Source organism: Saimiri boliviensis, chromosome 8 (assembly GCF_048565385.1).
Source record: "Saimiri boliviensis isolate mSaiBol1 chromosome 8, mSaiBol1.pri, whole genome shotgun sequence".
Classification (NCBI taxonomy): Eukaryota; Metazoa; Chordata; class Mammalia; order Primates; family Cebidae; genus Saimiri; species Saimiri boliviensis.
The window spans coordinates 99,792,651-99,936,829 of record NC_133456.1 but is presented as its reverse complement, the minus strand read 5'-3'; the positions used below and the strand labels follow the sequence as shown (position 1 = coordinate 99,936,829).

The 144,179-nt window shown below is 38.7% G+C and overlaps 3 protein-coding genes and 1 pseudogene across 11 annotated transcripts; all 4 read left to right on the top strand.

Moving 5' to 3' along the window:
• Positions 1-13,255: 13,255 nt before the first annotated feature.
• LOC101028398 (large ribosomal subunit protein eL8 pseudogene) lies at positions 13,256-14,054 on the top strand (annotated as a pseudogene).
• A 30,788-nt stretch (positions 14,055-44,842) lies between these two features.
• COMMD3 (COMM domain containing 3) lies at positions 44,843-48,831 on the top strand. Of its 2 annotated transcripts, XM_010341210.3 has the most exons (8): positions 44,847-45,031; positions 46,373-46,484; positions 46,590-46,653; positions 46,763-46,797; positions 47,146-47,206; positions 47,300-47,356; positions 47,466-47,525; positions 48,463-48,831. In XM_010341210.3, the coding sequence occupies exons 1-8, from the start codon at positions 44,893-44,895 to the stop codon at positions 48,520-48,522; spliced, it is 588 nt and encodes a 195-aa protein (XP_010339512.1). In that variant the 5' UTR covers positions 44,847-44,892; the 3' UTR covers positions 48,523-48,831. The 2 variants fall into 2 exon arrangements, with proteins under 2 accessions (XP_010339513.1, XP_010339512.1); XM_010341211.2 differs by lacking the exon at positions 46,373-46,484 and having other exon boundaries at positions 44,843-45,031; positions 46,547-46,653.
• An 828-nt stretch (positions 48,832-49,659) lies between these two features.
• Positions 49,660-60,233, top strand: BMI1 (BMI1 proto-oncogene, polycomb ring finger). Of its 6 annotated transcripts, none has more exons than XM_039478733.2 (10): positions 49,660-50,212; positions 54,940-55,070; positions 55,383-55,479; positions 56,094-56,149; positions 56,244-56,294; positions 56,459-56,567; positions 56,643-56,688; positions 57,099-57,197; positions 57,551-57,631; positions 57,716-60,233. In XM_039478733.2, the coding sequence occupies exons 2-10, from the start codon at positions 54,959-54,961 to the stop codon at positions 58,043-58,045; spliced, it is 981 nt and encodes a 326-aa protein (XP_039334667.1). In that variant the 5' UTR covers positions 49,660-50,212; positions 54,940-54,958; the 3' UTR covers positions 58,046-60,233. The 6 variants fall into 6 exon arrangements, with proteins under 6 accessions (XP_039334667.1, XP_010339518.1, XP_039334668.1 ...); XM_010341216.3 differs by lacking the exon at positions 49,660-50,212 and adding an exon at positions 50,612-50,849; XM_039478734.2 differs by lacking the exon at positions 49,660-50,212 and adding an exon at positions 54,140-54,240.
• Positions 60,234-74,059: 13,826 nt separating this feature from the next.
• SPAG6 (sperm associated antigen 6) lies at positions 74,060-140,887 on the top strand. Of its 3 annotated transcripts, XM_003930663.4 has the most exons (11): positions 74,060-74,216; positions 74,306-74,401; positions 92,961-93,127; positions 97,219-97,402; positions 114,563-114,768; positions 115,631-115,804; positions 116,956-117,108; positions 119,577-119,768; positions 130,851-130,967; positions 134,822-134,967; positions 139,891-140,887. In XM_003930663.4, exons 1-11 carry the CDS (start codon positions 74,192-74,194, stop codon positions 139,958-139,960), a joined length of 1,530 nt encoding a protein of 509 aa, XP_003930712.1. In that variant the 5' UTR covers positions 74,060-74,191; the 3' UTR covers positions 139,961-140,887. The 3 variants fall into 3 exon arrangements, with proteins under 3 accessions (XP_003930712.1, XP_074261029.1, XP_010339519.1); XM_074404928.1 differs by lacking the exon at positions 134,822-134,967; XM_010341217.3 differs by lacking the exons at positions 74,060-74,216; positions 74,306-74,401 and adding an exon at positions 86,931-88,554.
• The last annotated feature ends 3,292 nt before the right edge of the window (positions 140,888-144,179 follow it).

Below are 144,179 nucleotides of genomic sequence, written 5' to 3'. Positions count from 1 at the left end.
TCAAGTCTACAGACAGGTGGTGGTTCGTGCCTGTAATTCCAGCACTTTGGGAGGTCAAGGCAGGTGGATCACTTGAGCGTAGGAGTTCAAGACCAGACTGGGCAAAATGGTGAAACCCCACCTCTACAAAAAACCCAAAAAATGCCAAGCACAGTGGCTCAGGCCTGTAATCCCAGCACTTTGAAAAGCTTAGGCAGGTGGATCACTGAGGTCAGGAGTTCAAGACCAGCCTGGGCAACATGGTGAAATCCCATTTCTACTAAAAATACAAAAATTAGCTGGGCATTGTGGCACGCACCTGTAATCCCAGCTACTCAGGAGGCTGAGGCAGAAGAATCCCTTGAACCCAGGCGACTGAGGCTGCAGTGAGCTGAGATCGCACCACTACACTCCAGCCCAGGTGACAGAGCAAGACTTCTTCTCAAAACACACACACACACACACACACACACACACACACACACACAGATACACACACAAAATTAGCTGAGCATGGTAACACATGCCTATGGTCCCAGCTACTCTGGAGGCTGGGGTGAAAGAATTGTTTGAGAACAGGAGGTCAAGCCTGCAGTGAGCTGAGATGGCACCACTGCACTCCAGCCTGGGCAACAGAGCCATATCCTGTCTCAAGGAAAAAATAATAATCTGTAGCCAATATGGTTGAGAACTAAGTCCTGACTGTCAAATACATCAAATAAAGTTATAAAACCACAAAAAAGTAAAGACATCTGATCTCCAAAATTTTAAAAACTATCAATTAATGCTTGATATCATAAGTAAAAATTGGGGAATAGACACTTTATGGCTATGAAATAATGTTAGAATAGTTTAAGTTGGTCTCAAACATGAATCTCTGCTTCGTTCCTCAAAAAAAAAAAAAATACAGACTTTCCTCCATATGCTTGTCATAAACTATGAACAGGACGGTCAGTCTTGAACTTAAACCATCTTACTATAGTGAGAAAGACTCCACACATCACAGAATTTAACTGGAAGTGTTTGCAGCAACACTTTAAAGAAGATAAATGCATACAGAAATGTTCTGAACATGGGTAGACACCACTGCCAGGTGAGAAACCCCCACCCAAGTGACAGTGGTGACGTCTGAGATGATTTCCAGTAGGACCACAAACTCGCCTGTGGAGCAATGTGTGGGCAGCAGGCAAAGATTGCTCCACAGCCCTGCTCTGACGGCGGAGTCCTGGCCACAGCCAGAAGCTTTCCAGGCTGCCATTTTCTTAAAACTAGATGAGATTCCTTTAGAGCATTTGAGGGATTCTCCTGTTGTCAAGCCAGTTAAAAACGTGAGCAGGCATCCAATTAACAAATTCAAAAGCGCACAAATGTCTGTTTTATGAAATGCAGTAAGATGCAAAGATTTAGCCTCATGGCTTTATAATCAGAGGAAAATTTTTAAGCCAAATAATAATTAATCTGCTTCATCATCAACTTTGTTTACTAAACACAGTTCCTCTAAAAGGTTTCTGTTTCCCACTCCGCTCCCAGTTCAAGTTCACTTCAAATGCATTTATCAACATTAAGTCCTTTCAAAAGATTGAGCTGAAGGCAATTTAAGAGGCATTCTCTTAAACTGAGAAAATACAAGGTGTGAGTAAAGGAGCATTAATAATGGAGTAACCCGTTGGAGCCTTCCCTCCTTAAAATCATTCTTTGCTTCACCAATGCATTCACAATAAAACCCCAAACCTGGCTGGGCGTGGTGGCTCACGCCTGTAATCCCAGCACTTTGGGAGGCGGAGGCAGGTGGATCACGAGGTCAGGAGTTCAAGACAGCCAGTTCAAGATCAGCCAGGCCAACATGGTGAAACCTCATCTCTACTAAAAATACAAACATTAGCTGGACATGCCTTGTAATTCTAGCTACTCAGGATGCCGAGGCAGGAGAACCGTTTGAACCAGGGAGGTAGAGGTGGCAGTGAGCCAAGATCGTGCCGCTGCACTCCAGCCTGGGTGACAGAGTCAGACTCCATCTCAAAAAAAAAAATATATTAATTACAATTAAAATAAAATCCAAAACCTTTGGTATGGCATACATGATTTTCGATGATCTGAACCCTGTTTTTCTCTGGTCACTCCCCACTGCCCTATAAGATGGGGCCATACTGAATTTACATATGGCTCCATAAATATGCCATACACTGTCGCCTCTAGGCATCTGCACAGTAACCCCAGAACTGTAGCCAACCTTCTCTGTCCACTTTTCTTGCCTGACGACTGAGGCCCATGATCCCCACCTCCAACAGGGAACCTTCTTTCACCCCTATTTTTTTGTACCTCATTGAATCCTGTACTCAGTTGTACCCCTCAAGCTGTCCTGAAGTTGTCTGTGTACTCTTCTGGCTCCAACTGTAAGTTCCTTAAAAGCAAGGATTGTGTTATGTTTATCACTACATCTCTATCTAGCACCCAAAAGAGTCCCTGGAACATAGGAGGAGCTAGATACATATTTGTTAAATGAATAAAGCTATTATTCTGAAGGAAACAATAAACTCGCATAAATAATTTTGCTGTCTTTGGGGAAGAAAGGCACGAACTTGTGGACACAATGTATGTCTTATCAATATTCAGTTTCCTAATAAGTACCTAAAAAGTATCATGCAAGTTGGCAATGCTACCACTTGCATGTTTATCCCATATTAAACTTATGAAAACTTCATCATAGCTTAAATGAGAACTGTATAAATCCAAATATTCTGTTAAAGAATGAAAATGCTTTCTAAATAAAGCTCGCTATTAAGTTAAGACTTGAAACAACTCTTAGTAATAATTCCCTGTAGAATAGGAAACTAGCCAGCTGCAGTGACTCACACCGGTAATCCTAGCACTTTGGGAGCCTGAGGCGGGCAGATCTCTTGAGGTCAAGAGTTCAAAACCAGCTTGGCCAACATGGTGAGACCCTGTCTCTACTAAAATTACAAAAATTAGCAGGGCATACTGGTGCGCTTCTGTAATTTCAGCTACTCAGGAGGCTGAGGCAGGAGAATCACTTGAACCCGGGAGATGGAGGTTGCAGTGAGCCGAATTCACACCATTGCACTATAGCCTGGATGACACCTTAAAAAAAAAAAAAAAAAAAAAGCAAACTAGGTGTATTTTTATTTTATAAAGAACAAAGGGCTCTTTTTCAAGCTGGGAAGAAAAATATCAAGAATAAAAGCTGTCAGTCTCTTCTCTGACCTGATGGTGACAATAATGATGACAATTTACCATTGTCAAATGTGTACTAGATACCAGGCACTTTAAATTACTGAATTATTTCATTCGGTTCTTCCTACAACAGTACTACAATTACCTTCATTTAAAGATCAAAAAAAAAAAATAAGTTTTGAAGAAAAGATTCATGCACCTGTGCATACTCAATAACTAGTAGACTCAAGTTTAAAGCCCAGGCAGTCTGACATCAGAGCTTAGAACTTTACTGACTTCTGGAAAATGAAATCTCACATTAATAAATAAAAGATGCTGGCCTGGTTCAGTGGCTCATACCTGTAATCCCAACACTTTGAGAGACCAAGGTGGGAGGATTGTTTGAGGCCAGGAATTTGAAACCAGTCTGGACAACATAGTGAAACCCCGTCTCTATCAAAAATAAAAATAAAAACAAAAATGTTAGCCAGGAATGGGTGGTGTGCATACTCCTGTAGTCCCAACTACTTGAGAGGCTGAGGCAGGAGGATCACTTGAGCCCAAGAGTTAGAGGCTGCAGTGAGCCATGATTGTGCCACTGCACTCCAGCCTGGGTGACAGAGTAAGACCCTGTCAAAAAAAAAAAAAAAAAAAAAAAAAGCTACTTTGAGTTTTGTGAACTCCTACTCTATACATTATATAACATTACCAGTTATTGAGTGAAACATGATCTAAAACTGGGTTTTCCGGGCTTCCACTCAACGGGTTTTAATTAGGAAATTATTAGAAGTTATGTTCTATATTGTTTATCTACTGCTACAAAACAAGTTACCTCCAAAAGGTGGCAGCTTAAAACAACATTCTTTATCTCCCTGCTGCTGAGACTGGGGACTCTGGGGGTCGAGTAACAAGGAGGGCAGTTCTGGCCCAGAATGTTCCTTGAGGTTGCAGTCAAGCTGATGGCCAAGTCTGTTTCAAGACTCTACTGACGCTCAATGACTCCCTCATGTAGGAGTTGGCAGGCCTCCATTCCTTATGGGATGCTGGGTTGGGGCCCCAAATTAATCAAAGAGTAAGACTTCCCTGAGTTATTTACAGCACAGGTCTCTCCACAGGGCAGCTCACAACACAGAGGAATGAAGGATCCGAGACACAGCTAGAGCCTAGGCAGCCAAGAGGGAAGGAGACAGCAGTCTTGTAAACCAGTCTCTGAAGGGTTACATCACCGCTTCTGCTGTGTTCTAGTCATTAGAACTGAGTCACAAAGTCCTGCCCCAACTCAGGAGATTATACAAAGGCACGGCTATTAGAAGATGAGGGTTACAGGAAGCCATCCTAGAGGTTGCCTACCACACATGCTCTTTTTACTGAAACAGGGGCTCCCTCTGTCACCCGAGCTGTAGTGCAGTGGCTCAATCAGCTCACTCACTGCAGCTTCCAGCTCCTGAGCTCAAGTGGTCCTCTTGCCTCAGCCTCCCGAAGTGCTGGGATTACAGGCATGAGCCACTGCACCTGGCCCCCAACATGGTTTAATATGCGAGAAGAGAGAAATGTCTTCGTTTCATCCCTAAGTTCCAGGTTTCTACTTGTTAGTGTTGGCTTTTTCTCTTTAATCAAATGATTAAAAAATTAGATTACAGCCTGGGCATGGTGGCTCACACCTGTAATCCTAGCACTTTGAGAGGCTAAGGCAGACAGATCACTTGAGGAGAAGAGTTCGAGACCAGCCTGGCAACATGGTGAAACCCTGTCTCTACTAAAAATGCAAAAATTAGGCAAGTATAGTGGCACATGCCTGTAATCTCAGGTACTTGGGAGGCTGAGGCACAAGAATTGCTTGAACCTGGAGGCAGAGGTTGCACTGAGCCAAGATTGTACCACTGTACTCTAACCTGGGCAACAGAGCATGACTGTGTCTCAAAAATAAAATAAAATAGGCCAGGTGCGGTGGCTCACGCCTGTAATCCCAGCACTGTGGGAGGCTGAGACGGGTGGATCACAAGGTCAAGAGATCGAGACCATCCTGGTCAACATGGTGAAACCCCGTCTCTACTAAAAATATAAAAAAAAATTAGCTGGGCATGGTGGCGCACGCCTGTAGTCCCAGCTACTTGGGAGGCTGAGGCAGGAGAATTGCTTGGACCCAGGTGAGCCGAGATCACGCCATTGCACTCCAGCCTGGGTAACAAGAGTGAACCTCCATCTCGAAAAATAAATAAATAAATAAAATAAAATAAAATAAAAAATTTAATAGACTTCACAGACAAATCTTAGCTAAGGAAAGAACCCTTTAACCAGAAGGCAAGACTGAAACAATGAAGTAAAGTTTAAAATATTTTTAATTGACAATTATACAAAAACACTAGTAAATTTCTTGGCAAATATTACATTCTAGAAATCCCACCCTCTTTTTTTTTTTTTTTTTTTTTTTTTTTTTTTTTTTTTTGCGATGGGGTCTTGCTGTCATCCAGGTTGGCATGCAGTGGCATGATCACAGTTCACTGCAACCTCATACTCCTAGGCTCAAGCCATTCTGCCTCAACATCCCAGGTAGCTAGGACTATAGATGTGTGCCACTGTGCCCAGCTAATTTTTTTTTTTTTTAGTTTCTGTAGAGGCAGGGTCTCACTATGGTGGCCAGGCTTGTCTCAAACTCCTGGCCTTGAACTATTCTCCTGCTGTGGCCTCCGAAAGCACTGGGATTACAGGTATAAGCCATCGCACCCAGTCCCATTTTCTCCTAATACAGTTCAAAGGTAGGTCCAGGCTATATTGGGTCCCCCCAAAAAGGACCACAGAAATAAGCAAAGAGCACTTTAAAATAACTGTAGGGTATCGATTTCTGCATACAATTTGGTGTTTCTCGTACCTCTACTTTATGTCTAATTTCTGAAATCAGTATGTCAAGTATCAAGGCAGAGACCCCTTCAGAACAATCTCGGAAACATATTTAAGATCAATTTGAGAACAGGAGTGTTACTGTCTTACATAATACTATTAATCCTTTTAAAAGTATTTTAAATTAGCTGTTTTAAAGATAAGAGAAATATACACTTTAAACCTAGTGGTTAAAATCGAGTGGTGATTTTAAATCATTTTGGAATGTCACATGTTTTCATGCTTGGAAACGCAGTCTCTATAACTCACAATGACATTATCAGAATAAGTAATCTTTTCTTCTGCAAATTTATTAATGATCATGACCAAAAACCTTAAAATGCTGATCTGGAATAGCATGTGTCTCATTCATAAGTATGACTGTATGAGTTTCTATGAGAGGCTGTAAGATGTTTGCCCTTGACTTATTATAAGGTGAAAATTATAAATGCTTCTCAATTTTTTCTAATTAATCAATAATTCATTATTACAAACTGACATATAAGTTTAACTCATGAATCCTAAAGTCAAAAAAATTCCTTTTCTTCCTATTGCAGAAAATTTACTAGCATAACTTTTTCCAACGGTGAAATTCTGAACGGTTTCGTAAGCATTATATGCATGTTGCAACCCCAGAACCTAATGCTGCTCCTAGAACACGTAAGCTGTGCTGATGCTTTTGCAACTCCATCTGCGACCTCCAGAAATCAAACCTGAACTAAGACTTTTCCAGGCTGATCAAAATTTGCCATTTTTATAATAATATTTTTATGATAATAGGAATTTAGACTTAGTCTTGACTTTAGCAGGAAAAGAAAATATTCTCTTCCTTCTGTCACCTAATTACATAGTTGTCTTGTATAAAAGCTATGAAAGTTTTATAGTCATATTTGGAAAAACAAAAGGAATTACATGTTGAGCACTTTTATTGCTTTGAATATCCAGTCATGTGAAGCCTCATTAATTTATATCTTGTGAATTTTGAGCTTGCTATAATTGTTATTATAAACATATTTTCACCTTTTTTTTTTTTTGAGACACATTATCACTCTGTCACCCAGGCTGGAGTGCAGTGGTGCAATCTTGGCTCACTGCAGACTCTGCCTCCTGGGTTCAAGGGATTCTCCTGCCTCAGCCTCCCGAGTAGTTGGGATTACAGACACCCATCACCACACCCACCTAATTTTTGTATTTTTAGTAGAGACGGGGTTTCTGTTCAGGCTGTTTCGCCTGGCTTATTTTCACCTTTCAATGATCTATAAAAAGGGCTTGTAACTATTTCTTAAATATAAATTAGATTCCACATAAAAAGGTTTGTCGGCTGGCCATGGTCGCTCGTGCCTGTAATCCCTGCACTTTAGAAGGCTGAGGTGGGCGGATGGCTTGAGCTCAGGAGTTTGAGACCAGCCTGGGCAACATGACCAAATCTCGTCTCTACGAAATACAAAAAAAAAATTAGCTGGGCATAGTGGCATGTGCCTGTAGTCTCAGCTGGTTGGGAAGCTGAAATGGGAGGTCACTTGAGCCCCGGGAGGTCAAGGCTGCAGTGAGCTGTGATCATGCCACCGCACTCCAACCTAGGTGATGGGAGTAAGACCCTCCTCAAAAAAAAAAAAAAAAAAAAGTTTTTATAGTTTAGATAAACTTCTTAGGACTCTATAAGTATTTTATTCAGGAATACTCATGGTTGAACATATAGTAGTCTCCAAAGGACTGCTAACCATCAATATTTATCAGCTAAGCACTGAGAGAAACCATCTTAGTGAAGATGCATTTCTTTACACTGTAATTGAGTCTTACACAGCCTTCTTCATAATCAGTTCATTTTATCTGGTTTTATTTTCTCAAAAACTTGACATTATTATTCTATAAAATATGCTGACAAAATCTATAATTCAAAAAAGGCTTCATTTCAGACAAAAATGGATTGGTGGCTTTTCTAAATAGTGTAAAATTAAAAGTTTGTCAAATTTTCTCAGCTTCTAATGTCAAGCTGATTTTGTATGTTAAGCAAATTTTCAAGAAAGAGTTGTCGAAGTATGGTTTTGTTTTTATTTTCATTGCAGAGAGATCCTATCCCCAGAAATCACTTTAAAATTGGCCAGGCACGGTGGCTCACACCTGTAATCCCAGCTCTTTGGGAGTGGATGGATCTCTAGGCGGGTGGATCATTTGAAGACAGGAGTTCGAGACCAGCCTAGCCAACATGGTGAAACCCCATTTCTACAAAAAATACAAAAATTAGCCAGGCATGGTGGTGGGCACCTGTAATCCCAGCTACTTGGGAGACTGAGGCAGGAGAAATGCTTGAACCCAGGAGGCAAAGATTGCAGTGAACAGAGATCGTGCCACTGCATGACAGAGCAAGATTCCATCTCCAAAATAAATAAATAAATAATAAAGATTTGAAATTAAAACATTAGAAAGGAGAGTCAAGTTCAAAACAAGTGGGAAGAAAGTAACAAAGGAGCTACTTCCATAATGGCATACACAAAAAATATTGAGTGCCTTCTACTTGCAAAGTACTTGATATGAGGCTATCAAACATAAAAAAAACCCAATTCATGTATCCAAGGAGCTTACAAGATAGAAGTGTTAAGGAATGTGGCTGAGGGCAGTGGCTCTCCCCTATTATCCCAGAACTTTGGGAGGCCAAAGTGGAAGGAGGCCAGGAGTCTAAGATCAACCTGAGGAGCACAGAGAGATCCTATCTTTAAAAAGTAAAAATAAAAATTAGCTGGTTACAGGATTGCAAACCTGTAGTCTCAGCTACTCAGGCAGCTGAGACAGGGGAGTCACTTGAGCCAGGAGTTCAAGGCTGCAGTGAGCTCTAAGTGTATCACTGTACTTCAGCCTGGGTGACAGACAGGACATGACTCTGTTTCAGAAAAGTGTTAAGGAATGTATAGCAGACATTTTTATAAATGTCATAACAGAAGTGCAGGTAAAAAACCTGTGAGCATTCACAGAAGAATAAAGTCACCTTTCAGGTACGTGAATCAGGTAGGGTTTCATGGAAGAGGCAAAACTTTTTGTAAATCTCAAAATGGGTATGTTGTCAGAATGGAATGGCAAAAGAGCCTGGAAAAAGTAATGTTTATTCTATGTGGTCTGTGTCGGCTAAAATTCCAGAGTTGCTGTAGAGAAAGGGAGAGAACGGATTTGGGAGCCAACAGCAGTGACTGCCACACCCGGCTCCTATGTATAGAGACTGCAGCAGGGAGACAACAGCTGGCTACAATGCACAACACGTGTGTGTCCTTGGTATAGAACCTTAGCAAGAATATTCTAGCTAGTAAAATAAAAGAGTTGCTGAGATGGGACAGCATGGTTGTTAACGGTGGAGGGTGTCCAGGTTCTTGGCATCTTGAACAAAGAATTGGACAAAACGCACAAACAAAGCAAGGAAGGAATGAAGGGATTTACCGAAAATGAAAGTACACTCCACAGTGTGTGGGCCGGCCTGAGCATGGGGGCACAAAGGCCCTGGTACAGAGTTTTCGTGAGTTTAAATACCCTCTACTCGGGGTATGCCCTATGCAAAGGAAGAGGACGAAGTAAAGTTACAAAGTAATTTCCTCAGTGTGTGTCCTATTGAGAGGATATTTCCTGTTATAACTGCAGTATGAATCCGTCCTATGTTCCCTGCCTCCAGACCCGATTTGCCTGCCTCGTGGTGAATGTGTTATGTAGTTACCAAAATGGGAAGACAGGAGAATGGAAATGTATCTAGCAGAGAGGCAGACCTGAAGAAGTGGAAAGTATCTTGTGAGATTCCCCCCACCGTTTTCATTCTTGGCTGTGCCCTGTGGCCTGCCGAGCCTCTTTTCATATTCAGTCCGGAATGCTAAAACCTCCGTTTCCTCCTTCCCTTTGTTATCTTTATATCTTGTTCCCTAGAAATAAAGATTTGAGCTGTAGCTTGAGCCGTACTTTTGCTACAGACCTTCTATTATCCAGCTACAGTGTTGACATACTTAATCTCCTTTAATGGGACAAGTAATGAACTCAATTAGCTGGAAAACCTCTGTGCAAAGAGAACAGACAACTCTTACCATATAATTCACAGACATTTCCCTTGATTCACATTATTCCTGCATTAAAGACCTTCTATGACCCCAAATATCAGTTGGTTACTTGCGAAAACTGGCCATAGAGCAATTTCACCTTAAGCAGATTTGCTTAACAAAACATTAATATGTAATTAATTGGACTGAGAATTTGATTTGCATACTCTCGAGCAACAATTTTTTATTATTTAAAAACAAAACGCTTGACATTCTAGAAGGGACTACAAAGACATCCCCAAAGGTCAATTAGTCCTGCAAGTGATTACCTAAACATTTGATAGCACTCAAACATAGTACTCAATGGGTTCTAATTTGTTTGTGAAAAGAAACAATACCACTTGACACAGAGCTGCCAAGTTTTCAATAAACAGACAGAATATGGTCTTGGGAAACTGAAGAATCTAGTTTAAAAATACCAAGAGATCTTCCTGTGCTCCTTCCCAACATGGCAGTGATTTTCCACTAACTGTCTTCCTGATGCGTTTTTCCTTTAAGTCTATATGTTGATGCACCCCAGGGCTCAGTCTTTCAATCTCTCTGTTTCCTAGGTTGCTCTCATGCAGTCTCTAGGCTTGACAAACTTCCTTTGTATTGACAACTCCCAATGTTATATGTATAGCTCACACCTCCTCCCTGAAATATCTCCCTGTCTATACAGCGTGGCATAAATGTCTAACAGGCATCTCAAATTTAATGTGTCCCAAGTGGAACGTCTGATTTTTCCCCTAGATAAAAACTGTAAGTCCCACTCTCTTCCCCACCTCAGTAAATGGCAGCTTCATTCTTCCAAATTGCTCAGGTCCAAAGCCTTGCTGCCGTCCTTGGCTAGTCTCTCTTCTGCACCCCCACATCTAACCTGTGAGGAGGTCTGATTGGTTCTACCTTTAGAATCTATCCAGACTTCAATCCCTTCTTACCACCTCCATCATGACATACACTGCCACAATCTCTCCCCTAGATTCTTGCAATAGTCTCCTAACTGGCTTTCCTACTTTAGCCTCTCCTCCAACCCCCACACCTAATGTCTATTTTGAATAGAGAAGTCAAGCGGATCCTTTTAAAATCTCTACTCAAACCCTTCCAGTGAATTCCCATCTGGGATAGAGTCAAAGTCTTCACGGCTGTCTCAAAAGTCCTTGACTGGTCCCCAGCTTGTGCTCTCCCTCTGCTCTGGCTACAGGGGCTTCCTTGCTATTCTTCCAACACTCCAGGTATACTCATTTCTCCAGATCTTTGCCACTGTTGCTCCTCGGCCAGAAATACTTTCTTCAGGTATCTTACTAGATATCTTCAGGTCTTGGACTAAAAGTCACCTTCTCAATGAGTCTCTACCTGACTAGCTTATTTAAAATTGCAACTCCCACCTTCACCCGAGGACTATCTCCCATCCTTTCTTTACTTTTAGCCATTTCATTCCTCACCTTCAGGTGTATATTTTACTTATTTATTTGTTTATTGTCTGTCTCCCCTCACTAGCGGGTAAGTAATGAAGCCAGATAATTTTGTTAACTTTAGATACCTAGAACAAAGCCTGGCATGAAGTGCTCAATAGATTAATGTTCAATTAATAAATAAGTAAATAGTGATTATTTATGACTAACTAGGGCATAAACATAATTAACAAGGTTATTTCCACGAAAGATAGACTCCTTAAGAGCAGTCACTATTTTTTTTTTAATAGAGACAGGATCTCACTCTGTCACCTAGGCTGGAGTGCAGTGGTACTATCATAGCTCACTGCAGCCTCAAACACCTGGGCCCAGGCGATCCTCCCTCCTCAACCTCTAAAAACGCTAGGATTATAGGTGTGAGACACCATGCCTGGCCATTTCTCTTGTTTTTGGCTTCAGCATCTAACGCAGTTGTGTTATATTATAGATATTCAATAAATAATTCTTGAATTTAATCAAATATTTGTTGGAGAGCCCGGAATGAAGCTTGTGTTCAAATCCCAGCTTCTCTACTTACTGGCTGTGTAAGCTAAGGAAAAGCACTTAACTTCTCTGGGCCTAGTGTCTTCATAAAATAGGAATAACAATAATAGTATTATATATGGGATTGTGTGAGGATTAAATGAGTAAATATACCTAAACTACAGAATGGTGCTTGTCACAAAATGGCTGTTAGATAATGATGATGAGGATGATGACAATGATAGGCTTTGAAACTCATCATGAAATGGCAATCTTCTGGTTAAGCTTAAGCCATCTACGTATTTGAAAAGTGAAAAGAGTACATTAATTGAATGAAATAACCAGGTAGCATGTCACTCCCCAGCTGAAAATCTGTAAATAACTACTACTGCCACTGTGACAAAATCCAAACTTCCTGTCTTGCATTCAAAGCCTTCTACAGACCGGGCACCGTGGTTTATGCCTGTAATCCCAGCACTTTGGGAGGTCAAGGCAGGTGGATCGCTTGAGGTTCGGAGTTCGAGACCAGCCTGGCCAACGTGGTAAAACCCTGTCCCTACTAAAAATACAAAAATTATCTTGGCATGGCAGTGGGCGCCTGTAATCTCAGCTTCTCAAAGGCTGAGGCAGAAGAATCGCTTGAACCGGGGACGTGGAGGTTGCAGTGAGCCAAGATTGTACCAGTGCACTCCAGCCTGGGTGACAGAGTGAGACTCTGTCTTAAAAAACAAAAAACAAAAAACCAAACACCTCCACATTTATACTTAACATTTAACTTAAAAGTTAAAGGATTAGCTAGGAATGGTGGCACATACCTGTAATCCAGCTACTCGGGAGGCTCAGGCAGGAGAATTGCTTGAAACCGGGAGGCAGAGGTGGTGGTGAGCCAAGATCATACATTTCACTCCAGCCTGGACAACACGAGCAAAAAAAAATTGTTAAAGGAACAGAAAACCAAATGCTGCATGTTCTCATTTATAAGTGGGAGATAAATACTGAGTACATACGGACACAAAGAAGGGAACTACAGACACTGAGATCTACTTGAGGGTAGGGGGAGGCAGGAAGGTGAGGATCACGAAACTACTCATCAGGTATCATGCTTATTACCTGGGTGATGAAATCATCTGTACACCAAACCCCATGATATGCCATTTACCTATATAACAAACCTGCACATGTACCCTTGAACCTAAAATAAAAGTTAAAATAAAAAGTTAACAAGCTCTCCTCCTGCTATCCAAGATGCGGAAAGGAAAGAAGGCCAAGGGGAAGAAGGTGGCTCTGGCTCCTGCTGTCGTGAAGAAGCAGGAGGCCAAGAAACTGGTGAATCCCCTGTTTGAGAAAAGGCCTAAGAATTTTGGCATTGGACAGGACATCCAGCCCAAAAAGACCTCACCCGCTTTGTTAAATGGCCCCGCTATATCAGGCTGCAGTGGCAGCCAGCCAGCCTCTATAAGCGGCTGAAAGTGCCTCCTGCAATTAATCAGTTCACCCAGGCCCTGGACCGCCAAACAGTTACTCAGCTACTTAAGCTGGCCCACAGGTACAGACCAGAGACAAAGCAAGAGAAGCAGCAGAGGCTGTTGGCCCGGGCCGAGAAGGAAGCGGCTGGCAAAGGGGACGTCCCCACTAAGAGACCACCTGTCCTTCGAGAAGGAGTTAACACCATCATCACCTTGGTGGAGAACAAGAAAGCTCAGCTGGTGGTGACTGCACACACCATGGATCCCACTGAGCTGGCTGTCTTCTTGCCTGCCCTGTGTCATGAAATGGGGGTCCCTTACTGCATTATCAAGGGAAGGTAAGACTGGGACATCTAGTCCACAGGAAGACCTGCACCACTGTCACCTCCACGAAGGGTAACTTGGAAGACAAAGGCGCTTTGGCTAAGCTGGTGGAAGCTATCAGGACCAATTACAATGACAGATACGGTGAGATCCGCCATCACTGGGGATGCAGTGTCCTGGGTCCCAAGTCTGTGGCTCTCATTGCCAAGCTCGAAAAGGTAAAGGCTAAAGAACTTGCCACTAAGCTGGGTTAAATGTACACTGTTGAGTTTTCGGTACATAAAAATAATTAAAACAATACAAAGTTTCCTTCAAAAAAAAAGTTAACAAGTTTTTTTTTTTTTTTTTCAAATACCAAAGAAAGTAATTCCGCAGAAATGTGTAAGGATGATAGTACAGTTTGATTTTTGCCCAAGCTGGAACGCAGTGGGGCAATCTCAGCTCACTGCAACCTCCACCTTTCGGCGTTCAAGCTAGTCTCCCTGCCTCAGCTTCCGGAGTAGCTGGGATTACAGGTACCCAACACCACGCCCTGTTAATGTTTTGTATTTTTTTAGTGGAGTCAGGATTTCACCATGTTGGCCAGTCTGGTCTTGAACTCCTGACCTCGGGTGATCTGCTCACCTCAGCCCCACGAAGTGCTGGGATTACGGGAATGAGCCACCCTGCCTGGCCAACAGATTTTGATTTTCAAAGACATTTTACATAGTCAATACATTTACAACATGACCACGCTAGAAAGAAACCAGAACAGGCATTATCCTCATCAGGAAACATAAGGAAAGTAAGATTCAAAGAGAATAAACGATTTGTTTGCGGTTTTGTAGCTAGCAATTGGTGTATCCAAGATCAGAAAACTCACTCTTGTGAGACTAAATTCAAGGAAGCTTTTACCACAGCCTTCGATTGATAAACACTGAATTTAACAAATGGGTTTCAAATTCCTTGTAGTGCTAGGCACATAATAGATGCATACTATGTGCTTACTAATTGTTTAGGGTAAAAGAATGTATTTATTCTTTTCCTCTGGCTTATCAGACTTGTCACAGAACAAAGATAATTCATATCATTTGGCAGAAAATAAATTCACTCCTGAATCTTGGTAACTACCATACTCATTATTTCAGCACTTTCAAAAGGTGCAAAAGCAACCTTAATGGGCCCGTGATTTCTACTGATATTCTTATTTATCATTTGTTCTTCTAATGAAAAGTCACCTTCTTCATCTCCCAGGAGTTCTGCAAGATTAATGCCTGGGGTTTTATGACTTGAGTCATTTTCTTCTGAACCAAAGACTAAATCATCAGACCTTATAAGATCTTGTGTTTCCTTCTATACGTGTGATTCTAACCCCTTTCCTCCTGAATTTGAAGGATCAGAGATTTGACTGTAAATTGTCTTATATAGGGTTTTAAAATCTTATGCTTTAACATTCCACTGCATACTCCTAGATATAATAAAATATAGGAAATAGCAAGATATTTATATTCAATGACCTATGTTTGAATGTTTGTAACAGAGCTATGAACAACAGCCTTAGAAAAATTTGGAAGATTCTATCTAGTAGATTTTTATCTTTTCTATTTCAATCACACTAAGATAAACAGTAGTTTCTCTAAAGCCTAGAAACACCCAGAAAACCTGCTAGTGTTTCTAAGCCTGATACGAACTTCAGCCTTTTGGCCCTTTGGGTTGTTTAAAGGAATGGGTATAGTCTTTTGTGGCTCAATTGTCTGCCATGATTGATCCCATAAAAGGGGTGATGTTTCCTCCTATTGGGTACTGATGATGATCTTCCTGGCTTTCCAAGGTAGCTGCACCAGTGAAATTAACCCGCAGGGTTTTTTGATTTGTTTTGCTTTTCTTTTTGTTTGTTTGTTTTTTGAGACAGAGTCTCCCTCTGCTGCCCAAGCTGCAGCGCAGTGGCGCTAACTGCTCATTGCAGCCTCCACCTCGTGGGTTCAAGTAATCCTCGTGCTTCAGCTACCCGAGAAGCTGGGGTTACAGGCATGCACCACCACACCCAGCTAATTTTTGTATTTTTAGTAGAGACGGTTTTGCCATGTTGGCCAGGCTGGTCTCAAGCTCCTGGCCTCAAGTGATCTGCCTGCCTTGGCCTCTCAAAGTGCTGTAATAACAGACTGAGCCATTTTGTCCGGCCCACCCTGCACATTTTTAAAACATTAAAAACCAGGACGCTTACTTCCTTCATCCCAGACTCTACTCTTGTCCTTTACATTTCATCTATCAAGAAAATATGATGAAAAATGTGATCCAATAAAGTGAAAAACACACAGCACCTAAGTTTAGTGGACACCATGTTGCAACATTGGGCAGAGAACACATTGACATTGTTGTACAGGCTGCTGCTGTAAACTGTTACTCCCTGGCACCTCCACACTAGGGCGGGAGTCCAAACTTGAGAGTGGGCAGCTAGCCATGCCAACAGATGGGCACAGGGATGATAGCCAAGGGACGATGTATGTGCATCAAGTATAGGTGTTCAGAACAGGAATTCCAACTGAGAAGATCAAAATGTCTGTCTCAAGCTTATGGTTAAGAGCTTGTCAACTGATGCCTGGTTTAATATAAATGAACTGGAATTCAAGAGAATTGACAGATTTTGACAGAACCTCAAATTTATTTTTCATAAAAATATAAATTCGATTTAGACATTTGCAGTAAATGGCTTTGTGGCATTTTCTGAGAAGAAAATGGTTCCACTTTTCCATGTGTCATGATTGTTAACCTTCCCTTAAGGATACACAGCACTGGATCCTTTTATAAAATTACCTTGTTACTTTCTCATTTGTTGTTAACGCCTGAAATGCATTCAACTCTAGTATTTCAATGTCACCTGTGATTCTTAAGGAAATTTGTCCTAACAGATCAGTTAAATTCAATTTCTTAACTTAATCTGTTAAATCTCAAAAGCGTCTTAGATCTACTAATTCTGTAAATTCTTCTTAATGCAGGAAAGATAATCCTAAAGGGGTACTTTATCAGTGTTTTCCATTTTTATTTCTAATAATAATTTCAATATCTCACATCCTAAAATTACATGATTTGAATCACAAATAGGAGGAGGGACAGGTAGGATTGAGATTTAGAATCCTTTAAGATCATTAATATGAACAGAGAATGGAATATATGGCTTGTTTTACTTAAACTTATATTACTTAATGTCTTATATTACTTAACGATATTTCTTATATCACTTACATGATATTATGTTATACTCGCTTGGATTACTTCACTGTACTATCTTCCTAATTAGTAGAATTAAGGAATTGGATTAGGCTACCTCTGAGGTCCTCTCTAGCTACAAATTCTCTATTTCTAATGCAAACAAATGAAATGGTGCTCTCCTTTCAAACTAGAAATGGAAATTCTGAGTGGAACTGTCTCCATGGCTTATTGTAACCCCAAAAGAAGACAGAGCATGATGATGACTGCTGTAAAATCCAAACTGCTCTGGGTGGCTAAGCTTTTTAGAAGTAAGGAAGTCAGGATTTATCCTGAGACTCTCAAAGATCTTCCAGAAACAGGTTTCTCTGTCACCCGAAACTTCTCCAGAATAATATTTAAAATTTTTATTGAAGTATAATATAAGCAGAAAAGTGTATAGCTATTAACTTTTATAAATTGAACATGTCTATGAAAACAGCAACAAATCAGAAAACAGGCCAGGTGCTGTGGCTCAAACCTGTGACCTCAGCACTGTGGAGGCTGAGACCGGAAGATCACTTGAGGCCAGGAATCTGAGGCCAGCCTAGGCAACTTCGCGGGATCTTGTCTCTACTAAAAATTTTATAAAAGAGGGCCTTTCTGCCCAGAAGACCCGTCTCTCTCAATAGAAAGGGCCGTTTTTCTCTTTTCTTCTAGGTATTAAACTTCCGCTCCTAAACTCCTCGTGGGTGTCCGTGTCCTCAATTTTCCTGGCGCGAGATGACGAACCCTGAGTATACACCCCAGACAGTGTCGCCATATCGTATTGGGGACCTCGTCTGGGATACCAAGGTACGTTACTCGAAACAGTGAGCAGAGGCCCAGACGCCAGCTCCGTCCTTTCATTTGGGGCTCTCGGCCACCATTTTAGAACAGAATCAAACCAAATACGAGGCCCCCTTCAGCCATTTAAAAATGATTGGCTGACTGCCAGCCTTACAAGACTTGGGGAACAGGCTTACCGGGAAGAGCATGGAGAATCCCCCAGCGCCCACGGGCTACTGGGCATGTCGGCCATGTTTGAACGAGCTTCCTTCGTGGAGAGCTCGGCCGTTGCGTGGGGCTGGAAGAGTTCCTGAACGACTGAGGATTTACGGCTGGAGCTACCCCCGCCACCCCCGCCCCCGGCCCCGCCCCGCCCCCGGCCCCGCCCCGCCCCCGCCCCCGGCCCCGGCCCCGCCCCCCCGTCGCCCCCCCGCCACCCCCCTCCTCAGTGTTATCCAGAAGTTTCTTGACAGACCCCAGCCTCCAACTGCCCGTCGGGGTGTCAGCAACAGGATCTCCAACTGTTCTTTTCCTCCTTTCCTGTCCGTGAGTGCCGTATCTCTTACCCCTCTCTCTCAGTAGAGAAAGCTGTTTTTCTCTTTCTTTTCTTTTTTCTTTCTTTTCTCTCTTTCTTCCTTTCTTTCTTCTTTCTTTTTCTTTCTTTCTATTTCTTTCTCTCTTTCTCTATCTCTCTCTTTCAAGAAACGAGGTTTCACCAGGTTGGCCAGGCTGGTCTTGGTCTTGAACTCCCGACCTCAAGTGATCCACTGGCCTCGGCCTCCCAAAGTACTGGGATTACAGGCGTGAGCCACCGTGCCTGGCTGAAAACTGTTTTTCTTTCTCTTTTCTTCTGCCTATTAAGCCTCTGCCCCTAAACTTAAAAAAAAAAAATTAGCCAGGCATGGTGATACATGCCTGTGGTCCCAGCTACTTGGAAGGCTGAGGCAGGAGGATCACTTGGGCCTGGAAGACAGTGCAGTGAGCTATGATTGTGCCACTTCACTTCGGCCTGGGCAACAGAGGGAGATCCTGTCTTAATAATAATAATAATAATAATAATAAATAAAATAAAATAAATTCAAAAAAGAAAAAACTAACATATGATCTGCACCCCAGAAGGCACTGTTTTCTTTCAGTGCCTCCTCCAACAACGTAGATTAATTATACAGCATGTACTCTTTTGTATCTGGTTCCTTTCTTTCATTCTACGTTATGTTCATGAGGTAGATCTGTATTGTTGAATATAGTTTTAGAATATTAATTTTCATTACTGTACAGTATTCCATTTGTTTAATCTATTCTACTGTAGATGGGCATTTGGCTAATTTCCAGCTGTGGGCTATTACAAGTAGTATTCCTATGAATATGTTTTTGATGGACTTATATATGCAATTATTTGTGTATACACTGAAAAGTAGGTTTGCTGTGTCATAGAGTATGCATATGGCTTAGCTCTAGTACATATTGCAAATTTTCCCAAGTAATTGTAACCAGTTTACACCTCCATCACCAGTTTTTGAAAGCTCCTCTTGCTCCACGTCCCTACCAAAACTCGGTATTGTATGTCTTCTTCCCTTTTTAACTCTTCTGGTAAATATCCCATTTAAAAAAAAAATTCGCTTTGTTTTGATTATTGAGGTGAAAGTCACATAACAAAATTAACCTTTTTAAAGTCAACAATTTAGTAGCATTTAGGACATTCACAATGCAGTACAACCTCCACATTTATCTAGCTCAGAACATTTCATTACTCCAAAAGAAAACTCTGGAACCATTAAGCAGTGGCTCCACGTTTCCTGTCCCCGACCCATCCCTTGGCACCCATAGATCTGCATTCATCTCTGTAGTTTTACCTATTCCGGGTATTTCATATAAAGGAAATCCCACGATATGTGGCCTTTTGTGTTTAACATCTTTCTCTTAGCATAATGTTTTCAACGTTCGTTCATATTGTATCATGTATCACTATTTTATTCCTTTTATAGCTGATTAATATTTCCTGGTGTGTATATACTACAATTTTGTTTATCCATGCATCCATTGATGGACATCTAGGCCATTTCTACCTTTTGGCTTTTGTGAATAGTGCTGCTGTGAATCTGTGTGTGCATGTATTTGGTTGAGTACCTCTTTTCAGTTTTTTCGGGTATATACCCTAGGAGTGGAATTCCTGGGTCATATGGTAATTCTATGTTTAACTTATTGAGGAACTGTCAAGCTGTTTTCCACAGTGGCTGAACAATTTCACGTTCTCATCATTGGCCAGGTTCGGTGGCTCACACCTGCAATCACTTGAGGCCAGGAGTTTGAGACCAGCCTGTCCAACATGGTGAAACTCCATCTCTACTAAAAATACAAAACATTAGCTAGGTGTGGTAGTGCACACCTGTAGTCTCAGGAGGCTGAGGCATAAGAATCACTTGAACTCAGGAGGCAGAGGTTGTGGTGAGCTAAGTTCACACCACTCCTCTTCACCAGAGTGAGACTCTGCCTTTAAAAAAAAAAAATACATTCTCACCATCACTATACTAGGGTTCCAAATTCTCCATATCCTTGGCAGGAAATAAACTTATTATTTTCAGGTTGTTTTTTATTTGTTTTTAAAATTATAGCTATAGCCCTCCTAGCAGGTATGAACCTCATTGTGGTTTTGATTTACATTTCCCTGATAACTAATGAAGTTGGGTATATTTTCATGTTTTCATTGCCTATATTATTTGGAGTAATGTCCATTCAAGTCCTTTGCCTATATTTTAATTGGATTTTTTGCCTTTTTGTCTTTGAGTTGTAAGGATTCTTTCTACATTCTAGATACCAGACACTTATTTGTGATTATTTTCTTCCATTCTATATACAGTCTTTTCACTTTTTTGACAATGTCTTTGACATTAACACAAAAGCTTATAATTTTCATAAGTCATCCAATTTATTTTTGTTGTTGTTTATTCTTTGGGTTGTCATATCTAAGAATCATTGTCAAATTCAAGGTCATGAAGATTTACACCTCTGTTTTCTTCTAAGAATTTTATGATCCTAGCTCTTATGTTTAGATTATTGATCGTTCTCGATTTGACTTTTATATACGGTAGGAGGTAGGTGTCCAACTTTATTATTTTGCACATGTATATCAAGGCATCCCAGCACCATTTATCAAACCAAGTCTTTTTCCCACTGAATGGTCTTGTTGAAAATCAAATTTTTATAGATTTATGGGTTTATTTCCATACTCTCAATTCTTTTGCAGTAGTCTACATGTCGATCTTATGTCAGTACCATATAGTTTTGATTACTGCAGCTTCGTAGTAAGTTTTGAAATTAGGAAGTGTGAGTTATCCAACTTTTGTCTTTTTTAGTATTTTTTTGCTATTCAGGGTCCTTTACAATCTATTTGAATTTGAGAACAGGCTTTTCCATTTCTGTAAAAATTATCATTGGAACACTGATAGAGATCACATTGAATCTATAGATCACTCTGAGCAGTACTGTTACCTTAGCAGTATTAAGTTTTCTCTTCCATGAACACAGCACGTCTTGCCACTTACTTAAATCTTCTTTAATTTCTTTCAGTAATGTTTTGTAGTTTCTAGAGTAATAATTTCTCATCACCTTCGTTAAATTTGTTCCTAGGTATTTTATTCTTTCAAATGCTATGGAAAAGGAAACTGTTTTCTTAATTTCTTTATTGGTTGTTTGTTGTTGGTATATAGAAAAACAACTGTTGGCCAGGTGCAGTGTCTCATGCCTGTAATCGCAGCACTTTGGGAGGCCAAGGCGGGTGGATCACCTGAGGTCAGAAGTTTGAAACCATCCTGGCCAACATGGTGAAACCCTGTATCTACTAAAAATACAAAAATTAGCCAGGTGTAGCGGCATGCGCCTGTAGTCCCAACTACTCGGAAGGCTGAGGCAGGAGAGTCACTTGAACCTGGGAGGCAGAGGTTGCAGTGAGCTGAGATCATGCCACTGCACTGCAGCCCCATTTGTCCTCCTTGCAACAAAGCAAGACTCTGTCTCATAAAAAAGAAAAAGAAAGAAAAATAACTGCTTTTTCTGTGTGTTGATCTTGTACTTTGAAACTTTGCTAAAAGCAGATTTTGGTGGAGCTAAAAACAAATATTCTGGTTTGTTCTTGTAGAGTCTTTGAGTTTCTATACAGAGGATCTTGTCCTCTGTGAAAATAGCTTTGTTTCTTCCGTTCCAATTTGTATGCCTTTGATTTATTTTTCTTTTCCTTTCTTTTCTTTTTTTTTTTGAGACGGAGTCTTGCTCTGTTGCCAGGCTGGAGTGCAGAGGCACGATCTCGGCTCACTACAACCTCCACCTCCCGGGTTCAAGCGATTCTTCCGCCTCAGCCTCCTGAGTAGCTGGGACCACAGGCACGTGCCACCACGCCCGGCTAATTTTTCCATTTTTAGTAGAGACGAGGTTTCACCATGTTGGCCAGGATGGTCTCGATTTCTTGACCTTGTGATCTGCCTGCTTCGGCCTCACAAAGTGCTGGAATTACAGGCGTGAGCCGCCGCGCCTGGCCCCCTTTATTTATTTTTCTTGCCTAACTGCTCTGGCTAGAACTTAAGGTGCACTGTTGAATAGCAGTTATTAAAACAGACAGCTTTGCCTTGTTCCTGATCACAGCGGGAAAGTTTTTAGTCTTTTACCCCATTAAGCATAATGCTAACTATTAGTTTTTTTTTTTTTTTACAAATGCCTTTTATCATATTGAAGAAGTTTCCTTCTATTTTTAGTTTTCTGGGTGTTTTCATCATAAAAAGGTGTTGAATTCTGTCAGATGCCCTTTCCACATCAATTGAGATAGATGTGGATTTCCCCCCCTCATCATATTCATGTTATGTATTACATTGATTAATTTTCTTATATTGAATCACACTAGTATTCCTGATTTTAAAATTCCAATTAGTCATAGTTTTGAATCTTTTTAATATTTCATTTGATTTGATAGTATTTTTTGAGATTTCTTGCATCTATATTCATAAGGAATATTGGTCTGTAGTTTTCTTGTGGTGTCTTTGGCCTTAGTAGCAGAGTAACACTGGCCTCATAAAATGAGTTAGTGTTTTCTCCTCTTCTCTTTTTTGGAAGAGTTTGAAATGGATTGGTGTTAATTCTTCTTTAGATGCTTGGTAGAGCCAATGTGGTTTTAATTTGCATGTCCCTATTGTCTAATGATAGTATCTTTTCACAGGTTTATTGGCCATTCTTACATAATCTTTTGTTAAAGTCTGTTCAAGGGCCAGCCATAGTGGCTCATACCTGTAATCCCAGCACTTTGGGAGGCCGAGGTGAGCAGATCACTTGAGGTCAGGAGTTCGAGACCAGCCTGACAAATATGGTGAAACCCTGTGTCTACAAAAATATAAAATTAGCTGGGTGCAGTGGCATGAGCCTGTAATCCCAGCTACTTGGGAAGCTGAGGCAGAGAACTACTTGAACCCAGGAGGCAGAGGTTGCAGTAAGCTGAGATTGTGTCACTGTACTCCAGCCTGAACAACAGAGCAAGACTCTGTCTCAAAAAAAAAAAAAAGGAAAAAAGTCTGTCCAAGTCTTTTGTCCATTTCCTATTGGTAGTCTTTTTCTTGATTTGTAGAAACGTTTACATAATCTGGTTGGGGGCTTGTCAGGTATATGTATTGTTATATATTCTCCCATTTTATAGTTTCTCTTTTTATTTTCTTAAGGGCATCTTTTGATGAACAGAGTTCTTAATTTAATATAGTCTTGTTTTTATTTTATTTTATTTATTGATTTTTTTAAAGATGGGGTTTCACCATATTGGTCAGGCTGGTCTCGAACTCCTGACCTCAGGTGATCCACCCACCTCAGCCTCCCAAAGGGCTGAGATTACAGGCATGAGCCACCGCGCCCGGCTTAGTCATGTAATATCACTTTTAAATTTTGTGGTTAGCCCTCTTTGTTGCATCTTTGCCTATTCCATATATCATAATAGCCATCTTTGCTTATTCCAATATCATAAAGATTTCTCCTGTGTTTTCTCTAAAAAGCACTATTCACATGCACCTCTTACATGTAGTCTACATGGAACTTATTTTTGTGTAAGGTGTGAGGTAAAGGTTATGGTACATTTTTTTCCCATATAGATACCAAGTTGACTCAACAACAATACTTTCCTCATTGTCCTGCTATGTTTCCTTTACCATAAACCAGATAATCATGTATGTATGGGGCTGTTTCTTGATTCTTTTTTCTGTTCTATATGGCAAGTTGCCTATCTATGCATGAATACCGTGTTGTCCTAATGACTGTAGTTTTAAGTTCTAGCATCTGAAAATAAAGTCCTCCAATTTTGTTCTTCCAGATTGTGTTGGGTGTTCTTCACCCTTTGCATTTCCACATTAATTTTAGAATCAGCTTCTCAATTGCTACAAAAGAAAAACAACCCTGCTGGAATTTTGACGGGAAGTGTGTTATTGCAGAAGGCTTTGGAAGTTGAGAAATAAATAAATAAAGGAGACCTCTAGAATTTGGAGGCATGATTTAAAAAAATATATTTATTCAATAAAGATCTCTTCAGTGCCTGATTTTTGCCATGTCCTCTATGAAGTGTGGCAGCATGTAAGGACAGAGTGGGAACAAGACTCAGTACCTGCACTTGAGGGCTCAGGGAGCAGCCTTGCTATTTTCTAAATCTGACACTGAGACTTTACATAGAATTGATGCAGTCTGTGTGCTGGTCTTAATCATGACAGTTTTATAGTGGGTGAGATTAGACCCCTGCTGAGGCATTTTATGATCATTTGTAAGTGTCTTCCTGATGAGACTGAGTGCTTTACAAATCCTCATGAGGTTTCACTTAGGAAACAGAAGTTCAGAGGTTACTGAGCTCTTAATATCTGCCCCTGAGCACCTTACAGATTATTTTATTTAATTCTCATGACAACCTCATTCAACAATGAATTAAATATTATTGTCCCCATTTTTACAGATGAGGAAACTGAAGCTTAGAGAGGTCGAGTCATTTGCTTAGGATTTTACACATAGGTTATGGATCTGGAATTCAAACCCAGTCTTCCAAATTTCAAAGCCAATGCTCTTAGCCACTACAAATCAAAGACAGAAATAATGCGACATTCTCATCCCTATGACTTAATTACTTGCAGTGCGAAATAATGTAACATTCTCATCCCTATAATTGAATTACTTGCAATGTGCCTGCACATCCATTGTCATAACAAAAGGGCCATGATATGAATGGAGTCTTAAAGATAGACACAGGTAAGTTTGTTGGTGTTTCTGCTGCACTCCACAGAGGGTGGTGGAGGAGGTGGTGGTGGTGGTGGCAGCTGTGGTGAGACAAAACAGCCAGAGTCTAGATTTAGATTCTTCTTCCTAGATTTATTTTTTGCACTACAGAATGTGTTGCTTTCTTGTGTATCACATTATTTATTTACTTATTTCATTTCTTGTCTGTTTTTTTGTTTGTTTTTCTTTTTTTTTAGGATGAAGTCTCACTCTGTTGCCCAGGCTGGAGTGCAGTGGCATGATCTTGGCTCACTGCAACCTCTACCTCCTGGGTTCAAGCGATTCTCCTGCCTCAGCCTCCTGAGTAGCTGGGACTACAGGTGCACACCACCACGCCCAGCTAATTTTTGTTTTAGAGGTTTCACCATGTTGGCCAGGCTGGTCTTGAACTCCTGACCTCAAGTGATCCACCCGCCTTGGCCTCACAAAGTGCTGAGATTACAGGTGTGAGCCACTGCACCTGGCCTATTGTCTGCTTTTCTTTCTGTTAAAACAAGCTCCGTAGGGCAGAGATTTTTGTCTGTTTTGTTCCTTGCTGTATCTCAAGTAGCTAGAACAATGCCTTCTAAGTGGCTGATACATAAAAGTATTTGTTGAATAAATTAAAATGTGAAATAAGGTTTGCTTGGCCTTTTAATTTTTACTTTTTCAGAGACAATAAAAAATATTGCTCTGTTGCCCAGGTTGGAGTGCCGAGCATAGCTCACTGCGGCCTCCAGCTCCTAAGCTCAAGTGAGCCTCCCACCCCTGCCTCCCAAGTTTCCCAAAGTGCGCCTCAGTTTCCCAAAGTGCTGGGATTGCAGGTGTGAGCCACCATGCCCACCTTGAAATAAAGTTCTGATGTAAGTTTGTCTCACCTGACCTGATAGGATTATACTGTATTTAGTGCCTCTGTGGCTAAGAACATAATGGAAAAATAAATTTTAATTTATTTTTAGTCAGTATGAAAAAGAAAACATCATACTATTGTAGTAAGAGCTATGATAATGAAAGGGCCACAGTCAGAGTCCTTAAACTGTCCCCTCTTCCCCTCTATATACCAACAAGCCACCCAAAAGCAATACACTATCCCTAAGGGATGCAGGAATGGTGATTCTTTTCTCATTGCTATTTAACTCACCAGTATAGTTGGTGAAGCTGACAGACATCTTGAAAAAGACAAGACATCTTGAAAAAGACAATACTATCAAAAATTTATTGAAGACAGTGATCCTGAATTTATAAGATGCACTTATTGTATGTACATTACTCAGAGGTAGCTGGCCTTGTAGAATGGTGGAATGATTAACAATCATTAAACACTTAATGATACACGGTGTCGTCTTCCGGAATGCAAATATTCTTAACTAGCAACCAATTCTCCCACAGCTAGAATAGATGGATTTGGAACCAAGAGGTGGAAGGAAAAGTGAATCTTTTCACTATGATCCCTGATGACCCACCTGCAGAATGTTTGCTGACTATCCCTGTGACAGTGGGCTCTGTCTGGCATCCAGCTCTTAGTACCCAAGGGAGCAATGCTTTTATTACAGGTAAACCAGATTATAAACGGAAAGTGTCACATGGCCAGTTCAGGTTTCTCATGGCAGCAAGTAACAGTTCAAGAAACTTATTACACTGTTTTCAGTGAATACTGCTGGCTATTAAGGAAAAAGTAAGATTGCCACTAAATAAAGAGTAAGAAAAGAATATACACCTTTTTTTTTTATTGACAGAATCCTGCTCTGCCACCCAGGGTGGAGTGTAGTCATGCAATCTCAGCTCACTGCAGCCTCTGCCTCTCAGGTTTAAGCGATTCTCCCACCTCAACTTTCTGAGTAGCTGGGACTACAGGCGTACACCATCACACCCAGCTAATTTTTATATTTTTAGTAGAGGTGAGGTTTCGCCATGTTAGCCAGGCTGCTCTTGAACTCCTGACCTCAAGTGATCCACCAGCCTCGGCCTCCCAAAGAGCTGGGATTACAGGCGTGAGCCACTGCCCTCAGCTGCACAAATTCTTAAAGTTACATCAGGTCACCTCTTAATACTATCTTGGTAGTGATCAAATTGTAGAAACCCCACACACGCAGGACCATTAAGGGCTCCTGTCTTTCAGGAATGATGATATGAATTATCCCTTGGTTTAAGAATCCCAACCAGCCGAAGTGCTAGGTGAAGGTAAAGAAAATATGGATTGTATAGTAGAGGAGGAAATCATAACCTCTACCCAGATGGGTGATTTATGATATAAATGAGAACTACTGGCCAGGTGCAGTGGGTAATCCCAGTACTTTGGAAGGCCAAGGTGGGAGGATTGTCTGAGGCCAGGAGTTCAAGACCAGTTGGGCAACATGGTGAGTCCACAAAAAAAAAAAAAAAAAAAGACTATTCTCTTTTCTTTTTTTCTTGAGGCAGGTATTAACATTACATTTTAGGTAATTTCTCTTTTCTTCCTGCTATTTTATATATGATCTAAATTAATCTAGTGATTAATTTTATAGCTTGTTCCATAGATTCCAGATTATTGAGATGGGATGGCAATGAAACTAGAAGAGATGTACACAGCATTTTGAGACCCTGATTTGGAGCTGGATAGGTTAATGATGAGAATGAGACTGGGCTGACCATTTTTGGGAAGGAGGGGAAAGCATTTTCCAGTGAACTGGAGCTCACTCATCGTGTGAGTTAGAATCATTTAAGTCCTTCCAAGATTCTTTTTCTGTCTCCCTTCAAACCTCCCTCCTCTCTTTTCTTTCTTTCTTTTTTTTCTTTCTTCTTTCTATTTTCAGAAGTTTAGGTACAAGGGGATTGTATACTGTTATCAGGGAATCAACAGGAGGAAATGGAGAACTGGGAAGACACTTGTTCTTCTCCTGGTCACCCAATATCTCAATTCTTTTTCTATATTTGGAAAATCCCTCTCATTATGAGGCAGAGCCAGCTACCTACTAAGTTGAAAATGTGAAACACTTGTATTTTCTTTTGGTTTTTGGTTTTTGCAGATTCCATGTTTCTGAGTGAGGGCTATTATCAAATGTATCTACCAAATCAAAGTTTCAGGAGCTAGCAACACAAAGACACAGGGTCATGGTACTCTGGTGACTGATGCCAACTGTGGATGTCTCCTAAACTAGCAAGGCTGTAGCTGTAACCTCCTGTGCCCAGAGCCAATGCCAGTGGCAGGGTGGGTGTCTTGCTAAGGTATGACACTATCTGCTTTGAAGTGTTGCTGTGGGTGACTTTGGGCGCTGTTTTTGGCTAGCTGATCCCAAAGCAGTGGTGTGCTGGAGCCAGCTATACCAGCTTGCAAAAGTTGACTGCTAAATTTTCAGAAATGATGTGAGCCGGTTGTTAAAGCTAATACTGAAAACCAAGTTATATAAACATACAATCAAACAAATTATGTTTTTTAAAAGGTAGCAAACACTCAAAACCCATCATTTCCTAGTTAATTTTACTATTATCTATGGATATAAGGTTATTTACACCTATTGTATTTTTAATGGTACATCTCTTCCCAATTCCATGTTCAATGGCATCACATTGCGAGCTTGAGACTGGCTGCAGTGGCAGTATTTACACCATGAAAATTGGCAAATGCTATGCAGATCAGGGCTTGATGTCTTACTTTGTTGATTGTCTAGACTTTAGGTGATGAAGAAATGTTAATAATACAGATTGGGCAGGGTGTGGTGGCTCACGCCTTTAATCACAACACTTTGGGAAGCTGAGGGGAGGGGATTACCTGAGGTTGGGAGTTCAAGACCAGCTGGCCAAAATGGTGAAACCCATCTCTACCAAAAATACAAAAATTAGTTGGGCAAAAATTACAGGAGGTGAGCAGATTAATACAGATTAAACTTAAATTTGTGTCATGTCTACAGCCATTGCTTGTAAGTAGCACAAAATTTAAGGAAACACATTTTTCCTGGGGAGCTAGTTTCACTGCTCAAAAGTCTCCTTCTCTGATCCAGAGATTCTGAGAGCGACCTATTATCCTTCAAAAATGTCCTTTTCTGATTAAGTGTCAGAGTATGTTTCCGAGGACTAAGAAAACTGATAGATGCACTACTCTATCGGTAACAGGACAGGCATCTTTTTAGTAATTTGTGACAAATGTCTCCACAATATGCCTTAGACTAAGGAGGGCAATATATTCTTTCATTGTGGAGCTTCTCAGCTTGCAACAAGAACACTGCAGCCCTTTGGACGGTAGTCCTGTATAAAATTGTTGACCTTTCTATACATTACAACCGCAACAACTCTTGTACATATTATGACATATCCCTTGTGTCTCCAAGTGTAAGTTCATATGCTAATGTGGGAGTATTCTGTATATTTTTGAGGAATTGGACTGCTCATATTTAAAATAACAAACTTTATTTTTTGAGGCAGGGTCCCATTCTGTTGTCCAGGTTGGAGTGCAGTGGCATGTTAACAGCTGACTATAGCTGCAGCCTCAACCTTGCTGGCTCAAGCAGTCCTCCCACTCAGCCTCCCAAGTAGCTGAGACTTTTTGTAGAGACAGGGTCCCACACTATGTTGCCCAGGCTGGTCTCAAAGTCCTGAGGTCAAGTGATCCTCCCAACTCAGCCTTCCAAAGTGCTGGAATTACAAGTGTGAACCACTGTGCTTAGCCAACAAATATTTATTGAACGCCTGTTTTTGCAAAAGACTGTGGCAGAAGTTGTTGGAGAAAAAAAATCTCAGTTTTGTCTTTGAAGAACGTTATTATTCAGTATGAGAGATGACATATACACAATGACTGAAGTTCAAAACAGCACATGTTGGGAAACATGAATGAGCTTCAAACTGCTGTGAAACCTACCAATTTCAGCAAGATAACTAGGCAATATGCCATTTATAACAATAAGCCAAGCTTGATAATAAATATCACAGTATAATTTTTTTTTTTTTTGAGACTGGGTCTCACTCTGTCACCCAGGCTGGCTGGAGTACAGTGACGCACTCGCTGCTCGCTGCAGTCTCAACCTCCCGGACTCAAGTCATCCTCCCACCTCAGCCTCCCAAGTACCTGGGACCACAGGCACATGCCAACACAACCCTCTATTTCTTAATTTTTTTGTAGAGATAGGGTCTTTCTGTTGCCCAGTCTGGTCTTGAACTCCTGGGATCAAGGGATCTTCCGGCGTCAGCCTCTCTAAGCTGGGATTACAGGTGTGAGCCACCTCGCTGGGCCATAAAAGCATAAATCTTAATTGTTTTTCTTCAATATAAGAGGAAGACTGATATAAGCCTTGGAGCCCAATTTGCTTGCTCTGGTTATCAGTCAATAGTTCAATCCACGAAGCAGAACTCCTAGGAGTAATACTGAATAAAGGGTACGTTACAGGGATTAGATTTGTGCAAATGTGGGAGATATGATAATAAAGGTCTGCAAAGAAGAGGATAGTTGGAGGAGCAGATAAAGCACTCATCAGGGAGCATGGATTGGAGCCTATACGGGGGCTCAATGTTGCCTCTGCTGGAGGGCCTGAAGCCACTGAAAATGACAAGCAGGGCAGGCTATTGGCAAGGAAAGCTGGATACACAGTGGTGGAAAGCCAGAACACCTGCTTGCAATAACAGGATCGTGGCTTTGTACTGTCTCTCATTGCATCTAACCTGGCCCAGGATCGGGAGTATCTGACCAAGACCGGCAGGAGCAAAGGGACCTGTGATTGCAGCTGCTGCCTCATGCCAACAAAAGCCAAAACAAGCGAGGAGATCAGCAACATTGCTCAGCGTGCAATGGCTGCTGCTTTGCTTCTGCATTCCAAATTGTGCACAGAAACCTCTTGTGGCCACCTCTAAACAGAAGCCATACAAGTTCAGGGAATTCCGGGAAATACAGTTCCAGCTTAGCTAAGCTGCCCCAGTATGAAGCCACCACATTCTGTTACCTGAAGTAAGAGAACAAATCCCTCCAAGCCTTAGTTTTCTCATTTGTGAAAAAGGTATATTAGTACTTATTCTTGGAGAGTTGCTGTGAGGATGCATATCTTAAGGCATAGCTCCCTAGTATGTAATGTATATTATTATTTATCTCATTAAACAATTTAAAGCCTTTAATGCCAGTTTCATAATTTTTCTAATCATCCTCTTTTGATAAGATTATTATAATTTGCTATTTTTAAAATAAATTAGGCCAGATGTAGTGGCTTGTATCTGTAATTTTAGCACTCTGGGAGGCCAAGTCAGGAGGCTCACTTTAGGCCAGGAGTTTGAGACCAGCCCAGGCAATATAGCATGACCCCATCTCTATAAAAAATTTTAAAAAGGAGCCACGTGTGGTGGCATGTGCCTGTAGTCCAAGCTGTTTTGAAAGATAAGGTGGGAGGATCACTCAAGCCCAGGAGTTCAAAACTGTAATGAGCCATGATGGTGCCACTACACTCCAGTCTGGTTGACAGAGCTAGACTGTCTCTAGAAAATTGAACTCAAATAATAATATTTAATTTTCTTGAAATATGTTTTAATACTATATTTGGTCTGTCATTTCCTTAGGTTATAAGTGATTTTTAATATTACTAAGAGAGAAATTCAAATGCAGCTAACATTTGTATTTATGGACTCAAACCTGAAAATAGGCCTGTGATGCCAGGTACAGTGACTCATGCCTATAGTCCCAGCACTTTGGAAGGCCAAGGCGGACGGATCACCTGAGGTCAGGAGTTTGAGATCAGTCTGACCAACATGGAGAAACACCGTCTCTACTAAAAACACAAAAATTAGCTAGACGTGGTGGCACATGACTGTAATCCCAGCGCTACTCGGGAGGCTAAGGCAGGAGAATAACTTGAACCTGGGAGGCAGATGTTGCGGTGAGCTGATATGGAGCCACTGCACTCCAGACTGGGCAAGAGGAGTGAAACTCCACCTCAAAAAAAAAAATAAAAAAAAAAAGAAAGAAAGAAAATAGGCTGTGATTTGGATGACATTAGTGCTCCTCTGTCATCAACAGCCTGGTCCTCTACCTACACTGACTGGCATTTTAAAATTGCTCTGAAACTTTAGTGATCTCTTATGATTCTTTCTCTTCCTTTGAGGTTCTTGGGACCAATCCCAGAAGGAAATCACAGTTCTCAGATCCTAGAGTTGCCAGGATTAGCAATAAAAATATAGAATGCCCAATTAAATTAGAATTTAAGATAAATAATGAATTAAATTTAATATAAGTATGTCAAGTGCATGTTTAGAACACTCTTATTTAAAAATCAATCAGTTTTCATTGGAAATTCTAACTTAATTAGGCATGCCGTATTTCATATGGAAATCCTACCTGATTCTCTTTTCCTTCTGAGGCACCCTGGCCTCGCTAATTCAGGAATCTCTTTTACTATCATCCCTTCTGATCCTATTTTCACTAGCAATTCCCATAGCAACTTACTTCACACTCAACATATCCCAAGAGGAAGCATGACCCTGGCCTGTACAATGGCTACCTTTTCTGTCCATCTACCTATGTCTGCAGTTTTGCCATTCTTCCTATCTCTCCACAAAGAATCTTAGGTTCATTCTTGAGTGCCCCTACTTCCAGACAGTTACTGAGGCCTGTCAATTCTTTCTTTAAAGTGACTTCCAAGTGTTCACTTTCCTCCTTTTTGCTACTTTCACCTCTGCCCTGACCTCTATCTGCTAGACAGTCTCCTTAACTCCAGTCTCTTTCTTTGATCCGGTCTAAATCCTACTCATCTTCCTGAACACTACTATTTCACTGTACTGTGCTGCTTAAGAACTTACAATTGTTTGCTATTGTCTATTGTATTAAGTACTATGACTAGTGTAAAATCTTTCACTCTTTGAATGACACTGTCAAAGAAATGAAAAGACAAGTAGCAGTTCTCTCAAGAAAAAAAAAAAGATGACCTATATTGTACTATATTCACTTCAAAAATAAATTCATAGTCTAAGATCTTGTAACAAAGAAAACTGCAGGCTCAGATGACCTCCCTGGTGAATTCTACTAAATATTTATAGAAAAAATAATACCGACTGTACACAAACTCTTCCAGAAATAAAAGAGGAGAGAGGTCATTACCCTGATACCAAAAGAAGACAAAGATATGAGAAGAAAAGAAAGCAATACACCAATTTGCCTTATGAACACACATACACAACTGCAGCAAAATATTAGCAAATCAAGGCCAGACACAGTGGCTCATGCCTGTAATCCCAGAACATTAGGAGGCTGAGGCAGGCGTATTGCTTGAGCCCAGGAGTTCCAGGACCAACAAGGGCAACATGGCGAAACCTTATTTTTACATACATATGCAAATAATATCCAGCTATATATGAAAAGAATAAAACACCAAGACCAAGTGAGCTTTATCCTGGGAATGTAAGTTAGTATTAAAATTTAAAAAGCAATCCAAGTAATTCACCACATCAACGGATATATGATCATCTCAAATAGATAAATAGGGCTTTGACAAAATTCAACATTTATTCATAATTTTTTAAAATGCTACCAGCAAGCCAGAAATATAAGGAATATTCCTATGTTGCTCAATATAAGAAAAGACATTTATGAAAAATCTACAACTAACACCATACTTAATGCTCAAAGACCAAATGCTTTCCCTAAAGATGAGAAACAAGGCAAGAATGTCACTTTCACCTTCCTATTCAATATCATACTGGAAGCGATAGCCAGTGCAATAAGACATGAAAAATAAATCAATGATACACAGATAAAAAAGGAAGAAATAGTAAATAAAACTATCTCTATTCACAGAAGACATGGTTGTCTATACAGAAATTCCCAAAGAGGCTATAAAAAAGCTATTAGAACTAATAAGTGAGTTTTAGTGAGGTCACAGGACATAGGGTCAACACACAAAATCAATTGTATTTGTACATGCTTGTAAAGAAAAATTTTAAAGTAACATTTCAAATAGCACCAAAAAGCATAAAATATTTAGATATACATCTTAACAAAATATGAAATCTGCATGCTCAAGTATAAAACAATGAAGAAGGAAATCAAAGAAGACGTGAATTCAAGTGGAAATATACCATATTTACATATTGGAAGACTCAACACTGTTATCCTTTTGCCTCCAAAATGATCTATAGATTAAATGTGATTCCAATCAAAATCCCAGTTGGCTTTTTTGGTAGAAATCAACAAGATGGTTCTAAAATTTATGTGGAAAAGCAAACAAAATGGAATTTCCAAAACAACTTTGAAAAAGAAGTACAAAGAAGAGGCACATTATCTAATTTTAAGACTTACTCTAAATCTACCATAATCAACACTGTGTGGTGTTGGCAAAAGGACTGATGAATAGTTCAATGAAACAGAACAGAAGATCCAGTAACAGACCCACAACATATGGACAATTGAAATTTAAGAAAAGTTCAAAGGTATTCCAGTGGATATCAGACAGTCTTTTCAAAAAATAGGGCAAAATAATTTAACATCCATATGTAAACACACAGAATAACCACAACTTAATTCATATTTCACACCATATATAAAAACGGACTCTAAATAAATAAATAAATCTAAATATAAAGTGTAAAACATAAACCTTCTAGAGGAAAAGATAGGAGAAAATCTTTGTGACAGTGGTTAAAGAATGATATTTTTAAATACAATACCAAAAGCATGATTCATGAAAAAAAAGTTAGACTTAACTAAACTCAAAGTTTCTGCTCTTTGAGTTACACTCAAATGGAAAGACAATCCATGAAATATCTACAAAAATATCTGCAACCATATCTGAAAAAGGACAAGTATCTAGAATACATAAAGGACTTTAAGAACTCAGTAATAAGAAAACAACGCAATTAAAACTGGACAAAAAATTTGAATAGACACTTAACTAGTGAAGACATTTGGATGAGAAATAGGCACATAAAAAGATGCTCAACATATTAGTCACTAGGGTAATGCAAATTAAAATCACAATAACGTACTATGCACCTATCAAAATGTCTAAAATAAAAATAACTGACAATACCATATACAAAAGAGGATGTGAAGCAACTGAAAGTCTCATACAATACTGGTGGGAATGTATATGATGCAGCTACTGTGGAGAATAGTTTAGCAGCTTCTTGTAAAGTTAAATGTATGCATATCATATAACCCAGCAATCCCACACTTTGGTATTTATTTAAGAGAAATAAAAACATATGTCTACACAAAACCAGCACACAAGTCTTTATAGAAGCTTTATTCATAATTGCCAAAAAGCTGGAAACAATCCACATGTCCATCAACTGGTGAATGGAAAAACAAACTGGTATATCTGCACAATGGAATACTATTCAGCAATAAGAAGAAATGAACTGCTGACACACCAACAGGGAGAATCTCAAAAATGTTATGCTAGGTAAAAAACCAGACACATACTGCATGATTCCATTTGTATGATGTTCTTGAAAAGGCAAAACTATGGTGAGATGAAGTAGATCAGTAGTTTCCTGGAGTCAGGGATGACGCAAGTATAATGACTGCAAAAGGGAACAGGGAAATTTCCTGGGATTATGGTGATACTCTACATCTTTAGTGTACTGCAATTACACAACTGTAAACCTTTGCCAAAACTCATTGAACTGTTCAGTATTTTGAAGTTGTAGAGTTTAAACCTCTACATTCCAAGTCATCTGTCCTCCATTCCATGGTAAATGAGGGTTCTTAACTGTTTTTTTTTTTTTTATAGACTTTGGGCTCTTTTTTGATAGATGTTTCAAGCAGAGTCAAAAGGACCACAAGTTATGGATCACTCGGACTACAGTATGAGACAGCAACTCCCTGAAACCAGACAAAGGATGTGCCAGAGAAAAATATGATAGCATCTCGATTTTGCTCCCTGAGATTTTCTAAAGAGCTGCTCTCCAAAGGAAACGATTCAAGAAAAACTGGAGGAAGAACCAGTGTAAAGAGAGGGAATGGAATGGCTCACTAGGCCTTCTAAAGAGAGAGATGAGTTTACAAGTAGGCTGATCATAATGAACATTGGTGGGCCCAACAATTCCTGGGGGATCAGGAGGTGAGAGGATAAGAGAATTATTGTCATCAAGCGTTTGAGGGCATCCTATGACTGCTGTTGTAAGAGCTCTGTTAAGTTCACTTTACAGTTCCTGGAAGTGAAGAAGTGGCAGGCAGGCCCCAGAAGGCTTTCATTTTCACTTTCTAAATAGGGGCTTATGTGCTTGGGGTCCTCAAATGGTTACATCACATGCACACCTGCACCAGTAAAAACTCACAATTATAGAATTAAATAATTTGGTTATAATTACCAAATAAATATCAACAATGGTGCATGTGCGTTAGCTCTTAATACTTTTCAAGAGCCATGTGAAAGAGATGCCATTGTATTTCCACTGTACACTTTTGGAAAATTAGACTTAGAGAAACTAGGTCTTTAGTCCAAGGTCATAGAACTGGAAGCAAGTGGGATACGGGCATTAGCCCAGTTTCCTCTGTTCCATGTGCTATATTGCCTTCATTCATTCAACAAATATCCTTAACTATCAATTACGTACCAGGCACTTGTCTAAAAAAGGACTCTATAAAAACGACAAAGTAAAAAAGCAAAGAAGTCACAACCTATGCTGCTTTTTATAATCTATATTATAAATCTTATCAACTTCAGTATACTTTAAGAAGGTATTATAACTTATCTATATAACTTTATAGTAATCCTTACAGTTATTAAGATAAAAAATCAACTTGTTAAGCAAAGTTATTAAAATCTCCTTATTAAATAAAGTTAAATACATTAGTGGATAAATGCTACCCAAAAAGGAGTTTCAGTGATAGTTCTTTTCTATAAATCCTGTTATAAATGAGTATGTTTTTAGAAAAATTGATATTCCACTTGAAACTAAAGATAAACCCTGATACTTAAATTTACCACTTAAACCTTTTTCCCCCAAATTATCATTCATATAATTATTGAAATATCTTAAAGAAAAAAAGAATGACTATTTTTATTCAAAGAATGGTACAGTATTCTTATACTACTCAAAGAAGTTTGGCTACTCTCCTCTATTATTATATTCAGCTAGAATGATTTAAAACTTTTGGTTAACATATAACTATGCCAGAGAACCTGATGACGTTTCTATGTAAAGAGTTTTTTTTTTTTTTAACCATCTTAGGAATTATATTGAATATGTTTAAATCTAGCCAAGTTTTTATCTTTATGCTTTCTCAAACTTTAGTAAAATAAAAAGAGGCCAAGAGAAAAAGCTTAAGCAAACACAATTAAATTTTCTTTACGCCATTTATGGCAATGGACAGACACTTAAAGCTTAGCTAAAGATTTAAATCTGTTACTTTATGACATATGGTTTCCCCCAACTCTTGTTAACATGGCAGGATGTTTGTAAAATGACTACTCTCCTGTAGTGACTCTTGATTTTAATATAACAGACTATCATTATGACTCAGTTTGAACATTTGTCATTATAGATGGCATAGTTTCTACAGACAAATATTGATCCTAGCAACTTTTAGAAACAGAATAAAAGCAAAATGAAATTAAAATTAATTTAAAAGTATTCATTTTAAAATGCACTTTTAGGTTTCCGGAAGCACTTTAACCATTGGTTAAACTGTCTTCTAAACATGTGTACTTTATATTTTTATTTGTGTTCACCTTGTTACAAAAATAAGGCAGCTTTCAAAAGTATAGAAAACATATATGTAACAATATTCTAATTGAAAAGTGCAAAATCAATTATTTTCCAACATTTCCAGTATACACTGTTGAAAGTTCTTTTTAAAGAAAAATGTGTATTGCTATTGAAACTTATAAAACAAAATATGTATGTCTTTACTGATACCTTTGGTCTTATAAAACTATTTTTATTTCAATTCATAAATGTTTTTACTACTGTTTTAGCAAAAATAAATGTTTTCTTATAGTTCTGTCAACTACCTACCTATATATCATAGTTATGCCTAATTTAAAATTTTCTATTATTTTAAAATATTAAGAAAACCATATGAAAATTCAGTTTTCTTAGGGCCTTATTTACTCAAATATTTCCATCTACATTGCTATTCTTTACCAAATTTCTCCTCAGTTTTTGGTCTGTAATTTATAAAGCACTGAAAGTCAAATAAAAGTTGTCAATTATCTGATTAGTTTTGATTTAGAATACTGCTGCTCTAAATGATCTGGACTATTTCTTTTAGCAATAAAAAAAAAAGAAAGAAAAAAGAAAAGAATGCCAAGTAATTACCTAAATGCCAGTAACTCAGGTCCAAGTTTCTAATTACATGGACTAAATTGACCATACAAATACAATTCTTCCTTTCACCTGTTGCTAGACATTATTTTCTTGGTATTTTGTTACATTAAAAAGATTTTTTATAAAATTTGCCTCCCTATTCCCTTTCATTAAAATACAGATTAAAATGCTTACACAAAGAAATTTAATTTTGAAAATAACAGTTGATAGTTAGAATATTTATGTTTTAACCTTAATAAAACAATGAAATAAAAGTTCGGGGGAAAAAAACTGAGTATATAGGAAGAAACACAGTGGAAAAGTGTTATCTTTTTTTTTTTTAGGTGCTTGTTTTCTCAAAACTCTGTAAAATTACTTTTTAAAGATTAACCACGGTGTAAAAATCAGCTATGTATAAACGATTCAAAGTACTTTCTGAGTAATTCTATGTAACAAATGTGAAAAGGTTGAACACAATTATTCTACAAGGATTTTTCAAAATATATTTTTCAGACTGACTTATCCATAAAATGGCTTCAAGTCTTTATTTCATTTTGACAAGGGGGATAAAGTAAGTATTCTGTTGAATATAACAACCATAATAAAAATGTTAAATTCTTAACCAGTATTATTTTAAATATTGTACACAATTCAAAATATTAAAACTCTTATCTATGCTTTTGTTGCCATATAAGCTCTTTTGAAATATTGATTTTGGTTTAAATGCTTACTTTATATGAGTTAAAAGTACATTTAGATGTACTGTCTCCTTAACTATTTATAATGTATTTAATGCAAATCATCCCTTCTTATACACATAACTTCCATTCTAAAATGCTTCATTTGACAAGTGAATATGGTTACATTTTTCAGTTTATAAGCAAATATAGAATACTGTTACTTGAGTTTTAATCTACAAAATACTTTGTTTTCATTTTTCTTTGTAAACTTATAATTCCTTAAACAAAATATAGTTATTTGTACACATTTTAACATGTAAAAAGCATGTTCTCAAAATACTTCAAAAACTTTAAAAAGCTACTGGCTTTAAACAATAATATTCCATAGCATAGGCCCATTTGTTCCATTGTTTTGCTGGAATTCATGAAACCAACCAAAACTCCAATTTCTGAGGTATGAAAAAACACAGAATACAGATTCCAAATCTAGACCTAAAAAAGGAAGGGACTGTATTAGATATTCTCTGCTGTTGTAGTCTATAGGAAGGACATCTTGAAACTGATTAGATTCTGGGCATGATAGATGATCTTTCAATTTTTTTCAAGCCTTACTATGAAACTTAGTTGAATTCATTGTAGCTAAAAGAATCTTGGATTGTGTCAAAGAAAATAAACACTAAATAAGCTTTCTGTGACACTTCTCAGGTTCTTCCTTCCTTCCTTCCTCTTTCTCTTCTCTCTCTTCTTCCCTCCCCCTTTATAAAAATATACAAACAATTTAAGACAGTCTGTGTACACATGGAAGAATTAGAGATATTCATCAATGTAAACTTGTTTTGTATCTCTTCTTCACTTTGCCCTCCTACAGCTAAACCATGGGTCATCCTGGCTGATACCAGATCAATGATATAGGAAACTAAAGTGGTGATGTTTATAATTTTAGCAGAGAAAAAAAAATCAACCTGCTGTTGAGGAGGTAACTGTGCTTATCTAAATGGTCTATTTGATGGAATTTACTAGATGATTAATCAGTTCATACTTTTCATATAAATTAAGTGGTAAAGAAGAAATTATGTGATTTAAGAATTGAACTTGTTTTTTTATAATTCATACAAAAAAATCAGTGAATCATTTAAATCATTTAACTGAATTTAAAGAAAAATTGTTTTTTATTTGTCTGTGCAGAGAAATTCTAAGACGCATAATTCAACCTGTTCTTTTCTCACTAAATGTTATATGGAGTATGACTGCTTTCTTTCATTTCTTCCTAACTTCCTTACCTTTAACTTAAAATTGTCTTCATCTTTTGCCAAATTACATTTATTTTCATTTATTTTTTTTTACAAATCAATTTCTCATTTCTTCTTAGATGAAGACTTCACAAGTTTGATCTTTACAACTCAGATATTCCCCATGTGACATTAACTGCTTTACTTAAAAGTAAGGAATCGAACTTCCTAAAGTAAGTTTCAATATGCTACACTGAAGTACTGAAGACCGGACATGACTTTTCTAATATACATGAAATTTTTTTAAAACTATGGACTAGTTAGATACAAAGATTTGATATTTAAAGTTATAATTTCATTCTTAGGTCTGCTCCTTTCATTTTGCCACTGTCTTACAGTCACTCAAGTAGCTAACAAAATCATGATGTGACACCACTGATGACAGGTCCCAAATTTCACTTTAGAAATTCAAACAGTATTTTCTTTGCCAAGATTTTGACTATAGAATTTCTTATTTGCAAAGTTTAACAGAATTATGGTTTTCTAGGCCAAGGCGAGTGGATTACCTGAGGTCAGGAGTTTGAGACCAGCCTGGCCAACATATCAAAATCCTGTCTCTACTAAAAATACAAAGATTAGCCGGGTGTAGTTGCATACAACTGTCATCCCAGCTACTTGGGAGGCTGAGGAAAAAAAATTATGGTTTTCTCATTTCAGGAAATGTGAGATTTTATATGATAAACTCAGTTTCTTAGTAGCATGATAATTGACCTTTTAAAACTTAGATTTAAAACATTTTTCTTAAATTTTGAAGTTTTATGCTTTATATTTCCAAAATACAACTTACGAAAATGAAAAATTTTAAATGGTACTGGCCAGCCATGGTGGCTGACATCTATAATCTCAGCACTTTGGGAGGCTGAGGTGGGTGGATCACCTGAGGTCAGGAAATCAAGAGAAGCCTGACCAACAATGGTAAAACCCTGTCTTTACTAAATAAATAAATAAATAAAATGTTACTAAATGATGACAATATGAAATAGAAATTGTACCATTTACTATTTAACATGAACGTATTCAATAAAGTTTTAGGGGAAAAATCCAAAACACTTGTACAAAACCGTAAGGATAAATTATCTAAGTGTTTTAGAGAACATTAATTTTAATCCCTGTGGTTCCAGTTTATTTAATGTAATTAGCATTTCATTTTCCCTCACATATTAAGGCACTAACTCCATTGAAATTAATTTGAATTTTATTTTTAAATCCACATATACAAATTAAGCTACACTACATAGAAAAAAGGTTATATTTGCCCGTATCAATTATTGCAGCAATGACTGTTTAGAAATAATTATGGATTGGATTACATGTTTAAATTGTAAATTAAAACTTTGCTGTCCCCTCTGAATACTCAATTTGGTGTTTGACAGTGTAGGTCATGTAAGATGCAATTGAGACCACTGAACTCTGGGATCATGAATGTACAAAAACTTGACCATTCAAATTCCAAGTCACAATCTATGCCTTGTTAAGTTATTTAATAAAAGAATGTAGATAGGTTTTATAAACTTCGCTGAAATAGTTTTTGACCTATACTCTCAAATGTCATCTATAACTCAGTTAAATATGCCTTCTAACTGTCTATTTGTGGTTAAAATGGTTTTAAAACAGTAAAGTCTATTTTCATTAAAAAGTATCTCAAAGTTTAAAGTAATCAAAAAAGAATTGGTATTAGGGAACGCAGAGAGAATGGTTTCTTATTTATAGGTAGTTTTAAAAATGTTTTAAACTTTCTTCTCTGTAGAATATGAGCAGGCAGGGATAAAGTAGATCCCCACTAGAATATATAATAAATATATAAGTCAGTTAAAACTAGTCTTTCTCTCGATGGCATTTAAACTTATTAAAAATTTTTTTCTCCCCATGGAGTTCCATAACCTCTTCAATGTCAAGGAATACCTTCCTTCAATGTTCTTTGCACAAAAGCAAAAGTACTTACACAATCTAAAAAATATATTTTTTAATTCATAACACTAGCAGATGCAGCAATGAGGCCTGTGGGAAAAGCTGACCACATAGACCCTGTAAAAGCCCTAGCCTATTTAATTGTAAATTACAATAAAGGGGCCAATATTAAGTTGGTTTCTAAAAAAATTAACCAGTTCAAAGGATATAACGTGCTTGAAATTCTAAAACATTGTTTAAAAGGATACCTTCTAGTTCTTCTAGATTCTCAGAAAGAAAAATAAATGTATCAGCATTGTCTACCTAATATTTACAGTTTAGAAGGCAAGACATATGGTTAATGTGAAGATGGCTGCATCGCTATTTTGTTTTCAGCTGCATATAACTGTTCTTTGAAGGGGCTTTTTGGGGCCAAATTTAGTTTATTAGCTTTGAGCCTGCAGAATTTTTTAAGTTTAGTTAAAGTTCCAATGCTGTTTTCAATGAGTAAAACAAGATTTTAAACAGTATTTTTCATACTTTCATAATATGTTCATATGCAGTTTTTCTAATATAAGATGTATTGATTTTTATAGTTGCAACCAAGAGTCCACATCTGGGTAGTCATGTCTTTTAATTATCATACTTCCACGTATTTCAATGGCTTGTCAAAGACACATGTTTGAAACACTCAATCCTGTGCCTCCTTCAAAGGAAGTTGAAATAAATATACCTGTAGTAGGAAATCCAGTTTTTCTAGCATTAGAAAACATTATGGTGAAAATTTTTGTGTGAGCTTAAAATGTGCCCATCATTTAGGCCTAACATATGAACATATTTAGGCGTAAGAGGATAAAATATCCTAAGAGAAAGTACTTATACACGGGCAACAGAGTAACAAGACAGCTAATGTGGAAACAATCTTTGTGAATTTCCTAACTTTTAATAAAACACAAATTCACTACCACTTGTGTTTTTTCTCTTTTAAAATAATATTTTAAAAATCTAAGCTCATGAATATTTTCTTTTTTGATACTAAATTATGATTAGAGTTAACTCAAATTCTATTAGAGCATTAATCATTCTACTTCATATTGGGGAATATAACAATAAAAAGTATTAATAATCAATGTTACAATACGTCAAAAAATACACATGTAATAAACATAAGCTTGGGTGTTAATATTGTTTAATATTTACACAACTCTGTCCTGGCTATTCTCTATGCAATCAGATATAATGAAGTTTTTCAACTGACATTTTACTACTGATGAGAAACAATTCAGGGAGAAGATGAGTGATGGGAAGAAAAGATGAACATGATTAATAGGTGTTTGTTCCATAAAGACTCTAGGGAGACTTTTAAATCCTTCACTGCTACTATATTCTAACCGAGTGAAGAGCCATGAAGAGCCACTGCACATGCCTTTCAAAGCTTTCAAAGAAGGGCTGAGTAGAGTTACTCAATCTGTTACTGATGCTGTTATTCCATTTGCATCCTGTTGTGAAATGAGGTACTCCATGTATATTGGTGCCAAGTTAAATGTCGACTATATCCATCAAAAAATTTTAAAATAGACATCTAAGTTAGACAAAGATAAGAATGTTTCACGTTGAGTCTAATGTTGCAAATAATTGCTCCTGGAGACTAAAACATCTTTCTTGTTCCACATCCCCCGCATCCCCTCTCTCCACCCTTCAAGAACTTGCATTTATATTTTCAAGTTCTTTTGATTAAAAATGCCTTCAGTTTTTAAAAAATAATCATTCTTGTTCTCTAAACCAACTTCATAGAACTAGAGACGAAGTTAAACTTTATACAGTATTTGAATCTTTAAAGGTATGAGCATCCTAAACAGTAATTCACTTCTAATAAAGATCTTGCCATTCCTAACTGTACTTTACTAAGAAACATATTTATGCAGAATCTATAGAGCAACTAAAACTGGACCCATAGAAGTAGCGAGTAGAGTAGCAAGAAACGTGTAGGGCAGTTGGCATTTATTTGCAGCGGCAAATAAAATTGTTAATAATCTTGTCAAATCTGTTCATGAATAATTTATTAATCTGATTGCTGGAGTGCAGTGCATACACGAACTCTCTGTATGTGTGCCTGTGTACACACTCCCCATGCAGGAAAGCATCTACTGCCGTATTCCAGAAATGACAAAATAAAAATAAGCAAGAATCATAATTAAATGTCTTACAGTCTCATAAAAGGGCAGTGCTGCGAGGTTAACCCTGTGAGTTAACACACACACACACACACACACACACACTCACACACACACAAACAAAACCCTGTTGCCTGAGATCAGAGCTCCCCGTAGGATTCGCGCAGGGCGAGGAGCGGGGAGGGCGCCGTTTGCGAGAGGCAGAGGCCAGGATCGGACACCGTCCGCCGCCTCCCGGGGGTCTCTCAGGGAACCGAACTGGTGACCATCCGAAGTGAGCGCCGAGCGGAGGAGAAAGCGCTGAGCGCGTACACAAAACGCCTAGGGCCGCCCTTCTCGCCGAGGCCCAGAGGCTCCGGCGGCCTGCGCTGGACAAGGAAGGGCTGGACGGAAGCGGTAGCAGGCGACGGGCGGCTGCTGGGGGTGCGGGGCCCCGGCGCGGGCGCGAAGGCGAGCGGGGAGGCCCCCACCCGGGAGGCCCCGCAGCCCGCCCCGCCACCAGCCGCCCGGCGCCGGCAGCCCGCCGCTCCGAGCCGCGTGCGCGCGCGAGCGCATCAGCTGAGCGCGCGGCGCGTGTCACGTGGTGCGCGTGTCGAAGGTCACGGCGCGCTCACAATGGAGCTCTCGGAGTCTGTGCAGAAAGGCTTCCAGATGCTGGCGGATCCCGGCTCCTTCGACTCGAACGCCTTCACGCTTCTCCTCCGGGCGGCTTTCCAGAGCCTGCTGGACGCCCAGGCGGACGAGGCCGTGTTAGGTAAGCCGCTCAGCTCGGCTCGGAGCTGGATCAACCGGGGTGGAAGGGCATTCGGAGAAGAGAAGCCGGCGGAGCGAGAAGGGGAAAGCCCCGGGAAGAGGAAGTCTCCGGGCTTTGCCCTTCGCTCCGGACGGAGTGCTGGGGACGTGGCTCTGTCAGGACTCGGAGCAGACCCTGAGCATTGTTTTGGCCCCACTTGGCACCTGCATAGAGCCAACTCCACGTTCCTGGCCCGGTTTCCCTCCAGTCTCTTTGTTCTTTTGTAAAGCCCTTGTTGAAGTCTTGTTTGTGGCCTAAACATCTAAGGTGTTTAGCCTTGTCTGAGGCTGCGGCTGTTTTGACACTTGGACTTCATCTGGGGAACTCCCTGAAATTCAGGCTTCCAGGGGTTAGGCTGGCAAAGGTTTTAAAAGGGTCTGTTTCCGAAGTAATTACTAGGTCAGATAGTGTTGACATTTTCCAACTTGGAGCATATCTCAAGTTGCTATGATTACTCCAGTGCTCTAGTTCAGGTTGTTTTACACAAGTACTCCGCCTAGAACCTTAAACTGTGATGCACAATGCTTTGTTCCACCCTGGTTACAAGGATACAAGTGTCTTTTAAGCGATCCGGTCAGTGATTGGGTAGTGCAGTGTCAATGTGAATTGCAAGCATATTTTAAGACAGATCGCTTTTAGATAATTTTCTTAAATATAAATATCCCAACAATTCAAATTTTTGGTTTGTTTTCTGTAGTTTCATGAACTAAACACTTGTACAAAATGTATGAAAGTGGAAGTTCTTCAAACGAAAATAGTAACCACCACCTGGGTTAATCTCAAAAAAAAAAAAAAAAAAAAAAAAAAAAAAAAGGATGACTGTCAAACCCTGAAAGTACTAGTATAATTTTGAAATTTGTATTTTATGTTCTGAACTCATACCCTGCCTTCTACCCCTTTGGTATAATATTGTTCATGGAACCAATAATCATTTTTAGGATGAAAGTTTATTCTAAAGTTGACAGCATGTAAAATATTTTATCTTGTTTTTCCTTTGAATTTACCCCGATGTTAGAATGACTATTGCATTGTTATAGTTTCTTTAGGGGCTATGTTTTTAATAGTAAAAATATTAAGGCAAAATAAGTTAATTGAAACCAGTAATAGAGTTCTTGACGTGTTTTCTTTATTGTTTTTCATTTATCTTGTTGCTCATCTCATTTACTTATAATTGACAGTCTTTATAGTTGAATTTTTTTTATCTTGTTAAGAGGGTTTTTAAACCCAAATTAAAATATCCTTTATAGGAACATGACTATAAAGAATTTATCACAGGCATCACTGGAAGTTAATTTATTTTAGATCATCCAGACTTGAAACATATCGACCCAGTGGTTTTAAAATATTGTCATGCAGCAGCTGCAACTTACATACTAGAGGCAGGAAAGCACCGAGCTGACAAGTCAACTCTAAGGTACAGGATTTATTTAAATATCCATTTATTTTCAAATATTACCTTTATGATTTCAATTTCAGTTTTAAAAATGGAGACGGAACTTTGGCTTTTATCTTCTTCTAGCGCTTATCTAGAAGACTGTAAATTTGACAGAGAGCGAACAGAACTGTTTTGCACGGAATATCAGGTTACTTACTTTAAAATTTTTAATTAACAGTTACTATTTTTCTTTTACTCTGTTTGTAAAGATCTGTTTTCTTTCTTTCTTTCTTTCTTTCTTTCTTTTTCCTCTCCAGAATAATAAGAATTCCCTAGAAACCCTACTGGGAAGGTATGTACTGTATAAGGTGTCAAGCTGAGGCACTTTTCACTTGCAGGTATGAATGGAGAGTGCTGGTGTGAAACAAGATCTTTGGGATCTTGACCCAAAGAAAAGGAACCAAAGGGCATGTCAAACAATTGAAGTTAAGCTAATGTTTTTAAAGATAAAGTTTACTGAGATGATTTTCAAATGCTCTTTTACCATTTAGAATTTAAAAATAAAGTTTAACAATGGTTTAAATTCAGAATGGATTAAAATGGAGTTGGGGTGGAAGGTCGACACCATTCTTAGTAAATATAAATAACTGAAAAGATCTTCTGTAGAGACTATATATGTAGTTATCATTGCATCTTTCAGTATAGGCAGATCCCTCCCTCATATTACGGATGTTTCTTGGCGCTTGGAATATCAGATAAAGGTAAAAAGATTAACAAACTTCTCCAGGGGGGATTTGGGGAACTTCTTGAAAAATAGAGTTAAAGGCTGTTACATATATGTTGTGTTCTTTTAGACCAATCAACTTCATAAGATGTACAGACCTGCATATTTGGTGACCTTAAATGTACAGGTATTTATAGATAAGTCTTACCCAAAAATGAAATGTGTAATAAAATTTAAAATGTCATTGATTTAAATAAACAGCGTTTTTTTGTTGTGTGTTCTTTTTCCTGCCCTAGAACACTGATTCCCAATCCTATCCAGAGATTAGTTTTAGTTGCAGCATGGAACAATTACAGGTACAGTATTAGGATCTATAAATATGCCTAAATTTATAGATATATATGTTGGCTTCAGAGTTATGCTCTTGGAAAGTTCAAAAGAAAAGTAATCTAATCATTTGCCAGCAGATAATGAAGGTTGGTTAAGGAGTTAATGGGAAAGGGGCAGCAAAAGTAGTATTTTCACATAGGTTTCACTGTTGAAATTAAGATTAGTTATTAATAGAGAATTGGTCCATATTTGCTGTTCTTGCTGATTAAAATAAACTTCTGAAGTGTAGCATTTAGTGTAAATTTCTTGTCTTCCTGATGAGTTTGATCAAATAAGATAAAGCAAAATTAAGAGCATGGCTTTGAAAATGTCTTTGCTTTCAGAAATTGAATTAGACTGTCAAAACTGGATTTTGAAACTGGTTTTTAATGACTTTTTATAAAGGGGGAAGTATATATAACATTCTAAAATAGTTTATATTGTCTATTTTAAGACTGGGAAATTCAAAACTACATTGATTAATGGATATGACAACGAATTTATTTCTTAGCACTTAAAAAAATGAAGGTCATTACCTAAAATTTAAGTGAAATTGAATTTTTCAAAGACATCTTCTGCAGAGTCGTTTTAATGTAACTATGAATCAAACTTTAAACTTGCAGAAAATGTGTATACAGCATAACCTTTGTTAGATAACTTGAGAAAATTTAGATGTACTCGGGCTGTTAAGGATTCGGTTAGAAATTATGTTTTAATGTGAGGGCAAATAACCGATTTGAACATGAGGTATATGCGAGGAAACGCTTCTTTTGACCGATAGTTGTTTGTCAAAAGTTAAAATCTTGTTGAATTTTAAACTTGTTTGGAAGGGGTGCCCTGACTTTTTTTTTCTTGCAACTTTCTGGAACTTGGATACTTCTGTTTTTTATCCTAAAAACGTGGTATTCTATACACGTCTTCTAGGACTTGGTGGGGAAACTTAAAGATGCTTCGAAAAGCCTGGAAAGAGCAACTCAGTTGTAACTTGGGGAAGTTAACTATCCGCCCGAGTTCAGAGGAAAACCAGAAACGCCTTGCCTACTGCTGAACCACCGTTTGTGCGAGCTGGATGTCCTTTTCAGTAGAAAAGAATTTTCCTTTTGAATTTATGCCATTCATCAATTTTGACACTTTTTAAAAACACGTGTGAAAAGGTTGAGGGAAAAATACTGCCCAAGTATTTGAATCATGTTTAGTACTAACTGTCCATTTATCCTATTTTGATCTTTTTCAAGTCTTCTGAAAGGAAGTAGACAGTATTACACCCTAAATAAATAAGGTGTTTTCCACAAACAGTGATGATATTTTGTTTGCATCTGAGTTCGTGTGTTAATTATTACTTTGTGTGAAGAACTTTTAACGATCGCCTTTTCTCAGGATTAAAGTTAAACACCGAGAAAAGGATGCGATCGCAGACCCCTGCTTCGGGACTCCGGGGGCGGGCGGGCGCGGGCGGCGGCCCGGCCCGTTACCTGCGCCCGAGGTCTCGCTCGCAGCCCGACCCTCGGCCGCCCGGTCCCGGCCCGGAGCCCCTGCCCGGAGCCAGCCGCCGCCCGCGCGCGCCCCGCCTCGGCCGCCGGCGGGCGGGGAAGGGGCTGGGGCTGGCGCGGCCGCGGGCGGGCGGGCGCTGTTGTCTCCGCGAGCCCAACTCGGGCACAGGTTCCCCGCCGCGGCGCCGGAGCCTGGGCCGCAGCCCGCGGGGTCGGCTGGGGGCGGCGGCCGGGGGACGTGTGCGCCGCGGGAAGAGGCGGGCGGCCGGGAGAAAGAAAGAACGGGGGGCGGGGTGGGCTGCGCGGCGTGCGGGGCCGGAGCGGCGGCGGCGCGTGTGGCGCTGTGGAGAAATGTCTCCGCCGCCGCCGCGCGGGGCGAGGGAGGGGGCCTGGCGCGCGGCGCGGAGAGGAGGGGGCGGCCACGGGCCTGACTACACCGACACTAATTCCCAGGCCGCCCTTAAGGAATGAGGGGAGCACGTGACCCGCTGGGGGGGCGGCGGGCGGAGGGGGCGGGCGGACTCCGAGCCATTTTGGAGCCGGTGTCAGTTTCCACTCTGCCTTCAGCAGTGCATTTTTTTCCACCCTCCCCTCCCCCTCCTCGCCCTCCTCCCCTCCCCCCGCTCGCACGCACACACACGGCGCCCCCCGCCCGCCCGCCTCCCCCACAGCAACTATGAAATAATCGTAGTATGAGAGGCAGAGATCGGGGCGAGACAATGGGGATGTGGGCGCGGGAGCCCCGCTCCGGCTTAGCAGCACCTCCCAGCCCCGCAGAATAAAACCGATCGCGCCCCCTCCGCGCGCTCCCTCCCCCGAGTGCGGAGCGGGAGGAGGCGGCGGCGGCCGAGGAGGAGGAGGAGGAGGAGGAGGAGGAGGAGGAGGAGGAGGAGGCCCCGGAGGAGGAGGCGTTGGAGGCCAAGGCGGAGGCGGAGGCGGAGGAGGAGGCCGAGGCGCCGGAGGAGGCCGAGGCGCCGGAGCAGGAGGAGGCCGGCCGGAGGCGGCATGAGGCGAGCGCTGCGGCCGCGGCTGCTCGGGGCCGCGCTGGTTGCCCATTGACAGCAGCGTCTGCAGCTCGCTTCAAGATGGCCGCTTGGCTCGCATTCATTTTCTGCTGAACGACTTTTAACTTTCATTGTCTTTTCCGCCCGCTTCGATCGCCTCGCGCCGGCTGCTCTTTCCGGGTACGTAGGAGGCGAGGCGCCCCCGGGACGGGGCTGGGGGCTGGCGGGGGCCGCGCGGGGCTCGGGGTGGCCGCGGGTGGAAGAGGAGCCCCCCCCGCGCCCCGGCCGCGCTGCCTGGAGGGCGCTGACAGCGTGGGCGCCCGGCCCCGCGCCCCGCGCTGCCCGCCCCGCGCCCGCCGGCCCCGCGCGTCGCCCGCCCCGCGCCCGCGAGCGCGCGCCCGCCGCCGCCCGCCGACTCCCGCGGCGCCGGGACCGACCCGCAGCCCGCGCCGCGCCGCCGCCGCCAGCAGGGCTCGGCGCCGCTCCAGCCGCCGCCGCCCGCTCAGCCCCGGCGCGCCGCGCGCGGCCCCACGTTTTAGTTCCCCGCTCCCCCGGGCGCCCCTCCGTACCCTCGCGACGCACATGGCCCCCGAGAGGAGCGCTAGTATTTCCAGCCTCGGCGGCTCTCCGGGCCGCAGCGCCCTTTGTTGAGAGGTAGATTTGGATGGAACGGGTACGGGTTCCTGAAATCGGGAGCTGCTTGGGTCAAGTGGCTTCCCTCGTCTTCAGAAGAAAGGGCCCTGGAGGGGCTCCAGCAGCCAGAGAACGCCCCCATTTTATAGGGACGGGTTGCGTGGGGGGCGGCCATCCCTCCAAGGTGGGTGTTAGGCTGGAGAGATCCCCGACAAAAATGTTATTAACTTAAGTTGGGGGGACACTTGTGTGAGATTGGATGGCTGGTAAGATGGCGGTTTCCAGTTGTTTCCAAGGTCTCCTGCATTTGTATTTAAAATGCTAAAGTTTTCAAGGTGGTGTGTGTTGGGAGTTTTGGATAAGTGCTCCGAACGTCACTTGGGAGGTGATCCCTGGGAAGTTGGTATTTCAAATTTGGAGCTTTTTGTTGAGTGAAGATGGTGACTGGACGTTAGCCTTGCTGGAGGCTTCTTTTCTCTCTACTTTTTTTTCCTTTTTCTTTTTTCCCCTTTTGGAGACTGCAACTTTTCTCTCAACTTCTACTAAGGATACACTCAGCATCATGACTCCAGTCTACTACATTTTATAGGTTTTGCTAAATGTCAGCATAGGTCGTTTGGCAAAGGGCTACTTTAGAAGGGAGCACTAAAAAGTTGATTGCATGTGTTTACGCAGTCACTTGGGCTTGACAGCGATATAGCATGATCTTTTTCCCAGAGATTTACAGTTAATAATTGGAAGTAAACAAGTAGAGAGACTTTGATCATTCTCAATTGCAATAAAAGGATTTAGTGGGCTTAGTGGTCACGGTTCAATATGTGAAAGAGAAGCAAGTAGTAACCCCTTCCCTTAAAGTGGGCAAAATTCCGAGCGTATTTATCTAAATGCAAGTGAAGGTTGGTGATGTGTACAACCTTATGAGTAGTTCAACCTATGTTTTATAGGAACTTTAATTCCCAAGTTCTGGAAACACATTATAAGCTACACTAAAGACTTGATACATAAGGATGCAAATTATTGACAGTATATACCAAGTTGTGAGGCTCTATGTATTAACATTTTGAGTTTTAGGTAGATGGATCAGAAATCCCTGGGGTTGATTTTATAAGCAAAATTACAGTTTTTTTAGACTTGAGTTCATTCTATACATCTCCCTCAAGTTTAGTCAGAAGTGTTTGAAATAACTTGCGTAAATCATATGCCTAGTAAAGGTATCTTTAAAGCTACATACAAGTCACCCTGTATGCATGTATACACATAAAGCTTTTGTAAGTAAATTAAGCATTTAATTGTATATGATAAATCCATTAATTACTCTATCACTAAGTTCTTGGATGTATGTTAAGTGTGCAAATAGGCAAATTTCTCCCCAGGAGTCAAATTAACCCCAACTTTACCCATACTTGCTTTGGGCTGTGAGCCACAACTGGGGTTATGGAGCTCATTTGCATTTCTTAGATTGCACTAGGCAAGCTGATGGTTAACATAAGAACTTGCTTCTGTTTTCCTTCACTTTTACATTCCTGGTGTTAGGCCTTCACCTAAAAACTGACAGCCCCAATTGAGTGTGTTACAATGGCAAGTTCTAAGTGTTAAGTATTTTTACCATTATATGTTTAGTGCATTTTTGCTTGCTTATCTGGCAGTTTCCGGGTTGGAACCTGGAAGGTTTTCACTTCTAGTGTGTAAGAGATTGTTTCTCAAATCTTAACAAGCAAGTCAAACACCTTGGAAGTCTTCATATTAGGTTCCCACTACTTTCAGATGGCTTAAATAACTGATTTTAAATAACAAAGTGATATTTATATTAGCATTATAAATGGTCAGACGACTGTGGCCAAATTCTTCTGAACTGAGGTGGAGGAATTGGGTGAATTAAGACTTGGATTTGAAAGAGTTTTGGTCAAGTACCTGTGACTTAAAGGCTCAAAGCCAACCAGTAGATAACCCTCCACTGAGGTTTGATTGTTCTCCCTGTTAATATTTCTGTTTAAGTGGTGTTGATTTTCTACAAGGTAGAGGAGAAATAAAGGGAGCTATTTTTATTGGCGCCTCTTCATGAACTTCACGATCAGTGGTTTTTTAGTGCAGTATGTTTTCACAGGCAAACAGAAGTATCACCTTGCTGTCTTTCTAGGAAAGATCCTCTGATTTCACTAGGAGAATTTTCCTTAAGCACCAACAAGGCTGTTCTTTAATTTACCAAGTACAGCTGGATTTAAATATTGCTACTCTTTAGGGACATAGCTCTACCTACAACTGCTCTATGACCCCGCTTAGATTTATGTTTACATGTTGACAGTATTCTTCTTAACAAGTAGCCCAAAGATAACTAAGGAATCACACAAGAAGTTTTCTGGTTGAGGTTGTCAGTTGCCACTGTGGTCACTTTCATAAGAGGCTTTGTTTTGTTTTTTTACCATTTTCTAGAAGTCAGCTCTTAATTTAAGCCATTAAGATGTGTTGATTGGTGTTTCCCTTTACTGCACTAACTTAGGAATTAAAACCGCAAGTACATCTTACTGCAAGTTTCAAAAGTTCCTGGATTTCCATTCAAGGAAGCTTTGAGAATGTACTTCAGTTAAGTGTGGAGGCTTAGTCTTAAGTCAGGTTCTGAAATGAATGAAGGAGGGGAGTTGAAGTTTATTTTATAAGAATACTACACGAAGTAATTGACTTCCCTGACTGTCGGCTGGTGTATTGCTGCTGACATTTCCCCATTGTGACTTTCCTATAACATAGGTATCTGTTGAGAATATCATTTCATCGTATGGGGGGTTTTATGAAACTTAGACTGAGAAAATGACGTTTGTTTTTCCCTCCTGTCGCTGCTCTGGGTTAACAAGGTGTTGATTTAGCCTTGGGAATGGGCTGGTCATATGGTTCTTTATATATTGTCATTATCATACCGATTAAAGTAGTTTTTATTGTCCCCAACATAGTTTGTTCAGATAAAACACTGAGCTTTGCCCCCCCACCTCCTCCTCTAGTAAAACAGATTTTAGTTTTCAGCCTTTCCAAAACTTTGTATCGCTCATTTGATCTACAGGACAGCGTCACATTAGAGAAGGAAGTTTTAAAGAGGTTCGGTTCAGTAAACATCTCTGCAGTTTGAGCCCTCACGGTTTCGGGCTAAGTGCACAGTTGGCATTCTCAAAAGATCCCCTCGTGAAATTTCTGACCGAATGATTGCAGAGAGGACAGACCGAGAGAGTCGAGATCTGAAAGCAGCTCTGCGCACCGAGTCGACGTGGAAAGAGGCCCCCGAAGTGTCCGAAATGGCCGGGAGTGCGGTTTGCATTTTCCCTTCGCGGGCGCTGCCGCAGGCTCCGGGGTCTCAGCCGCCCGGGACCCGGGTCCCCAGTCCCCGATCCCCAGCGCCGTGGCCTCGTGGGTCCGCCCCGCCCCCCCCACCGGCGTCGCCGCACCCACCCCGCCCCCGCGCCGGCCCCGCCCCCGCGGCGCGCCGCCCCTCCCCCGCCCGTCGCCCGCCGCCCGCCGCCCCGCACGCCTGCCGAGGCTCGGGGCTCGGGCCGGGCTCCGCGCGGAGTTGCAGCGGTGGCCGGATGCCAAGTGTAAGTGTAAGTTGCTATGGAAACCCCGACCGAGGCGAGTTCCGAATCCGGAGCGAGACGGAGCCCCGGGCGCCGCCGGATCCGCCCCTCGCATCCCGGCCCCCGGGCGTCCGCCCGGCTCAGGCCCCGGCCCAGGCCGACTCGAGGTGCTCCTGCGGCCCCGGTACCCGTCTCCGGAAATGCCAGGGATGCAGGGAGGGCAGAATTGTTTTCCCTGCGCGTCGCGGAAAAACGTGCCAGGTTCTGCTTGCTGGAACCGTCTAAAACAACCGGAACACTGGGATTTTCACTTGCAGATTCTTGAGGAAGTTTTGTGATAAATTTGGAGACCTGGAACAAGCCCTAGTGGTTGGTAAATATCCGCGGGGATCGTGTGGCGTCTGCAGCAGCCTTGGGGCTGCTGGGCTGGAGGACAAATGGAAGAAAGAGACCCGACTACGCTCAGCTCCCAGCCCCCACCTCAGATCTTTTCTTCTCCCTGCAGGAATGATCTGAGAGACCAGAAGTAACGTTAGCTGGATCTTTTTTCATCATTTAGGTAGAACTGATTCCGATCTGATGAGTAAATTCCATCTGTAGAAAACGTTGGGACAGCCCAGCTGTACAGTGTTAAATTGAGTTTTATGAATTCAGAGTGTGTGATTACTACATCTCCATTCTTGTTACGTGAATTATAGCCATTATTTCTGCGTCTTGCAGGATCTTTTAACAAGCAGAAATGCATCGAACAACCAGAATCAAGATCACTGAGCTAAATCCCCACCTGATGTGTGTGCTTTGTGGAGGGTACTTCATTGATGCCACAACCATAATAGAATGTCTACATTCCTGTAAGTACTGAGCTTTAGCTCTTTTTTTATATGATGTGTATTTCACCTGAAATTTGAAAACTATTAACGATTCCTGCAATCTGTGGGAATGTTGGTATAAAGTGGTGAAGTCATTTTCTTCTCTTGCATTTGACTTTTTGTTAACATATGTTATAAAAGCATGCAATGTATGTGTTCTCAGGATATGAATTAGTTTAGTTGGAAACACTTTTCGGCATTTACCATCTTATTTCTGCTAGTTCTTCGTTTCTGACACCAATGCTTTATCCACTAATTTCTAAACATAAAAAAACTTTGGTGTTCTACTTCTAGTCTGTAAAACGTGTATTGTTCGTTACCTGGAGACCAGCAAGTATTGTCCTATTTGTGATGTCCAAGTTCACAAAACCAGACCACTACTGAATATAAGGTAGGAAACTGTCTAAATTCCTTGTTTGTAATTGTTATTGGAGTTGTATCATTTACTGAGGGTTGTATAATAAAGTTGTATAATTTACTCTTTATTTCTTAATTTTTCTCTTGAATACATACCTAATATGTATGCTTTGTAGAGGATATCTTTAATTTCTTGCCATATTAATGGTGACCAAGTTTAGATAAAGTTTAGTAGTATTCATGTGATTTTCATATTTTTTTCTGTCTTTTAAAAATTGAGTTAGTTCACCTTTTTTGCATTCTTTATGACTTCATAACAGGCAAGAATAAATATTTTAAAGGGCTTCCATTGTTACCTTTTTATTCTCTATTCATAATAATTAGCTAATTTAGTAACTTGAAAGGCACACTTCTTTTGACTGAGCAAATGTGAAGAATTTATTAGTGAATATAAAATATTTTTCTACTGATTTACAAAGTGCTGTATACAGAAAACGTGTATTCTCGTAGTTAATTTTTATGTTATCAATATAGACAGCGTCACAATCAAGTAAAATACTGTAGCACAAAAAACAAAGACTATAGAAACAGAACATTTTTAGTTCTTGCCATACTAATTCATAATTTTTAATTTTAATTCTTTTTCAGATCAGATAAAACTCTTCAAGATATCGTATACAAATTAGTTCCAGGGCTTTTCAAAAGTGAGTAACTTGCTTAGAAAATGAATTTAAAGAGATCATTCATAGTTTTTTGTGTTAGGCCAAAAATGTTTATGTCTTTTTTTCCCCCATTCAGATGAAATGAAGAGAAGAAGGGATTTTTATGCAGCTCATCCTTCTGCTGATGGTAAACTTTTTAGGGGAGGGAAGACATTTTTATTTGGGGAGGAGAGCTTATCTGGGAGTTACAATGTATTAAAATTGACTTTAAAGTACCACTTCCATTCTCCTACATATAAAATATATTAGGCCGTTACTTTTTAAAAATTACATTTCACAATATCTTTATAGCTGCCAATGGCTCTAATGAAGATAGAGGAGAGGTTGCAGATGAAGATAAGAGAATTATAACTGATGATGAGATAATAAGCTTATCCATTGAATTCTTTGACCAGAACAGGTAAAATATTTAGGCAATTTATTTTATGCCAATGTTTTATTAGATTATTTCACTAATTAATTTTCTGTTTTTTAGACTGGATCGGAAAGTAAACAAAGACAAAGAGAAATCTAAGGAAGAGGTATGTTTCATGTTACAAAAACATATGGAAGAAATGTTTGGATTCCAGATTTTAGATTGTGTTGCCCTTTAGAACATTCAGCTGTTAGAGACAAGAAAATGGTCATGTTTAATGTTTAACAAAGATCTACACGTGATATTTAATAATTAGAATTTATTTTATATATGATTGTCTTACAAAATATTTTAAGTAGTTTACATTTAATACTTTGGTATGCTTGAAGTTTGCTTATTAGGAATCTGTTCATTCAATATTTATAATGATAGTAAACTCAAAGTATAGTTGAGAGGTTAGTCACCTCCAGTTTTGTTTGATACTGGTATCTTTTATCATATTCAGGTAATCAACTTGAAACTTTCTTCATATCTGAAAGTAGCTGAAAAAAATTACTTTTCTAAATGTACTTTTAGGTGAATGATAAAAGATATTTACGATGCCCAGCAGCAATGACTGTGATGCACTTAAGAAAGTTTCTCAGAAGTAAAATGGACATACCTAATACTTTCCAGGTATCTACTTTTATATTCTTGCATTTTACATAGATTTAACAATTTTAATTACATTTTTCACTTTGGATTTTGAACCCAAAAAAGCAATAGAAAAAAAAATTAAAGTTAGTGCTAAAGTTGTAATTTCTCTTAAAACATTTGATAAACATTCTCTTTTATAAAAGTTATGAAAACAAATCCCTTAACAATCGCTAGAAATATTTTTTTCGTCATTATAAAGTTTCAAAAGGAGTCTTTCTTTGTTAAAATGTTTGGAGAATATGCTTTTTAAAGCACTTTTGGATTATATTTAAATGAAAGAATGTAGATTTACCTTTGTTCTTTTGTTACTTAATAAACATATTTTTCACTAGATTGATGTCATGTATGAGGAGGAACCTTTAAAGGATTATTATACACTAATGGATATTGCCTACATTTACACCTGGAGAAGGGTAAGTAACTTATCTGTTGTTAGATTATGATAGTAAACTATATTTGAAGAATTAAGAGTAATTTGTTTCCTTTTAACTTTGTAGAATGGTCCACTTCCTTTGAAATACAGAGTTCGACCTACTTGTAAAAGAATGAAGATCAGTCACCAGAGAGATGGACTGACAAATGCTGGAGAACTGGAAAGTGACTCTGGGAGCGACAAGGCCAACAGCCCAGCAGGAGGTATTCCCTCCACCTCTTCTTGTTTGCCTAGCCCCAGTACTCCAGTGCAGTCTCCTCATCCACAGTTTCCTCACATTTCCAGTACCATGAATGGAACCAGCAACAGCCCCAGCGGTAACCACCAATCTTCTTTTGCCAGTAGACCTCGAAAATCATCAGTAAATGGGTCATCAGCAACTTCTTCTGGTTGATACCTGAGACTGTTAAGGAAAAAAAATTTTAAACCCCTGATTTATATAGATATCTTCATGCCATTACAGCTTTATAGATGCTAATACATGTGACTATCGTCCAATTTGCTTTCTTTTGTAGTGACATTAAATTTGGCTATAAAAGATGGACTACATGTGATACTCCTATGGACGTTAATTGAAAAGAAAGATTGTTGTTATAAAGAATTGGTTTCTTGGAAAGCAGGCAAGACTTTTTTCTCTGTGTTAGGAAAGGTGGAAAATGGCTTCTGTAACCATTGTTTGGATTTGGAAATATTCTGCGGTGGACATAAGCACTGGGCCATAGTTTGTTAATCTCAACTAACGCCTACATTACATTCTCCTTGATTGTTCTTGTTATGCTGTTTTGTGAACCTGTAGAAAACAAGTGCTTTTTATCTTGAAATTTCAACCAACGGAAAGAATATGCATAGAATAATGCATTCTATGTAGCCATGTCACTGTGAATAACGATTTCTTGCATATTTAGCCATTTTGATTCCTGTTTGATTTTTACTTCTCTGTTGCTACGCAAAACCGATCAAAGAAAAGTAAACTTCAGTTTTACAATCTGTATGCCTAAAAGCGGGTACTACCGTTTATTTTACTGACTTGTTTAAATGATTCGCTTTTGTAAGAATCAGATGGCATTATGCTTGTTGTACAATGCCATATTGGTATATGACATAACAGGAAACAGTATTGTATGATATATTTATAAATGCTATAAAGAAATATTGTGTTTCATGCATTCAGAAATGATTGTTAAAATTCTCCCAGCTGGTTCGACCTTTGCAGATACCCATAACCTATGTTGAGCCTTGCTTACCAGCATAGAATATTTTTAATATGGATATCTGATTCTAAATTCTAAATTACATTAGCTCATCTTTATAATACTGACTTTTCTCCACTAATACATGTTTACTTAAAAAATTGTTGCAGTAAAGAAAAGCTTTTAATTGAGAAAAATGGAAATAGTTTGTTAATTTTTCATTGGTTGTGATGGAATTAATGTATTTTTAAATGGCATATTGATCACTGTAATTCTAGAATTTTTAAAGCAGCAAATTGCTGGAAGAAGGCGTTTTATCTAAAATTATTTTAATATGTGGTATAGCAGTAATTTCAAATTTAAGAATTGCTTTTACAATTATCAATGGAATATGCCTTCTCTGCTTTGTCTGGAAATAGAAGCTATTTATTATGGGCTTCTACAGGTATTTTTACATAGAGCAAGCATGTTGAATTTAAAATATGAATAACCCCAACAATTTTTAGTTTTTTTGCTTTGGTCGAACTTGGTGTGTGTTCATCACCCGTCAGTTATTTGTAAGGGTGTTTCTTCTATATGAATATTGTTTCATGTTTGTATGGGAAAATTGTAGCTAAACATTTCATTGTCCCCAGTCTGCAAAAGAAGCACAATTCTATTGCTTTGTCTTGCTTATAGTCATTAAATCATTACTTTTACATATATTGCTGTTACTTCTACTTTCTTTATAGTAAAGGATGTTTTATGAAGTCACAAAATACATATATTTTTATTTTGACCTAAATTTGTACAGTCCCATTGTAAGTGCTGTTTCTAATTATAGATGTAAAATGAAATTTCATTTGTAATTGGAAAAAATCCAATAAAAAGGATATTCATTTAGAAAATAGCTAAGATCTTTAATAAAAAATTGATATGAAAAGCACAATGTGCAGAAGTTGTGGAAACCCTATAGTGGATTACAACAGGTAAAAGTTATAAGAGAATACATTGCTGTCTTATAGTGATGTTGCTAAGAAGTATGTGCTTTGTTGTAAAATTGCTTGAAAGCCCATTGAAAGATGTATCTGTTTACTTAAAATCTTTGAAGTAAAAGTTACCAATGTTTGCCAATTTGGGTGAATTTAACTCATTTTCTAGGCTTAAGTTTTTCATGATGTTATTTAAGACAAAAGTTAATGGAAGTGTCAAGTGATATTTTCTTTGGATGATCATTTGTATAAAGCATGAAAAAATTTTTTAAAAGGCTAAAAACTTTAAATGCTAGTGGACTGGCATTTGACTTACATAAAACCAAGTTATAAGATCAACATGGAATTCAAACTTTACATCTCAACCTCTTTATTATGGATTTATTTTGGAAATTGCTTATTAAATTATCAGATACTGCAATTATGGCCCACTTAGCACTATTTAACCATATGTGAAAATGTTTTATTCAAAAAATGATTTTTTTCCCCTCAATTAGAAAGTTGCATAAGCTTAAAAGTACATTTCAGCCAAAATTTTTCTATTAATAGAGAAAGATTATGTTTTGTATTCTTAAATAAGCAGTTATTACAGTTTGACAATTAAGATTAAAAACGTTTGCTAAATTACCATGTTAAGAAAATTTCAACCTTATGAAAACCCGTATCAAACGCTCCTAACTTTGTAACTTTAGTAGTCAAAGCAGGGTACAGGAAAAGTCAGCTTTAAGTTTGACTTTTGCTTCTGAAAATATTCTAGAACACAAAGTTAGTGCTAACAGACTATTTCACAGAAAATGCCTAAATTGATTTTACAGATTTTTAACTTAGATGCAAAAAGAAAAATGAGGCTGTTTGCTGTTGTGTAAATAGTGATCTATCTTGCTTTACACATGCATACCACTTTACAAGTAGTTTTTCCTTTTAAAATTGCCGGCCGTTAATTGCACTGCAATGAAAAACAAAAACAAAAAACTTCAGTTGTCTTAACCTGCCAACCATATTGCTTCATTTCCATATCCATACGTGGTAATATTTGGACCTCTGGAGGTAAAATGAAACAGGCAGAGTAAGCTGGTAGGAACTTTCCTTCATTCTTTCCTCTCTTCCGAATATTTAAAGGCGCAGTTCATTGTGAAGTCTTGTTACACTCATTGTATGGGCCTATTAAGGGTTTGTTATGAAAACAATAGGAACTTAAATACTCAGGTGAAATGCTCCTTGATCAACACGAAAGGAGGATGTTTGATATTTTAAAATAGTTTATTTTATGCTATCTTTTGAGGGGACAGGATTTACTTTTAGAAACAGTTTGCACATGGAATCCGGTCTCTTAAAATCGTGGATGAAGCAATTGTTAATTTTTCCATTTCTCTTTGTATTTTAAAGGTTTGATAAATGTTTCATATCTTTTTCTTTCTAATGCACCAGGAATGATAGTTGGAAATTCTGATTTAGTTTAGTACTTGGATGGAATGAAGGCTCCATAAGATTTTTTAAATACTATGGCTGTTTTCCCCACACAATCTTGCATCTTATCCAAAACAACAAGGTCTTGATCAAACTATATAAAAAATAGACAATTTTATATCTGTGCTGCGTCTAACAGTATACTAATTAAAATCCTTTTCAAAAACCGTCTATGCCTTCAAGACATCTAATGTTGGTGCAAAGATCGCTGAACTCAGCTCCAACATAAAGCTCTTGAGGTACATCATTTCACTTGAGGATGTTTTTTCATGTATAAAATGAACACTAAAACAGGTGATAATTTCTAAGGTAGCTCTAAAAAAATTCTGACTCCTCAAAACAAAAGTCCTTGAACTAAATTAGGACCACAGAATTCAGACCGCCGACACGAGTTCTTTACGAGGAATAGAAGGGGATATCCACGTATTCCAGCCTTGCAGCGAATCAGATTTGGAAATACCCACCGCGAAGATTTTGAGCCAGACGATCTCCCTGCAAATCTCAAGATTGCCCAGTTTTGATTATAAAAGTCTCCAAAAATGTTTACACAGTTGAGTGTTTCCTGTTTCCGCAGTTACTTTTTTTTTTTTTTAACGTTTTTTTTCTTCTTTTGGTTCTTGAAACGGATTTCCTTTATTTGCACCAGTTTCTTTTTCTGAGTGTGCAATTTCTAGAGGTCTCACATGAAGAACTTCACAATCAACTCTGTCTTCATCAATTCGACGACATCAGAAGTCATATTTATCCCTGGAAAGGCTCCTCTATAGGACTCTTGTGAGAAGTTTTCTGGAGAAGTTCAAGTGGAAAACTCATTCGGAAGTCGCCTTTAGCCCTCCGAATAAATAGTAAGCGCTCAATAAAAAACTTCCAATGAAGGAGTGAAAACTACTCTCATTCTTCTGACCCTTGCCTTTAAAAATACACCTTCTGAGACTATCTGAAGTTACTTTCAAAAAAAGCAGGTGTCGTTCCCTATGCCTCAGTAAAATGCTATTTCTTGCTCTGATTGTCGGGTCATCATGGAATGTAAACCTCCTAGTCGACGTTATTTCAACGTCGTGCGGATTTGGAGATCTCCAACTCTCAGTCCTAAATTAGCTGGGACCCAAGTTGAGAGAAGATACCTGGGAGGCTGCAGCCCAGGTTCATAGGGAAGCGCGTCGGAAAGTGGGATGACGGGAATGGGAAGGTGGCGGAGACGGATGCCGAGGTTAATGCAGGTGGAGAGGTCGGTCCAAGAGCCCAAGTCTCAAGTCCAAAGTCCTCAGGAGCGGAAGATCTTGTAACAAAGCCGCACCGCACGGCGTGGAGCGTAAAGCCCGGGGGAGGGTGATTAGGGTGGGAAACGCCACGGATTTCCAAAAACAAAAACAACAAAACCCAGGTTTCTTAGGTTCTAGTGCCCGGTGGAAAGGCACAGTACAGCTGCCTGGAGGAAATCACCTGGCTTCTAAGAGCGCTGCCTCCCCGGTCAGGGGGGCCTTTACCAAAAGGACACCTTAAAGAAGAAACGGCCCCTCTCTTTTTCCTTATTTCCTAATTAGCATCTCACGGAGCAGTGGAAAGCGCCACAGCCCAGTCCCCTGCTCGGAACGGCGCCATCCGGGTTCGGCCCTGCAGGGCGCGCGAGCCGAGGCCGCGGGGCACCGGGAGGCCATTTTGCGCGTGCGCCGCTCGCCTCGCACCGCCCCTGGCTCGGCTGACTCGGATCCCGCCAAATTTGAAAGCCGGATTGTCAGGCCCTGAGGGGCTTGAGGGGCGGGGGAACGACGTCGTTCTCCAAAGTCGGACCCTGTACGGAGCAGGAGCAGCAGCCTGGCGCGCGCCGCCTCCCGAGGTGGCCCCCTTCCCGCCGAAGCCCTGCTCAACGGCGGGCCGAGGCGCGGCGGCGGCGACGCGGCCCTGTCCGCGGAGCTCAGCGCGGGCGGGAAAACGCCCCGCACCAGGGGAGGCGGCGGCTTCGCGAGCAGAGCCCACGGGAGCCAGGACCAATAATCGCCTTCCTTTGTCCTCCTCCCTCTTTGAGTCCAATCAATGCCGTTTCTCCTTCAGGAACAGGTGTTCTTGGACTTTGGGGTTTTGTTGGATGGATTTTAAAGAAAATCATTAACAGTTATAAAGTTGCCATCCTGAAGGTTCCCGAAGGCGACTTCTTGTCGGTGACTGGAAAGGCCTAAGGGAGAGGCTGCTCCCGCCGGGGTCGTTTAATAAAAAGAATGCTCTGGAATCCCGGGGAGGGAGCCTGGACCGGGTGACAGGGCTGGGGAGGGAGGGGTGGCTGCGCGGCGGGAACCTCCAGATCTGGGCAGAGGCTCGCATCTCGGGATCCCGAGGCGATGCCGGAATGGGTCCCCGGCCGGGCGGAGGAGCGGGCGGGCAGGGGCTGGGACGTCGCCTCCCGGAGCCGCCTGCGCGCGGCGGCTTCCTGCAGAGCCCGCGCCCGCCGGATCTCAGAGCACAGAGGCATCTCGGACTTGGGGGCTCTTCGTGCGCCCTAAAACCGGGAGAGAGAGGGACGCCTTGGAGAAGGGGATCGGGGAGCAGCGGGGAAGTGAAAGCGGCCTAAAATGGACGACGGCGGGCGAGTCCTCTTTATCAGTGCAGCAGGCTGCCGGAGCCGCCATTTGGTGGCGGATCTCGGTACTTCAGTAGCACGTTGTGCTGAACGTCACAACTGGCTTGTCTACGTGGCTTCGTCATTTCTGAACCGCGGTTTTACGAAATGCAAATTTCCCTCTGGCTTCACTCCTCCGAGGGCGTCGACCCCCCTCTGCGCTCCCGGCGGACGGCTCTGGGGCGCGGCTGGGCCCTCGGGCGGTGCGGTCGCCGCGGCCGGAGACCCAGGGAGGGCCGGGGTCCTTTCCGTGCGGCGCCCTCCCCTGGCCTCTGCTCCTGCCGAACTGGGGGAGTCCAGCGCAGACCTCAAGGGGCGCTTGGCACCCCGATTTTTCGAGGCTGGGACGACTCTGAGCCGGCAGCTTTCCTCTCCCCCGCGGGGAGAATCTCATTTCCTTGGGGTGATGGGGTGACGAGCATTGCCTTTCGGCCCCGCCGTGTCCCTCCCCGGCTCTCCGGCCTCACGCCTCTCCGAGGTGAGGAGGGGAAACTGAGCTCAGGCCTGACGGGGAGGGACCGACTCGACGAGAGGCGGCTCCGCGGGGAGGATCGACCCGGATCCCTCCTTCGCGCCTCCTGTTCTGCCCGGTCTCCCCGGGGCCGGGGAATGCCAGGCATTTCTGTCGAGGGCCAGGTGGGCCGGTGTTACCACCTCGGCTGGCCGAGGCTTTGAGGTTTTCACGAAAAGCCCCCGAAGCCTGAGGCGCCCGCCCAGTGGAGAACAAAGGGCCGAGGGGCGAAGGCGAGGCGAGGTCGCGCGCGCGGCTCCCCGCCCGGCCAGGCTGGGAGTCGGGAGCGCGGCAAGGCTCCCTCCCCGCCTGGAAACGGGCGCCCGCTGCCCTCGCCTCGCAGGCGACCGCCGGGATGTCATTCCTGGAGCCCAAGCTGCCATGTTGCCTTCGCGAAGGGCGCGAGTCACTTGACGCTTCCGAGACAGCAACGCTTCCAACCCCAGAGTCCTTCGGCCCTCGGCGCCGCACAGCTGCGGTTAAAGCCCGGAGGGACTGCGGGGCGCGGGTGGGAGCGACAGCCCTGTTGGCGGCCAAGTCGGCGCGGCCGCGGCGCCGCAGCCGCTTCGCTCGCCACCTTAGTTCCAGGGGCTGCCGGGCTGCGCGCTCAGCAGAGGCTCGGTTGCCAGTAGCAACCACACGACGGCAATTTGCAGCCAGGGCCGCCGCCGCAGCCGCTGGTACTGTTGCCTCCTCCTACACCTCGGGCTCGAGCATTTGAAACCCTGGGGGTTGGCTTCGGTGACATCTCCCGCCCCCACCTCCGGTCCTCATCCTCCAAAATCCTCCGCTCCACTCAAAAGCCAGCGCCCCCGGCTGGGCCCTGCCCCCACCGCAGACAATAGGGGCGGCTGGGAGCGCACAGGGCGGCGCGCGCCCTGAGCAGCGGGCACCTGAGCCCCCCAAATCCGGGCGCGTCGCTGAGTCCCAGCCCCAGGTGCCCTCTTCTCGGAGTTGATCAGAAATTCTTTTTCAGTGGCCAATTAGAATAGCTTTTCTTGACATCAGAAATAAGGCTGCTGCCAAAGAAAGAAGTCAAACGCCCACTCCCTTTCTAATAACATCGACACAAAGAAGAGCTCATAGTTGGCGTCTGCGCTTGGTAACAGTGGCTTTCCTCTAGGTTAGAGCCACTTGCACAAGCACCCACTGCAATCTTTCCTCTTCTTCGTCTACCATGAATATTTTGGCATGAAAGCCATAATGTAACCATTTGCGTTGGCTTAACTGTTGCATCTGGATACTAGTTATTTATCAGTGTATGGAATACTGTTTTGTTTTGGTTTTTTTTCCATTTAATTGGATGATCAGCATCAACCCCTGGCAGTGTGGACTGCGTGGTTTGATACATAAAATGACTGACATTAACCCTGAGAGATCTACTTTTTCTGTGGTTCTAGGACACCAATTTAATTTTTTATAAAAATAGAACTCTTGTTAATGTTTTAAGCAGGTTTTATTGAAGAAAAGTCCTTAAAGTATCCAGCTAAGTTGTTTTTTGTTGTTGTTGTTTTGTTTTGTTTTGTTTTTAGCTACTAGGATAACTCGGGAAATTTGTGCATTGCCAGATTTCTTCACTCTGAATAATTGTCCCAGCTTTGAATAGCCGTTAGCTGAGTGGTCTTCTGGGCTAAAATTTCTTGTAAATCACAAATGTGCTGAAATTTCCAAATTTAAAGCTCCTTAAGAATAAGCACCTGTGTTATTCATCTTTGTAAGCTTCAGAGTCCTTTGAACATAACAAATATTTGTCGAACTTTCACGGAATTTTAGAAGTCTCACCAACTCTCATTAGGAAAAAATCAACTTACTCATAACTAGCACAAAGTTAGGATACCTTTAATGAACTCAATGAAAAGCTAAACAATTTCCAAGCTAGTAGCATTATCAGATATTCTCATTCATGAATATTTTACTTAATTATATTTAAGATGTCATAGGCTGTAAAAATATCTGACAGATGTTTCCAGGATTCTAAGGAGAATGACAAATTGTACATAAGAACTTGAAACTGCTAATTTTTCATCAGGTGTCTGAAAATTTGGTTAAATAGCCATAAGTAAGGTGCAATTTTAAAGTGCTTTCATACTTTCTTATAGCCCAGACATGGCATTACATGGCATAACTGTCTTTGCAGTTGGACAGGAATGCTTAAGGATCTAGCGCTGGATATTGCAAATCTACTAAGAAAAGGCACCTTGAATTATCTTCTTTAATTTAAATAAGCTTTAAAGCATACTGAAAATCGTATGTCTCAATTACAAGTGATAGTAAACTCAAATTAATGCCTCCTGAAATGACTCTTAGGTATATTATTAAAAGGCACTCACTTTTAAGCTTCACAAAATATCAAGTTCATTAAATAAGACAGTTTACCTCAAAGAAGAAAGCACTGCTTGGTTCCTAGAGGGAGCATAACGACCTGTAGCTTGCCAAACCACCCCCATTACCACCTTGAAAATAGGAAAGCAAGGCTTTAGTGAAAAGTTCCTTTCTACGGTCTTTCAAGAAAGAAAAGCTTCAACAACTTGCTTTGGGCCAAGTTAAAGAGATTATCTCCCTTTTTCATTACGACTGTCTTTCAATGAATTGAAGGATAAGATCAAAGTGCATTCATATTCATGTGAATTATCGCTATTGACTTGAATAATGATGGATTTCATTGTTTTATTTAAACTAAAACCAGGAACGCTGCTGCTTTTGAGGCTACACCCCTAAGGCTGTAGAATTTCTTCTCTGAGGACTCAAAAGCCAAGCAATTAGGTCTGACAACCACGTCATTTCCATAATGTACTTCCGTATAGAGGACTTTTTATTGGAATCAGTTACATTTCTATAGAACCTTATTACCACTCAATGTTTGACTTCTTTCCAGCCTTCTCAACAAAACTCCCAAGTTCAGCAAGTACACTTCCAAAAAACTTATGAGTAAATTGTACTGAGAAGATACAATGATGTTTTAAAAGCTTTTATTAATAGCTGTTCATGAATCAGACAAATTAGTATTATCAGTAATTACCTCAGGAGAGTGTTTTTGTTTTGAACATGACACATTACAGTTTTGTTTTCTAGGGTAACTGAAGAACTCAGTTACAATAAGCTTGGGAAAATGTGTTTACCAGCTGTTTCTTTCTCAATATGCCTCATGACAATTTTCTTAAGACATTTTCATTTGGGTTTTCCTCAAACTGTCCCATGATTTTCTAAAGAGAGGGAAATTACTAGATTCAGTCAAACTCCCCTTCACTTTCAGCAAGCGGTCATTCTGCTCAAATAATTCTTATTAAATGCTTATCAGTTTGAATCAAATAATTCTTATTAAATGCTTATCAGTTTGAATCAAATAATTCTTATTAAATGCTTATCAGTTTGGAGAACACTTCTTAGGAAATGCATTACAATAAAGTAAGCTTGCCTTTGAATTCTGCAAGCAATCTTTAAAACAAACTTAGGAAACAATATTTTCCTGAACTTTAATATATACAATTCATATAGCCTCTCTAAATCTAAAAAGAGACTCTAGTGCAATAGATAAAGTCTATTACATTATCATGGTCTGCAGTGGGTTCTGGGAATATCCTTTCCCAGAAAGATAACTGATTTAGTTACTTGGTTTCTCTCTTAAAAATTTGTCATACATTTAAGCCATTATACATAAATCACATTTTTTAAAAAAAATCAATGATTTTCTATTCAATTGGGCTACAAGAGAGCTCTATTTTCATTTACCCATTGTGTGTTTTTAGTATTGCAAGACACTCTCTAAGCCAGGAGTTTATTAGTAAATTGCTTCTCTTTGGGATATGACCATAAGTATACTGAAATTATTTGTATACTTCCAGCTTTACTTGTAAATTTCCTGTTACTCTGGACTTCCAAGTAAAATGATAAGCAATTGCATATTATTTCACGGAGGGGGGGGGAACACTCCTTGAATAAAAAGCATTTCTTTATAATTCAATTCTTTAAGACCAGATTTGTCTTCCTAACAGGAAAAGTATTAGTATTTTCTTCATATAGGTAGTTCATGTTTTAAGTTGTTCATACAGGAACTTTTATTTTTCACTCTAAAAAATATAGGTAATATTGGAGTATGAGGTAAAGTAATGCAGCTTTAGCAACCATTCAGATGTTTTCTCTGAAATGTCAACAAGCAAGGGTCCAAACTGCAATGCAAGCATCTCCTCTGAAAAAATGCGATGTAGTCCCACCGTGCCCTTAAAATTTAGCCTACGTTTTAGCGGAGCTCACGCTCCGCTCAGATCACCTCTGAGAGAGAAATGGACAGATACCCAGTGGTTAAACAGGAGACACTATTTTTGTTTCAAAGGTTTCAGAAACCTTGAAAACCTTCTCTCGGTACTTTTGCAGTAATTTCCAGGAGTCAGAACATATAGTCCATTATTATTCTTCAGAGTAACCAATGCACAAGACACTTTGGTTTGGGACTTGATATCGCGAAATGACGTCAAAAAATTAAAAAAAAAATCGAGGCTTGCACATGCGCAATGAGGTGCAACTGCTTTTTATTTATTTATTTTTTTTTCCTAAATCAACTATTGGCTCCTGTCCCCGCCTCTGGGATCTTGCCTGCGCCGCGGGGTCCTAGGGGGCCGGCCAATGTAAGATGGTGCGGAGTTCGGTACCCCACTCTCAGTGAAGAGAGCCTGAAGCCCCTCCCCACCCTTCCCGGCCGGGGCGCTCTTCTAAGTCCCGGGCTCAGACAGCCGGAGCGAAGTAGGCCGACCCGCGCGGCAGCAGCGAGTTTTCCGGCAGCGGCAGCGCCGCGGAGCCCGGGTGCCCGGGTTCCGGTCCCCGCGGCTCCGGGCCAGCGCCCGCGAGTTGGCCGCACGGTTCTCTGGCCCGCGGGGCAGTCGCGCCCCTGAGAGGCTTGGGCCAGGACCTTCGCCCCGGCCCCTGCGCGGCCGTGCGACTCCAGCGGGAGGCCGGGCCCAGGAAGCAAAGCGAAAGAACAGAGGCCTCCTTCCTCGCCAGTCGCCCGCCGCGCCTTCCCTAGCAAGCCCAGGCCGGCGGCCCACTGCGCGGAGGGAGCGAGAGGGTCGGGCTTGCCCCCTCCACCGGCCGCACCGCGGCTGCCGCGCCCCGGGAGGCCCCGCGAGAGGGAAACCCCGGCCCGACCCGCGAGGCTCTTCCGCACTCGCGCCCTGGGGCTGCGCGCCCCCGCCCCTTCCTCCAGCGACGCCCACGGTGCCCCCGCCCGCGCTCCCGGCCTGCTTCCCGCGCCGCCTCCGGGGTTAGAAACTTCGCAGACACCGCGGAGCTGCTAGTCGGAGTTGGAGAAACTTGGGAAGAATGGAAAACGCGGAGGAAGCCGGGGAGGACCACTTTCTTCCCTTGCCCTCGGCCCGACACTCCTGTCCATTGGACACGGCTGCCTGCCAGCCCCGGGGAGCGCGAACCCGGTGCACAACCCGCTCGGGGACCCGCTTGCGTCCGGCTTCGGCTCGGGGCTCGGGGCCAGCCGCAGTGCAGTCTTCGCGGGACCCTCACCTGGGGGATGCGTGGCCCAGACCGGGCTTGGTGGGCTCTAGGGTCGTTTCCTATGTCGCACCTTCCCTCTTTGTCTCCTGTCCTGATTAAAGGGTGGAGAGGATGGTACAGACCTCTGACACAAGTCCAGCAACGCCAACATTTTAAAGCGGTGGGAGTTACTGAGAGAGACAGATGACTGGCATCTGGAGTAGGGCGCTTAGTGTTTTCCAGCTCGTGATGTTGGCTTTGGGTACAGTTTTTAATTACTTAAGAAAACGCCCGCAAGTCTAACCGGAAGATATATCACACTCATACACTAAGTTGCAGTAACTTGTTTCTATGCACGTCACCGCTGCGTTAGAAAATGTCACGCTGCATTTCGGACTTAGACATTGAAAGCACCTATTTTTAATATCAATCACTTTACACTACATGGTGCCTTTTGGGGAAGCAAAATTATTCCTGTGTGGAATCCCCCTAATGACCGGTTTCTTGGGAAGTGGAAAAGATTAGTTCCATCTCTTCCTCCTCTGAATTACTGCAAAGGAAGACAGATACAGGTAGATATTTAGGAATTTCGGGCCAGCTAAACCACTGTCACCTTGACATCGACCTTAACACTAAAAAGAAAAACTTTAAAATTTAAACTTTAAAATGCAAAGAGTTGACTTTAAAAGGTTTAAAAAGCCAACAATAGAGAGTAAGGCATAAATGCAAAACATGTATAGAAATGTTAATCTTCCCTTCCCGGATGTAAGTGTACAAGTGTCTTCTGCTCTGCTGACAAACTTGATGAAATAACTGGATGGTCGGCTCAGACGTAAAATCCTGACATTATTTCCCAAAAGAGGCGCGATGCAACATTTAAGGTAGTCATGTTTCCTTTCGTCATTATAGGTAATATTTATGTTCCACTAACTTGGTTATGGACTAAGCAATGCCTCTATTTTTAATTCAAGTATGAAACTATGGAGTTATTTTAGTAATTTTAAATTTAGTGTTTGCAAAATGATTATTGTAGTCTCATAACTTCAGTAATGACATGCAATTGCCAGTTGAATGCCTTCTTAAATGCTAACAATGTTTTTTGGGAAAAAATTATTTTAGGGGAGGGAGATTTCATAGTTGCATAGAACTCAGCTAATTTTTATTAAAAACAAGAAGCCTTTTATAATTTAAATGATGTTTTAGGTATTCTCACTTCTTTGCCTACTTTGCCATAAGCCCCTCCTGTTTGTCCCCCCAAACACTTAATAGCACTGAGAGCAATTACAGCCCTTAAAACAGTGGCAGACTGCAGTACATGCCCATTGAATGAATACAGGCTGCAGTATATGCTGGTAGAATGAAGTGATGTCTATCTCTTATTAGACTTCATGACTTGGAAGAAAGGCACATTCTTTTATTAGCAAGGTGTTTGGCACAGACTGATAATGAATACGTGTTTGGCTTGATGAAGAATATATACATATGAATATATATACACTTGATTCATCTCAATGACAGTTTTTAAATGGAGATGTTAATATCTAGCATATATAAATCTTTAAATTTTAAAATTCAGCTAGGAACTGAAGAAAAATACATGGATGTTAAAATTAACCAAGCTTTTAGGCATGTATAGCATATATTCCCTTGATAATAGGATTTTCTGAATTCTCAAAGGAGATATGCAAAGAGAAACAGAAAAGGATTTTAAAACTGGCTTTATTTTGTTGTCATTTTCAGTCTCATTTTCATAACTAAAGGAGGAATTATTTGAAAAAGTTATTTTGAAGTTATATATTATGATTAGCTTTTTACAAAAGTAGCCAAAGGCTTCCAAACAGACCTCTCATGGAAACACTTTTTTTGCAAATTATTCTACTAATGTTTCATTCTCAATAAAATGTATAGTTTTATGTTTCAGTTACATTGTATATCTTCAAAGTAAGCTGGTATTTTAACAACGGTAATCTTCCTGTAATATTTTTAAAATCCTGAAGTATCCCTTTAAATTGTTTTCTTTTTCATTGCTTACCTGTTAGTTTAGAGGTGTGTATGTGATCATGGGTCATTAATTTAACTTTAGAAAACAGAATAGTACTTTGTTTTAGAGTTAGTACATTGAAAAATGGGTTAGAAAATACAGATTGGTTTTCTTGTCAGTAAAAGTAATCTGCCATATTTTATGCTTGAATTACTGATATTTCACTATGTGTATATTATAATCACTCTGCATTATATGCATTTCTCCATTTAGTTTTTAAGATATTTTAAAAGGAAGCTAGAATAAAGAGCAAAGATCTAGCTTCTTTAATATGTCCAATTTCAGATATGAAGTAGGCATCCTATATTATGTTTTATCAGGAACAATACAAATTAACTTAAATAACAGATACTTGGATTATTAATTATAACAGATTATCAATAACAGATACTTGGATTCTAATTTACACAGCTTTTCAACGTATGTTTTCCAAGAACTTTGTAGCATCCCATACTGTGTTATGTTTATAGGTTTAGACCTCCCCCATGGCCTCCCCTATCATTGAGCTCTTAACACTTTAAAAATAGAAAACAAATAGTAAACCAGTTGCTAAAAATGGCAGTTGTAGTAGCTTAAGAGTTTGAATCGTTTGTTTAAGGGCTGAAACCAAATATAAAACCTTTTAGTTTTAAGGGGATTTTCTTTCATCATTCAACAAGGAACTGAAAATTAGAAGGCTTATTTGCAATCTTAATTATTTAGTCAATCTGTTTCCTCCCACGTCTCTAAATGGGAACACACAACAACTTTAATTTTAAAGAACATATTCCCTTAGGGAAATATAGATATCACTGTAAAACTTACGACTTTGAGTTAAGTAAAAGGATTGTGGCCATCATTGGCTTTTGAGCTGCAGAAGCAGAAGACATGTACCTGCTATCGGGGGTATTAGAGACCCGATAAACACACTTATTCTCTCTGATTGCTGGTCCATTCTCTCTGATTGCTCGTCCATTTGGAACTCCACAAAATATTAGGACTTCATCAAAGAGCTCAGGTCAGGGTGAGACCTCAAAGATTATTATAGAGGACTCATTCCAACTATAGATCCAGCTAAGTTTGCATGCTCCCTTCTGTTGAAGAAGTACCAAGGGGTTTCCTGTCTTGGCACTACTTAGCAGCTGTGGCTATGTATCCACTTGACATCTCGTGAAATTGTAGATTTGATGGAGGAACATTTAAAGTTGACAACTGTCATTGAAACAACTGGTATATAGTTTTCAAAGACAGGTTAGAAGTCAGTGATAGACTACTTCAAATTTGTTAAAAGAAACTGGGTAAAGGGTTCAAGTTATGTAAGATAGGGAAGTCTGGTTTTCCAGGTAAAGGTTCTCTCTCCTTATCTCTTGGAGGGGTCATTCATCAACATAACGAAGCCTACATTTAAAAGACTAAGACAAAATGTTTACAAATCACATAAAAGCGAGGAAACAGCAAAATTAGGAGTCATTAGGAGAAAGCCAGGGAAGACAGGACATTTATCACATCCTTTGCTCATCTGCTTTCCTCATTGAGTCTCTGAGTGCTCATTAAATGCTTCTATACAGTGTAATTATGTGTAAGAACATGGTTGTCATGATCCTCTAGGAATCTTGAAACCAAGAATGCCAGGTGTATAACCTTTGGGTTACAAAGGAAAACACGGATTCTAAAGTCAGTGTTTTACCGTCAATGCAGTGTTAAATGCCAAGGCAACACTCAAGTTGCTCTGACATTAAGCTGTTCATCAGATTGTACAATGTCACGTGTGAGATTTTCAGGACCCTCGAAGCTCGGACAACTCCAGGGCTGCAGTTGACTCGTCCGGTCGCGCTTGAACCAGGCTCCCTTGGCGCGTGGAGCTCTGCTGGGGCTGGGTCCGGACCCGCGCCGCAGGCAGGACACCACGGCGATCTCTTTGCAAAGAGCCGGGACCTCCCGGCGGTGCAGGTACACTCGACGGCGCGCGACGTCCTCGCGGCTCGGCGAGCCTGGCGCGCCGGGACCCCCTGCAGGCAGACCAGACTCCCCGGGGCTCGGGAGCGTTCGCGCCGCCGCCCCGCGCGGGGCGCCCGGGCACCGCGACCGTGACGTCACGCCCGGCACTGGCCGTTGCTGCGAGACGGGCGCGTTCCGGTTCCGGTCGGTTGCCGGGGAGACGCGGGTACACAGAGGAGCGGCTCCCGTCGGAGGCAGAGTGGTCGTCGCGGTCGTCCCCTCGGCGGACGTGCAGGCCGAGTCGCTTCCTCGCGCAGCTTGAGGAGGGCGGACGGCGACGGGGGCGCCATGAGTCAGAGGCAGGTTCTGCAAGGTAGGGCGGGGGCTGGCGGGCGCCCCGACGGGCTGGCTGCGAGGTGAGCTAGGCGCCGCGGGCCGCTCCACCGACTCTTTCCCCCGCAGTGTTCGAGCAATACCAGAAGGCCCGGACCCAGTTCGTGCAGATGGTGGCGGAGCTGGCGACCAGACCCCAAAACATCGAGACGCTGCAGAACGCGGGTGAGTCCGCAGCTTGAATCCGCGTCGCCCGTTGTTACCGGCCTCGCCCCGCGCCCCTGCCAGTGGAGCTCTTGGGGAGCCGCGGGGTGGGGACGGGAGTTCGCAAAAGTATCCATTCTTTTCAGCGGGTCTTTGGGGGTCAGGCCGAGAGGCTGAAGCTTCCAGATGGGTGTTGGAGGGGCACGGTGTTTCTATTTCCATCTTCATTGCACACAGGCAAGTGTCAGGTTGAAAGTCAAGGCCCTAGGAATTGCCTGGAAGTCATTTTACGTGAATGGGACTCTACCCTAATGAGACCCATTTTATCCAAGTGCCATTATGCGTGTCACCCCGCCTTTGATCACCTTCGACTTCCTCACAGCAAAGGAATTCCAGTGGTTTACATGTGATTTCTCGTCTTGCTTTAGTGATAAAGGAATGATATGCTTGAATCTTTTCCAAGAAATTCAAAGTAGGTAAAGACCAGACTTTTCGAAATCCTTGTGGCGCATTCATCCTGCTCCTCAGTACGAACTCTTTCGGATGTGAGAAGGGAGAGAGGGAGAGAGATCTTCTTATCTCTTAACAGAAACTGGTAAGAGAAAGATGGTCCTTTTTTTTTCTTTTAATTTTTTTTGAGTGATTCTACCACCATCTAAACTGTAAAGTAGCATTGTATCACTACTGTGTCATGAGAAATCTTCAGTTTATAGGATGTGATCTTTAAAACTAATTGAATACATAATTTAAAAAATTTAAGAACTTTGATAGCAAGAATACATAGGTATAATCCTTTCTCTGGGTTTCTGTGAGGGGAACTACTGCTGTACCTATGTGATATTTCCTTTTGTCACTAGGATTTTAGGCATTTGTTCCTTTGTGTGTTTTTATTAGGGGGGAATGTATTTACAATAAAAGTGTATTTTATAATCTTCTAAAAGCATTTTATTTTTAGATAATTGTAGATTCACATGCATTTGTAAGGAATAAAACCTGGAGATCCTGTGTACCCTTTACTGAGTTTCCCCCAAGGTAACATCTTTCAAAACTGTAGTGCAATATCACAAGGAGGATGTTGACATGGATAAAAATTCCTTGATCTTATTTAGGTTTCCTCATTTTAATTGTGTGTGTGTGTTTTGTCCTATAGAATTTTATTCTGTGTGTATCCACCACCAGCACAGCCAAGATACAGAACACTTTCATCATCTCAGGGATCCTCTCCGTTGCCCTTTTATAGCCATGCACACCTTCTATCCCTAACTCTGGGCAACCACTAATCTGTTCTCCATTTCTAAAAGTTTGTCATTTCAGAATTGATAATCCTTTGTCCTATAGATGTTGTTTTATATGGATTAATTTTCTGTATTCTCTCTGTGTGTATGTATGTATGCACTCATACTCCTCAAGGTACCCAGAAAAATACTGGGCACACAATATTAAATATACGCAGACTAACATATTAGAACATGTTACATTTTAAAAGTGCATTTAAAAGTACATTTTAAAGTGTAAACTTTTAGGGTTTTTTCTTTCAGTCCCTCTCAATGGCCTTTGTAAATGGACACTTAACTACTTAACAAAGATTTACTTTCTGGGCAATATGAATACAGCCAAACTAAAACTTTTTTTAAATGGGAAAATAATTGATATTATTTTTAAATTTTAATACTCAGATGTTAAAGCGTATATAACCTTTATGATGTGGAGATTCGTGTTTTAGTGAGTAGTGGCAGGTTAGCTCCTCCCGTAAGAGTGCAATGTAGAGTACACAATGGAATTTAATCCAAATCGACAGTATAAGTGACTTAGATATAAGATTCTACACTTGTTTGGCTTGGGAAAGACTGGAATACGAAAGGAGTATGAATTTATGTTTTGAAATTGTACTCGACTAATATCTGGATAGCATGCTAAAATGTTTATTTTCCTGAGAAACTTCATTTTACTTATTTCATGTTATTTAGATTCAATTCAGACATTCCTTTAGCAATTTTAATGGAGACATCATGAATATTTCAATATATTTATTCTTTTGATTAAAAAATAATCTGTAAGCTTTGTTATGAAAACTTTTCTGATTTTTTTTCTTTTTTGAGATGGAGTCTTGCTCTGTCACCAGGCTGGAGTGCAGTGGCGTGATCTTTTCTCACTGCAACCTCTGCCTCCTGGATTCAAGGAATTCTCCTGCCTCTACCAACCAAGTAGCTGAGACTATAGGCACGCGCCACCACACCCAGTTGATTTTTGTTTTTTTAATAGACACAGGGTTTCACTATGTTGGCAAGGAAGATCTTGATCTCTTGACCTCATGATCCACCCGACTCAGCCTCCCAAAGTGCTGGGATTACAGGCATGAGGCACCACACCCTGCCACTTTTCTTTCTTAGTAGTCAATTTACTTAACCATTCAAATGATTCATTCTTTAAAAATAATTACCATGGATTTAAAAGTGCTTTAGAATGAACCTCTGTATGTGTATATCAATTACATATTATGATCAAACTGTTTTTCAGTCAGACCCCTTCATTTTGGTAGCTTAAATACTCACGCATTTTACTTCTATCTTTGACATACTGTCTACATATCTAGGAAGATTTTGTTTGTTTTCTCACTTTTCCATCCAGTATGCTGTTTAAGTAAACATATATCTTGGATCCTAGATAATGTAAAAAATATTTTCCATGTAGTCATCATGATCAAACCAATAATTACCTTGTTAAGAATTTTTGAATTCATTTTATGTGAAAGAAAAATTAAAGGTGACCGTTGTCAGTGGAGTTTTTATTTCATTTTAAGTCTCTGATCTTTTTTGTTTTTGATATGCTAATAAGAGAATTTGCCTTAATAAATATGTCCAAGGTAATTACCAAAGCAGACAAAGTATGTTGCAAGATCTTTTCTTCAGAGTATTTGGAAAATAGTAAGTTTGATTTATTTCTTTTTTTGTTGGTTTCTTTTCTATTTTTTTTTTGAGACAGGGTCTCACTCTGTTGCCCAGATTGGAGTGCAGTGGTACAATCTCCGTTCACTGCAACCTCCACCTCCCAGGCTCAAGTGATTCTCCTGCCTCAGCCTCTCGAGTAGCTGGGATTACAGGGCAGGCTAATGTGTATTAGAGACAGGGTTTCACCATGTTGGCCAGACTGGTCTCGAACTCCTTACCTCAAATAATCCACCTGCCTCAGCCTCCCAGAGTGCTGGGATTGCAGGCATGAGGAGCCACTGTGCCCAGCCAGTAAGTTTGATTTCTAATAAAAATTATTACTAGAAAGAACTGTCAAAGCCTCTATAATCTTGAGTTGTTTTTTTCCCTCACTGAGGTTTTATTCCTTCTAAAAAGAACACATATGAACAATTAAAAAGTTTAATGTCTGTAATAAAATTTATGTACTCTTAAATTCTATATGTTTGAACCATTACCTCTTGGAGCTATTTAAAAACAAATTTTGATACTTTTCCTCTCTGAATAATTAGTAACACATGACTATAACAGTAGAGATAATACATTGTTACTTCTACCAATTGTAAAATTTCAGTAATTGGAGTGGTTTGTTATTTATAAAATATAAGAAACATGTTTTGTGGCTTATTGGAGTACCAGACCACTTTTAGTTCTGTTTAGGAGTCTTTTGACATACACTAATAAAAGCTCCAAGAAAATTACTTTTAAACTTAGCTACATAAAATAAATGTTTCCTGAACCAGCTAATTATATAAGTGGGGTAAAATATTACTCAAAATTTTACATATTACAACTTATAGTAAAACAGCAAAACTTAGCAAATCAGTAGTTATGCACATTTTCAGAAAAGTAGAAGTAAATGTTTGTGTAACACTTTAAATGTGCATCTTTATGAAGCTCATTTTCAGATTGAGGTAATTTAATGGGTTCAGAATTCAAGAAAATAAATATATTGTTGACATAAAGTAATTGTAGATTACATGTGTCTGCAGCAGGGTGAAAGCTCCAGATTAACTATCTAGTACCTCTTAATATGCTATGAGAAGGAAAAGCCCTTAGTAAGCATTTGTAGTGTATTTAAAACATACCTTGTTATGTACATGTGCCATGATCCTCTTATAAACCTGCTGTTTCAAAGATATTGAAAATGAAAAGAAAATTAACAAAGTAACTAGAGAAAATGTAACCAATTCTTCTATTGAAATTTGACTTTTTTTTTTTTTTTTTTTTTTGGTATAAAAGGAATCTTAGCAGTTGTGAATGTGAATAATAATTAAAGCACTGACTTCTTTTTAAAAGATAGGGATAGAGAGGTTTGTTACATATGCTTAAGTGGAAAATATACCAGGGAGCTATACACATTCTGAATTTGTATGACCCAAACAATATGTTCTAAAAACGAAAGCTTAGTTAGAATTTTATTCCATGTTCCAAACCACTGTTCCTACATGGACATTGATCTGTTTGGTTAGCTAAGCATTGGTACATAGTAGAAAATAATAGACTCAAGGTTAGGCTCTCGTGGTTTTCTTAGAAAAAATTGGGCAAGTAAAAAAAAATCCAAGCTGTAGATGAGTCTATAAGAAAGGTGAGGCTTACAAATAGCAAATTTTATAGGTTAATTTTAATGTTACAGATTAAAGTTTTGACATTTTCAAAAGTTTTTGCAAAGTTATTTAGATATACTATAATTCTACTTAACATCTGAATGAGGTTTCAGGACCTTTGCACTTCTGCTTGGAATCTTTCCCTATATTTATTTGTCTAACTAATTTCTACTCAGCCTTTACGGCTGTGTTTTGGTGTTGATTCTTTGAGGAAATCTTGCCGGAGCCCTCACAGTAAATTAAATCTCTTGATTTGTGCTACCCTTTCTCCTAGTATTTCTGTTTTCCCCACTAACCATGCATAAATTCCATGCCTAGCATAATCAGAATGATTAAGTAGGATGAAGGAAGGAGTAATTGAATGAGGAAGAAGTTTTTTGTGTTTTCACATCCACACATTGGATAATTGTTCTCTTCCTCAAAGTGAGTTAGTGCCCAAACTGGAACTAGAACCCATTTCTTAATACTGCCTCATTTCGTGCTTTCTACTTTAACTTATAGGTATTAGTAAACTGTTTTATGTGGTTCTAGGGATTCCTAACAAACCTTGGTTTTAACTGTTAAACTAAGTGCTGTCTTTAGGTCTTTAGTACCAGTGGCTGTCGAATAATTGGGAAATTTGGTTGCTTTGGAAGTCTCCTTGAGGACTGTCACGGGAGTTTGAGTGGAGGCCAGACGCAGAGGGCTAACTTTAATTGATAAACTCCTGCAGGTTTGAGGGAGTGAGAATAGTATTTAGTGTTTAAGCTGGCCTCAGAACTCTAGAGGGCCTCTAGGCTTCCTTGGGCTTCTAATTGGAGTCTTATCAAACCAGGAGCTCTTTAAAGGCATCCAGAGGAAAGTTTTAATCCACTGGAAGTTGAGAACCAAGGTAGTCCTGCAGAGAGTTTTTGGACTGAGACCCTGTCTGCATTAAGTGCAGTCTAGAGGAGACTTTTTCAGAGGCCTGGGCTGTCAGCTGCCTGGGTAGAATACAGTGAAGCGGGAGACACTTAATGTTTGTTGGTTGATTGATGTGAGTATATACTTAGCATTTCTTCCTTTTTAATCATGCTTTGTGTGAAGTACCTTTTGTTCACAGGGGCAGAACTTCGGAATTTCTTTTTTCTTTTTTCATTTTTTTTTTTTGAGACGGAGTTTCGCTCTTGTTACCCAGGCTGGAGTGCAATGGCACAATCTCGGCTCACCGCAACCTCCGCCTCCTGGGTTCAAGCAATTCTCCTGTCTCAGCCTCCCAAGTAGCTGGGACTACAGGCGTGCGCCACCATGCCCAGCTAATTTTTGTATTTTTATTAGAGACGGGGTTTCACCATGTTGACCAGAATGGTCTCGATCTCTTGACCTCGTGATCCACCCGCCTCAGCCTCCCAAAGTGCTGGGATTACAGGCGTGAGCCACCATGCCCGGCCTCGGAATTTCTATTGAGTGGTTGTACTGGCCATAGGAGAAATTCAGGGCTACATCTTGAGGAATAATTTGGCCTTCGCTTGTAGGAGGCAACATGGCCTGTGTGAATACAAGTCAGACCTCCCTAATTTTCAGAGTGAAATCTTGATTTTCCCATGTACTCCATGCTTTCTATCATAAGGTTGGCTCAATTTAAAATTTATTGTTTATTCAATTTCTCTTAAAAGTCTTGCTGAAAACAAGTGATATTTGTGTATATCTAAAGAAAATTATCTCTTTTCACTTTTCTAAATATTCTGTATTGTATTCCTATGTCAAGTTAGAAACACTATTAAAGTATGTTCATAGATATTAGTTTCCCATATAAATATCTTTGTAGACTTCGTTTAATAACATATTCCCCTTTAAAAAAATTGAAGGCTTATTTTTAAAAAATAGATGCTTCGATATTCTAGCAGCTGTAACTAATCTATCAGTGAAGGTATTTTCTATCTTGTTAAATTCTTAATATGAAGATATGCTTGTATATTCAACAAATATTTACTATTACATCATAAGCTAGGTGCTAGATATGAAAAATGTTCGTGTTTATTTTTATTTCACAAAGTGTTTTCCTTTTTACCTCTGCTGCCAGGAAACTCAGTGCTCTGTTTAGAACTCAGTTGCAGCAGCTATCTATAACCTACATTTCTGATAAAATATCAGTTCTCCTCCCCACTCCATAGCAGAGGTGGGACTGTGTACATATCTTTGTATACATGTATTAATATTTTGGAGTAAATTATTTCTCCAAATATTTTGGAGTAAAATATTTTGGGGTAGTGAAGTGTGAATAAAATAAAACATTAATTCTATCTAAAGATTAATTTTCAAACTGATTGCCTTCCATACATTTTCTCTCCACATGTTACCCATGAAAACTCTTGGCACAGATAATCCTGTTAGTACTGTCCTGTTTATTCTCTATGCTGCCCCATTCCTAATTTCAGTCTTCTGCAAACAGATGGATGTGATTATGTATTTACTATAAAAGAGGAAACATATTAGTGAAAGAAGACAGGACTAATTCAAAATTGACAGCTCTCTAAAAAGACTTTCAAATTAAAATAAGAGTTTTGTCTACATGGGTATGGGGTGATTTTAGGTGAAGAAACAGTTTGAATGACTTACTTGAGTCCTTAAAGCTTTGTGAATTTATGTTTAGTGCTATGCACATACCTGACTTCATGTACGTAAAAAGTAAACAACTAGAACACAATATAACCCATTTTGCTTTTATTTTAACTAAAATTTACCTGAAAAGAGAGAAAATTTCACATTTATTTTCACAACTGGTTTATTCCTGACTCAGTTAACATTTATTGAGTGTCTAAGTGCCAGATGGATGTTTTTTACATGCTGACCATACAAAAATAGGAGGCATATTCCCTGTGCTTAAATGGCTTATTTGCTAATGGAGAGATATGTAAATAAATCATTGTTTATTCAAAGGGCACCTTACTCAAGATTTGGGAATGAGGGATATCGTTCAAGGGAGATATATCTAGGAGGAGGTATATAATCACAGATACTGTGCTGAATTTCCTAGGAATTAGCCAGATGAAATGGCATTCAGGTAGAGGAAACATTATGTATAAAGGCACAAAGACAAGAGAAAAGGTGGTACGGATAGAAAAGGCCAATGTTTAGGTACAACCAGAGCTCAGGGTAATAGGGCAAGGAGAAGAGAGTCAGTCATGGTTGGAGAAGAAAACAAGCCTAATTATTAAGGACCTCATATGAAGTTTAGATTTTCCTGAAATTGATGGAAAGCCATTGAAGTGTTTTAATTGGAAGAATCATGGAATCCACTTTGTGTTTTAGAAAGGTAATTGTAGCAGTATTTGGAGAGTAGATAGGAAGGGGGTTAAATCAGGATCAGGAGACTGGGTGCTCATTTTTGCTATGGCAGTCATGTTGGAGTAAGAAATGTTAAAGAGGTAACATCTACAGGACTCAGTGGCTTAGGAGTAGGGGTGGGGACAGGTGAGGTAAGAGATGAGTTCAAGATGACTCCTGGACTTCTGGTTGCTTGGACACATTAGCACCATTCCTCCACAGAGAAAAAGGATGCAAAGAGCAGAGGGAAATGGTGATTTTATTCTTCAGCAGTTGAAGCGTATCTGGGACATCCATGCATCAGTGACTATGGTGATGTAGAGTGCTAGGGCTCAGGAGAGAGATCTTAGTTAGAAAGAAAGACTTGGATATGTATGTGGAACTAACATGTTCATTTGAAAACTGTATTAAAAGCCCATTTTATATTTCTTCATGTAATTGTAAACATGTTAAGTTCCAGTCATTTTATCTAGAGTATAATGCAGATTCAACTTCGCATAGCTTTCATGCTCTGTATTCTCACTCAGTTGAGAATCTCACAGACAGATGATGGTGGCTGGAACCTAATCAAAGGACAGCTGGCCAGGTGCAGTGGCTCACACCTATCATCCCAGCACTTTGGGAGGCCGAGGCGGGTAGATTACCTGAGGTCAAGAGTTCAAGACTAGACTGACCAACATAATGAAACCCCATCTCTACTAAAAATACAAAAATTAGCTGGGAGTGGTGGCAGGTGCCTATAATCCCAGCTACCCGGGAGGCTGAGGCAGGAGAATCGTGTGAACCCAGGAGGTGGAGGCTGCAGTGAGCCAGGATCGCGCCGTTGCATTCTAGCCTGGGCAGCAGAGAGAAAGAAAAAAAAAGAATCAGACAGTTGCACTGGAAAAATGAATGAAATTTTGGTTTCATACAGTAATAATGGAAGATATGATAATGCTAATGATAGAAATAATGTGAATTCAACAGATTATACCCTTTGGTATACATTTCAAGCCTGGCACATAGGCCAGTATTTCTTGGCAACTGGGCTGTGATAGACAGCAGGGAGGAGAAACAGAAGAGCATAGACTCTGGAGCCATAAAGAGCATCTACCTAATTGGATGAGGTAGATGGGTTGAGGATTACATGGGTTACTATTTGTAAATTTCTTAGAGAGGTACCTGGCACGTGGGAGATACTATGTAAGTGTTTGCTAAATAAGTGAATGAATTTATGATGTACTGGTCCCCGTCCTGTCTTCCTCTCAGCCCTTCCCACTCAAAAGTGATATACCAGGTATGGTATTCCTGCACTCACAAACAACTGAATCAACACTGAATCACCAAACAAAACTCAGAAGATACTATAGCTAATGAGAATAAATTTCAAAGGAGAAAATAGATTATTCTTGCTCATAATAGTTTCTTGAATTATTTACTATTACAATTGAATTCTATGTAAAATGCCATTCTTCTGTGATTCATTCTGACCCTTTAAATAAATTACAAGACGTTTTTTGTGTTGTAAGTGATAACACCCTAAATCACAATTGACTTTATGTCTGAAGAAATATTTCATAAAAACAAGGCAAATAGATATGTGATACCAAACTTTGTGATTTCTTTTTTTTCTTTTTTTTTTTTTTTGAGTCGGAGTCTCGCTCTTGTTACCCAGGCTGGAGTGCAATGGCGCGATCTCGGCTCACCGCAACCTCCGCCTCCTGGGTTCAAGCAATTCTCCTGCCTCAGCCTTCTGAGTAGCTGAGATTACAGGCACGTGCCACCATGCCCAGCTAATTTTTTGTATTTTTAGTAGAGACGGAGTTTCACCATGTTGACCAGGATGGTCTCGATCTCTCGACCTCGTGATCCACCGACCTCGGCCTCCCAAAGTGCTGGGATTACAGGCTTGAGCCACCGCGCCCGGCCCGTGATTTCTTAATCAAATGCAGGAACAGTGGTCAGAGGTATATAATCAGTAGAGGCTAGAAGAAACCAAATCAAGGCCTGAAAATTCTTATTCTGAAAAAGACAGGGGAGGAACACAAATAATTTTATGTAAAAAATGTCCAGTAAAGAAAATGAGAACATATTATATAATTCATCAGTGTAGTGAAACTTGGTTCAGTTAAAATTGTGACATAAATATCATAATTTATTATAGAAATAAATATTTAAAAATCTATTAGAATAAGGTTATAAGTATATTTAGACTTACACTGTAACAGGAGGATATGTAATGGTTGTAGTAGTAAAATCGAAGTGGATGGTAGTATCTAGGTCATTTACCACAAGTGTTGGGCTAGCTGTACATTGAGAACAAATCACGAATTACCTATTCTAGGTCACCTGAAGGATAGAAAAGAAGTTTAAAACATAAGCTCTGGCTTAGAGAGGTTTATTATTTTTATTTATTTATTTATTTATTTATTTATTTATTTATTTATTTTGAGATGGAGTCTTGCTCTGTCACCCAGGCTGAAGTGCAATGGTGTGCTCTCAGCTCACCGCAAACTCCACCTTCCAGGTTCAAGCAATTCTCCTGCTTCAGGTTCCCAAGTAGCTGGGATTATAGGTGTGCACCACCACGCCCAGCTAATTTTTGTGTTTTTAAGTAGAGACCGGGTTTCACCATGTTGGTCAGGCTGGTCTCGAACCCCTGACCTTGTGATCAGCCCACCTCAGCCTCCCAAAGTGCTGGGATTACAGGCATGAGCCACTGCGCCTTGCTGAGAGGTTTATTATTTTACTCAGGATATAAGACACTTATTTATATAAACTAGAGAACCATATAACATGCTGTATCAAGGATGGCTGCTGTGCTGTGCTCTGCACAACTTCAGGGGTAACATTTATATAATAATCTAGGTGAATAGCATTGCTTGGATTTGTGCAGTGCGCAGCCTGCACAGCTATACATGGTGGATCTGGAATTATTCAAAAATTCCATTTTTATTCATTTCCCTGAGAGTAAGTGGGGCAAACAGCAAAGCTCCTCAGTGGCTTTCCATTCTCCTTACAATAAAATCAGAAAATCTTAGTTTGGCCTACAGCCAAATTTGATCTGGCCGTAACCTAGCTTTATCTCTTGCTACCTCACTCCTCCCATTTTATGTTTCAAGCTGGCAAGCCAGTATTAATTTATTGAGGCTTCTTCAACAGTGGGCAACCACCATACATCCTTTGACCAAACCAGGAACTTGGAAATATCATTGATTCCTTCCCAATAATCGGTTTGTCTTCTAAATATCTCCTTAGACCTTTCACTTTGACCTTTCCTTTTGCCATTACCATTCTCCAGGCTATCTTCATATTTGGCTTGGTAACTATGATAGTTTCCTAAGTGGTCTTTGATGTGTCTCATCTTGCAGGTGGCCCATTTACACAGTTGGATGTGTCTCATCTTGTCCCTTTGTCATCCTTTTTCTCCACTGTAATCAGAGTGATCCTTCTTTACAAACTGTGATTTTGATCCTGTCACTGCCCTGACATTACTGTTCAGATAAAGTTCAAAATACTTAAAAGAGTTTGTTGGATACTTCAGGACCTTTGTCTCTATTTATCTCTTAGCCCTCTTTCTCTAGCTTCCTGTCTCCTCTCTTGCATTATAGTCACACTGCATTCTGTTTATCAACATGTCAAACTCTTTTTGCTCTTTGTTTATACAGTTCCTTCTGATTGTGATACTTTTTGATCCTTCCTCTCTCCACTGCCTCCAAGTTTTTCAGCAGGCAGGCAAAATCTGCCTGAGAGCCTTCAGCTCTTAACTTCAAGGTCACTTTCCCCTGTGTTGCTTCCCCATATCCCTCCAAGCCTGGGTTAGATGCTCTGGTGTATGTTTGCAGAGCTCTCTCTACTTCTCCTATTGCGGCATACATCGTAATATGTTGCGATTATCTGTCACAACCCCTTCAGAAGTTCCTTGAGGTCAAGGACAATTGTGTTTTTAATACCGTGTATATTCTTGATAGATATATCTTGAATGAATTATTCATTCAAGAGTAATTCAAAAATAGTAAAAAAAAAAAGTCTCAATCTGTGGGGCCATTGAATCTTTAATAGTTCATTACAATGGATGCTATTAATTAATGAGTCATTCACTAATAATAATAAAATTATGTTGAAACTGTAATACATTTAGGGAACTGATTTATTTAGCATTTTTATTTATCAAGCACGGCATGGTGTTTATTTTGTTCTAATTTTCCTAGCACTGTAGAAATTTTATCTAATTCTCACAATAACTTTATAAGTAGTACTAGAATTTGAGGGAACTGAGGCACAGAGATGTTAAGTAGTCTTGCCAAGGTCCCTGAGCTAGGAAGTAACAGAGTCCAGATTTGAACCCAATTAGTTTTCCTCTAGATTCGTGGTTTAACCACCTCACTCTGTTGCCTCTCAACATGGGCAGTCACATAACCTTCCTTCTGTTTGTAAAGCATGGAGTTTCTATTATATTCTTTCTCATTGGACCCCAGAAAGAATGCCTGAAACAGATGGTAATATTGACAATGAAAGGTGAATCTTTTACTGTGTAATTGGTTAATTTTGTGCAAAAATCACTTCTTGTAAAACTTGAATGAACTATACTAGCAGTAAGTGGTTACATAGAATGTAGCTTTAGATTAAAATGAAGCATATTGTTGGAATTTAAATTTTTAAAGCTTTGTAAAATGTATATTAACAAATATTTAACATATTTTATAAGTTTATGAATGATTTTTTTTGAGATGGAGTCTCACTCACTCTGTTACCCAGGATGGAATGCAGTGGCACCGTCTGCGCTCACTGTAACCTCTGCCTCCCAGGTTCAAGTGATTCTCCTGCCTCAGCCTCCGAAGTAGCTGGGATTATAGGCATGCACCACCATACCTGGTTAATTTCTGTATTTTTAGTAGAGACGGGTTTCCCCATGTTGACAAGTCTGGTCTTGAACTCCTGAGCTCAAGTGATCTGCCAGCCTCAGCCTCCCAAAATGCTGAGATTACAGGTGTAAGCCATTGCATCCGGCTGGGTATAGAGTTTCTGTTAGGGGTAATGAAAAAGTTCTGGACATGGATAGTGGTAGTGGTTGTATAACACCGTAAATGTACTCAATGCCCTTAATTGTACACTTAAAATGGTTTAAATGATAAACTTTGTTAAGTATATTTTGCCATGATAAAAAAAAAAATTAACAAAGCAGGTTAGAGGTAACCAGGGCAACCAGATAACTTTACTATGACTTAGGTGGACTGAAGACCCAGTTTGCAGATACTGTTATTAGTTTTTTTTTTTTTCATTTAACTTTTATTTTGAGTTGAGGGATACATGTGCAGGTTTCTTACTTAGGTAAACTTGTTGCGGGGGGAATTGCTGATAATTGTTTTTAAAGGAACAAAGTTGCAATGTTAAATGTTTTTGTAAAACAGCAGACTGAGGTAATATGTATATAAATTATACGCTTGTAATATAAGAATGGATGAGGTTTTTTTTCTGTCATTGGAAAAATTTGACATTTTCTTCCCAGTGATTTCTATATGTCACTGGCATGCAAAATAAAATAATTTGGCCTGCATTGTGTTATAACAAATTAAATGACAGAGTTGTGATTGTTTTGAGGCTATTTTATAAGCTTCTTCACTAGACTATTAGTTTCTTGATAGTAGGTGCTGCCTTAAGTCATATATGTATTCCTATTGCTTGCTGCATGGTTAACCCTGATGTATTTTTTGAATAATGTGGACAGGATCAGTGAGGCTATTTTTTTAAAAAATTTTATTTTTGATGGCTTCTTGTTTCTGTTTTTATTTTTTTCATAACTGGATTGCAATGCGGGAATTAAAAGCAGTGTTTTCAGGGTAGGTATGATGGCTCACACGTGTAATCCCAATACTTTGGGAGCCCAGGAATTTAAGACCATCATGGGCAACATGGCAAAACCATGTAAAAAAATAAAATTAAAATTAAAAAGTAATGTTTTCAGTATGGCACTAGAATAAGAAAAATAGACAAGGAACTCAAAGCTATAAATTGTGTATATGGAAACATTGTAAAGATTTGTCTTTAAGTTAAATTTCAAAAATAGATTCATACCATTTCATCAGTTTTTATAGAGCAGACAATTGTTTTATAGATAAATGAGTTTAATATGTGAATTGTTATTTTTAGTACTGGATATAATATTACATTAGTGTATGTTGGGTTCTTCAACTGAGCCCAGTGATGTCATTTGCTCCTTACTAGAGGCCTTGTTTATCAGATATTGTGGCAACTATTCGGATTGCTTTAATTTGTGAACTCTAAATTTTAATGCATTCACTCACCGTGGATCTCTGGATACCTAGTGGACAGGCAGGTAAGAAAAATTTCACCCTTCCCTCTCCTCCCCTCCCTTCCTCTCCCCTCCCCTGTAATTTTAAGAGAAACTTGCAGTTAGAAAAGCAAAGTCTCCATGTTTAATATATGTCAGAGGTAAAAACATGTCTTTTTAGAGGAAGAGAAACACATGGGGACTGATAATTATGAAGCACTAAGAGGCAATTTAAGGACTAGAAATTTGGGGTATTATTTTTGAGAATTTATTTTCTTCTCCAGTAAAAATGACCTTATTGAAGGTCATTCATTGAATAAGGTTATTCCAACAGATATTTCAAATGGACACTTTAGCTTTTATTTATATAAATTTGTAGATTTAAAAATTTTTCAAAATTCTCATTGTGCTACTGTCTAAACTAAACAATATAGGAAAATCATGATAGAGCAGAAGAATTTCACATATAAACGTAACTTTAACATTGGATTTAGAAATGGAAAAGAAATATGAGTCATTTAGTTGGCCTTATATTAATATTTAATTAGCCTGATGCAGTAGAAACACAGAGAAAATATATAAAAAAGAGAATTCCAGCCAGGCACAGTGACTCATGCCTGTAATCTTAGCACTTTGAGAGGCAAGATGGCTAAATCACTTGAGCTCAGGAGTTTGAAACCAGCCTGGCCAACATGGGGAAACCCTGTCTCTACTAAAAATACAAAAATTGGCCAGGCATGGTGGTGCATGCCTATAGTCTCAGCTACTTAAAAGGCTGAGGCAGAAGGATCGCTGGAAACTGGGAGGCAGAGATTGCAGTGGGCCAAGATGGTGCCACTGCACTCCAGCCTGGGTGATAGAGTGAGTAAGACTCTGTCTCAAAAGAAAAAAAAATATTCCCTTGGGTATATGGAATAGTTAATACCTTTTTGGGCGGGCAACATATTTTACTCTTAAATTATAAACAATTTTTTTAAATTGGGAAATTTGTGGCAATTAAATACTATAATAAACACTTATAATTAAATATTAGAATGTCAGGTAAATTAATTCATTCTTAAATCCTTAATATGTGTTCAATGTTCTTTTTTTTTTTTTTTTTTTTTTTTTTTGAGACGGAGTTTCGCTCTTGTTACCCAGGCTGGAGTGCAATGGCACGATCTCGGCTCACCGCAACCTCCGCCTCCTGGGTTCAGGCAATTCTCCTGCCTCAGCCTCCTGAGTAGCTGGGATTATAGGCACACGCCACCATGCCCAGCTAATTTTTTGTATTTTTAGTAGAGACGGGGTTTCACCATGTTGACCAGGTTGGTCTCGATCTCTCGATCTTTTGATCTACCCGCCTCGGCCTCCCAGAGTGCTGGGATTACAGGCTTGAGCCACCGCGCCCGGCCGAATGTTCTTTAGATTTAATTCAAAATACAATTCAGTATGAAGAATTTTAAAATATGATAAATCACTGCTTTTACATAAATCTATCAAGTGAGCAAATAAACACACCCACGTATACTCCTTCAAAAAACAAAACAAAAACCCAGAATAATCAAGAAAAAATAACATGAAACTTAATTGTGATTTTTTTTTTTTTTTGAGACAGAGTCTCACTTTATCACCCAAGCTGGAGTGCAGTGGCATGATCTCAGCTCATTGCAACCTCTGCCCCCCAAGTTCAAGCAATACTCCTGCCTCAGCCTCCCAAGTAGCTGGGATTACAGGTGCCTGCCACCATGGCCTGCTAATTTTTGTATTTTTAGTAGAGATGGGATTTCACCATGTTGGCCAGGCTGGTCTTGAATTTCTGACTGACGATCCACCCGCCTTGGCCCCCCAAAGTGCTGGGATTACAGGCGTGAGCTACCATGTCCGGCCAATTGTGATACTTTAAAACTATTCCAAAAAAAAAAAAAAAAAAAAAAAACTATTCTAAGCTTATTTTTTTGTCCTTGTTAATGCACTTATTATGAAACTTTAAATATATGTTAACAGATTTAGCTTTTCTTTTTTAGAGTGTGGACTTATTTTAATTAAAATAGTGCATATTCATTATAAAAAAATATGAAGTAAGGCCAGACACAGTGGCTCATGCCTATAATTTCAGCACTGTGGGAGGCCAAGATGGGAGGATCTCTTGAGCCCAGGAGTTTGAGACTAATCTGGGCAACATAGTGAGACCCCCATCTCTATAAAAAATAAAAAATTAGCCAGGTGCGATGCACCCAGTTATTTGTGAGGCTGAGTGGGAGGATTGCGTTAACCTTAGAGGTCGAGACTATAGTGAGCCACGATTGCACCACTGCACTTCAGCCTAGGCAACAGAGCAAAACTCTGTCTCAAAATAAAAAATCAAAAAAAATAAAAACATGTAATGCTCAACAACAATGACAATACATTGTCAGTCCAATTCAAAAATGGGCACAGGGCTTGACCTGAGATTTCTTCAAAGAAGATGTACAAATGGCCAATGAGCACATAAAATACTCAACATTATTAGTGCTATGGAAATGCAAATCAAAATCACTGTGAGATACCACCTCAATCCACATTAGGATGGCTGTTAGTTTTTTTAAATGGAAAATTACTACAAGTGTTGGTGAGGATGTGGGAGAATTGGAACCCTCGTACTTTACTGATGGTAATGTAAAATGACTCAGTTGCTGTGGAAAACAGTTTGCCCGTTCTTAGGATGATGGTCACACAACATTGTGGATTTACTTAACTCCACTGAACTATAAACTTAAAAATGGTTAAAATGGTATATTGTATTTATATTTTACCCAGTAAAAAATCAACAACAACAATGAATCAAGTAATAAAGCAAACCACAAAGAGATGGACAATTGTTTTAAATCCATCTTTCCTGAAATAACCTGTGTTAATATTGAGTAGTCATGCTAATATTGTATTCTGTGCTTTAAGCACAGAATTATCTGTGAGATATTTCAGAAATTATCTCTGTAAAACAGTATAGATAATAATATATAAGCAACACACATGAACGCTGGATTTATTGGACATGAGCTATGACCCAAGTATGGGCAGGGTTTCTGTGTGCCTGCAGAGCTAACCAGCCTTCATAGGATTCACACCTGCAACTGTAATAGATGATCTAACCTAGCCAACTTAGGCACAAAAGTAATGACCAAGTAAAACTGGAAACTAGGAAAATCCACAGGTCACATCTTTAAATGTGTCTGTGATAAATGTCATTGCTCTCTGCTTATGTTATTTGCTAGTACTCTTATTTTGGTCTAATCCTAAGTGTTAGTGTAATGACTTCTTGGCCTCTGGCTAAGATCAAGTGTTTAGGTGTTACTGTAAATGTTTTCTTTTTGTTCTATTTCAAATGATTCTGCATATAATACTATAAAAGAATATTGGCAATATTTGCTTTTATGTATAACTGGGATATGTTTTTAAAGAAAACAGTTAATGATATTTAATTGAATAGACTGGTGTGAATTAACTAAAGTATAGAAAGTCAAGAGGTACTTTGTTATATTTTGAATTCTGTCACTACCTTTCTTATAATCTTAGACTAAAACAGCGTCATTAAAACAGAAATAGCAGTTGACTCTTTTGCAGATTTTATAGTAAGGCAAAGTTAATAGAAAGAGTTGGAATACCCAGTAAAATGACTACAAGGCAATTATTACTGTTTTCTCTCTTCCCATCTTCTCAGTTTTCAATATATATTATTTAACAATTATCAATAAAAAAGTTTAAATTATAACCCTGCTTCACCATTCATTAGTTGTGTGACAATTAACTTTTCTCAGCCTCAATTTTCTTGTCTATAAAATAGATGTAATAGTAGGGCCTGCTTCATAGTTTTGTTATAAAAGTTAAATGAATTATTATGGAAAAACGTTTTTAGGACAGTGCTTGCATATAATAAGTGCTTGATAAATATGAGCTACTTTTACTATTGTTGCTGTCATGGTGATGATGATGATATACCTACTATGCAGTCAACCCTAGGATGAATATGATGAGAACTAGTAATACGTGTCCTTATCTCTAAGAAATTTATTTGGATATAATATGTAGGTGAGGCCCTGAAATGAACCTTGAAAGATAAGACTTGCAAAGTCTAGGGGGAAGCCCTATCTTTTTTGTGTTAGACATCATAGCATACTCTACAACCTTTCTCTGCATGCCTCATGACAACCCTATCAGGTCACATAGACAGTACTTGATGAATCAGGTATTTTTACCTAAATCCAAAGTCTTTCTTATTTCCATGCTGTACTGCATGTTTAATAGTGATAGCTTGTATTATTCTGTGTCTTGGTCAGGTAGGTACTTCTAAATTTCCCATTAGTTTTTAGTGAATAAATTTGTTTTCACTGACTTTTTTCCCTTTAATTTTACTGTCTGCATATATGCTGAATTGTATTTTTGCTTTTTAATTTAAATTCTGCCGATTTCTGTTCTTTCATAATTTAACTCAGGTGTAATGTCTTTGCTGAGGCCTCTTCTTCTGGATGTGGTCCCAACAATTCAACAGACTGCTGCTTTGGCTCTTGGGAGACTGGCCAATTATAATGACGACCTTGCTGAAGCTGTTGTGAAGGGCGACATTCTTCCACAGCTTGTTTATTCACTGGCAGAACAGAATGTAAGAATTTTTAAAAACTGGTTATATGTTTTTTGTTTTAGATTTTTTAAAATGTGACAGTTTGGATACAGTTTGCAAGCCTGTAGGCATCAGAATTATTAGGAGGTTAACACAATCTTTAATTCTCTGAGCTGCATGTAATAGTATTTTTAGGGTATTTTGCATTGGTGCTGATAACCACCATTTTTCTTTTATTGATAATATAAGGAGAAAATATATTTTTTAGGAGAAATTATATATAAAGCAGCATTTCTGTATATGGGAGTTTTAGACAAAGCTATCAGATCTGTCTTAGGGAAGTATATGGACCCTAGACAAATTGCTGGTTTCAGCAATCCTTATATGCTGGTGAAACCAAGTTTAAGGAAATAGTGAGAGACACCCTTGAAGCAAGGGGTAGAGAAGCAACCAAAAAGAAGATGAGAATAAATGTGTGTAATGGAAGGTTTGATACATGTTTTTTACCAAGTTAAAGGCATGTCAACTCTATTAAGCACTGTCTGAAGGTAACCTATTTCCCCCCTTATCTGGTACCACTTTTATTTCTATACAGTGCCAGCTATTTGGTTTCTACAATAGTTAAGGATCACCTGTAGGTAGGTTTTGGACTGTTCATTCTATTCTGTTAGTTTATTATAACCTAGGGACACAGCTTTCTTGACACATCTTTGGGATTAAGTCTGTATTTGTGTAACAAAAAGACAAGACAATTAATCCTAGCACTTTGGGAGGCTGAGGTGGGCAGATTACCTGATCTCAGGATTTCAAGACCAGCCTGGGCAACACAGTGAAACCCTGTCTCTACTAAAATAAAATAAATAAATACATAAATTTTTAAAATGAGCTGATGTGGCAGTGTGTGCCTGTAGTCCCAGTTACTTGGGAGGCTGAGGCAGGAGAATTGCTTGAACCCAGGAGGCAGAGGTTGCAGTGAGCCCAGATTGCACCACTGCACTCCAGCCTGGGCAACAGAGCAAGACTGCATCTCAAAAAAAAAAAAAAAAAAAAAATAAGAAAAGAAAAATGGGCAAAGGACTTTAATAGACAGTTCTCCAAAGAATGTATACAAATGGCCAAGAAATATAAGAAAAGATGCTCAACAGCATTAGTCATTAAGAAATGCAAATCAAAACCACAACAGGGTATCACTTATTACCTTTTCTGGTGGCCATAATAAAAAATAAAAAGGAAATAACAAGTCTTGGTGAGGACATGGAGAAATTTGAATTTTCATGCCTTGCTGGTAGTAATGTAAAATGGGAGAACACTTTGGCAGAACTGTAATCAGTAAAACAGTTGTTACCATGTGACTCAGCAGTTCTTTTCCTAGTTCTATATCCAAAAGAATGGAAAACAGATGCTCCAGCAAAGCCTGCACACAAATGTTCATAACAGCAGCATCCACAATAGCCAAAAGGTAAAAGCAGCCTAAGTCCATCAGTAGGTGAATGGGTAAACAAAATGTTGTATATCCGTACAATGGACTGTTAGTCATAAAAGTAATAAAATATTGAGAAAAATGCTACGTCATGGATGACCCTTAAAAATGTTATGCTAAGTGCAAGAAGCCAGACACAAAAGGCCACAGGATCTATGGTTCCATTTATAGGAACTATCCAGAATATGCAAATCCATAGAGACAGAAGCAGATTAGTAGTTGCCAGGGGCTAGAGGGAGAAGGGAATGAGAAGTGACTGCTTTATTTGTAAGGAGTTTCTTGTTGGGGTGATAACAGTCCAGAACTAGGCAGTGGTGGTAGTTGCACAACATTGTGAATGCACTAAATCCCACTAAATTGTATACTTTAAAATGGTTAAAATGGTAAATTTTATATTATGTGTATTTTGCCAGAATAAAAATAAATCCTAATGGTGCAGAAATTTGCTCTGTGTTTATAGACCAGAGAGTCTTTTTTTTTTGGCGGGTGGGGGTAGGCATGGAGTTTTGCCCTTGTCGCCCAAGCTGGAGTGCGATGGTGCGATCTCAGCTCGCTATAACCTCTGCCTCCCGGGTTCAAATGATTCTCCTGCTTCAGCCTTGCAAGTAGCTGGGATTACAGATGCTCACCACCATGCCTGGCTAATTTTTTGTATTTTTAGTAGAAACAGGGTTCACCACATTAGCCAGGCTGGTCTTAAACTCCTGACCTCAGGTGATCTGCCCACCTCGGCCTCCCAAAGTGCTGGGATTATAGGTGTTAGCCACTGCATCTGGCCTAGAGAGTCATTTACTAATACCTGTTACAGCTTTACAGCTCTACAAGGTGTCACAGAAATTTTATTTTTCTTGTGGATATTCCTTCTATCACCAAATACTGTTGGACTTTCTTCTTCTTGGACTTTTACCTCTTTCTTTTGAGAGCAATGTCTATATTCTGGTATCCCACATAGAAGATTTTCAGTTGAAGTTTTCTAAGTTTAATGAATGTTAATTAGTTGTAGAGAGACAAAAAAGCACCAGCGCAGAAAAGTGAGGAGGCAGTAAAAACATGAGGCCTTTGTACAAGCTTCTGTCTCCCTCACCTACCAGCCTTTAAGTCATTTCTCACAGGAGATTTAATCTCCTCTTTATGAGGTACAAAGTCCTGTGGTTTTGCTTGCTTTTCTTTTTTTTTTTTTTTAAGGGTTTCTTTTCGTCTCGAATGGGAGAGAAGAGTGTTAGGAATTTGGGGGAAGTGAAAATTAGGAGAAAGAGGGAATGAGATCAGAAAGTGTGAGTTATAGGCACTGTAGTTAATAGTGACTGTTGATGCCCATAAATGGTCTGTAAATTTGACAATTCTGCAGTATAAAAAGTCAAATTAGCTGAGGCAATGAAAATAAATGTATCACCATTTTCCCCCCCACAATTGTAAGAAAATGATCTATGGAAACCTACTTCAAAACTCTATACTAATTTTTACAGTAAATTAGTAGAAATTTGGTTACTTATATAATTTAAGAAACTAAAGAAAATATGTCAAAAACATCAGTACTAACATAGCATATTTCTTATATTAGCAACATATACCAAGTTTTAAGATATGCTATGTTTAATATATACTTGATGTGCTTTTTTCTCCGGTAATTTTCATTGTACCAATATTATAGTCTAAGTGAATAGAATGCTTTCAAATTAAATGCTGTAGTCAACTAATCACTTTTTAGTAGTCACTGTGAAGAAATAGAAACTTAGGATGTAAAATAGGGGATTAATTGGGTTTTATTAATAGCAGAAAGAGGAGACCATCACTGTGTCATTATGCTGACCATAAAACCACAGTGAGTATCACAGCCACATTTCCTATACATTTAATGTTTTTAGTGATGTGAAGAGAAACATGTTAGCCTTGTGTTTCACTTTCATTTACTCATTCCTTAGATAAAATGTATCTATAGGAAATAAAAATATGAAGTAATATTCAAAATTTACAAAATGGTAAGTAATATGCTCTTTTATCTTTTAAAAAAGCATTTCTAGAGAAAATAAATAACTTGTATCTCATTGTTTGGCAGATTTATTTACCTGGAGAAGTTTTAAAATGTGTTGTTAATGTTTTGCCTTTATGTGTATTTGATGATTGGTAAGCATATCTTGGAACATGGTTGTTATTTCAGAATAACTTGAGATACCAGAAAGATTAGTTGAGGTCATGAAAGGCTTACCACACTCAAAGACTGAGGGCAAGTAAAGGAAATGAATTAGTCAGTTGGCAGTGAGCTTAGTTACACATACTAACAATCCAAGAGTTCCCAAGGGTCAAACAATACATTTTGGTATAATGCAGATACATAAAATCTCATTATTTTATGAATTTGTGGAAGATATCTTTATAATTTATTTTATACAATTTCCAAATGCATGCTTCACAGTAAAACATTTGAAATACAATGTAAAACCTACCTTGTTTTCAGTTTAGTTACTGAACAGAAGCAATGAGGGAACATCAAATAATCAAAAATTATTTTGTAGGATGTTTTTCATCTTTTATATTCAAAAGCTGTTGAGCTTTATTTATATTAATGTTATTTTATGTCAGTTTTGGTCTGTTTTAGATTTTGGTTCTCTAAGTGATCATTTCATTTTGGGTTTTGTCTATTTGGCCCTTGTAGCGCTTCTACAAGAAAGCAGCTGCCTTTGTGTTACGAGCAGTTGGTAAACATTCTCCCCAGCTAGCTCAGGCAATAGTTGATTGTGGAGCACTGGATACACTGGTCATATGCTTGGAAGATTTTGACCCTGGAGTCAAGGAGGCTGCAGCCTGGGCACTTGGGTATATTGCAAGACATAATGCAGGTAATGGAGCATATTTAAAATAGGATTATTATAATTTAGATTTATTAGGTAAATCCAGTTTTGCTTAGTAAAACATAGATGGTGTTTTAATGATGTTTCTGTATGTAACTGTTGTTTCTGATGAGAGGTACGTTTTGAATGATGGTCAGGTTGTTTGGATTACATATTCACAAAAAAACCCTTATAAATTGGCAGCTCAGAGGGATCTTCAAGAAGGGACCCGGGCCTCTTGTAAGAAATTTTGTTGACATGCCCAATTGGTAAAAAGCACATGAGAAACAGAATTTTCCCCATCACATTACAGAAATTGCTTATGAACAAATAACATAAGAAAAAAATACAGTTTTAAAATAAACATATGTAAAAATGATCAACTTTGCCAGTAATCAGCAAGCTGCATATTAAAACATCAATGAAGATCTTTTAAACCTGTTATTTAAGTGGGAGATGGTGGAAGAGTAAAGCAGCAGTATAGCCAGGTGATTAAGAGCACCATGGCATTAGTTAGGTTCTGCGTTTAGTTTAGATACTACCGTTTAGTTGCTGTGTGACCTTGGACATGGCTTATAAACTTTCTGGAATTCCCCAGCCACCGGGCTTCCTCAGCTGATGGCTCAGCCGCTGGGAGGTGGGCAAGGTGAGAGCAGCAGCCCGGCTACAAATGTGCGGAAGGAGTTATCCAGGTGTTTTGTGTGAATGGCCTTCCACATTTGTGCTCAACAATGAGTTTTAAGTGTTTATTTTGGGACCTTTAGTTAAAAAAAAAAAATGGTGTTTCTTGGTAGTAAACTTTGGCTTTTCTCAAACCTGGGTGACTCTTCTTTCTCTTGTGGACCTGATTTCTGTCCAGCTCTATGGCAGTTGGGAGATGAGCTTGTTGTGCCAGAGATGAGCAGTGCTTTCAGGCTGGGCTGATGTGGACGTGGCAGAAACACTGAGTTGCTCGTATCCCTTTGCTAGATAGATAATGTAAGCAAGGACTCAAGATGAGCTGGCAGCCTGATTGTTTTCTATCTTATATCGAATGATGAAATGATAAAATAAAAAGCTTAAAAATTCAGAATTTTTGTGAATATTCTTCTTATGCCACCCATGTACAAATATCAATAGCCTAAACAGTGTAGAACAGGCTTAAGAAGCAGTAATTAATTTTTAAAAAAAATCTCACATCCTTATTTACGGTAAGAACACTAAATCTAGTCTTAGCAATTTTCAAAGTAATTAACTTTAAAAAAACCCAAATATTAGTGGAAAATATCAGAGATAAGAGCTAAGGACTTTGAACTGTTCTTCTTAGAGGGAGAATGGATATGGAGAAGGGCCTAGAGCAGGCGTCCCCAAACTACGGCCCACGGGCCTCATGTGGCCCCCTGAGGCCATTTATCCGGCCCCCTGCCGCACTTCAGGAAGGGGCACCTCTTTCATTGGTGGTCAGTGAGAGGAGCACAGTATGTGTCGGCCCTCCAACGGTCTGAGGGACAGTGAACTGGCCCCCTGTGTAAAAAGTCTGGGGACGCCTGGCCTAGAGCCTGATAATTAAAAATTATTTTAAAGGCCCTGCAGACAACCATCTTTACTGACACCTATAGATTTCGGTTGGTTTCAGTAACATCTGTTGCTTCTTTATTTTCATACCCTTTTTCTATTGTAGGGGGTTGAGGAACACAAATATAGAGATAAATGAGGTATGTGGAATCACATATATTATGTATCACATCTGTTTTGACCCAAACACTTATTTTCACAAATATCTTTCTATTTTGTTAGGTGCTAGTGAAAAAAAGTGTAAAGTGAAAATAAATATCCCTCTGTGTTCTTTAGGCATAGAGGCCAAATGTGCTAAACAAAAGAACATTTTAATTAATCATAACCTTGTTTTATTTGGTAGTTACCTAATTTGTTGATTATTTTCAGGGTTCAGTTTGTGTGCTGGTAAAAAAAAAATGTGATTTTTCCGTGTTTATATTTCTTGTGATATTTTTAGTTGAGAACTCTTGGCTAATAAAATCTTCTGATTTTTTTTTTTTAACTTAGAATCTGGAGCAACAAAACATAATCATATAACCTCAGATTCCTAAGTTACTCAGGCCTCTAGCTTCTTATATGAGGCTAGCAACCATTTACATAGCAATGTCATCATCATGGTGATCAAATGTACTTGAGCCATTTGTGTCTGTGTTCCCATATCTTTCTAACTATATAAAGTAAAATAAATTGATTAAGATCTCACATGTGGGACTTTATAATCTAAAGGCAGAAAAATTAATACAGTAGAGCATGAAGGTCATCTAGACAGCTAGACAAACATTGACACGATGTACAATACTGTATTAAAAAGCATATATAATTCATTGGGTGACTGTATATTAGATTAAATAAAAGATGAATTAAACTGGGCACAGTTGCACATGCCTGTAATCCTAATACTTTGGGAGGCTAAAGTGGGAAGATCATTTGAGCCCAGGAATTCGAGATCAGCCTGTGCAACATAGTAAAACCCTGTCTGTCAAAAAAAAAAAAAAAAAATTAAAAATTAGCTGGATGTGGTGATGTGCACCTGTGGTCCCAACTGTTTGGGAGGCTGACATGAGAGGAGCACTTGAGCCCAGGAGGTTGAGGCTGCAGTGAACTATGATTGTGTCACTGAACTCCAGCCTGGGCAACAGAGTGAGACCCTACCTCAAAAAAAAAAAAAAAAGGAAAGAAAAAAAAAGATGAATTATGAGTTATATTTTTGTACAAAGGAAAAAAAGGGGGATCTTTACTTTCTCAAGAACTTTGTTACATTCAGATAGCAACTGAACAGACTTTGGCATAGAAATACAGGAGGAAGTGATACATGCAGTTGTAAGAGGAAGGAAAACTCTTTGCCCCACAAAATGCGGCCTCTACCTGATACTACCTATAATTCTTTTAGTTTAAGTTTTTGTTTTTGGCTTTATGCAAATACTGGTGGGAGGAATGTCACTGAGTATATGCGTGCTGAGTGGTTAAAGAGAAGGATGTTTTGTATACTGGCAGTTTGGAAAGAAACCAGGTTTGAACAGTGCACCATGACATGTTTCTCCAGTTTGAACAACATTTTTTCTTGAACTTAGTTTGTTTTCCAGTTGCTAGTATATAAATTTGCCTAATACCTTTTTGATATTGAGGGTGGGGGAGACCCACTTTTATTTACATTTGAATTTCTAAAAGTATACAAAGCAAACTATACTTGACTGTCATTTGAAAGTACTCCAGTTGAGCATTTCACAACTGCAAGAGAGTTTGCTATTAGAAGCGCAGGACTTGGTTAGCATAAGAATTGTACTTTTAAATAAGACATGTTCATCATCTTATTTTGCCATAGATTTTTAAATCCATAGTTTACAGGAAAATAGGAACTGTATTTTCATCATGTTGGCTGACTGATTTTGCACCATTAGTTTTTGGAGCCTGGTTTGCTCTTCTCGGGGTTTTAGATGAATGAACCAGTTTGCTCTAAAAGTGTGGAATAAGTTAATTGCCTCAAAGGATTTTCCAAGATAGGACCTCTAGCATTTTTGGTGTCACTGTGCTATAACTAGCCATAGACCATTTCTTTATATCCCCTTTGATCTCATACTACCGTGTTACCAGTATGGTGGCCTCTATTCACATGGAAGTTTTGCACACTTGAACTGAGGTTAGTGCACTTTGAGGAGCTGAATTTTTTATTTTATTGCCATCTAATTAATGTAAATTTATAAAATGATACTTTAGTTATTAAAATTTTTTTTAGATATAATTGAAGCAACTTGGGCATGTGACTCTACCTTTCAACTGTAAACTTTTTGAAATCTAAATATTTATTGAGCATTTCTGATGACAATTTCATAGCTGAATTGAGACATGCTATAATTATGTGCAAAATACACACTGGATTTCAAGGCTTCATATGAAACAATCTAAAAAATCTCACTAAATGTTTAAAATATTGATTGCATGTTGAAATTATATTTTGGATATATTGTGTTACAGTATATTAAAATTTATCTTCACCTATTTTTACTTTTAAAATGTGGCTAATTTTGAGTTTTAAATTATTTAAGTGACATTTCTATTGGCTAGGACAAAATTACTGTGTCTATGCTTTGTAGATACTTGTTAAAAGGCAATGTACTGGCAATGCTGTGGTCTTAAAAAGGCATATGAGATCTTTTTGTTACATACATATATGTATACAAACATACATGTGTACAAGTATACATACATGAATGTGTGTACATGTATGTTTACTTGTGCGTGTGTGTGACCTGTGATAGCCAGTCTCCCAGATCATATATCCTGGTTTTCACACCCTTGTTTAGTCTTCTCCTGCATTATACCAGGGCTGGTCTGTGTGGCCAGCAGAAGTCATGGTACGTCACTTTCTGAGGACAGGTTATAAAAGATAAGAGGCCAAGCACAGTCACTTATACCTATAGTCCCAGCACCTTGGGAGGCCAAGGTGGGAGGATTGCCTAAGGCCGGGAGTTTGAGACCAGCCTGGGCAAAGTATCGAGATCTAATCTCTAAAACAAACAAACAAAAAAAACAAAATTAGCTGAATGTAGTGGTATGCACCTACTTGGGAGGATGAGGTGGGTCACTTGAGCCCAAGAGTTTCAGGCTGCAGTGAGCTGTGATTGTGCCACTATACTCTGGCCTGGGCCACAGAGTGAGATCCCACCTCTGGAAAAAAAAATCAGAGCTTCTGTCTTGGATACTCTATCTTTCCTGGACTATTTGCTCTAAGGGAAGCTGGCTACCATGTCATGTGGACACTTTGGCAACCTATGGAAAGGTCCACATTGTGAAGAACTAAGAATTCTAGCAGCCAGCAAGAAACAAAGGCTTTCTAGAAATGATGGGATTGAGCTAGAAGCAGATCCTCCCGAAGGTGGGCCTTCAGGTGACTGTCGCAGCTGACAATTGGACAGCAACTTTGTGATTCTGAACCACAGCCACCCAGGTAAGCTGAGTTCCTGACCCACAGAAACCCTGAAATAATAAGTGATGTTTTAAGCTGCTCAATTTGCATTGTTTGTTATATAACAATAGATAACTAATACGTAATCTAAATGCAAAAGAGGTTTATTATGCTATATAATAGCCAACAACAAAACAAAACCAAATCAGAAATTAATTAAATGTCCTCAAGAGGGAAACTGGTTAAGTAAATGATGGCATATTTGCTCAATGGGATATTAGGCAACTGTTAAAAATGTTGGGTGAGCTGAATCCTCAGTAATAAAGGTAGCCAGTGGAAGCCCATGAGGGGCTTCACAGAACCACTCAGGGGAGTCACACCAAGCACTGCTGACCAGGGACCACATTTATAAAAACAGGACATTAACGTTTTACCCTCCTAATGTTTCATTTTTATTTCATCCTCTGTTTCCTCTCTCCTTTACCTGTTCTTGTGGAGAATCCCATCATAGTACCTCTGGCCTTTTGCTGTCTAGCCTTTTCATCAGACTGTGTGCTCTTTGAAGGCAGGGACTTTTTATCTAGCACTGGGCTGGAACAAAGAGTTAATACCACTGAAGTTCGAATAATAACCTATGTATTTTCCACGGTTTTTAAAACTGGTTTTCTCTTATTTATTTGAAAAATTATTTTGTATGTTAATTACAAAATTGTTAAGTATTTAGGGGGTACAAGTACAGATCTCTCTCTCTCTCTCTCTTTTTTTTTTTTAAACAGAGTCTGACTCTGTTGCCCGGGCTGTAGTGCAGTGTGGCGCAGTCTTAGTTCCCTGCAATCTCCGCCTCCTGAGTTCAAGTGATTCTCCTGCCTCAGCCTCCCAAGTAGTTGAGATTGCAGATGTGTGCCACCATACCTGGTTAATTTTTGCAGTTTTAGTAGAGATGGGGTTTCACCATGTTGTCCAGGGTAGTCTTGAACTCCTGACCTCAGGTGATCTGCCCACTTTTGCCTCCCAAAGTTCTGGGATTACAGGAATGAGCCACTGGGTCTGGCCACAAGTAGAGATTTCTTATATTCACATATTGCATAGTGGTGAAGTCTGGGCAGGTTTTTTTTTTTTTTTTTTTTTTTTTTAAGCAAAATGCAAAATTATAGGTAGAGCGAAACCACAACTATGGTTGCAAATGCTATATAAAGCAGGTGGAAAACAAATGAAACAACTTCTAGATTCAAAAAGCATTACTTTGTAAAGATATAATTCCAGTTATTTTAGTTATTTTCTTCTTTACAAGGACACTCCAGACCCTCGCTGTTCAGTTTGGTCTCAGCTGTAAAAGTCTAATGCTAAATTAGTGGTAGGGTTGGGAGCTAAAACGACTTTGAATTTCCTCAGCGTATTGTTTTTCAAGGCTATAACCAAGTCTTTTTTTTAACCTCACTTTGTGTTTGTCTGGTCTACACTTGAGTTTTTCTTTCCATGTTTTGAAGCTGTTTTTTACTTGAGTCCTCTGAGAGCTGCCTTTCTTCCCAGCTGATTGTAATTTCTTACTAAGGCCCTATTAACTCCAGATCAATGGCTTATTTGACTCACTTGACTTTTTAAAGGAGCCAGAATTATTTCGGCTTTAAAGCAAATGTATGTATGTATGTTAACCCTTAAGCTCTCAAACACTCAATGCATGTGTTAGGGTTAAACTAATGGCTCTGATGACTGGGTGGAGGGAAGTGAGATGGAAATGATGAGAGTAGGAAAAATGACATTTGTGTGTGTGGGAGAAATAAAAATCACACGAGACTTTTACATAGTAATATGCAAATTCCCTCTTCATGCTTTTCTCACTTCTACCTGCAATTGGAAATGTCAGTCTTTCAGCTGAGGATGATAGCTCTAGTGAGTCACTGTTGCCTATAGAGGGATGTTGTTTCGAAGATGTGTCGGTGTAGAACAAAGCTTTTTGTGGTAGCAGACTCCATGATGCCTACCTCCTCTTATTCACATCCTTGTGTAGTCCCCTCCCCCATTGCACCAATGCACTATAGCAGAGGCAATGCTATGCCATGTCCAGACACTTCAGTCTTTTATAATCTTGGGTCTTCTTTTTTGAATCACTTTGGTCCTCTCTTTTGAATCACTCCCTTTGGGGGAAGCCTCAGCATGAGCAGCCTATGTAGAGGCCCATAGGGCATGGAACTGAAGATTCCCTTTAATCCTCCCACGAGTGTGCCTGGACACACATCCTCAATTGACTGCAGCCCCAATTGACTTCTTGATTATAGCTTAGTGATAGGTCTTGGGTCTGAACCTGACAGCTAAGCCACTCCTAGATTCTTAACCTGCAGAAACTATGAGATAATAAATGTGTGCTGTTTTAAGCTGCTAAATTCAGTGTGATGTTACATAGCAGTAGATAACTAAACCAGTAGCAAACAACTGGGTTAGACCTAAAGAGATTTTTCTTTTCTTGAGACAGGGTCTTGCTCTGTTGCCCAGGATGAGTACAGCTCACTGAAGCCTTGACCTCCTGGGCTCAAGCAATCCTCCCACCTCAGCCTCCCGAGTAGCTGAGACTATAGGCATATGCCACCATGTCCAGCAAATTTTTAATTTTTTTGTAGAGACAGGGCCTTGCTATGTTTCCCAGGTTGGTCTTGAATTCCTGGATGCAAGCAATTCTACCACCTTGACCTCCCAAAGTGCTGGGACTTCAGGAGTGAGGCGCTGCGCCTGGCCAACAGATTTCTTTTACTTTGGAAGTGCTAATACCAAAATCATACTGAAGTCACCAGTAAGTAGACAGCTTTGGTAATTGTAGCAACACATTTGTTATAATTTCACCTAATCGTGAGAAATTTGGTTGAATGGGATGAGGAATTATTATTATTATTATTATTATTATTATTTTTAAAGAGTAAAGAAGAGGAAGAAAGAGAAAGAGGAAGAGGGAGAGAGAATGGGGGTATTGCTTTGCTGCCCGGGCTAGAATGCAGTCTAAATATGGGTATGCCTATAATTGTCCTTAATAATGGAGACATGAAAGAAAATGAGGGAAGAGAATAACAAACAAGGAGCCAACCAACATTTCGTTTAAACTTCTAAGTTGATATGATGTGGTACTGATAAGAGTGTATATTTTGTGTAAAGTGGAGAGTTCTATAAATGTTAATTACGTTTACTTGTTCCAGATCTGAGTTCAAGTCCTGGATATCATTGTTAATTTTCTGTCTCATTGATCTGTCTAATATTAATGTTGAAGTCTCCCACTATTATTGTGTGGGAGTCTAAGTCTCTTTATAAGTCTTGTATGTCTGGGTATTCCTGTATTGGGTGCGTGTATATTTAGGACCTTTAACTCTTCTTGTTGTTGCATTAATTCTTTTATCGTTATATAATGTCCTTCTTTGCTTCTTTTGATCTTTGTTGCTTTAAATACTATTTTATCAGAGGCAAAAATTGTAACTTCTGCTTTTTATTTATTTATTTTTGCTCTCTGGTTGGTTGGTAAGTCTCTCTCCATCCTTTGTTTTGAGCCTTTGTGTATCCTTGAATGTGAGATGGGTCTGGATGCAGCATACAGTTTTAGTTTTTTGTCCAAATTGGCTGTCTTTGAATTGAGGAATTTAGTCAATTTAAATTTAGAATTGATAATGATATATGTGAGTTTAATACTGTCATTTAATATTAGCTGGCTATTTTGCCCATTAGTTGATGTAAATTCTTCATTATATTGATGTTTTTTACTTTTTGGTATTTTTTAGAAAGGCTGATACTGTTTGTTCCTTTCTATGTATAGTGGTTCTTTCAGAAACTCTTGTAAAGCAGGCCTGGTGGTGATGAATTCTCTGAGTGCTTGCTTGTTCACAAAACTTTATTTTTCCTTCACTTATGAAGCTTAGTTTGGCTGGATGTAAAATTCTTGGTTGAAAGTTCTTTTCTTTAAGGATGTTGAATATTGGTCCCCACTCTCTTCTGGCTTGTAGGGTTTCTGCTGAGAGATCTGCTGTGAGTCTGATAGGCTTCCCTTTGTGGGTAACCTGACCTTTCTCTCCGGCTGCCCTTAGTATTTTCTCCTTCATTTCAACCCTGGTGAATCTGATGATTATGTGCCTTGGAGTTGCTCTTCTTGAGGAATATCTTCGTGGTGTTCTCTGTATTACCTGGAGTTGAATATTATCCTGCCTTACTACGTTGGGAAAATTTTCCTGAATAATATCCTGAAGCGTATTTTCCAGCTTGGATTCATTCTCTTCGTCACATTCAGGTACACCTATCAAGCGTAGATTAGGTCTTTTCACATAGTTCCATATTTCTTGGAGACTTTGCTCATTCCTTTTTATCCTTTTTTCTCTAATCTTGTCTTCTTGTTTTATTTCATTGAGTTGGTCTTCGACCTCTGATATCCTTTCTTCTGCTTGATCAATTCGGCTGTTAAAACTTGTGCATACTTCACGTAGTTCTCGTATTGTGTTTTTCAGTTCCATCAATTCACTTATTTTCCTCTCTAAATTTTGTATTCTTGTTGACATTTCGTCAAACCTTTTTTCAAAGTTCTTAGTTTCTTTAGATTGTGTTAGCATAATTTCTTTTAATTCACAGGAGTTTCTTATTATCCATGTTTTGAAGCCTGCTTCTGTAATTGGAACACACTCGTTCTCCATCAAGCCTTGTTTTGTTGCTGATGAGGAACTGGGATCCCCCGCTGAGGGAGAGGCATTCTGATCTTGGGCATTCTCAGCCTTTTTTTGGCTGTTTTCTTCCCTTCGTTGTAGATTTATCCATCTGTGGTCTTTATAATTACCGTCTTTGTAATTGGGTTTCTGAGTGGACGTCCAACTTATTGATTCTCAGCGCCGAAATCTGAGCAACCCACTGCGCCGACCAAATCGGCGGCGTTAAGATGGATGGTGCTTTTCTGACTCTGCACCAAGAACCGACGCTCCGAGGCGCCGGCAAAACCGCCTCGCCGGTCACAAGAGTCGCGCTGGCGACCCGTGGGGCTCCTCTGCTGGGAATCTCCTGGTGCGTGAGCAACAAGAATTCATGTGAAGGTGTGGCGTCTTCTCTTTCTTTGCGTTTTCAGTGGGAGCTACAATCCCGAGCTGCTAGTGATCAGCCATCTTGGATCTCTCTCGAGGAATTATTATTAACATAACATTAATATCATAAAAGTGGCAGCCAATTTTAAATGTAGGTTTCTTGCTTATTTATTTATTTATTTATTTATTTATTTATTTATTTATTTATTTTTGAGACAGGGTCTTGCTCTTTTGCCCAGCCTGAAGTGCAGTGATGTGATCTTGGCTCATGGAAACTTCTGCCTCCGAGTAGCTGGAACTACAGGTGCTTGCCACCATGCCTAGCTAAATTTTGTATTTTTTGTAGAGACAGGGTTTTGCCCTCTTGCCCAAGCTGATTTTTAACTCCTGGCTTCAAGCAATCTGCCTACCTCAGCCTCCCAAAGTGCTACGATTACAGGTGTGAGCCACTGTACCCAGGCAAAATGTGTTTGGTTTTTTTTTTTTCACCTGCTTTATTTCAAAAAAGCTTTTGAAGTGATATAGCTGTATATTTTTATGGCAAAACCCAGCCCATCTTCAAATTGATAAATAGGGCCACCTAACTGCAAAGAGATGATTAATAATTTATAGCTTTCTTGTATATTTCAGTGAAACAAAATATAACCTTTGTAGGGCTTAGAAATAGTTAAAAGCAGTGTTTGAAAAAAATTAAAAAGCAAGAAAGTTTAAAGAGTTCCAGAGGAGTTTTTAATTAGTGTGCTGGATACATATATATTTTTTCTTCTTGGAAGCTTCCTCATTTTGAATTCTTTTTATGAGTTCTCATGATCACTTGTTTGCTCAAATTCTTCTGTCCCTCATCTCCATTATGAGCTGAAAAATTAGTTGAGTATCATATGTTTAGAGTAATCCTTTTTGTGAATCAATTTTTAGGTTTTTATTAATTTCTTAGTTTTCTCTGAATTTTCTTATATAACCAAAATAGTGGTTCTTCCTCTGTGACCCCAAACATGACTTCAGAAATTAAAAAGAGAAAGAACATCACCTTCCCATACCCAGAAAGCCCTCCACAGGCTGTTTTAGAAGGTGTAAGATTTAAGCCTGTGGTTGTAAAATGGTGGTTCAGGCTGTAGCAGGCCCACAGAGGGATGTGTTTTATTTGGCCAGCACTATGTTGTCTCACACAGTATTCTTTGGAAAAAAAAAAAAAAAAAGAGTTGCCAACACTTAAAAACCAGGCAATTACACAGAGAGAAAAAAGGTCTGAACAGTAGGCCTATATTCCTACATGGCAACACTGGCTGAAGCTAAGTAACTGCCGCCCTTTGTAGATGGTGCCTAGACTTTTGTACTTCACTTCTGCTCTCCCACTCCCTGACCCTTTTTTTTTTTTTTTTCCCAAACATCCTCCGGCTTCATTTATTTTAGTTACTTTCCTGGGACCTGTGGGCATTTGCATTGACCATTTCTGATCTTAACAGACAACTAGCCATGACATAATTGAGAGAGGCTAAAGTCACTGGGGCACTATTAAAGCAGGATTACTTTTGTCCGATTTACCTATTAACAGCCATACTAATGCTATGCTGAGGGGCATTCCTGTCGGCTCTCTTCCCTTCCAGTCAACATACAGTCATTTCTAAGTGTTCCATTCATGCAACTGTAGATAGTACTAATATTATGAATGTTGTTGTTCTTAAATGTCCTCCTTCTAATTTATATTCTCTTTCTGTTTTAAACTTAAACCTAAAGTCATACTGAGGTTTTTGATTATTCTAAGTTGAAGATTTTGATCCACTTAAATTGTAACATTTTCCATGCCTGTTACTGACAGATCACTGCAAGTGTGGCCCTTAGTTAGGAAAAACAAACCAACCAACCAAAAATCCAGGTTCCAAAAACAGTGCAGAATGAAATTCTTAAGTAAATGCAACTGTGTGAGAAGCAAAGTCTTGTCACCTCAAGTTTTTAGATGTTATTACTGATCAAAAAATTGTATGCACATAAGGTCCATAAATGTTGTTGGAAAGAATTATGGAAAAACTGAGAGAGGCAGAGAAGTGTGAAAAGATGACGCTCCCTCCTCCCCTGTCACAGTCCCACAGAGGAGGCTGCCTCAGTTTTCTACTCAAAATGAGCTATTCCTAAGCCAAATAAAACCAGTTATTCCTTTACTAAAAACAGCTAATCATCAAATTTGGTGACTGTACATTTAGTTGTCTTCATATACAATAAAAAACTTTATTATTTGTGAATAAGGAAGGTGCTATTGGATAATTTCTTCTGATAGTTTTCAGTTAAAAAAAAAAAAGGTTAAAAGTAAATAACCCCTAACATTTAAAAAACATACAATTTCAACTTTAGTAAGGGTATGAATTAAGGCAGCAGGATAAGTGTGTAAAAGTAAATGAATATTATTTCTAGTATATATTAGTAATTCTTTGAAGAAAAAGAATTACATACTCTTTTCATATAATTTATTTAAAAAGAATAGTGATAGAGGCAGGATGAAATAGCCTGTTGGATGTGTAATATGTATGATGTACATTATTTAGTTGTGCCTTATTAAAGAAGAAATATATTCCACCATCTTTTAAAATAAGAAACTTTCTGCTATATTAAAAAATAAGCTAGGCCGGGCGCGGTGGCTCAAGCCTGTAATCCCAGCACTTTGGGAGGCCGAGGCGGGTGAATCACGAGGTCGAGAGATCAAGACCATCCTGGTCAACATGGTGAAACCCCATCTCTACTAAAAATACAAAAAATTAGCTGGGCATGGTGGCGTGTGCCTGTAATCCCAGCTACTCAGGAGGCTGAGGCAGGAGAATTGCCTGAACCCAGGAGGCGGAGGTTGCGGTGAGCCGAGATCGCGCCATTGCACTCCAGCCTGGGTAACAAGAGCGAAACTCTGTCTCAAAAAAAAAAAAAAAAAAAAAAAAAAAAAAAATAAGCTAAAAATTTTATGTTTGTCTTTCCTTTGTAATAATAACGTTTGTATAGTTAGGCCCAGCAGTAGCTGTATTAGAGAGACATGCTTATATTTCTTTATTTAAAAATTCACATTGAAGAAAATTTGGCAAACAGAGAAAAAATATACCACCCATAGTACCATCAACCCAGTATAAATGCTGTTAGTATGTTGGTATAACATGTAGCCTTTTCTCTTTGCATTTTTAGACATAGTTATGACCTCTTTTTAATCTTGTTATATAACAATATAGGATATGTCACGTGTTATTGTATAATCGAAGATATATGTTAAAATTTTTTTTTAAAGATTTACCTAAAATTTGAAATGAGGCAATGATATTTTCAGGGACTGAAGATAAATTTCTTGGCACACTGCTTTTTTTGGTCACCCTTTTATGAGCATCTAAGTCGGAACGTATCTTTGATTTCATAAGTGTGATCACTGAACATCTAAAAACTCATTTCCACATTTGAGTTTAAAATGATCTTCATGAGAGTTCTATGTGAAGTGATTTTTAGGTGTGCACAGTTTTGTATGTGTTTTGGTTGCTACTACTTTTTTTTTTTTTTTTTTTTTTTTTTTAGTAGAAAATACAGAAGAAAAGAAAAGAGGAGAAGGAAGTAAGGTTGGAAGTACTTCCTAAAATGACAATTGTGTATACATTTTCCCTGAACACTCCACAGACCTGATTCCTGGCTCTGCTTTGTACTCATAGTGGTCTGTTCATGTATTCTGGGCAGGGTTTTCTAGCACAGAATAATGTTTTACTTTATTTCCCTTCCCCAAGATCTAGCCGAGTGTGCAACAAACACATAGTAAGCACTTAATGAACACTCAGTGAGTGAAGGAGGAGAGAAAAACTATGTAAAGACACCAAGCTTAAGAATTATGTCAGGATGTTTTTTAGCTGTAACTTATAGAATGTAAATTACAAGTGGCTTAAGCAATAAGGACATTTTTAAAATTCACATGACACAAAGTTCAGAGTAAGGGCAGTTCCAAAGCTGGTTTTACAGCTGAACAGTGTCATGGAGTACCCAGATGTTTTTCATTTTTGTACTCAGCCATCCTCAGCCTATTGGTGATTTCTTCCGTTAGAATTGCAAGAGGGATGTAGGAGTTCCAGATGTTATTTGCAGACATGACCATGTCCAACAAAGAAGAGGCGGTATTTTCTGCTGTGTATCTCAGTTTATTACAGAGCTTTCAGAGCTGCTTCCAGCTGACTTCTGCTCAGATTTAGGATTGGCTCACAAGCCTTTGCCCAAGCTGACAATGGCTACTGGGTGGACACCAACAGTGGCTGGCATAGAAACACCGGAGGAAACAATAATGGGAAAAAGAGTAGTGATAGAGGCAGAATGAAATAGCCTGTTGGATGTGTAATATTTAGGGTCTACATTATTTAGGCCTATTGTATTCTTAGTTGTATATACACTCACTGATATTTAATATTATATGTTTGAAGCTAGGAGAACATTACTATTTCTAAGTAAAAAGTGTGCTACTCAAGAGCAGTAGAACCATATACATTTGAGGATGTAAACTATATGAAATTGCAAGCACAAAATTGCTAGGCCCACTTCAGGTCCTTAGAAACTTCATTAACTTCATGACAAATCTTTTTCCACTGCCAGCCCCAGCCTTCCCCACATTTAACACTGCTACTGTGGAGAGAATAGAAAACAGCCTAGGATGAGACTGGGTAACAAGTTAGAAGAACACAGTTTGCTTTCTTATTAACATTATGGTATTCTAAGGAAGAAGGATATTGCATTCAAGAATTACTCAAGGAGCAGGTCAAATGAATTGGAGTTATAAAGACAGATAATAGATGTCTTTTTTTTTTTTTTTTTTTTTTTTGAGACGGAGTTTCGCTCTTGTTACCCAGGCTGGAGTGCAATGGCGCGATCTCGGCTCACCGCAACCTCCGCCTCCTGGGTTCAGGCAATTCTCCTGCCTCAGCCTCCTGAGTAGCTGGGATTACAGGTGTGCGCCACCATGCCCAGCTAATGTTTTGTATTTTTAGTAGAGACGGGGTTTCACCATGTTGACCAGGATGGAAAAAACAGGGCTGGACGCAGTGACTCAAGCCTGTAATCCCAGCACTTTGGGAGGCCGAGGCAGGTGGATCACGAGGTCAAAAGATTGAGACCATCCTGGTCAACATGGTGAAACTCCATCTCTACTAAAAATACAAAACATTAGCTGGGCATGGTGGCGCGTGCCTGTAATCCCAGCTACTCAGGAGGCTGAGGCAGGAGAATTGCCTGAACCCAGAAGGCGGAGGTTGCGGTGAGCCGAGATCGCGCCATTGCACTCCAGCCTGGGTAACAAGAGCGAAACTCCGTCTCAAAAAAAAAAAAGTATCTTGAGTTTTTGTTAATAGTACTTTTAAACAGTTGTAGTTTGCTACATATTCTTTACTCTTAGAAAACGGGTATAAAAGTGAAAATACATGAGTGAATTAACTAATACTTCCACTCTCTCAAAATAAAATATTCAGCCATATATATATATATATGTATTTTCCAGGTGTGCTTAAATAGGAACATATAAATTATTACTATATGACACCTGTATAATTTGGATTGAGTCGGATTCTTAAGTTACATTCTTAAGTTAACATTCTTCAGCATGTTAATAATTATCAGAAAATATGATATGTTATTTAGAAAGTACATGTAATACAACATTTTATACTTTTTTTCCCATTTCCTTTGGATGGATGTGGGAGTGTTTGAGGGGAAGAGAAACAGTGATCGCTGTGTCACCTGCTGTTTTCATGGTCTTCAGTCTATTGCAGTAGTATCCCATAGGCTGTTTCTGAGGAACCTGTTATATTTCTAGATTGATACTGCAGTCTGTTAGCTATTGTCTTTTCAAAAAACAAGACAAAACATAATCCTCTCGTCTACCTCGGGTTCTTGAGATTACATAAGAACTTCCCATAGTATATCCATTTTGTACACCAAATTTTAAAAATTGAAACATACCTTTGCTAATGAATGTAGTGTTAATTTGCAGAAGTGTGTCATTGGCACCGAGTTGAATGAGCCTGTCACTTAATAGCCTTCCATTAATACGTGTTTAATGAAAGAATGAATGAATTGTTTGTACAATATTGGGACTTCTAAGATAATTATGATAATTTAAGGAAAGTAAATATTGGACACTATCCTGTATTTGCTAATGTTTTCTTTTAGAAGATGTGATATTACCAATACTTTGAAAAATCAAACACAGTATTATCTTAAAATTAAAGACTTTAAGTGATACGCTAAGTAGAGATCTTAGCTTGACAGTTAAGACATCTATATATAACTAAGGCACTACACATCTGGGAAAATAAGAACATAATTGAAAGGAAGAGATTGCAGAAATGGGTGTCTGTAGTTCAGTAAGAGGGGCCGTGAATACAATGTGAGTAGAATCTGTAACTGTGTGTAGTGCTTTGTGCTTCTCAAAAGGCAGTTTTTCCATAGATACTGTATAGGTCTGCTTGCCTGTCTCTTACTATCTGTAATTTAAAATGTGCTATTTTTGTAGCTCTTGTTCTTGGTCATACAAGTAAATTAACGTGTATTCAAAAGATACACACTTGATTTCTGACATGAGTTAGATAAATTTACATTAACATTTATATACAGAAGTATATTGATCAGTAATAGATCTCATTTTTGAAAGTATTTTTATATATACAATCAAAAGGCAGCTTTCTATTTTGTGTAAGTTTTTAAAAAAATCTTAAAAGTACTACAAAATGAATTTAAAAATCCACATTATTGGCACAAGATTCATGTTTACTCATGTAAATAGCACAAAATACTGCCTAATTAGTGTGGTTGGTAAATTTTTGGTACTTTAATTTTCTCTGTTATTGTACACCATGCACAAAATGCTTGTCAATTGAGAAGTACAGAATTGTCAGAGCTTAAACAGCTGACATCTGCTTCCTCTCTTAAAAAAAAAAAAAAAAAAAAAAAAGAATAACAAGCCATTTCAGCCTAATCTACCTCAAATGTGTTCATGTAAATGGAGGTCCATCTATTGACCTGTATTCTTTTCAGCTCAGGATTGGTCCACATGGTTTATGAAACCAGGAAGCCTGATTTGAAATGCAGATGTCGAGAGAGTGAAGTACACCCTCCCCTTTTTTCTTTGCTGTATCTGTCAGGGTGAAAAATGGCTTGCACAAGGGTCAGTCACCCATACTCACTTAATTACTTTTCTTGGACCCACAGAACTGTCACAAGCTGTGGTGGATGCGGGAGCTGTTCCTCTTTTAGTACTCTGTATCCAGGAGCCAGAAATTGCTTTGAAAAGGATTGCTGCTTCCGCCCTCAGTGATATAGCAAAGCATTCTCCAGAGTTAGCACAGACAGTAGTGGATGCAGGAGCTGTTGCTCACTTAGCCCAGATGATCCTGAACCCTGATGCTAAATTGAAGGTATTTCAAAATAAGTTTGAAAAACACATCAACCTTCTCATAATGTAAGAGAATGAAAATGTGAACCTATGAATATTTTGCATCTAAAAATAATTAGTAAATTATCTTTGAAGATAGATAAGAATATATTATGCATTTTGTCTCAATATGTGAAAATAATACTGTAAGATTAGATAAAAAAGATGTGATTTGGGAAACTATGTACAGTGTTGAAGACAAGAAGTAACATCAGTGTTAACATTAATAATGAAAACACAGAATCACATAATGATCAAATCTCTGGTTTGGAAAAGACCTAAAGATTTTTTAACCCACCACTATAATATTGTTTCTTATGGAAATTGCCATATTTATGTTAGCTTTTTTTATAGCTTTCTAAAATCTGATTTTTAGTTAGCAATCACCAATTATACTTTTATGTTCTAATAGTTATATCCTATAATGTTTTAAAATTGTTAATGTTAACTAAGCGATAGAAAGTTCTTGGAAATGGCATCATTTCAGCATCATGTCAAAGATATTGTTCTGCTTGATGATTTTTGTACTAAATGATCACATGTCTCATAAATTAGCAACCTTAGTACTGCATAATTAAGAAATGATATTCATCCAGAGGTCATGTTATTTAATTAACTGTAATAGAGTTTTAAAATATTGAGAACTAATTTGGAAATTAGGAAATTTTTAAAACTTGGATATAAGACTACAGTGTGAACGTCTCAAAAGTCAGAAATCTTAGGTTGTGTTAGGTATGTACATTTTTTTCATTTTTTAAAGGAATTTGAATATATACAAAACTGTTTACATCTGAACTCTGTAATGGATGCTATATAGTGTTTTGTTTTGTTTTTTTGTTTCACAGCATCAGGTCCTTTCAGCTCTCAGTCAGGTTGCGAAACATTCCGTGGATCTGGCAGAAATGGTTGTTGAAGCAGAGATTTTTCCAGTTGTACTTACCTGTCTGAAGGACAAGGATGAATATGTGAAGAAAAATGCTTGCACTTTAATTAGAGAGATTGCAAAACATACACCCGAGGTGAAAAGAAACTTCAAGACACAATAATATTTAGTAGTTAGTTTTAGTTTTTAAATAAAACATGCCTAAGGGTTGTGGCACATGATCTAGTTCGGTCAGGATTTTTCATCTTCCGCACTTGCTGATGTTTTGGACTGGATAGTTCTTTGTTGTGGGGAGCTGGTCCTACACATTGTAGGATGGATGTTTAGCAGCATCCGTGGCCTCTCCCACTAGATGCCAAAAGTACCCTTCCCCCACAAGTAGTGACAATCAAAAATGTCTCCATACTTTGCCATATGTTCCCCAGGGAGCAAAACTGCCACCAGTTGAGAACACTGGGTTATGTTAGCAGAGTTTGAGCTTGAAATCTCAGTTTCTAGTCATTTCCAGCTTTCCATTTCTAGATTGTAAGGACTATGGAACTTTGCCATCCTTACCATTTTATGTCAGCTGCGAGTAATGGGAACACTCTTATAGCTCCAGGTTGGGAGAAATCGCAAAGGTCCCTGGCCTACTGTGACCACTCCAATAGCTGCTCTTAACGTGGTGATTTCCTGCTCTGAGTTCTTAGATGGGAAAGAAATAAAGACAACGCAAACCTGTGTTGATTCCAAAGTATCTTTTTTTCTGTGTATGTTCTGACTAATCAGTTTTCCTTTCATTAAACTTTTAAGTCCTCATTCCTTATTTCATCTAACATCTTTATTTGGTTGAGATTTTTCAAAACTGAAGTGCACTCAGCTAGTAATCATTACTGGGGGAACAATTAGGTTAGAATATTTCAAGTCTGACATTGTCTTTCAGCATTCAGTGATTAATCTGCTTCATACTTACCCATTGTGATTGGGGGTTTCGATAGTAGTTATGAACTAGCCCTAGGTTTAGTGTCTAGGTGAGGAATTTTGACATCCATTATAATAGGGATAAAAGTTGTGCCATCCATGCATGAAAAATTGAACCACAGAATAAAGCTCCTCACAGAGAGTGTATTTGTGCATTTGAACTAGCAGTATTATTGTACTTGTATATTTGTTTAATAAATGCAATGATTTCACTAAATGATATTTCAACAGTTGTTTTTAGTTTCCAAAGAGAGTGTAGCAATATTAAACTATATTTAAAGACCATCATATGGTCCTGGTGATCTAACTCTTCTTCCCATCTCTTAGCTTTCACAGCTGGTAGTTAACGCAGGAGGGGTTGCTGCTGTAATTGACTGTATTGGCTCCTGCAAAGGGAACACACGGCTGCCTGGCATCATGATGCTTGGTTACGTAGCAGCTCATTCTGAGAACCTAGCAATGGCAGTCATCATTTCTAAGGTTTGTTCTTGCTTCATTTTCTTCTAGTTACAGGTTACAGTAAGAAATTCTAAGACAGAATTACAGATTAATGTTCTCCCACAGAATATAAAATATAACTGACTGGAGCAAAAAAATTACCTGAAAAAATTTTGATTGTTTCAATGCTTATTAGCAAGTTTCTCAAAGCAATCCTTAAAGTAGGGTTTAGGTTATTGTAAGTTTAAAGTTTTACTCAGTGTTTCTTATCAACAAAATATCAACTATTTCGAGCATAGTATTATCTGTATTTAAATATTGTTTATTTGTATCTTGAAGGTTTAATTGTACATGTCTACAACATGTGAAGCTTACTTTTGTTAGAAACACCTATTTGTAAATGTCATGCCCATAGTCATTTTCAGTATTCTGGGAGGTCTATATACCCCTCCCTTCCTGTGACTTGAGTAGGAGATGACAATGACTAAGACATCCCTTTTTATCCACTTTTTCTCCTTCGGCTTTTATGAACTCTTTCTCTTCTTAGATTTAGGTAATTCAGAGTATGTGTCAGAAAGCAGTGTTTTTGTTTCCTTGCTCTAGGGATTTTGCTTTATCTCAATTGACAACTTTGTAAGAACCCCTCATCTAGTACAGCCCTGGCACATAGTAGGTACTCACAAAATATATGCTAATGAATAAATATTGATCTCTGGATGAGTGCTTCAAAGCCTGTATGCTTACAGTGTGTGTGGTAACCCTCTAGGGTATGGGTTTCTTATCAGCATAGAAAACCTGCTGCTGTATGTTAAACAGAAATGTGGATTTTTTTTTATCCCTTACTAATCCTCAGAATAAAAAGGGGCCTCAGATCTTTATTTTCTACCTATTTCATGGTAATTCTTTGCTTTACTCCCTTTTATCCTGCTCTTTATCTTTTGTTCTATTACCAGAGACTGTGATAGTGACTAGAGCAATAGTGGTGCTTTCTGAAGGGTTGAGGTAAGGATGTTACCAGGATTTTGACCCTTGGTTCTTTTGTGGATAGTCATGAAGCTTATGCATGGGAAGAATGATGAAGGAAGAAGCAATTGCTTTTGCTTCCCATATGTCTTCCTGAAACTAACCAGGAAGCTCTCCCCATATTTGGTCCAAGGTTGCTGCTGGCCGCTCCCACCTGGTTTGTTTTTCAGATTAGAGATCAAGGTGTTGCTTGTTGAAACTCCAGCAGTTTCAGGCAAGCCACACAGTATGGTAGAACTCTGTCCTTTTCCTGTGTAGTACTATAAAGACTAACAATAATACTTTACATTTCAATAGTAATTTTAAATCAAATTTGTATTCCTTATCTTATTTGTTGCTCATTACAACTGAGGCCAACAAGTCAGAGCTTTGGGGATGGAGTGGAGGCACTGTCTCCTTTTCCCCCTACTTCTTCAGTCTTGTTACATACTTGACATGCAGGCTTTCTGGAAAGTTGCATCATTCTGGAGACAGGTCTGACCTTTAATATTGGCAGACATACATTTTTACTTGTAGGAAAAAAGCCAATGAAGAAATACAGATGATCTCTTCAGGAAATTGGTCTTAATAACCAAATTAAAAAGCAAAGAATTAAAGCATATATGATGATTCTGGCCTTTGCTCTGGCAGCATAACCATGTGATAGTTTTTTGTGGTACTAAATTTAAGATGATTACTGTAATCACAAATTAGTCAGAAAATTATACCTGTGCAGAATCTGGAATTAGAATTTGATTTTTTTAAAATTGTTCCTTGGGTATACAAAATGTAATATATTTGAGGCTTTTTAGTTAATTCCATTTTTATTATTTAGATAAAATTGAAGCCTAAGATGCAAAATGTGAGCATGTGCTATCTGTGTAACAAAAGTAATCATTGCTGTTTTGACATTCAATCATGTTAAAGTGGACAAAACTATAATTTAAAAGTTGAACATAATTAATGGAAAATTATGTACTGTTTTAGGAAAGATGTTAGTGAATATATTTCATCAAAAAGGTACTTAGATACAGTAGATTCTTACTGATTTATTTGATTTTGAATCTATAGTAATTATTTTCTTCTCAGGTTTATTATATTTGGTGAAAAGACAATTTCTTTAAAGATTTTAAATTAAATTTTTAACAAAGGAAAATACAAGATTTAAAAATTCTAAACATTTTTAGTTTGTCACAGTATCATCTGGGTTTGCCTATTTCCTAGTCTGTAACATCTGTTGTTTGGTTAAATACCTCTCTATTTGGGGGGTAAAAGCTAGTAGAGATATTCTTGGTTTAGTTGAATTGTTATAGATAATTAAGGTAATTTAGTTCTAGTCATTTTATTGACTTAATAAACGACAGCCCCTGTGATGTGCTCATTTATTGAACGGTTTAAGAAAAAAAGGATCAAGGCCGAAATGATTTCTTCTCATGTTTGAGAGACATGGAAGACTCTTTAATCCTGCTCTAGATTCATATCACTTGCTCTTTTGATCCACGCTGCAGGGTGTACCCCAGTTGTCAGTCTGCTTGTCAGAAGAACCAGAAGATCATATTAAGGCTGCGGCTGCTTGGGCCTTAGGACAGATTGGAAGACACACTCCTGAACACGCACGGGCTGTTGCAGTCACAAATACTTTGCCAGTTCTGCTTTCTTTGTACATGTCAACAGAAAGTTCTGAGGATCTTCAAGTAAAAGTAAGTGCTTAATTCTGTTTTATGAAGATTTTGGCTCATTTAAAAAATATGTCATTTAAAATCTCTTAGTTTTCATCGTGGACAATATTGGTTTATTAGTCGAGAAATACAAATTTATCATAATTGAGTTTACCCTTCTTTGAAAATGAGTTACCCTGTCTGTAAAAATCAGCAATATATTTGAGAGACAGTTCTCTATGGGTGCAAAGTTATTTGTAAAATGAATGGTTATTATAGTCTACATTCCTGTTGACTCTTCCTATGAAGTAGGAATTGAAGAATAATAGAATTTTTGAGTTGGAATTTGCTGGAGAGACCTCTACTTCATTTTACATTTAAAAGTAAAACTCAAAAGAATGTGAAGTACCTTTCAAAGGTATCATACAAATTCAGGGGATATTTTTGAACCCATAATTTACCTCTCTTAATTCCAGGGCCACCTGACCTTTTCATTGTATGTGTTATATTTATTTCTTTAAAAAATTGTCTATAAGACTCACTAAATTAAACATTTTAAAATAATGCGTTTTTAGAAGGCAGATTTTCTGAAATGATTCACAAAATATAAATGATTACCAAAAAGATTCACTAAACATAAATATGAAATAGGATGGCTTGTTTAATGATTTTAGAATTTTTTTAAAAAGAAAAAAAATGTTTTCCAGCATAGTTCCTATGAGGAAAACATGTAATTTTTTGAAAGTAGTTTGTAAAATTGACTTGGATTGAGGGAAGTTCACAAAAAAAAAAAAAAACACAATAATTTAACATTAGATTAAATTACATTTAAATTTTAATTATAACAGTAAACTAACAAATAGGAAAACAATTTGGTGAAATTTAACTTTAGATGGGATAATGAGACAGGAAGTTTACTTGGACTACATAGTTGAGGGACTCTGAAAGCTAGGTATAGTGAATTATCAGTTTGACTTGTAAATGTTATAAAAGCAAATTTATGTATATTTGGTTATGATTGCATATTATTTCTCTGCTAATTCATTGAGGGAAATTGGTTTCTAAGATTTAACATTTTTTCAGATTTTAGAAGGCTTTCTAGACCAACAATAATTTAATAGATTTAGAACTTCCTTCATATGCCTTTCACATGTGTATTCTTTGGCAGTGCTTGGTAGAGAGAGAAAGATTGACAATATAAGTTCTTTTCTAGTTTAACAGGTCACTTTAACTTTCTGGTAAGAAACCAAAACTCTTTTCCCAGCTTTGAGTTGTTCAGGCACAGCTGATATACATGTAGACATGCATTTAATTTTAACCTATGTATGTAGTCCTCTTTTGGCTTCATATTTCTTTAACCCATCATCATCACTGTCTTTGTCCTCCTCCTATTCTTCTCTCTTCCTTCCTCTCCTGCCACCCTCCTGAGTTTCCTCTTAAGTTTTGGCAATAAAGGGATATTTGAGCTAGAGCATAAATCATTAATAGTGGACTCAATAGTAATTTCAGCTTGAGAAACCCTTTCAAATAGTCCCTCAGGTAGAAGTATGTACTTTTTATATACTACCACCTTATATAACTTGGTTTTTAATAAATTATTATGATATTATGTTGTATACATATCACTGGAGTAAAATAAATTTGAAAACTTCACTTTTTGAAGTAAGATAAATTTCATTTTGTTTAACAAGTGGTATTTTTAGGTTAACTAATAGAAATTAACTTCCTTCTGCCTATATTTAGCACAGTATTACTTTCAGGAAATACGCTGAGTAGTAAGTTAAAATGTGGGATCTTTACCAGTCATTATTCTATCAACAATCTTTTCAAGGCTTCAAGCCCATCCAAATATTTTCTTATTGTAGGGAGTTGATCATTCTTTTTTCTTTCCCCACGGTCTCTTGAATTCTGTCAGTTGTTATTTTGAAGGGTGTAGAATAAAAGTTCATTCAAGCCTTTTTGATTTGACATCATCTCAGTAGGGAGAGGTGTATTCAAGAGTGTCAAGAACTGTCTAATGGTATTTTTTCATTTGTTACTCTATGGCAGCTTTCAAATTATAGGGCCATGTTGAATTTCATTTTTTCTCAAAGGCATGTCAGCTTCTGTAAGCATTCTCTAATTGGTTTCCATGCAGGAGAACCAATGGGCAGTCTTTCGGAATTTCTCTCATGTTTTCTTTGGAAAAATGTCTATTCAGAACCTTTGCTCATTTTAAATTGGGTTACTTATCTTTTCATTATTGAATTGTAAGAGCTCTTTGTATATTCTTGGTGCAAGTTGTTTTCTAAATTTGTTTTTGTTCTTTTTGAGATGGAGTCTTGCTCTGTTGCTAGGCTGGAATGCAGTAGTGTGATCTTGGCTCACTGCAACCTCCACCTCCCAGGTTCAAACAATTCTCTTGCCTCAGCCTCCCAAGTAGCTGGGATTTCAGGCGGCTAATATTTGTATTTTTAGTAGAGACACGGTTTTGCCATCTTGGACAAGCTAGTCTTGAACTCCTGACCTTAGGTGATCCGCCCACCTCGGCTTCCCACAGTTCTGGTATTACAGGTGTGAGCCACCGCGCCTGGCCCAAGTTCTTATAAAATGTATGATTTGCAAATATTTTCTCATATTCTGTGGATTTTTTTTTTTTTTTTTTTTGAGACGGAGTTTCGCTCTTGTTACCCAGGCTGGAGTGCAATGGCACGATCTCGGCTCACCGCAACCTCCGCCTCCTGGGTTCAAGCAATTCTCCTGCCTCAACCTCCTGAGTAGCTGGGATTACTGGCACGCGCTACCGTGACCAGCTAATTTTTTGTATTTTTAGCAGAGACGGGGTTTCACCATGTTGACCAGGATGGTCTCTATCTCTTGACCTCGTGATCCGCCCGCCTCTGCCTCCCAAAGTGCTGGGATTACAGGCATGAGCCACTGCGCCCGGCCTTCTGTGGATTTTGTTACTATTTGCTCCCATGTTATACCAAATACCTTAATAAAAATGGAAAAGAAATTTTTTCTATTATCTACGTATGTTTTGAAAATATTCAGGCAATTATATCTTTGTTTGGATTTAGAGGCATCATATTGAAATGTTTCATCTTAATTTGGCATTTGAATCAGCTCATTTTGGTTACAAAACTATGTTTAAGGTATTTAATTATTGTGTTTTTATGGTAATAGTTGTTGCCCCATCATTTTTAGCAGCTTTATTGAGACATACGTCACATACCATACATTTGATCCACGTAAAATACACTATTTAATGGTTTTGGGTATATTTACAGAATTATGAAACCATCTAAGTTTAGAATACTTTTATTCCCCATAAAAGAAATGCTGTACCCATTAGCTGTGATTCTGTATCCCTTCTGCCTAGCCCCAGGCAACCATTAATTTACTTTCCGTCTCTATGGATTTGCTTCTTTTGGACATTTCACTTAAATGGAGTCATACAAAATATATAATCTTTTTAGAGATAGGGTTTCTTTCTGTTGCACAGACTGGAGAGCAGCGGCACAATCATAGCTCACTGTAGCCTTGAACTCCTGGGGCCAAGTGATCCTTCTGCCTTAGCTTTCCAAGTAGCTAAGAATACAAGTATGTACTGCTACATATAGCTAATTTATTATTATTATTATTATTATTTTGGTAGAGACAGGGTCTCACTGTGTTGCCTGGGCTGGTCTTGAACTTCTGGCCTCAAGCAGTCTTTCACTTTGGCTTCCGAAAGCACTGGGATAAGAGGTGTGAGCCACCACACCTGGCCATGTGCCTGGCTTATTTACTGCTTAGTCAAAGTTTCACAGTTGGTCCATGTTGTGGCATATATCAGTATTTTGTTCCTTTCTATTGCCAAATAATATTCTATTGTATTAATATGCCACATTTTGTTTATCCATTTTCCAGCTGATGGATATTGGATTATTTCTACTCTTGACTATTATGAATAATGCTGTTATGAACATTATTGTAACAGGTTTTCATGTGGGTGTGTTTTCATTTCTCTTGGGTATGAGATTGCTGGGTCAATGGATAACTCTGTTTAACATCTTGACAAACTGCCAAACTGTTTTCCAAGGTACTACCAGCAAGGTACGAAAGGGTTCCACTTTTTCCATATCTTTGCCAACTCTTGTTATTATCTTTAATTTTGATTGTAGCTATCCTAGTGGATTTAAATTGGTATCTAATTGTGGTTTTGATTTGCATTTGTCAAATGGCTAATGATGTTGAAAATCTTTTCATATGCTTATTGGCTGTTCATTCATCTTTGCAGAGGTATCTATTCAGACCCTTTGCTTATTTTAAACTGGATTGTTAATCTTATTATTATTGAGTTATAAGAGTTCTTTGTATATTCTAGATGCATGATCTTATCAGATGTTTGATTTACAAGTATTTTCTCCCATTCTGTGGGTTGTCTTATTCTCTTGATGATATTGTCTGCAGCACGAAAGTTTCAAATTTTAATGAAAATCGATTGATCTATTTTTGTTGTTGTTGCATGTGTTTTTCATGTTGTGTCTAAGAAGGCTTTGTCTAACCAAAGGTCATAAAGATTTACTCCTATGTTCCTCTTCGTTTTAATAGCTATTACTCTTTGGACCACAGTGCTTTCAGAACAAAAATAACTTTCTGAAACATTTTTTTAAAAAATTTAAATACTGTAGTTTTCATTCCAGATAACTGTATCAGCCTGTTCTCATACTTCTATGAAGAACTGCCTGAGGCTGGGTAATTGATGAAGAAAAGAAGTTTAATTGACTCACAGTTCCACATGCTGTACAGGAAGCATGGATGGGAGGCCTCGTGAAACTTAGAATCATGGCAGAAAGCAAAGGGGAGATGAGAATGTCTTCACATGGCAGAGCAGGAGAGAGGGAGCGAAGGAGGAGGTACTGCACACTTTTAAACAAGCAGATCTCATGAGAACTGTGATATGGTTTGGCTCTGTGTCCCCACCCAAATCTCATCTTGAATTATACTCCCATAATTCCCACCTGTTGTGGGAGGGACCCAGTGGGAGATAATTTGAATCATGAAGGTGGTTTTCCCCATAGTGTTCTTGGGGTAGGGAATAAGTCTCATGAGATCTGTTGGTTTTATCGGGGGTTTCCACTTTTGCATTTCTCATTTTCTCTTGCTGCTGTCATGTAAGAAGTGCCTTTTGCTTCCTGCCATGAATCTGAGGCCTCTCCAGCCATATGGAACTGTAAGTCCAATTAAGTGTCTTTTTCTTCCTCATCTTGTGTATGTCTTTATCAGCAGTGTGAAGACTAATACAAACGCTATCATGAGACAGCACTAAGGGAAGGGTGTGAAACCATCAGAAACCAACCCCGTGATCCAATCGCCACCCACCAGTTCACACCACTGATAGTAGGCCACACAATTGATATGATTTACTCTCCAATACTGGGAGCAAGCCATATCAATAATCCATTAAGGAAAGCAACAATGAGTAATTTTTTGGTATTCAATTTTCAGTGGAAAATCAATTGAAATTATTGGTTTCCGATAGTATTGTCAATTTTATTTTGTTAATTGCTATTTTTATATGTGGTGTTAAGAGGTAAAAAATAGTGTTGTTACTTACTGTGGTTTTTCTAATAGCCCTAATCAGGGAGGATACAGTTTTTAGAAATGACAGAAAAAATGAATGAATTTAGAACTATATATTCTACACTAGCTTATAGGGAAACCAGGCTCAAACCCTCAGGATGCCCTCAATAGATAGCCCAGGATTCCTTCTTTGACATCATCACATATTGTGTGTAAGGATAAGCATTAACTACTAAATGCAGTGACAATTAGCAAAATTTATAATCTGTTATTCATTAGTTCAAGGTAAGATATTACTTGATTTAGTGAATTAGGTAAATAGAAGGGGTTTTTGACCCAATAAAATTTCTGTACAATTCATAGTATGGAGTTTAAGAATTATTGTATTTTGCTCAGAGCCATAAATAATCAATCATAACGTGTATCTTCTAAAAGGTAACGAATCTTAAAAACAACATGTGACATGATCTTGTTTGTAGGAAATCCTAAGGAACACACACACACACACACACACACACACACAATCTTGGAACTAATAAGAGTTCAACAAAGTCATGGGATATGAGATCAATATACAAGAATCTATTGTATTTTTCTTTTCTTTTTTTGAGACAGGGTCTCACTCTGTTGCCCAGGCTGGACTGTTGCCCAGGCTAGAGTGCAGTGGCACAATTTCAGCTCACTGCAACCTCCACCTCCAGGGTTTAAGTGATTTTTGTGCCTCAGCCTCCTGAGTAGTCAGGATTACAGGCACGTAGTACCATGCCCAGCTATTTTTTTTGGTATTTTTAATACAGACAGGGTTTCACCATGTTGGCCAGGCTGGTCTTGAACTCCTGAGCTCCAATGATCAACCTGCTTTGGCCTCCCAAAGTCGGTGGGATTACAGACCTGAGCCACTGCTGGCCTCTCAATTGTATTTCACATACAGGTAATAATTCAAATATGAAACTGAGAAAATTGTTTTATTCATAATAAAGTCAAAAAGAATTAAATAGATACAAATTAACAAAAGATTAAGACTTGTACACTGAAAACTATAAAACATTACTTAAAAAATAAATCATGGGACTTTCCATGTTCATGGACTGGAACATTCAATATTGTTAAACTGACAATACTCCAAATTGATAATGTGTGTTCAACATAATCTCCATCAAAATCCTAGCTGGCTTTTTTTTACCCCCAGAAATTGAGAAGCTGATCTGAAAATTCATGTGGAAATGAAAAGAACCAAGACTAGCAAAACAATCTTGAAAAATAACTTAACACTGCCCAATTTCAAAATGTCCCAAAAAGCCATAGTAATGAAGATAATATGGTACTTGCTTACAGAAAGACATATATATCAATGAAATTGAATTGAGAATCTGAAATAAACCCTTTTTATCATCAATTAATTTTTCACAAAGTTGCCAAAGCAATTTAATGTGGAAAAAATAGTCTTTTCAGCAGAGGTACTGGGAATTGTATCTTCAAGTAAAAATATTAGTTTGGGGCCGGGCGTGGTGGCTCACACCTGTAATCCCAGCACTTTGGGAGGCTGAGGTGGGTGGATCACGAGGTCAAGAGATCGAGACCATTCTGGTCAACATGGTGAAACCCCGTCTCTACTAAAAATATAAAAAATTAGCTGGGCATGGTGGTGCATGCCTGTAATCCCAGCTGCTCAGGAGGCTGAGGCAGGAGAATTGCCTGAACCCAGGAGGCAGAGGTTGTGGTGAGCGGAGGTCGCACCATTGCACTCCAGCCTGGGTAACAAGAGCGAAACTCTGTCTCAAAAAAAAAAAATATTAGTTTGGACCCCTATCTCATACCATATACCAGAATAAACTCAAAATGGATCATAGATCTAAATATAAATGTTTTGACTATAAATTCCTAGAAGAAACCTAGGAATAATATTTGTGATCTCAGGTTAGGCAATTATTTTTTTTTCTTTTCTTTTTTTAAATTGTACTTTAGGTTCTGGGGTACATGTGCAGATCATGCAGGATTGTTGCATAGGTACATATATGGCAAGGTGGTGTGCTGCCTTCATCTGCCCATCACGAATATCTGGTATTTCTACCCTCATTATCCCTCCCCACCATCCCTACCTCTACTGTCCCTCCCCTAGGCCCCCTCTACTGATCAAAGTGTGTGATGCTTACCTCTCTGTGTCCACACATTCTAATTGTTCAGACACAGTGATTTTAAAAACTGATACATTGGCCAGGAACGGTGATTCACACCTGTAATCCCAGCACTTTGGGAAGCCAAGGTGGGTGGATCACAAGGTCAGGAGCTCAAGACCAGCCTGGCCAAGATGGTGAAACGCCGTCTCTACTAAAAAAAAAAAAAGTTAGCTAGGCATGGTGGCAGGTGCCTATAATCCCCACTACTTGGTAGGCTGAGGCAGGAGAATCTGTTGAACCCGGGAGGTGGTGGTTGCAGTGAGCCGAGATTATGCCATTCCACCCCAGCCTGGGCAACAAGAGCAAATTATATTTCATCAAAAAAAAAAAAACCAAAAAAAAAAAGCTTTTATGCTTCAAAAGACACCATTAAGCTGGGGCACATGGCTTACGCCTGTAATCCCAACACTTTGGAGGACAAGGCAAGAGGATCACTTGAGGCTAGGCGTTTAGAGACCAGCATGGGCAACATTCTGTGAGACGCTATCTCTACAAAAAGCAAAACAAAACTGGCTGAGTATGGTGGTACATGCCTGTAGTTCCAGCTACTTGGGAGGCTTAGGCAGGAGGATTGCTTGAGCTCAAGAATTTGAGACAGCAGTGAGCTATAATCCTGATACTGCACGGCAGCCCAGGTAACAAAGTGAGATCCTGTCTTTAAAAAAGAAAAGGTTACCATTAAGAAAATAAAAAGACAAGCCACACAAACTTGAAGAAAATGTTTGCAATTCAAGAAAGGAGTTTAAGTCTTTTTTTTTTTTTTGTAACAGAATCTCACTCTGTCACCCAGGCTGGAGTGCAATGGCACAATCTCAGCCCACTGCAACCTCCACCTCCAGGATTCAAGCAATTCTCCTGCCTCAGCCTCCCAAGTAGCTGGGACTACGGGCACCCACTACCACGCCTGGCTAATTTTTATATTTTTAGCAGAGACAGGGTTTCATCATGTTGGCCAGGCTGGTCTCAAACTCCTGACTTCAGGTCATCCATCTGCCTTGGCCTCCCAAAGTGCTGGGATTATTACAGGCATGAGCCACCGCACCTGGCTGAGTTTAAGTCTTTTTAACAACTTTATTGAGATATAATTTACATACCGTAAATTCACTCATTTTAGGTACACAATTTAATGATTTTTAGTAAATTTACAGAATTGTGCAGCCATCTTTACAATCAAATTTCAGAACATTTTCATCATCCCAGAAGGAAGCCTCATGTCCATTTTTAGTCAGTCACTCCTTCTTCTCTCCTCTCAGTTATCCCCATCAGCTTCAGACAACTATTAATCTCTTCTTTCTCTCTAAATTGGACTTTTCTGGACAATCCATATAAACAAAATTATACAATATGTGAACTTTTGTGCCTTGCTTCTTTCACTAAGGGTAACATTTGTGAGGCTGATTCATATTGTAGCATGTGTCAGTACTTCGTTCCTTTTCTCAAATAGACATGTAAACAAAGTCTTAAGTAACTAGGATTTCTGTCATGCTGGATAATAGAGCTGATTATTAATTTTGATATGCATTTATATCTAGAAGAATATAATCATAAGCTGATTATGTTTCCTTCCACGTGAAAGATAGTAAAGCTCAGTGAATTTCTAGTGTCATTAGACTCCTTTCTATAGTTCTTGATTAATAACTTAACAATACATCAACTTAAAATTATTAGAATAAGGCTGTCTTTATGGTACAGTGTATGTAATTTTTGCTACAGTGTTCAAAGACCTTTTCACTGATAACAGTGAAGTTAAATTTGTTAGCTTGCTCAGATCACCATGATTTAAGATATGGTGGGAACTGAGAATTTAATTTCAACTTACATTATACTACTTGTGGGAAAAAGCTGGGCTGCATATTTTACATTCCTTGTTTTATTTAATGTAATTTGTAAAACAGTGTTTGAGGATAAATGTGTCAAGAAATAAGAGGCTATGTGAGACTGCTTAGCCTGGTTCTCCAGGAAAACTTAAATTCAAGAGATCCTTTACTAATAACACAACCGTGATGAAGTTTTTACTGAATTGATTTACCAATTATAAAATTCATGATGTGAAAATCATAATGCTTCTTGACATTTCAAGAGCATTGCAAAACATTGCAATAGCAAAACAAGATGGTGATCCCAGAAGACCAGGTTGGGTAAGGCCTCAGAGAAAGAATAGGTGAAGAGAAAAGCCATAAGGGAGCACTGAAGCACAAAACTTCAGACAAACAGATGTGGAATTCTAGTGGAAAATAGCTGGAGACAAGCCCAATTGTTGTGAAGCTTTCCGAAATGAAGGGGACAGCCTTTAATACAAAGAAAATGAATCACAACCAGCCATGACCTGAGAGCTGGCTGCTGTGATATGCTGCAGTCCCATCAGGGTCCTTCTTCACTTGTGGCAAGGGCCAGCACGTGATGTTACCTTGAAATACAGAGTGCAGGAGGGGGTGGGAGTGATGCATATGGTAAATATTCCTCTGCCTATGGGTGATACACTCCCTACTGTCGAGAAGATCTTTTCTCTGCAGTTGAGTAGATCCTGTTTTGCTTCTGTCTGTGAATGGAGAAGTGTCTACCTATGAGCTACGGCAGCACCTCTGCAAATGCTCATTGAATAATGCACACTGTGGACACTTCTGACTGCATATGTATAAGCCATGAAATCAAGGAGAATATAGAATGCCTGATAATGATATTCTTCAAAAAAACTAAGTTATTTTCTCCTATTTGTTGATAAGTAGACATGGGATGTATTAGTTACCTCAGTTTCCTGTGTACAAATTTTTACCCTAATATGTGTACATATTAATTTATAGGCTGTAACTTTGTGCTTTGTAATTTTAATTTTCTTTTAGGTATTTTAAGAGCTCAGTAATACACTTTACATGTTAAGGTTTAACACAAAGACAACTTGTAGGATATCTATGATAAAACCAATCAAAGCAGGAGTTTTTCTGACAATGATTTTCTTTTTTTTTTTTTTTTTTGAGACGGAGTTTCGCTCTTGTTACCCAGGCTGGAGTGCAATGGCGCGATCTCAGCTCACCGCAACCTCCGCCTCCTAGTTTCAGGCAATTCTCCTGCCTCAGCCTCCTGAGTAGCTGGGATTACAGGCACACGCCGCCATGCCCAGCTAATTTTTTGTATTTTTAGTAGAGACGGGGTCTCATCTTGTTGACCAGGATGGTCTCGATCTCTTGACCTCGTGATCCACCCGCCTCAACCTCCCAAAGTGCTGGGATTACAGGCTTGAGCCACCGCGCCCGGCTCTGACAATGATTTTAACAAATGAAACAACTGCAGCTTAGACCAGGAAATTGATTTTATTTTTAAATTCCAGGAATGTTAGATTTGAATTCTTGGTAAGGTTTCATTGATTACTTACTTTTGTATACATTTTGCTTTGTATTTCAAGAGTAAAAAAGCCATAAAGAATATCCTGCAAAAGTGCACCTACCTACCAGCCCTCGAACCATTTCTGTATGATGCGCCTCCCAATATTCTGAAGCATGTGGTTGGACAGTTTAGTAAGGTAAGAAATGCCAGCCTCTAAGGGGTGGAAGAAAATTAAAATAATTTGTTAACTTTTTTTGTTTTTCTGTCGTGTCAGTAGTTTTTTCTGTAAGACAGGGTCCTGATTTTAGTGCATAACTCTCACCAATCTGTATGGACAGAGAAGTTACCTTAATAAAATTCACACAAAAATAAAACACTTTCTTCATCCTCACATTTTTGTCAGAGCCTCTACTGTCTTTTTTAGTGTTCCCAGAAAATAAAAATCTCATAATTAGATAATTTATATTGATAAGTGACTTTTAGTAATCTTCCTAGTGTCCACCTCACTCACCTGGGAATACTGCAAAGATCATAAAGAGAAAAGGAAAAAGGTTTCTGAGCCACTGAAATATCTTTCACAAAATCTATGTACTTTACTGGAGATGTTCTCAGTCATTTAGAGCACATTGACTTATTTTATGAACAATTTTAACAAATATAGCTGTCATATTCTGAGATTGTTGCAGATTAAATGATAGTAAATGGTAGTAAGGTAGAAAGTTCAAGCTGCTAGAGGTGGGCACAGCCAGCAGAGCTGATTACAGTGGCAAAGGATGAAAGAGAATGACTCTATTACTACAGACATTGATGGTCAGGATGGTGACCCTAAGCTATCAAGAGCTGGCTAAATCATGCTTAGTGAATTTGACTTAGGAAAATCGGGTCTGTGCGAGTAGTAGCCCATGGTGATCATGAGCTGATGTTCTGAATTGGAGTACCTGGAGTTCCCACTTACCGGCTCTATAATTCTTTAACAAAATGTTGACGTCTCTAAACCTTAGTTTGGTTACCCATAAAATGTAAATAATTAGAGTACTTATTTCATAGAGTCATTGTAAAGAGTAAATGAGATATCATATATTAAGCATTTTGTTCAATCCCAGGCACATACTAAACAGTCAAAAGAACAAAAACAACCAAAGAGTTGTATTTAAGAAATAAAACATGTGGTTGGGCGTGGTGGCTCACACCTGTAATTCCAGCACTTTGGTAGGCTGAGGCACGCAGATCACGAGGTCAGGAGATCGTGACCATCCTGGATAACATGGTAAAACTCCATCTCTACTAAAAATACAAAAAGTTAGTTGAGTGTGGTAGCGTTTGCCTGTGAGGCTGGAGAATCACTTGAATCTGTGAGGTGGAGGTTGCAGCGAGCCAAAATTGTGTCACTACACTCCAGCCTGGGCAACAGAGTGAGACTCTGTTTCAAAAAAAAAAAAAGAAATAAAACATGCAAATAAGTCAAGGCTAATTTAAAAGATTTAAAAAATGAATAGGGGGTGGCAAATTCATTTGAATAGTCAGCTATAATACTATATAAATGAGAAGCTACTATTCATATACTATATTTCTACAAATAATGAACAAAAACTATGGATTGTTATAACTTTTTAAGTAGTTCCTACAGGTAAGTTTGTCTAGTTTTAGGTCTTCATCTGAAAGAGTCTGCTAACAGCCTTCAGTTCTCTTAACTCTGTTCATGATCTCCAACAGTGTGACTGGCCCTCAAGTGCCAGACCCACAGGAAAGTAGAAGTTTCACATTGCTGAAGCCACCCACCCAGGATACTGTTTTGTGTATCAAACACCTAGTCCTTTATCCCTCCTTCCAAGAAAATAACCAAACTTTTCTCCCCTTTTTAGTTATATGGGATGCGGGAGGTATAATGCCATGCCTTCTTGACAAACTGACTAACCAAATAATGCAGAGAAAAGACTAGGTTACTGCAAGGGAAACTGATCTATTTCTTTATTTTTGTGTACTTTTGGGTGCTAGAAAAGTGACCAGCTAATTTGGTCATCTAAGAGGGATAAGGGGTAAGGGGTTGAGTAGATCATCTACAGACAGATTCATCTGTTCTTGAACTGGGTAATTGACATTATTTCTGAAAGTTTCATTTTGTAATCTTTTAGCTTAGTGAGTGAGATATTCTGGTTTTATTGAAGTAGGTATGAAAATAAACACTAGCCTATATTAAGAGTTTAAAATAAGTAGAACCAGTGGGATGTGTGGAAGTTAGACAGCCCCAAGATAAAATAAATACAGTACCTGTATCATATATGCTTATAAATGTGCCTTCAGGAATATTTTCTTAATCTAAGGATACCAAAGCACTGAAAAGAGATGATAAAGCAAGGTAGAAAGTGAAAAGATACTAAAGTGGCTGGGGACAGAGATAGTAATAAAATTTCTCCAGGCCAAATGAAATATGTAAAACCAATATATTTATAGACTATTATATTGTTACAAATACCTACTAGTGCAGTCTTTTATTGTCCAGCTTATTTGTATTATTGTTCGATTAGCAAGATCTTTTTGTGGTTTTAATTATTTGTTAAATGCCTACGTGTACCCAACTCTCTGTTGAGCGTTGGGGAACAGACAAAAAAGATTAAGATAAAGTTGATCTTCAGGGAACTTTATAATTTAGCTGAGAGGAGCAGACGAAACAATTAGAAAACATTTCAATATGCTAGACTTGGAGATAAACTCTTTTTAAAAGAAGGAATGAGTGAATGCAGTCAAGTGTTCAGATAGGGCTTCAATGGAAGAAGGACAAGTGAGAAAAGCTGGTCCTTGCAGAAAGAACAAGATGGGGGAGGGGAGGGTGTTTCTGTCACAGGGATAGTAGCAGTGACCAAGGAAGATGGCAGGACTTCCTATGTTGTGAGCCCACCTCCTTCCCAGGACCTTCCTAGGTCCCCTTTCTCTGCCTACTTTTCAGTATATTCATTCGTTAAACATTTGTTGAACCTCTGTTAGGCACCAGGCCTGAGGGAAATGAATGAATCAACTCATGTATAGTTTCTGCCTTCAGTGATATTGTGACAGACATATAATGGATAATTAAAATATTAATTAAAATTAAAATATTGTGTGGTATTTAAGTATTATGTGGTAACCACATGGATGGTGATTTGACAGAGTATTACCAGAAGAAAAGACTCAACTCATCCTGGGATAAGGGGATAAGGGTTTTCAGAGAATTCTTAGAGGAGGTAATGCTTGCGCTACGTCTTAAAAGATGACTAAGAGTTAACCATGCATAAGGGGAGAGGTTTCTGGAGTGTGGAAAGCCATCTTAGGAAGCGGTAACAGCTTGTGCAAAGGCAAGAGATGGCACAGCATGCATGCTTTGATGTTACTGAAACAATATTTAGAAAATTGGTAGGTAAGGTGGCTGGAGAGATATTTAGGAGCTGGTTCCCACAAGATGTGCTTTTTAAGGAGCTTGCCTTTATTTTTATTTGTTTATTTATTTATTTATTTATTTTCAGATTTTGTTTTATTTATTTAGGTTCTGGGGTACACGCGCAGATCATGCAGGATTGTTACATAGGTACACACATGGCAAGGTGGTTTGCTGCCTTCCTCACCACCACCACCACCACCACCACCACCCCCGCCACCCCCACCAGTCACCAGTTTCTGGTATTTCTCCCCACGTTATCCCTCCCCACCCTACCCCCCACCGCTGTCCCTCCCCTAGTCCCAACTGACTGCAGTGTGTGATGAGGAGCTTGCCTTTAAATTCTCAGAGAGCAGAGAGACCTTGAATGGTGTAAGCTTTATATTTTATATCTGTGAGTGGATCTTCATTGCCTTTGCCCATGTTCATTGCCTTTATTTCATCTCTACAGTATAAAAATTAACACATTCTAAAAAGAGTACATTTCACTTAAAATCAGCAGCAGATATGGCTCATTATGTTATAGATATATTGGGTATAAATTCTCTTTTACATTTTCTCACATACATTATTGCTTTTCAATAGTAATAATCTAACTTGAAAAAGAAAAGCTGACGTTTTTCTGTGCTTCACTTTTCAAGGTGCTGCCACATGATAGCAAAGCTCGACGACTTTTTGTAACAAGTGGCGGCCTTAAAAAAGTTCAAGAGATAAAAGCAGAGCCTGGTTCTCTCCTTCAAGATTACATCAACAGTATTAACAATTGTTACCCAGAGGAAATAGTGAGGTGGGGAAAATGGACTTTGAAATATTCATTATTAGAATGTAGTTTTTCTGTTTTCAAATCTAGATTTTTATATCCACTGTGTCAAAATGGGGACTTTGAAATACGATGTGAGGCCAATATATACCTTTATTTCTCTCTTGATCTCTTCCCGCCCCCGCCACAAATTAATTGTTCTGACTGACATGCACATTTCCAATTCAAACTGGAATGTTATTGAAGACATTTTTGTACTAATTTAATATATGCTTACTAAAGAATACACAAATATAGAGTTCAAATTAAACAGTTTTTAAATTGTGACTACCTGATTTAGAATAGATGCTGATTTTCATAGTTCCCTGCATATTACTTTTCTGCCTTAAGCTCACATTTACTTTAATGAGAGTATCACAGGTAGAGAAAAGATGCTGAGTAAGAAAAAAAAGTAACTATCTAAATTAAAAAAAAAACAACAAATAATGTTTATGATATACAGGTACTTCAGAGTAATATAGCAAGATGCTATTTTCAAGATTAATAAAAATTCATTTTTAAATGAGGTTGATTTGCAGAGCATTCAGCCTAAGCCTCACTCCTTGTAAGCCTAAAGGAAAACTATTTCAGTAAACTCAAAATAAATAAAAGCAAAGTAACCAGGGAAAGATAGAATCTTTTAAATAATTTAAGAATGCCCACAAGGCATGCAGAATGAAAGCACATTTATCTATGTTTTTCAAATCCTACATTTATTTCTTATTTTTTTTGATTAATATTGGAAAATATAAATTCTAATCTCTAAAGCTTACATGCTATAATATATACTTATGTAAGTTGCAACTCAGTTAATTCTTTTTATTTAGTAACAGTGGTATTTAATACATATGGTAACATAAATTTTTAAAGCATAAAAACAATTTTAAGATGAAAATTTATTTTCTTTTCACATATTTTTATCCAGTAAATTCTTGCCAGTTTGTGCACTCTTAGGAAGTTTATGAGAACTACTTGACCAAAGAGTTCCAATGAGTCAGCTTTGAAAATATTAATATATATGATACATCAAAGCAGTGATATAGCATATATAATTAGTCTACATATAACATACAAATGTATATATATATGTATTTTGAGACGGAGTCTCACTCTGTCACCAGACTGGAATGCAGTGGTGTGATCTCAGCTCACTGCAACCTCCGCCTCCTGGGTTCAAGCAATTTTCCTGACAGCCTCCTGAGTAGCTGGGACTCCAGGCTTATGCCACCACACCCAGCTAAATTTTTGTATTTTTAGTAGAGACGGGGTTTCACCATGTTGGCCAGGAAGGTCTTGATCTCTTAACCTCATGATCCTCCTGCCTTGGCCTCCCAAAGTGCTGGGATTACAGGCCTGAGCCACCGTGCCCAACCACAGATTTATATTTTAAAAGTTTGTATAACATAAAATGTGTAAAACCATTAAATGAAAGAAATACGAAAATCTTTTATAAGTAAAATATATATATATATATATATATATATATATATATATATATATATTTTTTTTTTTTTTTTTGAGATGGAGTTTTTGCTCTTGTTACCCAGGCTGGAGTGCAATGGCATGATCTCGGCTCACCGCAACCTCCGCCTCCTGGGTTCAGGCAATTCTCCTACCTCAGCCTCCTGAGTAGCTGGAATTACAGGCACATGCCACCATGCCCAGCTAATTTTTTGTATTTTTAGTAGAGACGAGGTTTCACCATGTTGACCAGGATGGTCTTGATCTCTTGACCTTGTGATCCACCTGCCTTGGCCTCCCAAAGTGCTGGGATTACAGGCTTGAGCCACCGCGCCCAGCCTAAAATTCATTTTTATACGTGGAATATATGTCCCTTCAGGAAGAATGCTGTTTTATACAAGTTTAATATAACTTTCAGTGCAACTTTGTTACAAACAAAATTATAGGAAGATGCAAAAAAATAAAAATAAAAATAAAAAAAACTAACCAAAGGGTCCTGAGACCCAGAATGAATGACGTATTAGAATCAACCAATGGTAAGGTACTTTCTTGAATAGAAGTTTTTCCCACTTTTTTTGAAGGCATATTTTAACTGAGCACCAGGAGAAACTGCAAAGTCTGTCACATTTAAAGCATTAGGTTCTATAAAATGATATTTTATAGAAATATTTGAAATGTTCTTTCTGTGAAAATAGACAAATATAATCTCAAAGTAGTTTTATTTTTACAATTACATAATTCTCAAGAATCACTAGATGACAACTATTTTAGAACTAATTATCTTTTGTAAGAAAGTTTATCAACTGATACATTCATCTGTTACAACCTAAACATTTATTGCACAGCCATAAGGTGTTTTGGAACTCCTTTGTCTTCAAAATCTCTGCCTTAGCTGGGGTGAGGAAGCGGCCTTGGGGCAACGTCTAATTTTGGGAGGGAGACATGGACACACAGTCTGCCATTCAGCATATTTCTGGTATCATAACATTATAATAATACCCCAATTTTGTGTGGGTCTAGGATAAGGTTAATTCATTTACATTCTTAAAGGCCATTTAGAGGTAAGTTGGAATAGCCATAGCCGTGGTTGCTGGCCAGAGGGAAGGAATTTCCTGGTCTTACCTGGAGGCTCATGTTGGTTCTTTTAGGAGGTTCTTTATCGCTAAGAGCTCAGGCTTAGGTGTCAAACAGACCTAAATTCCTCTCTCAGTTCTAACTACTTGCTGTATCATGAGCTCGAAGATAATAGTTAACCCTTTTAGTCACAGTTTCCACATCTATACAAGGTGGTTAAAGATAATTACTTATTTAATATAGTTAGAACTAAATGAGAAAATGCTTAGCCAAAGGGCTGCATGTGGCTACTGAGGACTAGTAAAAATGGCTAGTATGTCTGTGAAACTGAATTTTTTTTTTTTTTCTTTGAGATGGAGTTTTGCTCTTGTTACCCAGGCTGGAGTGCAATGGTGCGATCTCGGCTCACCGCAACCTCTGCCTCCTGGGTTCAGGCAATTCTCCTGCCTCAGCCTCCTGAGTAGCTGGAATTACAGGCACGTGCCACCATGCCCAGCTAATTTTTTGTATATTTAGTAGAGACGGGGTTTCACCATGCTGACCAGGGCTGCATGTGGCTACTGAGGACTAGTAAAAATGGCTAGTATGTCTGTGAAACTGAATTTTTTTTTTTTTTTTTTTTGAGATGGAGTTTTGCTCTTGTTGCCCAGGCTGGAGTGCAATGGTGTGATCTCAACTCACTGCAACCACCACCTCCCGGGTTCAAGCAATTCTGCCTCAGCCTCCTGAGTAGCTGGGATTACAGTCATGCACCACCATGCCTGGTTAATTTTGTATTTTTAGTAGAGACAGGGTTTCACCATGTTGGTCAGGCTGGTCTCTAACTCAGGTGATCCACCCTCCTTGGCCTCCCAAAGTGCTGGGATTACAGGGATGAGCCACTGTGCCCTGCCCATACTAGCCATTTTTCTAGTCCTCAGTAGCTGGTGGCTCCCATTCAGTCCACATGTAGCTGGTGGCTCCCATATTTAACATGGTGATAATAATTATTATTAATCTAATATCAATGATAACATCATTATATCAGTACTAAGAATACTATATCATTAAATAAGTAAAATATTAATAGATTTATGTGGTAAATTAAATGTTTACTGCATTAAAATAGTATAAAATTTATTAGCATTTGAATAAAAAAGGTTAAAATTTTAAAGATAGTTCAGAATCTACCTTTTGCACTCTTCATATCTGTTGTCTGATACATTTGAAGGCCTAGGAAGGTAAAGCCTGCTTTAAGATTTTTGACTAACTCAGAGAAGAAACAGTTGTGAATTTCTCAGTCTAAGAATACTTCAAAGAAACCCACTGTTGAAAGATAAGCTTTGGAGTAAGAGGCTGTTAGAGAAGAAATATTCTTTAAGGTAGCTTTTTGGATGTGTACGTAAGTATCTGTTTAAATATGGATGCCTATAAGCACACTACTGAGAAAGTACAGTTGTATATTTTTTTGGTCCACCTTAACTTGATAAATTGTGGAAGAAATTAGTGTGAAATTATGAGTTTGTAATAAGTCGAGCATCTGAGCATAAATGAAGATAACTAACAAAAGATAGAGCAAGTCTCTAATAGTAGGTTTTATCTGGAGAAAATGCCTTCAGAAGCTTAATATTTTGTGTGTTTTGAGAATTTTTGAAATATATTTCCATAGATTTTAAAAATCTATTTATTCTAGAATGCCTGCTAAATTTTGACATTCATTTTTCTCCATGTAAATTATTTCCATGACATACTAAGTATCTCAAAATGTGTTGATCAACATATTTAATACTTTTATACTAAGTCTTGTATACGGTAACTATTAATAGTAAAAATGATTAATTTCCTAGGTTTATATGACACAAGTATTTGTAACCCATTTATTAAGTAGTTTTTCAATGTGGGTTATACTCCCAAAAATTTTTGTTTTCCTGGGTGACTAGATCTGACTAAAACCTATGCTGAAAATGATCTCTAAGGCAGTCAGAATGCAGAAGTTTATTAGTAACAATAGACTGTTTAGTCTAACTTATGAAAAAAAAAATCTATTAGCTATGATCCGTAAAGCAACATAAACCACTTGATATGATTAAAATGAAGTCTCTGTAATAAAATATTGTCACTGGATTGAAGATTCTTGTTTGGAAAAGGTTCCCTTTGCCATTACATTTATATCCCTTACACATTTTGTTACTTCTGTAGCACAATTTTATGAATTCATATTCTTTTCCTGGATAGCCTCTAACTTTATGCACAAAGCATTACTGGAGCATAATCATTCAGAGTGTATTTGAGGTTTCACTTACAGGATTATTTAAGATAAATCCCCTATATTGAATCTTATGTACCTACTGTGCTGATCATTTCACAAGCATTTAATAGAGTATTTTCTTTTTTCAGGTATTATTCCCCTGGATATTCAGATACTCTTCTGCAGAGGGTGGACAGCTATCAACCACTTATTAACTAAGCAAAGTTGTATTCTGATACTCAAATTCACAGCAGAGTAGTTATGAGTAACAGTAGCTAAATCTTTCTAAATATTTGAACTAAGTATATTCTAGATTTATTTAATGGGAAATACCTTTAGATAATATTTTCTAAATTTATATAATACTTTAAATATTAGTAGCTTGAATAATGAGGAACTATTCATAGTCATTCAAATGCGTATGATTTGCTCTAAAGGTAGATTTTAAAAACACATTAAAGAGCTTTAAGGCATTTGTTATTCTGTTAAAAACCACACACACTCGTACATGCAGACACCTCCAATGAGATACAGATAAGAGATGGTGTTCAAAAACCCTAAATTATTCTTGCCAATTTCTCATAGGCATAGGCAAGGAAAACTGGTCTTGCTAACTATATAGTAGGATAGAGAAGAGAAATCTTTGAAAGAGGAAACTGATGACAGATACACAGGGCACTTGAAGGAGACTCTGATGCTAGTTGCTTAAGTATGTTAACTTAAGACACAGACTGTATGGGTAAACTGTTAGGTTTTGCCAAGAGTTTAGGAAGAATTTACTCCTCTTTATCACAAGTTGTCCAAACTCCCTTCCCTACCCTATCTAACGTGTTCCTTACCTTTCATGGGGTCAGTGAGGGTAGAATTCAGAATAGTTATACTCCTGCAGACATGCTCTCTCTCTCATTGAAAGGTTTCTTAGTCTAGCTCTGCTCATGAATAAACAAAGAAGCAGGCATGTAAAATGGATCCTTGTCCTAGCTTCACTTTCCCAAGTTTCAAAAGCCACATATTCAGGGATTTAAGGAAAAATTTGAAGATAATACCATCAGGCTCAGACTTTAAATACATTTTCACTTAGGAAGTGGTAAAGGGGTGAAAGAGAGTATCAATAAAATTTTAAATAAAAACAGCATTAGAATTGTCCTTTTCGTTTTTCCTATCCAGTATGTTGTTGACCTTGGGGAATATGTGATTGGATTTATGGGTCTTGGTTAGTTGCTGTGTGTGTATCTTTTGCTTTAAAGGGAAATTGCTTCTGCTGCTGTCTCCTGGAGGAGGTAAATGATAACCCATTCAGCCCCTATGCCACGGTGTTTTCAATCTAACTCTGTTTTCAGCTTTCCTTCTTGGACTCTCTCTCTCTCTCTCTCTCTTTTTTTTTTTTTTTAAGTGCAAAAGGAGCTACCCATTTTTCTTTTTTTAATTTTCTGGATTCATCTCTGTCGCCATTATTTCCTAACAATGCATAGCTTTGTTGCATCATTTAAAACTTCGTAATACCCAAGATTACCCCATTCCTTTTTGCCTAGTGTCTGGTTAAGATTGCTGGTGATTTCATTTTTTAAAATACTTCCTTGGGCCTATTTTGTTTCCTTGCAGCAATTTCTTTGACCTGTTGAATAGGAAAATGTAATTTTTTTTTCCATTTTATAGCTTTCCTTTCTTTCCTTCATGCCTACACAGCTTGTCTTATGAATCTTTTAATATGAGAAAATAAAAGTAGTTTTTCTCTTTCTTCAATAGGGCTGTTTTTCTTAGATGACCATGTTGATAATGACAGAAATTAGTTTATCTGGGTTAAAACCACCTCAGATATTACTGGAATGTTGAATTTCCTCTTAGGTATTTTGTTGCCATTGTACTTTGTAGTACAAAGTTTTTCACTTCATAGGTAATTTCATACTTATCAAATCGTATTAAACAAAGTAGTAAAATACTTAATAGTGTTCAGATTGGTGTTATAATTTGATCATATGCATTTTGGAAAATTTATGCTATTAAATGTTTCTTAACATAAGATATTTTAAACAAAATGAAGCTTTACTTTTTGACAAGTATGTTGTGAGATTTTAAATATATATATAAAAACAAAATCTTTTTCATATGTTGTAGGGCAAAAATAGTGCCTGTCATTAATGATATTTACTGATATTTTTCACTCCTCATTTGAATTTTGTCAATTTTAATTCCCTGTGCAAACAAACCCCTGTCCCACTGCTCCTTGCCCACCCCCGACTCCAGGAGTTTATTTAAAATTCCCCTGTTCTTAGGAATTCTCTACTTATATGAACAACTATTTTTCGGCCTTCAGTTCAGGAATAGAATTACTTGGACCTTATTATTATAGAATCAGTCCTTTCACCTGTTGTGGAAATAGGTGAAATCAGTGGTACCTGAAAAAAGATGCTGAAAACATAGGTTCTAGTCTCTCTCTGTTAAGTATTATAGTAAGGGTGACAATAGTCACTCCACTTACTCATAAGAAGCTTGTGAAAATAACCTGCAGTGGTGCACATAACAATTTATAAACAAATCCATTTTATACAAACTTGACGTGATTAATGGGAAATCTGATAGTCAATGACAGATTACATATTTTGGCCAGCAATTGTGCAGTATTCCCCAGGCCGCATACTCTTAGATAAGTAAGTGGAGTTCAAACCAGATGATTTATGATTTTTAGAAAAACTGCATTTCCTGCCTTCATGGAGTTTTCTAATATGAACACATTTGCCCAGACAGAGGCAGTGGAATAGGCACAAGACACTGAACACAAAACAGGCATATTTAATATTGTATGTAAAAATAAATGGCAACCCCATATTTACAAGATACTGACCTGTTTTTCTAAACCCTTCCTCTCAAAGAAAAAGAACGGATGAAAGATTTGCTTGTTTCTAATCTTGATTTGAGGTCCTGCTTAACATAAATTCTGACCTTAAATTCCTGGGTGAGGCCCATCTCCCATCCCAGGTGTCAAGTTTAGAAACTAACCTTGAAAGAATGAAGACATTTTCTGTTGTGTTTTCAAACAGCCAATTCTTTGATTAAGATAGGTGCTACCAAATGTTGAGGTTTATGTACACTGTGGCTTATTCTGCCACAGAATTCACTGGTTAGAAAGTGTTGACTTGTAGCTGTTCTGCTTCTTTCAGAGATTAAAAGGATCAAGTGGCTGTCCTATAATTGTTATATTTACCAGTTGTTTAAGAGACTCTTGACTTTTAAAATTAGATTTGTTTATGCACTTATTTTTATACTAACATATACTCATGTTGCTTTGCTTTTATGTTCCTGGTAGGCCACAAAATTAGATGCATATTCAGTGTTACTACTTTAAAGAATGGTAGGTTTTATTGTTTTGGAGGTATCAATAAGTTAATTAAAAAAAAATAGGCAGTATATGAATGAATAAAGAAAGAAGCAAAAACATGACTCCAGATCTCACTACCCAAAACAACGGCCGTTAATTATTTGAGATAATTCCAAATAGCTCTCCAAGCCTTTTTACAGCTAGAAAAATTCTGGAAAAATGTATTCATGCTATACATGTTATTTTAAAATTAAAAGCAAAAGTTACCACAGTTTGCTTGTTTCATAGGTGATAGAGTTTTCACATTGTTTTTAATGTTAGTGGGTTTAGGGAAAAAGAATTCCTTGGGGATTAAGTTAGAGGGCAATACAAAATATTTATAAATGGGCTTCTTTTAATCATGGTTGATACATTTTCTGAAGTAGATTTAAACTGAATGTTGGATAAAGAATATTATACCAATATATCATTATTGCAAGGTGATTTGGGATAGATATTCATACATTAAATAAAGCCTCTAAGTTTCTGCATGTACATAGAATTTTTGGTAATACACTCTTGCCAAAACTTATACATTACTGATAGTGAATGTTTACTTAAAGTATTTTTGAATATAAAGAAGTCCAACTCTATGAAAACTATTATAACCTATATTGAGTGTTCTGTTTTTTATATATCTGTTGCATGTATAGTTTGAATCATACAAAATTTAAGTGTGTAAAGTGCCAACGGGAATGTCAGCATTGTCCCATACTTTTCTTCACTAACTAAAGATGACCTTTTACTTACATGAGTGAAATGTGCCCTGTTGTCACCCAGCACTGTGGTGAACACACGGGAGAACTAGCAGCAGCTTGGACTTAGAGCAAGGGCCGCTAGCTTCCTGGTTGACCTTAGGTCGTGCTAGCTCTGACCACAGCAAGTCTCCTCAAGTCTCCGGGCCTTAGTAGACCCTTATAAGAATCTCAAAACTACAACCCCAGTCAGTGGCCTTAGCAATTGCTCGTAGCACTCACTTCATCAGATTCTGAGGATTAAATGAGGATGAGTGACCAGAAAGCTTGGCACGTAGTAAATGATACCAGCATTAGTCTATATATTTTGTATAAATCTAAAAGGTGC

What these genes read in the sequence shown, in the direction of transcription:
- SPAG6 (XM_003930663.4), top strand. Translation starts at nt 74,192, where the DNA reads ATGAGTCAGAGGCAGGTTCTGCAAG. An exon ending in TGGCAGTCATCATTTCTAAG is followed by an intron (nt 117,109 to 119,576) that starts GTTTGTTCTTGC and finishes TCCACGCTGCAG; the next exon opens with GGTGTACCCCAGTTGTCAGT. An exon ending in TGGTTGGACAGTTTAGTAAG is followed by an intron (nt 130,968 to 134,821) that starts GTAAGAAATGCC and finishes TCACTTTTCAAG; the next exon opens with GTGCTGCCACATGATAGCAA.
- COMMD3 (XM_010341210.3), top strand. Translation starts at nt 44,893, where the DNA reads ATGGAGCTCTCGGAGTCTGTGCAGAAAGGCTTCCAGATGCTGGCGGAT. An exon ending in GCTTGGAATATCAGATAAAG is followed by an intron (nt 47,207 to 47,299) that starts GTAAAAAGATTA and finishes GTGTTCTTTTAG; the next exon opens with ACCAATCAACTTCATAAGAT. An exon ending in TGGTGACCTTAAATGTACAG is followed by an intron (nt 47,357 to 47,465) that starts GTATTTATAGAT and finishes TTCCTGCCCTAG; the next exon opens with AACACTGATTCCCAATCCTA.
- BMI1 (XM_039478733.2), top strand. Translation starts at nt 54,959, where the DNA reads ATGCATCGAACAACCAGAATCAAGATCACTGAGCTAAATCCCCACCTG. An exon ending in AGTTCCAGGGCTTTTCAAAA is followed by an intron (nt 56,150 to 56,243) that starts GTGAGTAACTTG and finishes TCCCCCATTCAG; the next exon opens with ATGAAATGAAGAGAAGAAGG. An exon ending in ACATTTACACCTGGAGAAGG is followed by an intron (nt 57,632 to 57,715) that starts GTAAGTAACTTA and finishes TTAACTTTGTAG; the next exon opens with AATGGTCCACTTCCTTTGAA.